This window comes from Aristolochia californica, unplaced genomic scaffold (assembly GCF_029961685.1).
Source record: "Aristolochia californica isolate CCGP_79_NKW_82.1479 unplaced genomic scaffold, dmAriCali1.0.hap1 SCAF_15, whole genome shotgun sequence".
NCBI classification, from domain to species: domain Eukaryota; kingdom Viridiplantae; phylum Streptophyta; class Magnoliopsida; order Piperales; family Aristolochiaceae; genus Aristolochia; species Aristolochia californica.
The window spans coordinates 2453994-2593549 of NW_027181826.1; the positions used below are offsets into that span (position 1 = coordinate 2453994).

Here is a 139556-nt window from a genome sequence, read left to right on the forward strand (position 1 = left end):
CAGGATAGCCTAAATTTAGTTCCCATGGAACTCTGTATTTTACTATGAAAAGGTTGCACTGGTTTTTTTACACACAAACAACAAATGAGTAGAAAAATGATTTTTCTTCCTTTTGAAGATAGAATGCATATATTATATGTTAAGAATCAAACGATTGACCCAAAATAAACTTTCAACAAAGACATTTTTCTAGTTTCCATAAATACAGATCTCATGAAACTTTCTGTTAACATAGAAAACAAAAACATCTCATTGGTTCTTTCGGCTCTCTACAGTGATGATCTGAATAGTGAACAGCAAAACAGTAGAGACAAAAAGTTTTTTCTTACGAAAAATAGAATGGAGTATTATTTTTAAGAATATAACTGACAAAGATAAACTAAAACTGGCCATTAGTGAACACGTTATATTACCTTAACAGTCGCAAATGTTATGTTGTTGGAGTACGTCCTTGTGAATCTGAAAATACATGCACGTTGCTCTAAATTAAATCCAAATGCAAAATACATTCTAGAAATTAATTTTGATTCAAGTAAGGTTAGATTCCCACCCTGCAACTTGGCCACTAACCCACCATGGTCGCCAGTCACTCACTATGGAAAAATTAAGATCTCTTATCCATGTTTGTGTACCCACATATGGGCATACAAAGTCATGATCTCCACTGAAAGGAATAAAAAGATAAATCAATAGAGAAAGCATTTTAAGTCTTAAAACAAAATTGTAGTTAGCTGTAAAAGAAGAGCCCACCTGTACACTAGAGCTCGATAACCTTTTCTACTCAAATTCCGATGGTATTCTAGAGAACTGAGTATATCCTTTGTGAAAGGAATGAAATAGTTACACCTTTGCCAATCTCTTACTGATCCCTGATCCAAAAATCAGTTTCCCATCACATATATCTCAGTATCAATTTCTAAGCACTTTGAACAGTTTTTGACACTTGGAAGGCCCAGGTAGAATAGAATTGAAAAGATGAAAATGGGTCTGATCATATAGATATCTTGTGATGCATTTTGTGTGTGACAAGCGTGTTATAGATCAGATCCTAGACAACAATTTACAATGTGAGGGATTGCCAATAGACAGTACCTGTAAAGATAAACTTCCAAGTAAAAATATAAGTTATAATCATAAAATCAGGGCCTAATCAGTAAGTATAAAGAAAATCCAAGTTAAAGTATAAATCGTATGACTAGGCTTCTCATCAACAAAAAAATGTAGAACATAATGCAGTGGGGAGAACTAACGGAGCTAAACCTCAATACCTTGTGGATGTTAAGAGCTTGTTGAACAGTGTCATTGTTCGCCCAGTGGTGCGCAAGCATATAGCCGTAAGACTGTTAAAATTTTGTATTGGCCATTAGATCAAATGATAGATCTTTGATGGTATTGTGCAAAATTGGAGAAAGATAGTTATAGAGATTACCCTACAATTTATATCAGGAATTGGTTGTTGTTTAAGGTTCTCATACAGGGACCGTCTGTCTTCAAAATTTTGTACTGGTTTTCTAGCTGCAAAGGCACAGAAGGGTTCCAAAATATGAACTGTATTGACCGCGGCAACGCACTGAAATGCCCAAAAAAAAGAGTTAATAATTGATCTGTCCCATGGCCACTGGACAAGACAAGAGAAACACACAGAGCTCCACCTGATACACTGCTCCAACAGCTTGTGCACATTTCAGATTTCCTGTATTTGTATAGTCTCCTCCACAACTGCTCGTGGCTGCCTGTTGAACACATTCATGAACACTGTGATAAGAGCCTTACCGGTGATATTGAAGAATTCTAGAGTTTTGCAAAGGGGGGTTGCCTTCAAAGACACCTCTATCATATCTACAATAAATAAAGAATAGGGAGAGAAATAGAAAATGCTTAGATTGTGAGTTTGTTAAATCATACCTCATATAGCTCATCTGAGATGAGTCCCATACCATGAGCAAATGGCACTTGTGAGCCTGAATCATACTTCGTATCTGTAGAAGGGTTTCCAAGGATACAACCCTGCAGTTATTTCAGTGAAATCAGCCATTCTTTCATGCAGGAACTATATTCAGAAGATTGTATAAGAATAAAATTCTTAAACTTCCTTCCACCGAGTCAGTCTAACCAGATTCTTAATGCAGTTTCAAAGCTAGAATATTCTCATGAAAGTGCAGCACTTTGGATTGTGGATGATACATACCTTGAGGTTTAGGAGTGGCTGCTCGCCTGCTTCTATACCTTCAGTAAAATGACAACCAAATGTAAAACTAGGCTCTTAGTGAAACCAAAACACAAACAATTGGAAGGCATTACCATTTGCTATTTCTTGGGCAATAACTGGAACAATTATGCCAGAGTATGAATCACCCGCAACATACAGTGGACTTGAGAAAAACAATGGATGGTCATGCAGCCACTACAACACAAAAAAGCCCAGTGTAAATGATGTAATCACTTTCTGCCTGTTCAATCGACATATGGTTTTTGAAAAACTTCTTTTCCCACCTTCCTTATGAACTGGTTTACTAGTTTAGCTGATTTTGTGTCACTCATGCTGTAATCGCTTACGCTTGCATATGAAAATCCAGTCCCAATGGGTTGATCCAGAAAAATGATGTTGGCAACCTGACAAGTGCACCAAGGTTAAAAAGACTTACATTTATGAATTTTAAGGGTCTTTGATTGTCATACCTTGGTCCATGACATTGGGTTCAAGGTTAGAGATGGCAAGCTCCCGTCATACGGCATTGTCTTGACAGACAAAGGACCTACAAGACCACATAATTAGTGATACCGAATTATTGTTTTGGATTTCAGTTGTCATGACAATAACCTATCTCATCACACATCTGATGTTACTATTCATGGACGAGAAATAAATTATTTCTTGTTATATCCTCACAGAATTTAATTTATACCCTCTTATACTAATAATATTATCAAGTACCTATCTCTGTTATTGAATTTCATCGATCCGAACTTTTGCATTATGTTTGATAAAATTACCCTAATTAAATTAAATTGATAATGAGAGGGGAATCCTCCCCTCCGCCGGAGAGAGGAGAAGAGCGGGGAGGATTCCCCCCTCTTTCGTAATGCCAGAAAGAGGTAATTCTCTATTCAGAAACAGAAACAGGTGCCCCCTTTTCTGTATCTCTACTGGACATTTTCCGAAGCAACCCCAGTCGGAATTTTCAGCCTTTCAGACACTCGACGAGCTGCGGTGGTGGAGGCGATCAAGGAGTAGGGATACTCATTAGGCCTGAAAACGGTCTTGTTAGTAGGAGACAGTAATGCAGGGGGCTTTCAACAAAATTTCTGCAACTGTTACCGCTCTTTCGGATAATTATAGCTTGGTTTGAATCCAATCCACCCCGACCCGAGCCAAAAAGCTTATGTTCGGGTTTTGGGTTTCACCCTGCAGGTTTCGGACGAGGCAGGAAATAAACCCGTTGGGTTGGGGTCGAGAAACCCGACCCATACTCGATCGAAGGAGCGAATGGTTCTTCTCCTCTCTTCTTCTTGGCAGCTCTATCGAATTATTTTAAACGATCGTAATTGACTAATAATTCAGATGAGATTTTCTTCGACGTAGGTGAGAAATCTTACCCCAGAAAAAAAATAAAAATTCGTATCATGCATGAATCATTCGAAGAACAACTGCAATTTCCTGTTGAAAATCCGGCCCCGAAAGATGATGTTTCTGCTTCTAAGTCTTATCTTACAAATCACTCGACAATGAAATACAGCAGTAAACGTAGTTTATTAACTTTGAGGTGACCACACAAACAAAAACATCTCATTTCTCTCCCCCCATCTCTCTCTTCATTTGTTTTCCTTCCAAAGTCATCGAATCAAGTTGTCCACAGTGAATAAATCTTGCATAAGACATCTTTCCGTTCAATATCGATGTTGATTTTCTTAACAAATACAGACAAGACTGACCAAAAGCATGCGACTTGTCTTCATTGATAGATCTGGCTAGCAGATACAGACGCAGGCCAGTTTCTCACTCTGTTGCTCTCCTCGTCATCTTTCTTTTGGCTTTTATTTATGCTTCCGAATCTTTCCTGGTTACTAAATACGTTTTTGTTCTAAATCTTTCCATTGTTTTGCCCATTAGCTAAGTCTTAGAAACCAATATTCTTTCCATCTTTTCGGGTCCCTCATGAATAGACGACTTTGCTTGTCTTCTCATACGAAGATGCGGTTCAGAAAATGTAACTAGAATTTATTCGACCATGTCTACTTCTCTTAATGATTTCAGTAATAAATGCGATAAAATCAATATAAAGGTTGGTTAGCTAAGTTTTAAAAATCTTTGGAGGTTCTAGAAGCTTGGAGTGACTCTGAACTAAGAACAAGATCGAGAAGGAAGAAAAGAAGGTGGAGTGGCTGACAGAAATCGATCCTTTCTAATATATTTTTTGTGGATATAACAGGCAGAAGATTTCTGATGGGAAATGGTAAAAAGAAAAGATGTAATTGCTGATGAAATGGTTAGCTGCTGAAGTTTTCATGAAGACATACCGATCTCGAAGAGTAATCCAGATAAGGCAGAGCAGCCTGGGCCTCCTGTCAGCCATACAATCAGAGGATCCTCCTTTGGATTATTCTCTGATTCTGCAAAGTAGTAAAAGAGCTGAAACTCATCCGAGTCTCCTACACCCACGTATCTGAATCCCATAAGATCAGATATATAATCGTTAGATACCTGCTACACAGTTCTAATCTTCTGGCATGTAGAATATTAGATTTCTGAGGATCGAGGACGTAGGAAGCTTACCCGGTTTCCAGAACGAAGGGAAGAGAGCCTTGAAAGCCTGGAAGGTGTTTAATTATATTAGGAGAGAATTCTTTTGCGTTATTACCTTCCCATGAGAGTAAGAGCAGAGACGCAACCAGGCAGAGAGGAAGGGAAGGGAATTCTACACAACTGTGTTTGGACACTGCCATTTTCCGCAACTCAACTGCGAAACTGAAAGACAGTTTAAATAGTTTAGGGTTGATGAGTCTCCTGCAATCTGTTTTCCATGGCTGTGGTTGTCACTTTCTCCACAAAAAATTAAATAAAATCGTCTCTCTCATTTACGTGCAAGTATTTGCCGCGTACTTTCAGGAATATTTTTTCACCGATAAAGGAATTACTTGAAAGGGGGAATGAAGATAATTATTGGAGGTTCGCCCATGTTAATCTGGTCTGGATTTCTACGTCCGATCCGACCAGTCGGACAAAAGAAAGTACTCGACCCGGTCTTTGACGCAAGCAACAGCTTCCGTGTCGCCCACTCATCCTTGTTGTCAAAGAAATTTTCTCCACACTGCATAAACTGAATTCACTGGAGACATGTCGGTATCAATCTTAGTTGCGCCTGGAAACACCCACTACCGGACGATGGCCGCAGCGGAGAGCTTCTCTTCCAATCCAGTGGAAGATACCTGCACGTAAATTAGTCCCAGCGTCTGTTTCCGCAACTCTGACGATCCCAGTATCGACAGGTGAGGCTCAGTCAAGAACACGTGATGATTTTTTTTTTTTTTTTTACTTCTTTTTTTAGAGAGAAAGTGACAGCAACCATGATCCAAAGGAGACGAATTGCGGGAACCTCAGCAAATCGTCTCTAAAAGTCACCCAGAAACTTTATAATCTGGTTTTCAGGTTCTCAGTTGAACTGCGAAAATATGGCAGTGTCTAATCAATCTCCTCTAGAATTTCCTTCCATGGGTCTGTGCTTGTTGCATCTCTGCTCTTACTCTTATGCGAATTTAACGACGCAAAAGAATTCTCTCCTAACATCGTCAAGTACCTTCCAGGCTTTCAGGGGCCTCTTGTCTTCAATCTGGAAAGTGGGCATTCTGTCCTCCTATGAAATATTCTCCTCTAAATGATTCAGAACTTGTCTGTATCTAACAATTGTCTGATATCTGTAGGATTCAGATACGTGAGTGTAGGAGCCCTAGTTCAAAATCCCTCTCTATTTTGTTTATTGGTGGAGATTAGATAGAACAAAAATTATATTTCAGGCTGCAGATTATGTCAGTGAAGATAAAGATTACAGTGATGAGGTTAAGAAGCAAGCCTAAGTCTTTAAGAGTTTTTGCTGCCTCAACCTTGTTGCTTGTTGTCTAAAATCATTTCAGAAAAGGCTAAAATATGTTGAAGTTTTTGCAGAAGAATTTTTTGAAGCAATGAAAATTGAAGACCAAAAATCTTTTTCATTGTAAGTTAAAGTTATAAACTCCAACTTGAAGGGGAGTGTTGAAGAGAAATATGGAAGACTCTCACAGAGCCAGAATTAATATGGTAGAGTCTAATAGGAGTCTCACGGAAGATTCTCAGTTAAAAGGTGTTTTAGTTATGTTAGTCTTCTATTTATGTTTAATTGTTCAATTATGTTTGGATTTTGGGTGTAATTGGGACAAGAGTAGTTTAATTTTAATTAGACTCTACTACTTTCCTCTATTATAAATAGGGGCTCATGTACTCAGATTACAACAAGTCGAAGAAGTTTTCCTTTTTTCTAGAAATTCAACAAAACAACATAAAATGTAAAACACTATGAGAGATTTAGAGTTATACTCTCAGATGAGGAAGGAACCAGAAATAGAATCAAAGGTGATGTCCATTTATTACCAATAGTGTTTATTGAGTTTTGAAACTGAGCTAAATGCTAGGGAGATACTTAAACACTCGTACAAATGTTGCAATCTTAAATCAATGTGAATTCTTATGCAGGAATTAAAGATTGATTGCATTGATTCTAAGAAGAAAGAGGAGCCCCAAAGTGTTATTCTATGCCATTCTCTATGAGAACGTGTCCAAATTAGGGTTTTGTTTATTATTCTTTTCATAGTAAAATGTAAAACGTAGGAAGGTGGAAGGTTGTTCGATTTTTTCCACACATATGTAGGATGAGATCATTGACCTGAAAATTTAACATTCAGGAGACTTTGAAGTCTGTAAAAGCAAAGTCGATATTAGCAAGATCAAGTACCAAATGATCTGATGGAGACTAAAGTGGTTGATACAAACTGTCATGCTCACGTAATTTGGTCGACATGGCTGATATAAAATTTTTAAAAGTTGATTTGAAGCATTTTTGCTTCCTAGTAGAATCTCTTCATGATGAAATCTCTGAACTGTTTACACCTTACGTATAAGTAATAGGCATAAAGATAAGAGATGATAGAATTTGAGATTGTCTCAAATTGTCTCAAATTGTAACTCTGAAGCAATGTAAACTCCTCTTAGTGATAATGTTTATCATGTAAAATCTTATCTATTTGAAACCTATAAATACGTGAATTGACGAATGTAAAGCATAAAAAAATTATTCATTCTTCTTATTCAATATGGTATCAGAGCTCTCGATAAGCAATTCCTCCTCTTGTAGCTGAAGATTCGCTTGGAGCTCTCTCTTGCTTGTTGCGCAACCTGTCTATGTTCCTGTTCACACATCTGAGGAAGAATTGCGTCCGCGATTCTGTTTTTGTCGTCCCGCTCGCCCCCCAACCCAGAATCCTCTCTTCATCCTCTATTTTGATCTTCCTTGAGCCCTTAACCCTGACACTCCAGTCATCGTCGTTGTCGCCCCATTGCCACTAAGGGTTGTTGACAAAGTTGTGTCATTGCTGTCACCCAGCTGCCACCGAGGTCGTCTCTACAAGCCACCGTTGCTAGAGCCGCTCCACTGCGGGCCTTCCCGCCGTCACCTCTGTCCCTGTCACACTAGTGCCAAGTATTTCTCTTCCTTTTTTTCTTCCTTTTTTTCATACGACCTTTGGTTTAATCCGAAGTTGTGATTAAGTGAGTTTGGGAAGAATAAGAAGATTGTTGCATGTGTGACTCTCACGCGTGCAGCAGTAAGAGAAAAAAATCTAGAAACTCTAACTGATTTTGTACTCATGGCTCCTGAAGATACTCAAACCACTATTCCCAATGCCCAAGACCCAACCAAACCTTTTACAGTGCTCAACATCCACAATTCTGTCAACTCACCTCCACCATTTATTTTACTGGAAGCTTTAGATGGAAGCTATTCTTATTGGTTATGTTGATTTTCAAGACTCCATGGATTTAGCTCATGGAGAAAAAGGGAGAGAGACCCATTGGGAGAAAACCAGAGGGAGAAGAGGGTATGGATTTGATTTCCTAACCCTTCCCCTGAAGCTCAATTTATAGATTAATGAAACTACTGTATTACAATAATACTCTTGAACTTAGGGTTTAGGGTCTAGGGTTTTAACCCTGGAACTTTAACCTAATTACATCAATACCATCTTTATGAGATGACGCTTTATTTACCATCTTGTCATCATTGTATGAGCTTGTGGGCCTCCTCCTTGATCTATGGTCCTTGAGCCCATCTTCCACATCTCTTGGATGTGTGAGTCTTCCTTGGTCTTATGGGCCTGAGCCCATCTTCTAACACACTTGGATATGTGGGCCTTCCTTGGTCGTGTGGGATTGGGTCCTATCTTCCAACACTCCCCTCAAGCTGGGGTGAGAGAACATCACGAACTCCCAGCTTGCTGCAAATATTGTATAGAATCTTTTTGTATAAAATGGCAATCCTCCATATCTTCCAACACTCTCCCTCTCACTGGTGCTTTTGTTCATGAGGCCCAGCTGGCATAAGATAAGTGAGAGTAAAATCACTTCTGGCCGTTAAGATATTGCTCCATACTCCAGTCCTGATGCTTGATGTTGGGCTTATTCCTATCTTCTGATAGGTAGTTGATTATAGGCATTGCTCTAAAGTGTAATAAAACTTAATAATCACTCCTAACCGCTAAGACATTGTTCCATACTCAAGTCCTGATGCTGGATGTTGGGCACACTCCGTCTTCTGTAGGTAGTGTATCTATCGGCATTGCTTTGAAGTGTAATAAAAAAAAACTCCTCCATCACCGTGTCCCTCCACAGGACAACAACTCTCAAGGAGAAGGAGTAATAAATGACATTAATGAGGGAGAAGTAAAAAGATATGTTGTAATAAACTCATCGATCATGGTGTCCCAATTTGGGCATCGACTCTCATGGTGTTCCAAATGCAATATTTTTTAGAGTCAAATAAATTATGGTATGAGGAAAGATACTGATGCCACCTATTCTTCAATAATAATGTCTCATCCAAAGAGACACAATAGCAACAGCTGAAATGGGTTTGGGCCCATATAACACGAACCAAAAATCTTTGTTAAATTGACCCATGAAATAATCTAATGTAAGTAGCTGTACTAAATAATATGCTGACCAAAGAATAATTTGTCAATACTTCAAAATAATAATCCAGCCAGAGAAAAAGTATCGAGTCGCGCCGAGTCAAATAGTAGATCAATATATTGGGCCTTGGACACGATTATTGAGGCAAAAAATAAGTGGCTCGATTCAGGTTGACTTGGGTCGAGTTGACCTGGACCGAGTTGGCCTGGGTTGACTCGATAAGGAACAGAACAGTAACTTCCCTCGGGTTGTTGGGTTGGTGGGTTTGCTCGCCTGGTCTGGGTTGCGATAGAACAGGCCCGACCCGTCGCTCAACTCGACACTTGATTAAATTAGTTTCCTAAGTTAGGAAACCTTAAATATTTGAACAATATCTTCTTCTTCCTCTTGGTTGAATAGAGCGAAAAACCAGAGCTCTTCGGGAGGAAACTTTCTGACAACAGCCCGCTTCAAAACAGAGAGGGCTTTCCGAAAGTAATTCAAACTAGAAGAGAGAGACCTTTAAGAAAAATAAAAATTCCAATAGAGAGCTTTCTGAATAGAAAAAAAATACCGTAGAGAATTTCTGAAACCAATTCTCCAGTGTTTAACGGAAACTTCCTTTGTTAATGGAGTAGCAAAACAACAGGATGACTCGACGAGAGTAACTTGGAAGAAACAATAGCTCAACAATAATTTGGCGAGAACAGTGGTCGTTGTCTTTGTCAGCGCCGAACAGAGCGAGAGAGAAGAAAATATATGGAGATCGTCTTCGGATGGCAACTCAGCAGCAGAGAAGACGATAAATCAGTAGCGTGAAGACAAGTAGATTTTTCGGTGTTGTCTTCTCCGGCAAAAACAACATGAATCTTTTGTACACGCTAAAGTGGCCTTCTCAAGAGTTTCAAAACACCCCACATAAGCCGCATGCAGAGACTTTCGACGACAGTCGGGAGACTTTTCCAGTGCGTCAGCCTTTGCATCGGTGATGATGGCGATGATTTAATAAAAACAAGAATGCAAAAAAAAAAAAAAAAAAAACAGTGCACTAGACTAAGAAATAAAAGAGAAAAAAAAATTATTTTCTAAGCCTAAACGGAAAAGAATGAAATCTAAAAAACCATAGTCGAAATCCTGAAATCAATGCTCTGATACCATGTTGCTCCATGGATTTAGCTCATGGAGAAAAAAAAAGGGAGAGAGACCCATTGGGAGAAAACCAGAGGAAGAAGAGGTTATGGACTTGATTTCCTAACCCTTCCCCTGAAACTCAATTTATATATTAATGAAACTACTGTATTACAATAATACCCCTGAACTTAGGGTTTAGGGTCTAGGGTTTTAATCCTTGAACTTTAACCTAATTACATCAATGCCATCTCTATGAGTTGACCCTTTATTTACCATCCTGCCATCATTGTATGGACCTGTGGGCATTCTCCTTGATCTATGGGCCTTGAGTCCATCTTCCACGACTCTTGGATGTGTGGGTTTTCCTTGGTCTTATGGGTTTGAACCCATCTTCTAACACACTTGGATATGTGGGTCTTCTTTAGTCGTGTGGGCTTGGGCCCTATCTTCCAACAGGTGATGATGTCTACAAGTTTGTTGATGGTTTTTATCCTAAGCCTTCATCCACAAAGACAGTCAATAATCTTGCCGCTCTCAATCCTGAATACCTTACATGGCTTCGTCAAGATAAGCTGATTTTTAAGGCTCTTGTCAGCTCGCTTATACCATCACTCATTCCGCTTATCACTCAATCAAGAACCTCTCATGAAGCCTGGAATACTCTAGCCAGTACTTATGCCCGGCCTTCGCGTTGTCAGATCAATCCGATTGAAGGACAACTCAAACATGCCACTAAGGGATCTCAAACAATTTTTAAGTATATGCAGTTTATTAAAACACGTGCTGTTGAACTTGCGGCCCTAGGCAAAACTATGGATACAGAGCATCTCACGAAGAGAATTTTGGATGGACTCAACGATGAGTACAAACCACATATTGATATTATCAATGGCTGTGGCACACAAATTTCTTTTGATGAACTACTTGAAAAACTCAGCAACAAGGAACTCTCCACTTCCAGTCTTTGCAAATCCCATCAGTTCTCCCTCCAATTCTGGCAAGTCAGGTAATTGTAATCACCGACAACATGGGGTGCCCTCCTACCGCGTACAACTAGGTACTGTCTCAATTCTCACCAACATCGTCACTTCGGATGGTCAATCTTAGTCTCATCCCTACCTCGGCCATTGGTAGTGGTGTCGGGAAAAAGGACACAATTCCACAATGTCCTGTCTTTCACCAGATGCAACCGCCTCTGCCACCTCCCTAGGCTCCTCGCCACCCTTCTCACTGGCAACTTTGCCCTTCAACATCATGGAAACATGGGCACATCTTGCAAACGCCAACTCTCCTACTGGTTCAACTTGGCTTCTGGACAGTGGAGCATCACATCATGTTACAACAGACTCGAGTAATCTCTCTATTCACACTCTTTATGATAACACTAACAACATTATGATGGGTGATGGCACGAGTCTTCCTATTAGTCATACTGGTTACAAATCTCTCTCTACACCCTAACGTAATTTTTCCTTAAATAGTTTTCTTTGTATTTCTACTATGCAAAAGAATCTTATTTCTATTTCTCAATTCTGTCAATCTAATCATACTTCCATTAAATTCTTACTTACTTTTTTTTTTCGTGTGAATGATCTTTGTATGGGGGCAACACTTTTGCAAGGTCGAACTAATGATGGTGTGTACGAATGATGATTGTCCCCAATTCAGTCTTCACCAATAATTGTTTTCTCCAATGTCAAGACCACTTCATCTGCGTGACATCATTGTTTAGGTTATCCAACCTCTACAATTTGCTGGCACATCGTGTCCACCTTTTGATTAGATTTATCACCTTTGAATTTTAAATTTAATTGAAATTCTTGTCAATGCAATAAAAGTCACAAATTACCATTCTCCCACTCCACCCTTATTTCTTTTTCCCCTCTTGATATTATATTCTTAGATGTTTGGACCTTTCTACTTTATTCTTTTGATGATTTCAAATATTATGTCATTTTTGTTGATCACTTTACAAAGTATATCTGGTTTTACCCTCTCAAAACAAAAATCACATGTGTTTGATACTTTTATCGATTTAAATCTCTTGTTGAAAACTTTTTTGGTAAACGGATTAAGACACTCTATTATGATAATGGGAGTAGGGGGAGTGGGGGAATACAAAGCAATATCCTCTTTTCTGGAGACCAATGACATCTCTCATCTTACGTCTCTTCCACATACACCTGAACTCAATGGGTATTTTAAACGACAACATCATCATATTGTCAAAACAAGTCTGTCTCTTCTTTCTCATGCCTCCATACATGTTTTTTACTTGTCATATACCTTCTCCACTGTTGTCTATTTCATCAACCGCCTACCTACTCCCATGCTTAATTTTCTTTCACCATATGTCAAACTTTGGCACTCCTCCTAACTACTCTAAGTTCCGAAGTTTTGGTTGTCTTGGTTAACCATGGTTCCGACCATACTCCTCCCACAAATTTATTCTATTTACCTCTCCTTATGTTTTTCTAGGGTACTCTATGTCTCAAAGTATCTATTTATGTCTTGAACCTACTACCTCTCGTCTTTATGCGCCGCGTTATGTTAAATTCTTTGAGTATATCTTCCCCTTCACTTCACTTTAGTCTCACCTCGACTGTCATTTGTTTGACACACTCTCCCACTGGTGTTCATTTGTGTTCTTACTTCCAATTACTAGCACATCCACCACAGATTCAATCCTTGTGCCCTCTACAAATTCCATTCACGACCTCGCACCTAACCCCCCTCCACCACCAAACCCCACTCCAACACCTTACCACACTCGAACATCAGCCGACCCACTCTCATCGTCCCTACCTGCTTCCTCCCCTCCCCGTGTTATTGTCACCAGATCCAAGAACAACTTTTACACGACCATCCAAAAATTAAACCTCACAAATCAGCTTCCTGCATCAGCCAATTGTGAACCAACAACCGTGACTCAAGCTCTCATTGATCCCAAATGGTGTCAGGCTATGTCTGATGAATATGATGCTCTTGTTCGGAATGGGACATGGGAACTTGTTCCCTCAGGTTCCTCGCAGAATCAGGTTGGTTGCAAATGTATTTTTTGTACTAAATATCTCTCTGATGGCTCTATTGAAAGGTACAAGGCCCGTTTAGTTACCAAAGAGTTTCACCAGCTCCCTGGGGTTGATTATCATGAAACCATTAGTCCTGTTATCAAACCTACCACTATTCGCATTGTTCTTAGCCTTGTAGTAAGTTGTGGCTAGTCGCTTCAACAACTTGTTATCAATAATGTATTTCTCCAAGGTACTCTCTTTGGGGATGTCTTTATGACACAACTACTGAGCTTCATTGAGCATGAACATCCCCATTATGTTTGCAAACTTCACAAGGCCATCTACGGTCTCAAGCAAACTCCTCGTGCTTGTTATCATGAGTTGTGCCAGTTTCACATCACCTCTGGCTTTACCAACTCTCTTGCAGACTCCTCTCTATTTATACAGATTTGGATTACATAATTTACAACATAAATTACAGCGTAATTTCTTCAATCTGTTGGTCTTCTGCGTCTGATGCAGGTGACTAGTCTTCGGGCATCTGTGACGGCTTATGTTACTCCTTTGATGGAAGCAGGATATCCTTCACGGCGTTACGCCTTTGATGGAGCTGTGATATCCTCCACAAAAGCCACCCAGAAACTTACTGTATAATCTGGTTTTCAGGTTCTCAGTTGAACTATGAAAATATGGCAGTGTCGTAACTCTCTCCTGTAGAATTTTCTTCCGTGGGTCGGTGCTTGTTGCATCTCTGCTCTTACTCTTATGGGAATTTAACGATGCAAAAGAATTTTTTCCTAATATAGTTGAACACTTACATCTAAAACAACCCACCAAAGAAAAGATTAGATATAAACAACAAAGTTTCAAGAGATAGGATCATTCGCTTTCTCTTGTTTAACTTCTATAGGTTTTAAAAAAACCCATCGTCTTTCTTAATGTTCCTAGGCTTATTACAAAAGCACCATAATTTATTTATACTGGTTCCACTTTTGCTACAGAGGATTGTCAAATACCCATCTCTGGATCATCCCGAAGCATTCTTTAGGCCTGTATTCTGGAGCTGTATGCCCTCCTCCCTGCATTAAATGTATTAGAACATGTCAACAGCCATTTTTCTCTATTTTGACGTTCGCAATTCACCTTTAGATTATCTTGTGGGGGAAAAAAAGGCTTCAGTGGATTTCTTCTGCTCTACAAATTTTTTTCCTGTTGAAAGTAGAATATATTACCTTAACAGTTGCAAAAGTCAAGTTGTTGGAGTACGTCCTTGTGAATCTGAAAAATCATGCATAGTGCTCTAGATTGAATCAGAACGCAAAATATATTCTAGAAATTAATTTTTGTTCATCTAAAGTTAAGAGTCCCACCCTGCGACTTGGCCACTAACCCACCATGGTCGCCAATCACTCACAATGGAAGAATTGAGATCTCTTATCCATGCTTGTGTACCCAAATGTGGGCATACCAAGTCATGATCCCCACTGAAAGATATTATTTAGCATATAAATCAACAGAAGAGAATTGTAATAAACACTGTAAACTGTAAAAGAAGAGCTACCTGTACACCAGAGTTCGATAACCTTTGCTACTCAGCTTCCGATGGTATTTTATTGAACTGGATACATCTCTTGTGTAAGAAATGAATTCATTACACCTTTGCCATTCTCTTATTGATCCCTGATACACAAACAAGTTTCCCATTACATGTACTACGAGCAGGAATTCAGAGAGCCAAAACCCAATACCTTGCGGATGTTGAGAGCTTGTTGAACAGTTTCATTGTTGGCCCAGTGATGAGAGAGCATATAGCCATAAGACTGTAAAAAGAATCGCATTGCCTATTAGACTAATGGGTAGATCTTTGATAGCATTTCGCTAAACTGTTAGAGAGATATGGAGATTACCCTACAAATAATGTCAGGATCTGGTTCTTCTTTAAGATTCTCATACTGGGAGCGTCTATCTACATGCATTTCTGCTGGTATTCTATCTCTAAGAGCACATTTGGATTCCAAAATGTGAGGTTTATTCACCCCTGCTATGCACTGGAAGGCAAACTGAATACTATATTAATCCATCTGTCCAAGGGCACCACTGAACAGACTGAGAGAAATACACAGAACTCTACCAGTTTCACAGCTTCAACAGCTTCAGCGCATTTAAGATTTCTTGTATTCGTATAATCTCCTCCACAACTTCTCTTGGCTGCCTGCGAAGCAGGTTGAAGACTGTAAGCTCCTCATAAAAGCTTCACTTGCGATAATGAAAGAAAGAATAGGGACAGACTAGATAATGCTTCGACTGGAAGTTTGTTAAATCATACCTCATATAGTTCATCTGAGATGAGTCCCATACTATGCACATATGGCACTTTTGAGCCGGAATCATACTTCGCATCAGCAACCGGATTTCCGATGATATAGCCCTGCCATTATTCCCAGTGCAAGCATATCGCTCAACCATTTCTCATACATAAAATATGCAGAAGGTTGTATTACTTTTAATAGATTTGACAGAATCTGACAGTTCATAATCTACAAAACCTCATGAAAGTGCGACGATTTGAGCATGTATAGCAGGTACCTTTAAGTTTAAGAGTGGCTGCTTCCCTGCTTCTATATCTAAAGGACAGTATCAACCATATGTTAAAACTAGCCTCTTACAGAAACCAAAACACAAACAGGAACCAGGCTTTACCATCCGATATTTCTTGAACAACAACTGGAATGATTTTGCCTGCGTATGAATCCCCACTAACATACAGTGGATTTGAGAGAAACATTGGATGATCATTCAACCACTGCAACACAAAAAGCTCGGTGAAAATTTTCTGTTTCTTCATTCTTCTTATGATTCTTCAAATACTTCGTTTCCTACCTTTCTTATGAACTGGTGTGTTAGTTTAGCTGATTTTGTGTCTCCCATGTTATAATCGCGTAGGATTGCATATGAAAAACCAGTTCCGACTGGTTGATCCAGAAAAATGATGTTGGCAACCTGACAAATGCACCAAGGTTAGAAAGACTTGAATTTGCGATTTTAAAGGGTCTTTGATTTTCATACCTTCGTCCATGAATTTGGGTTTAAGGTTAAAGATGGCAAGCTTCCATCGTATCGCTCTCTCTTGACATTCAAAGGACCTATGCAGTCAAGCAGAATTTGGATTTTAGCTATCTTGACAATAAATTACTACCTGTATATGCCTTAACTCTATACGATTCACAAGTTGATTTGTTACTGTGATGCCACCATCATATTTTCCTTCGTGAAAGTATTCACAGATGTCATGAAGTTAAATTTTTCACTAATGATCATTTTTTAACTAAGTTGGTGTAAACGCATTCACATAATATTGGGATTCGATTCGTATCCGTATATGAGTTTTGGATAAATTTGAAACCTTGGATAACTTGGTGAGTTAGGCATTCTGTATTGCGGCACAACAATTTGTTCCTCAAGAAACCTTGCAAAAGGACCAAGCAATTGTCCTCTTTCAATGTACCTACCATAATATTTACCACCTCTATCAAACCTCGTAATTATGATTTATTTGTCTAATTATTTCTCTACTTCTATTTTATGGACCTTAAAAGCATTTATTGCTTCACTTCTATCATAAAGCAGATAGAGATACATATATCATGTACTGTCACCAATAAAGGTAATGAAATATTTTTGACCATTGAAACATGCATCATAAGGACCTAAAATATTAGTGTGCATTATTTCTAAGACATTAGAAGTCCTCCTGGTACCTTTCTTGTACTTGTTCATTTGCTTTCCTTTAATGCAATCCACACATGTACTAAAATCAGTTAAATCAAGAGCCTCAAGGAATCCATCATTTACCAATATTTTAATTCTATCAATAGAAATATGACCTAATTCCTATGCCACAACATGGAGATTTCTCATTTATAACACTATACTTAATGCCAACATTAATACCATACACAATATTAAGACTGCAATTGAAGGTAGGGTTTAAAAGAAGTTTGAACAATCCTTTATCTATAAATCTATTTCCAACAAGATTATGGTCTTTATACAATTGAAGAGAATTTCCAAAGAAATTAAAACTCAATTCAAAGGTGAAAGTCTGGAAACTGAGATAAGGTTTATAGAAACAGATGGAACATAGAATGTCATTTCAAGCTCTAATACAAAGTCAATATTGAGGACAAGTTTGTAAGTTCCACCCGCTTCCACATGTAAACCCATCTTATTTCCTGAATAGATGGAGCATTCACTTGGCATCGGTTTTCGTTGGTTCAAAAAAACTTGCATGGTGTTTACAACATGGATTGTAGTACCAGAATCAATCCACCAAGTGTTATAAGAAGCATGAGTCATATTGAATTCAAAACACACTAAGGATATGAGATTAACTTTCTTTTCAAGCCAATACTTGAACTTGGGATAGGTTTTCCTTATATATCCTTTCTTTTTGCAAAATAAACATTTCATATCGCCCTTATATTCTTTATTAAGAGCCATTTTTTCCCTGCCCTTTCTTAAAAGGTTTCTTACCTCAAGTCGTCAAATGTGCACTTTCGATCCTCTCCTAATTCAGCCTCCCTTCCTCTTGTACACACATGGTCAAAAGTTCATTAATTGACCATTTCTCCTTATGTGTGTTATAAGAGATTTTGAAGGGTGCGTATTCAGACGGAAGTACTTCTCAATCTCCTTTCGATTTTAGTCTTGCGGCCATATTCTGCATTTGTATGATGCGCTCACGTACACCATTGGTGCCAGTAAATTTCATGGAACACATTTGGGTTATCAGGGTGCTCACTAATGCCTTATTGGAAGTCTCGAACTGTTCCTAAATAGCTTGAAGATATTCCTTTGCATTAGCACATGAATGGATCCTCGGATTCTCTTCCCAATATGAGACTTAATAAACATCAAAATTAATCGATTGGATCACTCCCAAAGTTCTAATGATATTTTCTCAATTTGGGTACTAGATTCCGTGGGATTTGGAGGTTTATCCACTCGAAGTACCAAGTCAAGGTCCATGTACCCCAATAATAGGAGAATTTTCTCATTCCACTTAATATTATTCTCTCCATTCAGAGGAATAATAGAGGAATCAATGTCTGAGAAAAAAAAAAGTTTGAAGAACTACAAAATAGACAACAAACTTACTAAATATGTAATGAAGTCAAAAATTTTGAATATTTATCCATATAAATAATTCAAACAAATAAATCAACGTGTCATTATAATCTTTCATGTGGGCTTAGATTATATCACATATGCGATTTATGTCTCTTTATGATGGGACCCATAAAATTTGTTGTTTAATGGATTATTCAAGGCATGTAGGCAACTAATTTTTTTTAAATATATCTTTTCCAACCTGATTAATCACTTAAATATAAATTTTACCTTGAGGGGTTAAATTATTATATCTTCATGATTAATCACAATTTTTTATGTCATTAACTTTATGTGACTAAACTTAATGTCACTAGACATTTTCATAATCAATAATGTTGTGACAATTACTCAATTATTCAAATGTATACAAAAAATGTGACATAAAAAATAATTGACTAAAATTGATGTCAATCATTAATTTCTTATATTTAGGTTAACTTAAAATATGCATAAAAATGAAGGATGTATAAAACCTAAATAAATCTTTTTCAAAATTGAAAATTTGACAAAATATGCATGCACAATTATGTAATTCATATGAATTAAAAGAGTAGGGATATATTTGTTAATTCATATAATTTTCATAATGTAATTATAATTAAAGAGGTTGGGGATGTCAAAACCTTTACTTCAAGTTGTATGTTTAGTTGTAGAGAGAGAAAGAGAGAGAGTCCCATAAAAAATTTCCTCTCATTTTTCTTATCATTTTAAAGAAAGAAAATACAATAACTAAGTGAGAAAGTTCCTCTCCTTCCTAGTTTTTTTTTTTTTCTATCTAGGTTTCTTTGGTTCCGAACAAAATTAAATGACTTTCTTTCCCTTTTTCTTCATCTATGCCGGCAGGAGGGGGTCTGGCCTCAAAGGAGAAGAAGGGTAGGGTGGAGACCCCCCTCCTCTCAGATCTCTCGGCTGGAAACAGAGACATGAGGGAGGAGGGGAGATTTGGCTGGGAAGGTCCTCCCTGCAGGAGGAACACACACACACCAGCGAAGGACCTCTCTGCTGGCTAACAAGAGATTGGGGGAGAGGGCGCTCCACCCCCTCCTCTCAGATCTCTCGGCTGCAACAGAGACATGAGGGAGGAGGGGAGGTTTGGCTGGGAAGGGCCTCCCTGCAGAAGAAATACACACACACACACACACCAGAGAAGGACCTCTCTGTTGGCGAACAGAGATTGGGGGGGAGAGAGGGACTCCGCCCCCACCCCAACATGCGAGAAGTACAGAAACGTGAAAGCTTGCCTGAGTACAGCAAGGGAGGCGACGTGATCGTAAAATGACATTTAGCTACCAGTGTCACGTCTTTAACAAATTATCTTCATGACCCATCAATTCGCTCAAGCTGAATTTCCAAAAGGTAAAAGCTTCCACGAGTACAGAAAGGGAGACCATCAACTACCAATGCCAGATTTTATTAAATTTACAAATTTAATTTTAAAACTACTCGACTTGTGACAGCCAACTAGAAAGTCCAATATGACACGTTAACTACCACGTCTCCAACCAAAGGTAATATTACAAAAGAAATTCAATCAATAATAAAAAAAAGTAGGGCTAACGTGGCGTGTCATTGACATGGCAGCCTACATGGCGAATGATATGACATATGTTACATTTGATTGGTGACATGGCAGCTAATGTGACGCCATGTGGCTGTCAATGTTTACGTGTTGCATTAAACTTTCCAGCTGATATTGAGTGGGCATAGTTTTTTTTTTCTTTTTCTTAAGAATACTTCGCTGATGAACAGAAGAAGAGTTACTTACACCAAACTAACCCTTCTTACTCCCCCATATGCACGAGATTCTTTTAAAATCCTACTAAAAGTAACAGCCTAAGATTTTATGACATGCTACCACTTGTTTCATGCATGAATATATATCGTCAATGAAGATCGTGAAGGAAAATCGATTACCAGAGAAAGAAATGAATGAACTAATCATCAATGGAGACCTCGGAAAAGAAATACAAGGAGGCTTACCGATTTCGAAGAGTAAACCAGACAAAGCAGAGCAGCCGGGGCCGCCTGTCAACCACACAAGAAGAGGATCCTCCTTCGGATTACTCTCCGATTCTATGAAGTAGTAAAACAACTGAAACTCGTCCAAGTCTCCGACACCCACGTATCTGTCTCATAGATATCAGATAATTGTCAGATATCCACAACAAAGTTGAGATTCTTCTGGTACGTGAATGAGATTTCAGACGAAAAGCTTACCCAGTTTCCAGATTGAAGGGAAGAGGCCCTTGAAATCCTGGAAGGTATTTGACGATAGTAGGAGATAATTCTTTTGCGTCGTTAAATTCCCACGAGAACAAGAACAGAGATGCAATGAGGCACAGAGCCATGGAAGAGAATTCTACAGGAGTATGTTTAAACACTGCCATATTTTCGTAGTTCTAACCGAGATCCTGAAAAACAAATTATATAGTACGTGGTGGGTGGCTCCCAAAATTCGTACCAGGAATTAATTTCGAATTTTATGAATTTCTCAATTTTTTAAGAAATTGAATACTTTCCTCTTTGCTATAAATACACCGACACTCTTTTCTAAATGCACCTCAACTTGGCTGGTGTGACTTTTCCACCTCAACCAACCTACTTTGTTCAAACCCAATGCACACACACTTCAACAGCAAGTTGTGGGGGTGCATGCGGCCTACAACTATTTTGTAGGCACAATCACATGGGTGAGCTGCAAGCACGCGGACACAGGGTGCACCAACAACTCAGACAATCGGCAGGTGGCTGGTTGGCTAGTTTTTCAGTTTGAACTTTGAAAATTGAGTTTGGAGCCTATCTAAATGGATTCGGATAGGGTTATCTAGGATGATTTAGGCAGGTGCAATAATGTCTTATTCGAATATGAATAAATTAAAGAAGAGATTTGCCTTACTTAGGTGACAAAATTGCATTGGGTATAAGTATGATAAAGGGATAAGGACGGCTTGTCCTTATTTGGCCTATAAATAGGCTTTGTAAACTTATATAAAACATCTCATATTTTGTGCAAAGAAGTGCTCATTATACCTCTGGATTGTGTTTCTCTTCTATTTGATTTATTTCTTCTCATACGAGAGGTTCACTAGCCTACTCTTTGCTTGGTGTAAGCAGGCACACTGAGGTTCTAGGCTTAATTAGTCACTCAATATAGTGATACGACGACTAGTATTAGAGCTAGGTTTAGTTTGGAGGAACTGGTTTCAGCGCTAAGGTTTAATTCAAAGGAACTGATATCAAAGCAAAAACGATTCATCTATGGCATCCTCAGAATCAACCTTGATAGCTCAACATACCAAAGGTAAGAAGAAAGTTTTTGAAATTGAATCTCATTTTTTTTTCTTTTCAAACGAGGCTCGAGAAGGTGTAGTGCTAATTTTCGAGTTGGGAGGAGAAAATTAAAATATTGGACGTCCAACAACATAGCCTTGAGGAGATTCAAAAACTAGAGGAGGACATTCATATCACAGTTGCAATGCTAAAAGCAACTGTGATTTTATCCCAAAAATGCTATCCCTACATAAATTCCTTCGCATAACCCTCCAAACCCGAACTTACTAAGAGGGACTCCATAGAGAAACTAACGAAGAGAGTAGTAGAAATGAAGAAAACAATTACAATGCCTTCTACTTTGCCCACATCCTCCCTCCAACTCCATCAGATAAATAACACCGTCAGCCACCTCAAGCCATTATAGTTGCAGCGGGCTACATCTGCCAAGTCCTCTGCCAACAACCTCCTGACTACGTTCTCTGCCTCCTAGCTCTTTCATCACATCCAATCAATGTTGCTCTACCGCATCGATTGCTTGGGAAACTACTCAATTTGGAAGGAGCAATTTAGAAAAATAGAAATCGAGTTGGAAATGACATCTAACCAAAGCAATAGCAGTGACTAATGCAGTATAGTTTCAGCCATGTACTTCACCGCCGAAGTCTCCGCTCTACCTGCGTCCAACGGAAGGACAACCTCAACTTTAAAGACTTCAAGCTTGTCTGACGCATTGGCAGCGACGACATTGGAGACTTCTACCTGTGCTGCATCCAGAGCTCGGAGAGCATATTTTACACCATGAAGGTTGTCGACATTACTTAGTCTATGGACAATTAGTGTTGCAGCATTGTGCCCATGTCGTCACCATCTGGTCCATCATCCGTCGCTGCGATAACCCCCAAGCTTATAAGCACTTCCGTAGAAGCTACAACATTATCTGTTAGAAAACCATAATCTTCAATCCTGATCCAGAATTTACATCACGTAGAATATTAGGATTTGGGATACATACCTGGATCCATTCCGAAATTTCATCTTTCTATTGTGAAATCACTATGACGAACGATACGAACGGATGATTGGTTTTGTGATTTTCCTCAACTAAATCTCCTTAATTCCTCTTCAGGACCGCTGTCTCTCTTTTCCCAGTGTGGAGAAGAGAAACCGTGTTTGATTTAGTCTCTATGGGACCATAACCATAATGTGTTTCCTTATATAGGGTTCTCATAATTCCTTATGATATCTACTCAATTGGCCCATATTCATGGCTCATATTCCTTAATGGGCTTAACAAAATTAGATCACTTAATTTCTACCCATTCCATTAACTAGTAAATATAATTGAATAATAAATATATTGCCCAAATTAGAATAGGAAACATGAGTTTCTTAACAATCTCCCACTTTGGTTATATATCATTCCTAAAACAATTATATCACAAATTCTTTAGACGCACATCTGTATACTATTAATAATGGAACCGTCTTATATATTAATAATGGAACCACTGCGATTTTCATCACAATATAGTCATAACTAAACCACAATTATCACCATACTAATACACTCAATGACATAGATCAAATATGGATAAGTAACATGGAAATTACATGCAATGTGATCTTAGACATGCATATTTCCAACTGGTCCTTCTTTAGTCTTTAATGAGATCTTTCCAAAGTCCTTAATGCAATGCAAATATTGGACATAGAAAAACAAAAGCAAGTTCAGAAATAGAATCATAAGCAATCAATTTTATTATATAGAAAATCTCATAATTCAATGTCTAAAGCAAACATATAGTACAAAAATGACTCCCACAAAACCAAGGTATCTTAAGAAATAACGCCCATATGAGAAGTGTGTTCATGAAAGACTTAGGCGTTAAGCCATTAGTTAATATGTATGCTAGCATAAAGGCCGTCCCTATATGTTCTATAGAAATCTGTCTATCCTGGACTCTCTCCTTCGCAGCTAGAAACTTGATGTCGATAAACTTTGACTTCATAGAGCTCCTGTTATTGTTGGAATAAAATATCACCGAGTTATTGCCATAGTAAATCTTTAATGGCCTGTCAATGTCATCTACCTCTCGCAGCCCAATGACAAAGTTTCGCAACCATATCTTGTAGTTGAACGCCTCAAAACAAGCAATGAACTCCGCATCCATGGTTGAAGAAGCTATGAGAGTCTGCTTAGCAGACATCCATGAGATAGCTCCTCCACCCAACATAATGATGTAGCTTGATGTGGAGCATATGCTATCTTGGCATCCAACAAAGTCGGAGTCAAATAACCCAATGATCTCTAAAGTGTCTTATCTTTGATAAGTGAGCATGTAGTCTTTTGTTCTCATCAAATAACGCATCACGCGTTTGGCTATATAAGGGGACCATAACCATAATGTGTCTCCTTATATAGGGTTCCCATAATTCCCTATGGTATCTACTCAATTGGCCCATATTCCTTAATGGGCTTAACAAAATTAGATCACTTAATTTTTGCTCATTCCATTAAATAGTAAATATAATTGAATAATAAATATATTGCCCAAATTAGAATAGAAAACATGAGTTTCCTAACATTATCACCAGAGACGACGAGATGGGTAATCTCCGAGATGACGTATCAAGATGGGTAATGCTAGGGAGAGGCACTTTTGGAGCACCAATGGGTATTACGTTAAAAAAAAAGTACTAAGTACTATATTTTACTTTGATGTGGAAATGTAACATGGGTTTCTAGCCTTCCTAATATTTTGTTTATCATATGTTAAAAATATTTATTAGATTTTATCCATAGAGAAGTTTGAAAGAAGAAGTGTGTGAACACTTGAAGATTTAGAGTCAAAATCAATTAAAAAATCTCAAGAACTCTTATTGCAAAGATAATAGCTAGTCATTTTTCAAATCATAAGGGAAAAGTTTGTATGGAGCATTTGGACTTGCATATATTTTCTAAAAGTTTAGTTAAATATTTCATAACCTTTCATTCACTTAAAATTGACATATATCTGCTTAAAGCTTATTGGTATACACCACCAATATGAATGATTGATCATCACCTAACAATATGATCAATCGTGTCAGGATTGACAATGCATGATCGGTCATCCCATATGAAGCATGATCGATCATACATAATGTTGCTAAATAAGAATTGTAAAGCAGAATCGATCATTATTTTGGCATAATTGATCGTATATAATTTTGCCAAGCCAAAATATAAAGCATAATTGAACAAAGGTATAAAGCATGATCGATCAACTAAATTTACAATAATATTAAAAAGTGGTTGATTGATATTATAATATTCCATAAGGCCATATTTAAAAATTATCAAAAAACATTACCTTATATAATTATGGTATAATCGTAAATGATTACTTTCATGGGCTTCTCCTTCCACGGGCAACCTTTACCTTCTCATGTCTTTCACTTCTATAACATAACCACCGTTCATTCGATATCTGGCTATACACATATCCACGTACTCCTGATACACGAAATGAAGATCCCGTCGAGGGTTATCTCTCCCACTCTCCCAATCTAGCTCTTGTAATTAAACTTCGTAGAAAAGAAAGAGATGAAGGAGAAGACCAGGACTGATTTTATCTTGGCCTTATTCATGACGCTCATGCTGTTGCAGGCACCGCCCTGCAGCAGCGACCTCCATCCTCTGATCTTAGTGCCGGGCAACGGAGGAAACCAGCTCGAAGCCCGGCTGACGTCGGCGTACAAGGCCTCCAGTCTGTTGTGCAGATTGGATCAGGGAAAGAGAGACAGGTGGTTCCGGCTCTGGTTCGATCCCACTGTCCTGGTGGCCCCGCTGCTCAAGTGTTTTTCTGAACGGATGATGCTATATTTCGATCCGGCGGTAGATGATTATCGCAATGCTCCGGGGGTTGAGACCCGGGTACCGCACTTTGGCTCCACCCGGAGCCTTCTCTACCTTGATCCTAATCTCAAGTGAGCTCTCGCTTCTCTGTTTCTTACTCTGGTTTTTCTTATTTTCCTGCGTAAATGGTGTTAATTTTTGGATTTACTGATCGATTGTTCTTAATTATTTCCACCAAGTTCAATTTAAGATAATAGTGTCAAGCTAATCCTCCAGTGAGATTAAATATACTCAGAACCAAAATTCTCAAAGCTATCCATTCAACCAAAGTGATCGATTAGCATTGACTGGGTGGTTGCTAATTGTAAAATGATAATTTATGAAACAAACTGCACAATTTTTAAATCAGAATGTTTATATTAAAGTTAGGTCTAAGTTGTTGATAGAAATTCAGGCCAATGGCGGGTTTAGGTTTTGGACTCTTTGTAATTGATCTGGTTTCATTTTTACAGGCACATCACTGACTACATGGCAACCCTTGTTGAGTCTCTACAAGAAATTGGCTACAGAGATGGTCACAACCTCTTTGGGGCACCTTATGATTTCCGCTACGGCCTTGCCGCCGAAGGGCACCCTTCACTAGTGGGTTCCCAGTTCTTACAGAATTTGAAGGAATTAGTTGAGAAAGCTAGCGAATCCAATGGAGGCAAGCCTGTTATACTTGTCTCCCACAGCTTGGGTGGTCTATTCGTTCTTCATCTCCTCAACCGAAACCAGCTTTCATGGCGGAGGAAATTCATCAAACACTTTGTCGCATTGTCGGCGCCGTGGGGCGGAACAGTCCAGGAGATGCTCACATTTGCTTCAGGCTACTCGTTAGGGGTGCCCCTGGTGAACCCATTACAAGTAAGGGATGAGCAGAGAAGCTCAGAGAGTAACCTATGGTTACTCCCCTCTCCTTCACACTTTGGAAGAAAACCACTAGTAATTACACCAAGTAGAACCTATTCAGCTCTGGACATGCCACAGTTTCTGAAGGACATTGGTTTTGAGGAGGGTGTTTATCCTTACAAATCCCGCGTTTTTCCTTTAATGGAGCGGCTAATCGCGCCGAGGGTGCCGATAACTTGCATCATTGGGAGTGGAGTGAAGACTCCCGAGACCTTGTTCTATGGGAGAGAAGGGTTTGATAAGCAGCCTGATGTAGTTTATGGAGATGGAGATGGGACTGTGAACGTGGTGAGCCTGGTAGCACTTGAGACACAGTGGTCTAATGTAACAGAACAGCCCCTTAAGGTGATCAAACTACCCCAGATTTCTCATACGGCAATTCTCAAAGATGAAGTGGCTTTGAGGGAGATAACCGGAGAGATTCTAAACATCAATTCACTTGTTCTATCCTCAAACCAGTAGCAACTAACATGAATGTCACCGACCCTTCAGTTTCTGTTTTTACCCCAACCAAATTAGCTCACGCTGAAAGTAGAATCGTTTTTTTCTCTGTGACATTGATGCCTCTGGAGGTTCACTTTTTCTGGGTTTTGGAACTTGGGAAGCATGATGGGAAGCTATGAATATGGCGGGTCTAGAGCAGATTAATTGGGTCCCATGTCATCTTCTAGCTTAGAGGAGAAATTGCAGACTGTAGTGGTTTCCACGCAAAGGCGCATCACTACTGGAAACGAATTCTTTTTTTGTGGACGATCGAGTCCATGATGGACCCTTTTGGCTTCCACTTTAATAATCGTCTGTGGCAGCAGTCAAGAAAACGATAGTCACCCTCATGCCCTCTACAGCTCTGACTCCATTTCTGGGCAGGCAAGCAAGCCCACAATCTCAGACAACTACCTTTCACATCATGTGACTCCAATGCCTCTTTGTCAATGGACGGAAGCTGGGATCGTTTATCAGACAGAAAGAGAGGGAGACAAGAGATATTAGCATTCTAATGGTGGTTTGTAATCTAGTAAAGATTATTTGTTAAAAAAGCATGGGAAAGAAACGGTCGCAATCCTTTATGAACTGTAAGAGAATAGCATGAGAAAAGCTTAGCTGTAGGTGACCAAACCAGCCAAGAACAGGTACCAGAATCGTTCTGAATGAACCCAGAAACAGATTCAGTCAGCTTTTGAAAGATCTCTATGACATCTCCCACCTTCCTTCTTCCCCTTGTATCAAATCAAACTAAATAAAAGAATTATTCAAGCAAAAGACACATGCCTCTCTATAATGCAAACCAATCCCTTTTGTCTCTCCTTCATGAAGCTCATAATTTTATTCAGTACAGATCACGCTGAAATGCAAGCTCATTATAGGACAAATCGCTTTTCTTTTTCAGCAAAGATCAGTCTTATGCAACTCTGTTGCTGCTGATCAAAGGAAAGGATATCAATATATTCGTCATATTTTTTTCTCTCTTCTCAGTGTCACTTTACCCGCTCGGCCTTTTCTTTTTCCTCTTGTGGGCCCATCGTTAATGTCCGCAAGTAGGCCCAGCTTTTTGTGGGCACCCACTGTTCCCCACACGTGTGATACTTTTCATGCCCTTCGTGGATCTTAGTCAAAGATTAAAAGAACCCTCCTCCGAGGCCTCTTTTCCAAACGAGGCTCCACTCTTGGGAAAATTGAAATTCTGTTTTTTCACTTTTTTAAAAAAAAAAAAAATTCTAATTTAGTACTTCATGGGGGTATTATTCTAAATATATTCTGCTGTTGAAAACCCGTAGTGTCACATCACACGAAGTGCGTCACGCACTCGTCCAAGCCATCTTCACATGCGCTTACGCCCTTTTCCGATACCCGAACGAAATTCAGATTCGCCTCGTAGCCCGCGGACCACCTCCACTTTCTGTCTCGCGCGGCGGGCCCATTTCCTAAAATGGAAAGTCGTGGTTCCAGTGGGCCCGGCGCATGAGAGACGAGGATCCACTCCACTTCTTTCGATTTAAATTTTAATAATTCTTTGAAAATTAATAATTGGAAATAATCATCGATCGCAGTTCTCCACCGCCACGTGTGCGTCACCGGTACGTCCGTGTGCGTGCATGCGAGTCGGGGAGAGCGGATAAGCTTGAGGAGGGCAGTCAAAGCAGAGGCAGTGGCCGGTCAAATGCTGAGGTGGCACTTTAGAAAAGGCGGGCAAGAACGATACAGGGGCCCACCCCTGGATTTCTCTTAATTTCGGCTTTTTTATTTGGAAAATATTCACTTTGCCATTTCGAGACGGGCCGGGCCTACTCTGGGTCGAAGTGGACCCACCTGGCACCAGTCTGTCCGGTTTTTTTTTTTTTTTCTAAATGGCTAGAGGGATTTACTGGGGAGGAGTGAATAATGGGGGCACCGGGGGATTTCGGCGACAGGTGATATGACTGCACGTGTGGTGCGGAGGTCGAGGGGGAGACTGACCGGTTGGAGCCGGTGATAGCCGGTCTCAGGGTATTTTTAATCAAAAAAGCTTTTTCTCCTGTGGAGTCTCAACTCTGTTACAGAAAGCAATAGAAAAGGAGAACCAGTGTGGGTGGGGGGAGAGAGAGAGAGAGAGGGGCAGTTGCAGAAATCTCACTGTTCTTTATTGGGTGCTCCTTGTTGGTAAGGTTGATCTCTCTGTTTCTGAGGCTTCTGGGTCTCGTTTATCTGGTCTAACGTTCGGTTGGGGCTTTTGGTTTGCTTGATTCTATTGTGACTCTTTTGATTTGTGGGTACAGTCGATTTAGGCCTCTTTTTGCTCTTTTTCTCGTCTGGGTTTGATGATTTCACCTTTTTTACGCTTTGAGTGGTCGAGTTCTTTGGTTTTAGGGCGAGGGATTATACGTTTATGATGTTGGTGATGATGATGGTGGCGGTGATTCCTTTGACTGGAGAAAGAGAAGAGATAAAGCAAAAAGACCGAGCGAAGAAAGATAGGTCTCCACTAAAGCGTTCTTCTCCTTCTAATGCGTTTTTCCCGCAGCTCGTCTCCAAATGTCATCTCCCCTAAACGCTTCTTTGGGTTTTTTTAACCTTTTCCATACCAATTTGGGTTTCTGGGGTTCTTAGAAATGCCTCTGTTTCAGCTTCCTTCCTGGAGGAAAGATGGAGAGCTTAGGTTTGACGGCGGTGGGCTTGTTTTAGATCTGGAGGCTGTTACAAAAAACGGGGTTTTCGGAAATGGGGGTGAAAAATTAGACCTGAAGAAGATGATAGAAGAGCTTGATTTGTGCGATGTGCCGTCTGTGTTCATCTGCCCGATCTCGCTGGAGCCCATGCAAGACCCTGTTACTCTCTGTACAGGCCAGACTTATGAGAGATCGAACATTCTCAAATGGTTCACCATGGGGCATTTGACATGCCCCACGACGATGCAAGAGCTGTGGGATGATTCTATCACGCCCAATAAAACCCTATACCACCTTATCTATAGCTGGTTCTCCCAGAAATATTTGCAAATGAAGAAAAGGTCAGAGGATGTCCAAGGAAGGGTTTCGGAGCTTCTGGAGAGTCTTAAGAAGGTTAAAGGTCAAGCAAGAGTTCAAGCCCTCAAGGAGCTTCAGAAGGTCGTGGTTGCCCATGCTTCAGCAAAGAAGACTGTTGTCGATGAAGGTGGGATTTCGCTCATCTCTTCCCTGCTAGGTCCATTCACTTCCCACGCCGTGGGGTCTGAAGTCATTTCGATTTTGGTGACTTTGCCCCTTGATTCCGATTCCAAGACGAATTTGATGCAACCAGCCAAGATTTCTCTGGTAGTGGATATGTTAAACGAAGGATCGATTGAAACCAAGATAAACTGCACAAAACTGATCGAATTGTTGATGGATGAGAAGGATTTCAATTCAGAAATCGTTTCAAGTTTAAGTTTGTTGGTTGGTTTGTTGAGATTGATCAAAGATAAAAGGTACCGAAATGGTACCTCAGCCGGCCTTTGTCTACTCAAGACAATTTGTTCTTATAAGCAGGTCAGAAACTTGGTTGTTAGTGTAGGAGCTGTTCCTCAGCTTGTGGAGCTCTTACCCAACTTGAATCCTGATTGTTTGGAGTGGGCTTTGTTTATATTAGATGTGCTCTCCACTTTGCCAGAAGGAAGACAAGCTTTAAAAGACTGCTCTCACACAATCCCAAATGTGGTGAAGCTGTTGATGAGGATTTCTGAGAGTTGTACACAGTATGCTTTGTCAATATTGTGGGCTGTATGTAAGATGGCCCCAGAAGAATGTGCTTCACTGGCTGTGGAGGCAGGATTGGCTGCAAAACTTCTACTTGTAATACAGAGTGGCTGCAGTCCAGTCCTTAAACAGAGGTCAGCAGAGCTGTTGAAGCTATGTAGTCTCAACTATACAGCCACCATTTTCATTTCAAAATGCAAGCTCACAAGAACAATCCAATGAAAGCTATGCTATGATGGATGTCTTCTTTGGTTCCCACGGTCACCTGTGAAGTTAAGGAGCAAATGGGATCTCTACACTTGTAGAGAAATTACCATTGGGAAAGAGGTCACAAGAGGGACCTTCGTAAATGCCTGACTTCATTTATGAGGTACTTTACCCTTCTCTCCCGTTTGTACACTAAAAGCTCTCTCTGTTCGATTAATACCAATACATGAAGACGAACAACAATGTAGATTGGTAGGCTCCTCTCATACGACAAAGCAACACTCTGTAAGTGGATTTGTATCCACGTGCCCTGCCCAATTGCCTGGTGGGTGTGTGCCAAAGCTTTACCCAATAAGCCAGCAAAGCTCACATTGGGCTATTTTTGTTCATTGGAAGACGAGAACAAAAAAGAAGAAAAGAAGCCTTACTGATGATTGTATTCACATATACCCATCTGATATAAAGTTTGTAAATCACTGCATGTAATGAAGTTGGAAGGGAGTTATGAATGTGAGGTTTCAGGAAAGTACTGTCTGTTTAACCATAGTTTTGGAATTGTAAGTTTTGGCTCTGTTTCTTGACGCATTTGATTTCAATCATAAATCCCAATATCCCCCCTAGTTGTCTTCACTGTGGCAAACTCAATGATAACCTCCAATTCAGTTCTTTTCTCTGTGCTCTCTCTACCAAAAAAATCTGCTGGTGCTTGTTCTCTGGTCTGTAGTTAAGGGATGAACACTGCCATGTCTTCCTGCCATTCTCATCCATTTACTTCAGAACTTCTAGTATTTGAGAATATGCTTCAGAACTCCATTAACGGCTTGGATGTACCCATGACATTGGCCACCAAAAATGTGCTCTGCATTAAATGAACGATTTTGAATAGTTCCCTTCAAAGGGGGTTTCTAATGCCCCAAACTGCTACTCAGAATTCAGAATTGCAATTTTTAGAAGCCTAGGTTGTAGGCAATACATCACTTCCTACGCAGAGGTGTGATCATTTCTTGATGGTGCAGGTAGAAACTGCTTCTGTTTCTTGACTTTCTTCACAGCAGTGACGGTGTCTGCAAATGATTCTGGGCCAATCCTTCTTTACCTCTACGAGGGAAAAAGGATTCCCAACGTGGAGCATCTTTCCACCCACTCATGAGAGAACTGCTGCTGCCCTGAACCCATTCGACAAAATGCTTCTCTGATTGTGAAAGATGCTTGTCCTCACGAGTCGTGACTGCGCTTTGATTGGCCCTTTACTGCTTTTTCTTGTCACTGATTTGGTCATGGACTGGAGCGGACTGGCATTAAAATCATAACATGGAGTTACTTAAAAGAGTTGAATAAACAGGTTAAAACCGAGTGGGGGGCACGTGAAATGAGTAGATTTAGGAATCGATATTGGAGTTTTATTAAGGTTTAAGTTAATGACACGCTTAGTGGCCTAATCTAATTTAATAATACCTACGTTACCTGCCCAAAGTTTTAAAATCCTCTGCCAGTTTTCCCGACTTACGGTATCCAAAACCCAGAATAATTAAAAGATTTGAAGGAGAATGGTTTTGATTTCATGTGAGATTGGAACAAATAGGAAAAGCTAACGTTAATGGTGGCATTGCATTTTCCAATTCACAGTGCCATGGACAGACAGTCAAGCCAATACTGATTGTTTAAGTTTTCGCCTTTTTTCTCCTCTCAGATCTTGACCGGATTCAGATTCAAGGACCACGACAAGCTGTGCTGCCTTAACAAAGTTTTCTAGAATCCGGGTTTTTTAAATGAAGCTTTCTTATCCCTGTAGGGGTTTGCCAGAAACATACTCCGTTCTTCATTAAGGGAAATGCAATTGTATAAGAGAAAGGAGGATGAAAGAACCAGACAATGCTTTTGAGCTTCGGAACATTAAATTATTACCTTTCCTTCAGGAACGATTGTAGCTATCAGTGCAGTCATTATACAAAAGATTTCTCTGCAACGGATACGTACGCTTTCGTCCGCTGAACAAGGAAATCAATAGTCAAAACAAATGGGGAAGCAATCCATGTCTGAAGACAAGTGACCTTTAACTGAAATCTTTAACTAGTTACCAGAAATTAGGTCTCTTGACAAGAATTGCAACAACATTCCTAAACAAGAACTCTTGACCATTTTGCGTCCAATGAAAGATCGACACGGCAGGTATACCTGTTTTTTTTTGTCTCATTCCAGTTGGATTTGTACCTAACAAAGTTTGGCCTGGCCTCAGTTTTCACCATAGCCTAATTGGGTATCACAGTGTTGGATGCATGGTTGCCTAATTCACCAGATTGAAATGTGATTTGGGCCATGTCAGGTAAGTAATCAAACTCAGCATTTGTACTTTCTAATAGTTCCTCATGACTTGCTCATAGTCCAGATTCCAGACTCTGTACAACCAACACAACTGAGGTGACTTCACAAGGATTTCACCAAGGCCAAATCAGGTTAGAGAATCCAGGTCAAAGTATCATAATTTGATGTCCTAATTACTGCAGTTCTAAGATACTAACTATGACTATTTACATAAATGATGAAAAAGGCAGGGACAGTTAAGAACAGGCTGCAATAGTAAGGGAAAATGGAATAGAAGTGAAAGTTGCTGTCTAGTTCTAGCATCCTCTGTTGAAGTAAAAACAAGTTTACAACAGTATCATAGAACTCTCATACGATCTGGCTTCTTTTGTATTTGTTTCCTTTCGATGTCATATGTTACAGAAAATACCATTCATTTTCCTATAAGAGAATACAACATAAAACCAAGAGGAAGCTGAAGAAGGAATAGTGACCCACAACAATAACATAAATGAAGATTCAAAATTGTGCTTTGAAAAGGAAGGTAAGTCATTGATGTGCATAAAAGTTTGGTAGCAGAAGATATAAAGGAAACACATCAAAAGACAGAAAGTAGGTGCAGAGGACGGGAACGTCTTCTATGAAACCTTCCAGCAAATGCTTGGCAAAGTGGTTGGCTTCACTCGTCACATGGCTCTACTGAATGTCTAGGGTCCACAAGCCCCTCCTAATTAAAAATGTCAGCAAGACATTATGGCCAAGTCTAAGTTTAAAAGCCAACAGACAAGAAAGACCATCTAAAGCTATTTCAATCAAGTACTCTACCACACCCTTCAGGACACCAACTTTCTTCAAAAAACCAGTCATTAAGGTTCAATTCAAAACCTTAAGCAAGTTGAAGGATCCACAAATTTATGAAGAAATCGTTCAGATTGCTTTCAGCTGACAAGCAAAGCAGTCATTTGAAATTTCAACTTTTAAATAGCCTAAAAAGTTAGGGACTCAATGAACTAAATCCATAGCAGCCTCAAAGATATACAAAGACAATTGAACTCCTTTTTTTATTCCTTCTGTAACCCAATACTGCCGAGAGTGTGCATCACGAGCAAATGAAAGCAAGAATGCTATAGATGCAATAGACTCAAATGTTTGGCCCACCAACAAACCTTCTTATAACAGCCAAAAGAGATACCACAAAATACTTAACAAGCAAGGGCTGAAAATAATTAAATAAATGAAAACAAGAAAAAAATCATAATTTTTTTTTTTTTTGAAAAAGATGTATTAATAACACGAGAGAAATTACAAAAATTGGGGGAGCAAGTCCCTTACAACCAGCGATTGTAGGTAGCTCCCTCCTTGGCAAGCACATCTGTTGCCGAATTAGTGGATCTCGGAATGTGAGTCCAAATACAAGAAACAATTGAGGTAATTTCTAAAATTTCCTGAAAGGTATCCCAATGCCGCTAAAGGGGAGGAGATGCACTCTCACACCATCCAATAACCACTTTTGAGTCTCCTTCGATATGAAGAGGACCGCTGCATTTGTCTCTGAAGACGCGGAGACCGAAGAGGAGGCCATATAACTCTACAGACGTAGAGTCGGATATTCCTAGAGGGCCAGCACAAGAGAAAAACTGATTGTCGGAATGATCTGAAATAACTCCTCCGAAACCAGAAATCCCAGGATTACCAAGAGGCGAGCCATCAAAGTTTAACTTAAGGTAACCGGGTTCAGGAGGAGTCCATTCTTGCAAAACCGGGAACTTTGTCCCAGAGTGCATCATAGCTAAATTTCTCCAATTTTCACGGATAGGGGTGCCCAAAAAAGAAGAGAAGGCTTTCTTAGTCAGAAGCCAAGTAGATATATAACCCACCACTCGGTCCGCAACCCAATCTGCATATTCACATTTTGCATCAAATCGTCTTCTATTGCGCTCATTCCAAAGCCCCCACGGGATGAAACTAACACAGGCAGAGAGCATTATTTTTCCGAGGCCAGGCAAAGGGGTACCAGTGAGCGACTTACTGAACGAGAGTAGATCAACCGCCATGTAGAATTGTAACCCAAACTTACTAAGAATGAAGGTCCACACCTTCCAAGAGAATATGCATTGAAGTAGAATGTGGCTTGTGGTTTCAGCGTCAGAAGAAAAAAAAAATCATAAATCAAAGTTTAGGGTTTAGGGTACCACAGGAAAACATGGACCTACCCCAATGATGGGTTGCACATGTATCATTCATGCCTTTATGCGATGCCTGTCCACAATCTTAAGATTTAATTTACGTGCATCGACACCTTCAACATTTTAGGTCTTGAATCTCTTGCATTGATATATGTGAGGGGTAATGAGTCTGGCCATACAACCAGGAATGGTCCTCTCTGCTTCAAAATAGTTTCAATATTTCCTCATTCAAAAAAAAAAAAAAAAAAAATCCTCAAAGTCGGAGGTCTCAATTGCAACAAGAACAATAGCATCATAATTAACTTTCTATTTCATGTTATGCCCAAAAATTCCTATGTTACAGAAAAATTCACACAGAGTGTATTCAAAAACAAATTGGCCCAAAAATATATAAATAAAATAAAAACAATGTTAAGCAAATTACTTAATTTTGTCATAAAAAAAACATTATGGATCCTATTTCACTTACACTTTCTCAAATGCTTGACCAATGGAATCAAACATTATCTGCATTAATAGTCAGAATCTCAAAACATTTATATCAAACCAAAAGAGAAACAACAGAAACACAAAAGTAAAAACAGAGGAAGACAAATAGGTTACATCTTATCTGATTTGCATCACAGAACAATCAGGAAACAAATTCCATCATCGGAACGGTTTTTCCATTCACTTAATGATTCATAGATTACAGAGGATGCTTCTGAAACTGAAAAAAGGAGTTCAGAACAAGGGGCAGTCTTAAAAACAAGGAAAACGAGGAAAATGGAGTGGAGTTTTTTAGAGTAAATATTTGACCCACATTAAGTTAATTGAATAATTGGCCATCTTAACTTATAACATCACATCTATTCTCTTATTTTTAGTTACCATACTGTCCTTGCTTCTGGAAAGTGAAAACATCTGTTGCACTTCATCGGAGAGAAGAGAATTGTGTTGTACTTTTTCCTGTATAAACAAAGGAAGCAGCAGGAGAAGAGAAATACTGCAGCACAAAGGAGATAGGAAGGAGTTCTAGAATGAGTACAGGAAAGAAGATTTTTTAGTTTGTGAATAACCTACACTGTTCGGTAGCAGTACTCGAACTCCACATCTCAGGTTGTCTAAAAATGAAAGCAGCTGTTATCCACATTAATTTGGGTGATGTAAAATCTTGCACTAAATAGTTGCAAAGTGAAGTCCTAACTTCCACTAGTCATGTTAGGAGGAATTGGCACAACTGCAACATGGCATCAGAGCAAAGCCAATTTTTTGATTCTTGTATGATGGACTGTTTTTGTACAATGTGGCACAAGTTAGTTTTTGTAGACCTGATCTATATGTTCTCTATTGCCTTGGCACAGGTTGCTGTTTGTAGCTGTACATCTGCTCCATGTCTCATGCTTGTTGACCGAAAGGTGAGAGAAGTTGTTGTAGGAGAATAATAACATTTTGGAAAGATCAAATGTTTATTAGCTGAAAAAGACCTTGAAACTTAAATTAGTCATTTGGGAGGAACATTCTCACTCCACAGACCGTTTGAGAGAGTGTACAGGCAGCCTATTGTTTATTCTTCAGGTAGAAAAAGATAGTTCCCTTTGCTTTAAGAATAAAAATCACTTTGAAATAGCTTCAAACAAGGTATAGCTGGCTGGCATGCCATTTTTCTGGCATGTTTAATTAGATTTAGTAAAATAAGATCATAAAAATACAAATGTTTCTGGATTAAAAGAATACAAGTATTTAGTGAACATTTTTACACACATAACACAAACATACTAGCTTCAGTTATTTAGCCATTCTTTGATATGCTAAAAAGACAGAATAGGAAAACAACCAAAGTGGCGGAATTAACAAGAGTCTCTAAAGAATATTTTTATGAAGCTTTATGTATTAAGTTTGAGCTAATACGTTTATGAAACATTTTCTGACCAACAGGTTAATTGGTCAAAATCTTCACGTTATGGTATAAACATTGACTCTGATACTATTGCTTTATTCATGTTCTTGGAGGTGCAGAAGGACCTTTCCCTGCCTCCTACTTGGGTCTTTCCCTCTTCATTGAAGAACTTTGAGATCTCATTTGCACACAATTATCAAGCATTTGAGAGGCAGCTGGATAATTGGTATGGGAATATTCTCTCTCTGGCTGGTCAAGCGACTCTCATAGAGGCCAGCCTGACTGACTTCCTCAAATATTATATGTCACCATTACGATCTCTTTGGACCACAATTATTGTGTTTTGAGAAGTGATTGGATAATTGGTATGGAAATACTCTCTCTCTAGCTGGTCTAGAAACTCTCATAAAGGCCACCCTGGCTGGCCTCCATAAGTACCACTTGTCCTTCCTCCGCTGTTACATGGCATTGGCTAATAGGTTGGAGGGAGGAAATTCCTATGGCAGGGCACCTCTACTGATTTTAAATATGATCACGTTAATAGGAAGGAGGTTTGCAAGCCAAGAAACATTGGAGGTTTGGGCATTTGATGCAACAAGAGCATGAATTCTGCACTCTTATCAAAATGGATTTGGAAATTCGAGTTAGACAAAAAGAGCACGTGGAGGAAAATTATTACTAAGAAATACTGCAACTCAGATGACCTTTGGATTCCTCTCCCTTGCTCCCACCCTATGCTTCCAGCATCTGGAAGCAAATCTCTATGCCTATCCCCCAGTTCGCCGGTAGATTCTCCATTAACATCCATAGCAGGGAGCTCACCTTCTTCTGGAGGGATCCCTGAGTCGGAGGACAGCCTCTCACAAGCTACTATCCCTCCATTTTCAGTCAAAAAATTCCTATGGCATATCAAACAATGTCCGCAACTAGGATTTGAACCTTAAGAGAGCATTTTGGGGCAATGATAAGCAAGAAGCCATGAACCTCCTATCAACTTTAAAGAATACACATATTCGAGGTTTGTGGAGGCTTTGGTCTGGAAGTGGGACACTTCAAGACTACGCACGTTTACCTTTCAGCACTCTTTTCTTTGTGGCTATGACATGTAGCACAAAGTCATTGAGGCAATCATTTGGAAGGTCCCTGACCCTCCTCGGATTACCAGTTTTTGTGGTGTGCAAAAAAGGATAAATTCTCAAGGCAGACCAGCTCTGTAGAAGGGGAAGTAACACTCAAGACCAATCTTGCAAGCTTCATAGGGACCAATTTGAAATAGTGAACCACCTTTTCCTCCACTACAGCACTTCAATGCAGATATGAAGTGTTTTTCTCTCCAAGTTTCCTCTGCAATATTACTTCCCCTCCTCATTTCGTTCTCTCCTTGAGCAAATCAACTTTTCATCATGGGGAACTGGAAAAAAGCCTTTGGATGCTCTCCTTTGCTGCGATTGTTTGGAATATTTGGATAGAATGGAACAAACAGACCTTTGAAAGTAAGCAAAAGTCAATTGGAAGCATTATTGAGGCATCTATCAATTTGATCTTTTTTGGGTGAGTAAGTTGCATGGCTCAACCACCCATCTTCCCAACGATCTCATTAGACACAATTGGAAGGTGGTGGTCAACTCCTTGGACTACATCATACAAAACCTTGTTGCCTGGAGCCCTCCACTTCGGAATTGGCTAGAGCTTAATTTTGATGGCAGCTCAAAGGCAATCTAGGTACAGATGTAAGGAGCTTAATTTTGATGGCAGCTCAAAGGCAATCTAGGTATAAATGGGGGGGGGGGGGGGGGTGTTTACTCTGCTCATTTCGGCTTTGAGGATGCTACTATCTCAGAGTTGAGAGCCCTATTGGAGGGAGTTACTCTATGTGGGAAGGTTATATAACCCCCTAATTGTTGCAGAGGATTCTGCAATGGTCATCAGCTGGGGTTTGGGGAAAGAAAACCCCCCCAGGATGCTTCTTAATTTACAGTGATGAAATTGACAACCTCTGTCCAAAATTCGGATATCTCATGGCAATACATCCTTAGAAGTGCTAATGGCATTGCTAACACTTTAGCTCAAGAAGGGCTTTCCATGTAGCACCTCATTGTCAGAACATCATTCCTTATGTGACGGGCCTTTGTGCTTCAACTTGGGGAGCTACTTTTGAATCTGTTTCCTCTTGTTTGCCCTGTTCCTTTTCTTGTTCTTCTTGTACTTCTAATACTTTTCACTCCCTGGGGAGCCTTCTTAATGGAATCCATTTTCTCATTATCACAAAAACAAATATTAGAAAAAAAAAAGAATATGGAAGTTTCCTAGATCAAGAGCCTTCAAATGTTGAAGGAGAAAAGGTTAAAAAAAACAAAAACAACCTCTATTGTGTGAAAACAAAAAAGGAACCAACAGCAAACCAACTTTGAAATACAAATTGACAAATTGAAACTAAATCTATTCTTACGCCTGAAGGTCACTGCTTCGAATCCAAGCAACACCACAAACTCTCTTAATTACCTTTTTATTTGTCCATTTTTTTTACTTATTTTATCTTTACTGCAAGCGTTCAAACATTCAAAAAAAATCTATTCTTACACTTGCCAATCTTTACAAGATCTGGGCCTTTGGCTCAAGGCCACATGATGAGGGGGTTTCTTGTGTGAAGTCTTGAGTTCAAATCTCACCAGGGTAAGGGAAACAATATATCAGAAAACATCTAGGACATATAGTCGTTTGAGATGGTTTAATAGGTTAAGCATAAACCTGCTAGCAGACTGAATAAGTAGGGCTCTGCTTATGGATAGGCAACATGTATACAAGGCCAAAAACATAGAAGAGAGAAAAGTTTAGTAAATGATACATTGAACAGGGAAAAGGATTTCTCCAGCACAAGTTTGGCCAAGGCTCCAACGATGACGATAGCAAACAATCAAAAGATTAATTTTTAGAAAATTTGAACAATTGAAACTCAAGAAATAAAATACTCATTGTATTCCTGCAAATGCTAACAGAGTCAAGTATCGTACTTATCCTAACAAGATCAATGGAAATTTTTGTAACTTAGTCAACTGCTCCTTGCATAGAACATGAACTGGTTTTTTGCCCATTTCCTCCAAGATACTCCAAAAGATAGCATGAATAGAGAGGTGCCAGACAATTCTTTCCGACTTGGTCATTCACCAGTTGATAAGCTTCTTTTTTTTAATGCTGATTACACAAACCAATTCATAAGCTGGATAACCAAATCCAGAGGAGAAACTCAAATGCACAACTAAGGCCAAAATTTCTAATGATGGCACACCAGATTCCAAAACTGAGCATGTCATGGATGCCAAAACATAGATGGTCAATTGGTTCTTCAATTTCATTACAAAGCTTGAATTGAGAGTTGAACTTCCCCCTTCCAACAAGCTATTAGAGGTTAAATTTTTGCTGCAAGTGTTTTTGTAATTTTGGGGGAATAAGAAATTTTCAAACCACGGAGCAAGGAGGGCAACTAGGTTTGCCACAGCCAGCAAGGACGGACTACAGGAAGGTTATAGCAAAATCCCAAGTCACATTCCATTTCCTACTGAGTTGATCCTCCCCACTCCTACTATGGTAGCGGGCATCAAGGATGCAGTACTGCTAGGCATCTGCCAGATAAGATGCGTGTTAGTAAGGTAGGAAGTCGTTAATGACAAAAAAAACCATCCAATTCAACTTCAGGTTCCTCCGCTTCTTTAGCTTGTGCCATTTTGCCACACTTGCCTTAATCAGTTGAAAATTTTCTTGACAAATGGTTTGTATTTCAAAACTTTTAGCTCAATCTTCAATTCCTTCCATTTTTAGTACACTAAAGCCAATGATTTTAGTGTAGTATACGAAGAATGAAACTAATTTAGTTCTTCTAGATTAGATAAATAGCTATACAATGTGAAAAGCTGGTCCTCATATGCCATGGCATTACCAACCTTACCATTCATCCTCCACACCAGCAAGTATCAAATGACTACATGGAGGTTGTCAAGAACTAGTCCTTAATGTCCAAATTAGTATTTGCATTTTTCATTATCAATGGAAACTGACAAACAGAAAATGAAGATTTTGAGTGAAGCTGCTTGTCTGACTGTCAGTAAGAGCCCTCCCTGGCATCTCAGGAATGAGCATTTATATCCTGGAAGGCCATGTGGTATAGCAGCATGCCCTCTGTGCACATGGAGAGGATATAAAATTTTTACTCAATGAGATCACATGGTGACACATACATGCCCTTTTTTCGGTAATGAAATGCCCATATTATTTTATCTTACGTGAAAATCAGGAAAAATAAGAATCATATCTTCATAAGCACAGGCAAAACTTGTTATAGGACCCCAAGCATGAGATCACTGCACGACGTGCCTGGCCACAAAACATAACATAATCTGCACATGTCCTCTATCATCTTGTGTTATTTCCTTAAAAGTTTGACTGGCTAATTGAACAACTCTGTTTAAATCTGTTTACCAGCATTCCACATACCAAGCAAGATGTATTGGTACTGGCAGATATTTCTCAGATTTTGGTTACCCCATACTGAGTATATGAAATCCTGATCCATACTACCCTTTCTCCTCGCAACAGCTCACCGCTCTCAAAGAGAAGCATATCAAAGAGTAATGAAAAAACTTATAATACAAAATATTTTTTAAGAAGATTACTTATTAATTTCAAAAAGTATAAGCAGGAAAATCACAAAAGAAGAGAAACAGGTTATCTGATCGGAGAGTTGAAGGAATTAATCAATCTCCACTTACAAACCACAAAGCTCTTCTTTCTTTTACCAACAATTCTTTCATTGCAAGTTGAGGCAGAAATGTCATATGGAAAGTACAAAAAAGTTAATACTGTTACCATGCTTATGAATATCCAGATGTGCAAAACTGACACAGCTATAGGCATGTTCTAAAATCTCTCCAATTCCCTGCACTATTAATTACAAAACCACCAAACAGGAATCCTTCCATTTCACTCAATACCGTACCAATATCACCACAAGGAGATAAGTTAAAAAACATCTCTACATCTACAAGATGTCCAATTTTTTTATAGTGCCTAATAAAAGAGAAATTTTGTGATATACATTGTAACAAATAGCTTGCAAAAACATATATTCAAAATTAATCACAAAAAGAATAAGGAATGAATAAACAGGAAAGGGAACATTCTGTTTTTCTTAATATTCTTGCACTCACAGGTCAAAGCCCATAAAGCCACTAACTTTCATCAACAGTAATCCCATTTTAACAGTAAGACTTTATTGAATGACACCCACTGTCACTCTAATCAATACAACTGCTTGACTACCCGATTGACAACATTTTGCCACCCAAAACCAAAGTAAGAAATGGCAGCAAAAACAAGACAATGATCGTACCCGAGCCAAGGATCACAGGGACTCTTCAGCAAGTGCTGCAAGCTTCTCGTTCTCAAGGCGTTCAAGTGCTTTCTTGTGTGCCCAAGTCTCAATTGTAAAATCGGGCTTGGCATTGAGGCCAACACCTAGGATGACGACAGTGAGGAAGGAGGTGATGTAGCATGGAAGCTCCCAGTCCTCCCATTTTCGTGACTGACCAGGAGTCCTATTGAAGGGGTAGCCCTTAGGCTTCTCTTCATGTCCATCACTCCTCCACCGGCTAACACCCTCACCACCACCTCCTCGTGTACGTAATGCCCCTCGGAGCCGGCTTCGAAGCATGCCACTGGCAGATGTAAATGGCTTTGCAGACATGGTCACAGTGATATAAATGCCAAAGACCAAAATTTGTCTTGACAAGCAGCCTAGTAGTAACTTAATCTGAAAGCTATCAAAAAGAAAAAGCAGAATATTCAAATTTTCTGAAAGACTTAAGACTGCTTTTGGTAGGAGAGGAAATGGAAAGAAAAGAAAAGAAAGAGGGAAAAAGAAAAGAAAGAAAGAAAAAAGAAACGTGAAGAGGAATAATTGGGTCTTCTTTTCTTCTATTTGAAAGAAAAAGAAAATGGGAGAAAAAATAAAAGAGAAACTTGGTTTTCCTTGTTTAAATGCACATTGAAAAGGACATTAGAATAACATAAACACTACTAAAGGTTCAAAATCAAATTAAAACCACCATTAAAAAAATAGAAAACCCTCATTTACAAATTCATTACAAATGAATTCCAAATACAGACAACATGAGTAAACAAGAATCTGAGTTCCTCTAGATTCCCACAATTCAAGGTTCAAGCTTATCACAATTTAAATCCACCCTTCGACTGAACTAAGAGTGAAAACCCACATGTTGACTTAAAATTACACAACAAACAAACCCCAACGGCAGCAACTGTTCAGTAATTTAAAAACTTTTTTTTTTTTGAGCCGGAGTAATTCAGCAACTTAGATCACCAAGGTACCAAAAAGTGTGCAGAAAAATTAACGAGCAAACACCATTTTCCCCTCTTATCCTCTTTTCCACGTTTCTCTCCAACCAAAACAATGGAAAATAGTTATTCCTCCGGGTGCCTTTTCTGTTCTCACCACTTTCTGTGCCAGCAAACAAGGGCCTAAAAGAAAACTAAGTCTCTGAAAGGAACTCAATAGTGCTGCAAGTGAAGGTAAAGATCAGATTCGAGACAAAGAGGAGCAAGAATGACATCTTAGAGGTGTTTAAATGACGCTGTTGAAGTTAAAAAAAATCATGAAAGAGGAGCAACGTCCCGAAGACCAAAAACGAATTATTAGAACATGCTAATCTCACGATGGACCAGAGTACCTGGGGAAGTGGGAATGGCCGGCGAGATCGACGTTGAGCTGCTTGTTGGCGATTTGAGATTAAGAGAGGGAAGAAAGCGAAAGGCAAGGGAGAAAACCTGTTCCGTCTCCTCCCCTTCAGCACTACGGAAGAAAATTACAAAATTGCCTTTTGATTATCGAAGTCAGATAGTAGAAGCGGGTGCAATGGAGTCTGATCTGCGAACGCAGGAGCAGGATTCTATCAGAAACTTTTAATATTTTTTCACATCTCATAAGTAATCTTTATATAAAATAAATAAGTATTACTGAATTATCAAATAAATACATACTTACAAATATTTTTAAAATAATTGATGACAATAAAATTTAATTGAGGTCTGGAATGATCAAAGTAAATATTTATTTATGGATTTTATATAAATATTTATTAATTTATCAAATATTTTATATTTATTTTTTACATTTATATTTATTAATTTACTTAGTGCTGATGCTTATTTGAGATTTTTAATTTTTAAAAATTTTAATAATAAAATATAAATAATGTTATTATGAAATAAAATAAAATAAAATAAAAGACATTAAGTAGTCTAAGTTGTACAGATTATGTCTTGAGTCATGTGCACTAACCCCCCCCCCCCCCCCCTTGTAAATAAGGAAACAATTGGGTTAAGGAGCTAACTCGGATACTTGAAAACCCGCTTTAACTCGCCCAATATTAGAACAAGTCTTCTGCGTCCTGGAAGTGTAAGTCATTAATAAAGTAATCGAGTCTGATACCTGAAACGACTCGTCACCCTTTCACTCCGAGTCACGTTGTCAACCTGGTGACGTTCGGCAAAACTTCTTCGTACTTAACCTGGAGTTTTGGATGTTTTGGTTGGGGAAGAGAACGGCAGAAGCGGAAACCGCAGAGAACAGAAAGAAGAGACACGAACTGAGAGTCTCTGACAATGGAGAAGATTGAGAAGCGGCAGAGATTCTACGAGGCCGTTATGAAAATTTATTTTCCGCCTGAACACAACCAAACTGATCAAGTAAGCTCTTCTCTCCCTCTCTCTCTCTCCAGCTGTATGTGCGAACTTTCAATTGCCAATAGGAAAAGAAAATCTGTTAGTTCTGGATTTGATCGATGAGTCCAAGGACCTAATATTTCTTCTCATTTCAAAAATGATCGTCTCATCTGCTCGTTACTGAACACCTTCAACCTTTTCGTGTTTGCTGTTAATGCCCTAAGATGAAGTTTCTGCAGCTAATGATTTACAGGACAATTTTAAGGAGAGCATCTAAATTGAGGTGTATACTGTCTAACACTCTCCTCTGGAAGACAGCGGGGAAAATTTCCGTCCAATTAAATTGGTTCAAAGCTAACGTCTAAGAAAGAAGCATTTCTAAGACAGTCTACGAGACGGTTCATGTTCAAATGATGACTTTTTTGGTAGAATTTTCTGTTTTTTTTTTTTTAACTTTTTTTTATCGTATGGTACTGATAGACGATTTGGGAACCTTTGAAAGTTCTTAAATTGTATGGCCCAGTTCATTTTTGGAAGCTGGCTGCAACCGCCTTTAATGTTTTCCCAATTTGCCGAGTGAGGAGGAGAGATCCTTCTGAGTTTGCCAACTCTGGACACATGGTGGTAGCGGACTCTGTTTTTAGCTGTTGAGTACAGTTCTACTGGAAATTTTTATCTAAATCGAACATTGCATTTTCATTAACAATTGAAGAAGGACTACTTGTTTAGGAAGTATTATGGCATTCTGAGGACTGTTTTCTTTAGAATTTTTTCAGGTGTGATGTGAGACTAACACTGTCAATCAAGGTTTGCTAGCTTATACAAGAAAGTCTCCTGGCCTTTGCAAATTAATATCCAAACTTCATAGAAAAATCCACTTTGGATTTCTCTGGAATTCATGTATGATTTTAAAGTTTTGATAAATCCAGCTTCTCCAACTTCCTTCAATGTCAGTTATAAACAGGCCGTCTGTTATATTATTGCTTTAAAAACTTCTTTGAGGAAGAATAGCCATCACATTTCTGATGTTAGGGGTCTTGCTATTCCATTAGCATTAGGACTACACGTGATCCAAGGGTTTTTCCTATGTTTGCTGATTATCATGTACATTCAATAATTTTCGGTTTGTGATGTACGGCAACCAAGCATTGTATCAGTCAATATTTGATCCAGTATTTTTTAATCTTTTTTTTAGTTCAGCAAGCTCTCTATGTGGTTGATATTTTCTCTTTCAGTAGTTTTAGGTTAATTAAATCCATAGCAAGCCCTCCTTATAGAATTCTTAATCTCAGAACAAATGCAATCCTGAAGTATCGACTCCGGAGGGTGGAAAAGTGGTACCAAGGCATGAATGTATAGACATGCACTCCATCCCAGGCAGGTAAAATGTTAAGATGCATCTAATTTACCTGTCAATACTTGATCCCATATATTGGTCAATTAGCAGATGTTGATGATTTGGAGAAGGAAAGCTCCTCGGATGACATGGGGGAACCTGTGCCTCAAAAGCTCACAAGGGCTCAGAGAAAGAGACTTAGGAGAAGAAAATTGAAAGAAACTGCTTCATCTCGAAAGAAAATCATAGGCCCTCTTTTACCTCCACTCCATGATGGTTCTTTGACCGGATCCTTTGGGGTCCAAAAGGAACATGAGGATGCAGATGCTTCTATTGCTGTTGAGACAGTGAGTGAATGTCTAGAAAGGACAGGTAAGTGTAATTGTTCTTTCTCTATACATATATATCTATTTATACATGTGTATGTGGTGTTTTTGTGTCTTCTAATGCGGTGCATTTCATCTTTGTTTTGATTAGCAGATGGAAGAACTGGTCCAAGTTGATATGAGAAGCCCAGATGAGGCTGGGTTAACAATGGTGAAACATAAAGATATATGGAAGATAAGACAGAGAAAATCAAGGTATCAATTCACCTGCCATTACTGAAATATCTTGCTTGGAATCGATTGAGCTGGGCACCAGAAAAAAAAAAAAGGATCAATGGAGCGTTTGAAAATGTCAAAAATAATTCTGCAAGGTCATTATGGCATGAAATGCATCAAGTTTGGCAATTTTGAGATCAGGTTGTACATACCAGTGGGGTGGTTATTCTGGCAATCCACCCATATAAACAGAAAAGTACATCCAAATTGTCGGGAACTGATGTCAGTGTAGAAATTTTTCATAACTGAATTAGTATGTGATGGGTTTTAATATTATGATCAGAACTTTGAACTTGGAATTCATGCAGTATCAGGACAAGAAACTAAACTGTCAAGCTGAACTCGGCAGCAACTTTACCGACTTCTCTCTTATAAGTGGATTTGGTACTCGCAATACCGACTTTAGTAGAAAAAATATGAAAAAAATTATTTTCATTGTTTTTGCATAGTAAGCTGCCAATGTGGCTGTTAACCCTGTTGTAAACCATTGAAGTGTTAGACTTCTAAATATTTTTGGTTGACCGTTATTGAAGAAGAAAGAAAAATAGAAAGTGGCATTATCCAAAAATTAGATACTGGTGTCACATCTTAGAAAATAGGAGCTCAAGGGTAAAAACGTAAATTTACCCTTCAAGGGATTGGTCAAAGATGGAGTCAAACCTTTTCCAAATCTCTATTTCCCCTCTCAAATTCGTGCCTAGTACTTCTCCCCTATTTCTCCTCTCTTCTTCTCTATTTTCTTTCAAGATTGCTCTCTATCTCCCTCTCTTCCTCTACTTTACTTCTCTCTTATTCCAACACTCTAACTTCTCATTTTTAACTCTTCGTTTCACTTTTAGAAAAGATAAGAATCTCTCATGGTTAGGCTTTTCATCAGTTAGTCAGCCAATATTTAAAAAAATCATTAATTCCAAAAATATCCCAATTTTTTTTTTGTTTTGTATACATATGTGATTGTCATGGTGAACTTTCAGATTATGTTTAGGACCAGTGGTTCCAAGCATCTGTATATGGGCAAATTGGCTCTTTTTCACTATTTTTTCACGTAGACAGTGAGACTAATGTCTTGAAATAATAAATAAGATGTGTCTGTAGTAGGCAATTTAAGACGAAATATTTATGAGAATTACCAACCGTCATTGCATGTTTCTCTATCATAGGGCTTGAGTTTTTGAGACTTTTCTTAATTTTTAAGCAGCAAATTGAATTGTGATGGCTAGGTTGAGGTAATTTCATGTCTCATGTGCTATATGTAGCGTATGTAGAAAATGGCATAAGAAGTCCTTGTGGGAACATATGTGACGACAACAACATATTGGGTGTCATAGCTGCAGGAATGTGTCACAATAGCACTATAACAACGACATAGTGGCAACACAAATTAGTACCATTATGTTGTAGTAGCATCCCTACTAGGGATGCATATTGGGTGTCATAGCTGCAGGAATTGTGATGGCTAGGTTGAGGTAATTTCATGTCTCATGTGCTATATGTAGCGTATGTAGAAAATGGCATAAGAAGTCCTTGTGGGAACATATGTGACGACAACAACATATTGGGTGTCATAGCTGCAGGAATGTGTCACAATAGCACTATAACAACGACATAGTGGCAACACAAATTAGTACCATTATGTTGTAGTAGCATCCCTACTAGGGATGCATATTAGGTTGGGTTAAACAGAAAACCAACCCAGCTTGACCTAAAAACCTTGTTCAAATAGGTTCAGGGGAAGGGGACAAGTTTCCTTAAACATGAACTAAAGAATCTGACTTGACAAAAACCTGGGTCGAACAGATTTGGGGGTAGGGATAGGTTTCCTCAAACTTTACCCGAAGAACCTGACTTGAAGAACTTAACCAAATGTCTTATATATCCCAAACCCAATACAAATCTGACCCAAAGCTCATCCTAATGCTTTATGTACCATTTTTTTTAAATTAAAATAACATATAATCTCTTAATTTCTTGAGGTATTTTTGATTATTTTTTATTTTCATGTTTTAAAATTGATTTTATGTATTATAGTAATTTTATATTTAAAAATTATAATCTTGATAAATTAAATTAATAGTAGATTGGGCCATGAGCTCAAGAAGGAATTGGTTGGGGATACAAGGATAGGGTGGGGAAGGGGTTGAGGAAAAGGGGACCGAAGCAAGGTTTTGGGGTTGAATTTCCAACTCGATTTCGTTTTTTTGGGTTTGGGGTTCAAGTTTTGGTCTTTAATATAATGAATTGTAATCATTAAAGGTTATTCATTCTGTTCTTTATTTAGAAAAGGACACTGGAATCTATTTTTCAAGCACTAACATTGGAATCTGTTTTTCAGCCACTTCAAACATGAGTTGAAATGAAAGCAATTCATCTCACTTCAATTCAATTTTCCACTTCGTTGTGAACTAATCCCCCAAAAAGATACATAGACACCGTTACAAAATAGAAAGCAATTTGATCATGTATATGGAGAAGGCTATCAGTGTGACGCGCGTAAGACGCCTCTCTCATTGCTCTGATCAAACGCGCCCCACTTTTACTCCACGGGGTCCAAAGCTACAAGCCCACGGGCCACATCAAGATTGTAATATTGTTTATTCTATGAATGAGTAGAAAAGCCTTCATTTGATGAATAATTACCGGAGCTGTCAGTATTCTTGAATTTGTTCCTGAGGATATTTTAGTCAATAAGGATTTCAACCCTTCTCGTATAAAAGAAGAAGTTGGAGCTAGGGTTTATCTTGCAGCCAGTTGTTGTGTTCAGTGAAACGGGAGGACGTTTTGTCTTTTGAAGCTTTGAGGCCTTCGATTGTTTCACATCCGCCGCCACCATGGTGAGTGAACATCGAACACATCTTTTTTTCTTTTTCTTTTTTTGTTGATTCCGTTCAGTAAACTATTGAATCTCGTTCTGTTTCGCCGCTGCATCGATCGAATTGGTTGCACGACTAATTCATATTTGAAGCAAAGCCCTTCGACATCTCTTCTACGTTTTATTTTTTGTATCGTTTCAATGACTCAATTTTATTAAATACTGACGTTCTCCTCTTCCCGTCCTTCTTACTTTTTATTTATTTTATTTTTATTGAAGACCCATTCTGTGGATTTCTTGTTTTACTTTATCTCTTAGTCTGCATTATAGGAAAGGCTGGTGCTTAAAATGATTCTTAGTATCAATGTGAATTTGTTGGAGGGGGACGCCTGACAAAATGGTTTCGTCCCATCTTAGTGGTTCTTAATATTCTTTTTTAGATGTGTTATGCTATGGGGCTGAACTTATACTCGGGGTGAAAAACTCGTTAACTTAATTGATTTCAATGCATCTTTGTGCGTTTTATTGGATCAGTTGAGTCAGTTGTAGAAGTTCCATTGTTAAGGCCGCTAACCATCTAGTGCACCGTGTGAAAGACTCACCACCTAGGTTCTCGGCACATAAGAGGCATTTGTTGTATAAAGCTCTTTTTGTTTTTTGTAGGTACTAGACTAACTAATCTGGACCTGGTCTACGCTTCTTTGCTCATGTATTAGTGCGATTGCATATTGACACTAGTAAATATGACTTAAAAAAACTATAACCTGATTTGCTTGTTTGAGTGTCTGTTATGAGATTCGGCTGGAATAGATATTACTTATTTGAGTCACTTGAAGTTAGACCTTTTCTTCATGTTTTAACCTTTTGTTAACATTTGTGGTGCACAATTGAAGTCAGGAAGAAAAAAGACCAGGGAACCCAAGGAGGAAAATGTTACACTGGGACCCTCTGTTAGAGAGGGGGAGCATGTATTTGGTGTAGCACATATTTTTGCATCATTTAATGACACATTTATTGTAAGTATTTATGTCTTTTTCTCCATTTTCATTTTCTTTATTTTTTAATTCTTCCTTTGATGTTTTTTTCTATTAATCTTTGAAGCATGTGACCGACTTATCTGGACGAGAAACAATGGTTCGCATTACTGGTAAGTCTTCTTTAGTTTTGAATGTTGGATTGAATTATTTTTATGCCTTGATTGCTGAGATGAAATACTGCAAGTAAATTGCTTACTATTTCTTGACAAGGATTTAAGGAAGCCTGAGTCCCATACTTGATTCTTAGAGTGAGCTAAATTCATACAACAGTCAAATATGATATGGTGCAATGCTTTCCTTTTTCCGCTGTTCCACTACTCTTATTTCCTGTAAATTTGGCACAGAACTAGGTCTGTTACATTTTTTTCAGTCTCCTGTTTGCTCTACATTCTCAACAGGTGGCATGAAGGTGAAAGCAGACAGAGATGAGTCTTCACCATATGCAGCTATGCTTGCAGCTCAAGATGTTGCACAGCGATGCAAGGTTGGCTTATACACGAAGTTCTTTTATGCATTTTACCTAATGTTAGCATACTAATAAAGTGAATATCATATGACACATCAAACAGACACTAGAAATAAGCCATTTTCCTGCAAGGAGTGGTTTTGAATTAAAACTTGTTCTTCTTTAAACCATTTTCATTTAATATCTGACTGGGTGGGAATGTAGAGTCTTGTTGACACTTTGTCCTGTTAACTAATATAATCATTCCTGCAGCTCATCCACTGTGGTTATTAGAAATCACTCTGTGCATTCTCTTTATATTTAATAGCTAATCTACAGTAATTGGCGCTAGGAACTTGGAATTACAGCCCTGCATATAAAGCTTAGGGCAACTGGAGGGAACAAGACAAAGACCCCTGGTCCTGGTGCCCAGTCTGCTCTTAGGGCTTTGGCTCGCTCAGGAATGAGAATTGGACGCATTGGTAGGGCTTCAATGACAACTTATTAGTTAATGAATTTCCTTTTCTTGAAGTTTTCATCATGATTTTGAGCTGACTAACTTTTGGGTACTGCCTGGTTTTCTATCCTTTTTGACTTCAGAGGATGTGACACCAATTCCTACGGACAGCACCCGCAGAAAGGGTGGAAGAAGAGGAAGGAGGCTGTGAAGTCTGGGACACTGGGGCCCTATTAGCTATTGTGTTTATGCTCTTCTGGGGTTGCTTAGAGGTTTTATGTGCCGGTTGAAACATTTTTAAGTTGCAAGTTATCAATTATCACGAACTTTTGTTTAGCAAGTAGAACACAGTTATCTTACAATATTTGCAATTCGGGAACTTCCTCTTCTATGAAAATACAGTTTCTTGCAATGAAAGTATTTACATGGCTTTTTTTTTCTTTACCTGATTTTCTGGTATAGCCTTCCTGGTTTTCATTTGTCACTTTCTACATTTTTTATGAGTTTATTGGGTCTCCAAATTTTGTTCTTGGATCAGGTCTATATAACTAGGTAGGGCTAGTCAAGATCACTTACCATACAAAATACTAGTTCTTCTGTTGAGTTCTACAGGAGAATCGCCTTTACTTATCACGCGATTCCCTCTTCGGAAAAAAATCAGCTCTCCATAATCCTAAATTGAATCTTCTACCTGTAAAAGCGTCAGTTTTTTGTTAAATTCTACTGTACATAGAGAAGAATGAATGTATGGATTTCATTGGCATGCCATTGGGTCTCACCTCCAATAACCAGATTGGATCCTTTGCCTAAAAGATACTGTTTTGCATGAATCATAAAAAAGATTGCTATGTCAATTAATTTCTTACATCAGAGCTAACTTAAGTATTAGTCAAATAATGATTTCATCCTTTTTCTTTACTAAGAATTAAAGTGATAGATCTCATAATTGTTAGTGGGAATAACCCCACACAGGTTAATTAAGTCATATAGTTATTAGTTGGGAAAAAAACATCTTAACTTCAGTTAGTCATTTTTGGATGGACTTTGATCCAACTATTTTTTTATTTTTTTTGAGAAAAGATGATTTTATTAAAGAGCACAAAAGATTACAAAAGTTCAAGGGAGCAAACCCTTAAAGGAATCGGAGGGAAGCTCCTTGTTTCCCAATAACATCAGCAACAAAATTAGCAGATCTCGAAATATGGACCATATACAATCAAAGTGGAAAACAAAATCCATAATCTCAAAGAAAACATCCCAATGACGCCACAGGGGGCAGAAGCGTGCACACACCAATCAATCACCACCTTGGAGTCCCCTTTGTTAAAAAAACACCCATGTCCGTAGGGGTGGCATGACTAGTAAATAAGGATAATTTTCATAAAGATGACATAAAATTGTAATTATGCAAGCTGGTGTATGTCCCCTTGTGTCTTTTTCCCTTTGAAGCATGTAGCCCTAAGAGTATTGTAGTCATTGTAAACACTTTCTCACAACTATAAATTCAACCACAAGACATAGGGTAGAGCATTCAAGTCTCTTCCTCTTGGCTCAAATTTGTCCTTAAACCTTTCTCTCTTTTCTTTTTCTTTCTCTCCCTTGGTTTCTTATCTCCTCTCTTCTAAGAGCTAGAGTTCCTCTCTTTTCTCCTTCCCTTGAGATCTCTTGTGTTAATGTATTGGTCCTAGAAATAAACATGGTATTAGAGTGAGCAAATATATAAGATGGAAATGGAGAAGAAGTCGGAGAAGAAAGGGAGGAAGAAAAAGAAAAAGAAAAAATGGGAGTTTCTCGTTTTCGCCTTTAGCCCTCTTTCCCAATTCTTATTTTTCATTGGATGTTGCACTCTCTTACCGTATTTTTATATATCAAATTATATACCATTGGAAAGATTTTTGAGTTTAGTTTTCAACTAAAAAAAATTTTGCAATTAGATTTTTTTAGAAAGAAAAATCGACATCTAAAGCGTATAAGGTCAAGCAGCAAAAAAGTTTCAAATAGCAACAAAAAACCTCAACTTTTTGAACGGTTTGTACCAACATGACTAGGAATTTATATTGAGATTATATCTCAAAATAAAGTTATGTGAGTCTACTTTCTATTTTAATAAACCTTTTTTTCAATTCGATTTTTCTAGAGAGAGATATATACATTGGAAGAATTAAAGGTTATGCTGGTATCCTATTGGATGCGAAAATCCGAATTTAAGCAAAAAAATTTGCTTCACTTTTTGAGTTGCTAATATTGGTTAAGTTTCCTATTTGTTTTCAAACCCTAATCAAGATTTTACCAACTTGAGTATCTTTCCTTCATTAAAGTTTTTCTTTCTTTGATCTCACATCACATTAGTTTCCTTAAGAGAAGTCTTTCTCTAAATGAGTTTAGTTTCCTTTTTAACAAAGTCTGAAATTTTTGAGTTAGAAAATCTTGTTTCCTTGTTCTAAATTCCAAATATTTTACTCCTACATCCCCCTTATTCCGGAATTTGTCTCTTGAATATTTTTTTCCCAAATTGGTTAAGGAGTTAAAAGTAATTACCTTATACGAGAAGTTTATGTTTAGAAAGTTTTCATTATTAAGTTCCATCTTAAAACTTATTATTGGAGATTTTTTTTAAAGTTTCCTCAATCATCATGTTCATAGAAAAATTTACTTCCCTCCTAAGTAAAAATTGGTTATTTTTTTCCATCTATTGGTCTAAAAGCACTTCCTTCTTACTTGGAAGTATGAAGAGTTGCATTGTACGCCTCCTTCCTTTTTATGTATGAGAGTTGTTATCTTTTTATTCACACCCTTAATTCCTCAAAATATTTTCATCAATTTGTTTTTGTTAAAATCGCTTCAGAACAATGCCTATAGACTCACTACCTAAAAATTATAGGAGTGTGTCCAACATCCAACTTATGAAAAATCTTTTTATTCTTCACCAAAGAGGTATTTTTTGTTTGAACTACCCTTAAAAAGTGAGTAGTCTTGTTGTCATGCCCTAAAGTTGGGTATTTTTGTGCCATTAAAATTGAGCAGAGTGAGTTTCAGACTATGACTGTTTTGATTAGTATATGGAGCTTTATCATACGGTTAGGAGTGAGTTTTTCTTCTCCCATAATTGTGTTGTGCAAGTTGGGTTTCTTGGTAAAGAACAAAGAGATCCTTAGACTAAAGGAGGTAAGTAGAAGAAGAAGTACAAGAAAGAAGTAACCAACAATGAAGAATTCCACGTGATGTGGTAATCCAATTTTATGTGGTTAGAATATCCAAAAAAGGGGAAGACAAGATGAGAACAAAATGAAAACTACAAGCAAGATGTGAACAAGAAGAAGATAAATCAAATCAAGGCAATTAATTTTTTTTTTCAAGCACAGAAGTTTCTTAACCAAGATTATTTGCAAAGTCGAGTTACAAACACTAGCTTGAGAGAGAGTATTAAAAGACACCCACGTGTGTATGGGTGGTATGGCTAGTAAATAAGGAGAACTTTCATAGAGATAATATAAAAATTGTAATTATGCAAGTTGGTGTATATCCTTTGTGTCTTTTTCCTTTTAAAGCATGTAGCCCTAAGGGTATTGTAGTCATTATAAATACCTTCATACAACTATAAATACAGCCTCAAGGCATGGGGTAGAGCATTCAAGCCTCTTCCTTTTGGCTCAAATTCATCCATACACCTCTCTCTCTTTTCCTCTTCTTTCTCTCCCTTGGTTTCTTCTCTCCTCTCTTCCAATTGCTAGAGTTCCTCTCTTCCCTCATTCCCTTGAGATCTCTTGTGTTAAGGGTATTGTAGTCATTATAAATACCTTCATACAACTATAAATACAGCCTCAAGGCATGGGGTAGAGCATTCAAGCCTCTTCCTTTTGGCTCAAATTCATCCATACACCTCTCTCTCTTTTCCTCTTCTTTCTCTCCCTTGGTTTCTTCTCTCCTCTCTTCCAATTGCTAGAGGTCCTCTCTTCCCTCCTTCCCTTGAGATCTCTTGTGTTAATGTGTTGGTCCTAAAAATCAACAACCTTAAATGTGGAGAGGACCTCTACAGTGGTCACAAAAGATGCAAAGCCCATTGAGGAAGCCATGGAGCTCGGTCATCGTCAAATCAGCAGTCCCCAAGGGGCCGACAAAGGAGATGATCTGGTTGACAGAGGAATCATGGAAGACTCTGCCAAAATCGGCTTTCCCAGGGTTACCAAGAGAAGACTCATCAAAATTTAACTTGAGGAATCAGGGCTGAGGAGGAGACCACTCCAGGATGATGGGAGGACTCAAGTGAGCGTGCAATTGAGCTAGGTAGTGCCAACTCTCCCGAATAGATGAACCCATAAAAGGGGAGAGTTGTGGTTGGAGATTCAAACTTAGCATTGAAGTGCTTGTGGTTTCTCTCGTTCCATAGACCCCACTGGATGACTTGGATCCAACTTTAACAAAAACCAATAGAGGATCTCATGTATATGCAGAAATTAAGGATTCTGCCTCTCATCTGAATTCAATATTCTTGCTTATCTAAACCCATTATGCTTTTGTTTAAGATCTTTAACAACCATTCATAATCTATGACTAAAAAATCTGATAACCCTATTGATGTAGTATATGGTGTGAAGATGGGTCCAAGGCTTATCTTCACATGACTAGTCAAGTTTGGAAGCCTCCTTTGTAATTAATAAACCTAAGACTTTTCTACTTATTTATCCATGAGGGACCATTTCTCTAATACTCCCCCTCGTGTATGGACCCTCTTTGTAGCTCGTCTACATGGATAATTTATGTGGAGGCCCATGTATAAGCATTTACTCTGATACTCACCCGACTAGCCAAGTTAGAAAGTCTCTTTCACAACTAATAAACTCGAGATTTTTTTACTCATTGGTCCATGAAGGACCATTTTTATGAAATATGGCTCAACTGAGGAAGATATGCTAAAGAATATGAGAAAAACAACTTCATCCAAAACAATTGAAAGTATATGAAAGAAGGAAGAGGACCATGATTGAAGAAAAATGAAATATATTTTTGAATATGAGAAAATAATTGTTAGTATTCTATTTTTCTTTGAAAATATTCAATTTTAGATTTCCCTATTTTGGGTAAGTTAGCAACTTAGTTCATGACAAGTGCATACAAAATAATGCTAGAATTCTGGCCCATCAGCTAAAGGTTTTTCTCTCGACCATCATTCATAGTGGGCAAGGTACTTTCCTCAAGGGGAGAAATATCCTCAACTCCACTATGGCAGCACATGAACCCATTGATCATTTTAGCCCTCAAACTTGATTTGGAAAAACCTTTTGACTGAGTAAACTGGATCATTTTAGATGAGCTCATGGAACAAATGAATTTTGGCGAAAAATGGAGATTTTGGATCAGAAGTTGTGTGAGCTCGGCTTCCTACTCCCTTATTCTCAACTTTTCAGTTTGCAGATATTTCAAAGGAACCAAAGGGCTTAGACATGGTTACCCGCTTTCTTCGCTTCTTTTCAACATTGTAGCGGAATTCCTCTTCTCCATGTTCTACTCGGTTATAGAACTCGGTTGGTTATCACCTACTAGCCACATGCATTCCCCCCACCCTTGCCTCTCACTTTTATTGTATTTGGTCTCACATTCCGAGATCCACTAATTCGACAAACAATGTGTTTGCCAAGCAGGGAGTAACCCTCCAATCCCTTGTTGTTAGGGGTTTGCTCCCCTCATTTTATATTGTTCTCTCTTTGTTAATATATACATAATTAAAAAAAATTAGTTCATGAAAAATGTTTACTTAGTCTTAAATACTAATAGAAAAGCTAAATAAAACTATTATATTAGAGTAATTTTTTATAATAAAATAACTTATTTTTTATTTATATAAATTCATGATTTTAATATTATATTTAATTACTAATTTAAGAGTGAGATTTTAGATATTGTAAAAGTAACAATTTGATAAGCATTTGGATATTACACAAGTAAGTATTTGTCTAATTATTTATTATTTATTTTTAATTAAATAAACCATCTTAATTAAAACTTTAATTATTTAATAATGTAATCAAGTTAAAAATCAATCTTAGCTTATTCATAGAAAAGCTAGATATAATTATCTTATAAATTTTAAATCTATTAGAGTATTTTATTAATAAATTCCTTATGCACTTCCCATTGTACACTCTAACAAAAAAAATACTTTACTCTATATAGTTTTTCTTATAATAACCTCCCCTCGTATACAATGTAAAGACTAAGATAATAATATCCCTCATTATACTTTTTCTTATAATAATAGCCTAATATGTTATTTGGGCACAATCTCTTCCGGTAATAACGACTAAGATAAACTTAAACTTATCCCTGAGTCAGTAATGTGTTGATGTAAATCTAATTAATTTATTGAAGCGGAATTTGTCATTAAACAAGCATAACCATATTCTTCGAATTCAAGGTAGTTTTGTGCAAAAGGGAAGTGGAGAGCACCTCTACTCAAGGATGGCAACACAATTCTTGTCCTACCTTACCAAATACAAAAATGAGGTTGTTATTTTACTTAACACACTAGGAATAATTGCATACAAAAAGATTGTTTTTTTCTTGTTTGGATGCCCACGGAAAATGTGAGAGAAAATAAAAGAGAAACACTATTTCTCTCGTTTTGATGCACGGGAAATGGAGGGAAAAAGAAATTAATAATTTTTTAAAAATTTAATGATTAAAAGGATATACAAGCCTAAGTATTAAAATATTATTGATAAAAAATTATTTATCAATTTAAATCAATACTATCAGTAGACTTTTATTTATAAATTTATTATAAATAAATATACTATAATTTAATATTTTTATGAAATTGAATTTAAAAATATCATGGAAAATATTAAAAGTGTTCCCCGTCAATGCTTGTCGCTATTAAGGGTGCCCCCGTTGTCGGTGTTGTTTTGTGCCAACTACATGAGATCCTTTGACCACACTGTGAGGACAAACACGGTCAAACAAGTGCCCTTCGGCCTCCAATGTGGTGGTTGATGAGGAATCACTGAGGGTTCGACGGCTATTTTATTAATAAACTCATTTTTCACTTTCGACTAAAATTTTCATTGTGCACACTAACACAATAAAGTTCTTTACAGTGCACTTTCCATTGAGTACGCTAGCACAAAAAAAATAAAAAAAATCACTTTCACTTTCACTAGGTAATCCACTTTCACTTTTCACTTAACTAACCTCCCCTTAATCTACAAAATTGTTTCAGAACCATTCAATAAAAGTAACTATGAGTTCTCAAAGCCATAGGAAATTCATAATTAGTTGAATACAATGTTAAAAAAATTTAATGATTGGACAATTCCGTCCATAAAATCGACTTCAATCAATATGATGAAAATCAAAACCATCTAACAAACTATCAAACTTGAAAATCAAGATACCATTATCAAATTACCAGAATTAAAATATATAAACCAATATCTAAACAATAATGAAAAAAAATATATTCATATTGGATGCATACAAATTGTTTTCAAGCTATTAACTTTATTAGGTTTAAATAATGCTTACATATTATTAAATAGTATATTAAATATATTTTTTAAAATATTACATTTGTTAATAAAAATATCAAATAATATATTATCATGCTTAACTGATAATATTTAAATATTTTTAACATTCCTCTCCACTAAATGATTGAAAGTAATTATAGACAATTATGAAATAACTTCATAATAATTTTAGTTATATCCATTTTTGGAATTCTTACTATCAATGGATAAAAAATGGAATTCTTATGTATGAGAGAGTACATATTTTGGGGAAATTATCGACAAGATCATTAAGTTGCTATATGATATACGCCTTCTGACTCCCTTTGAAGTCCTTCCATCTATTCTTCCATGTTCAAAGCTCCAATACAATGATATGTCGACCTAACTATTTACATCAAAAAGAAATATTGTCAGAGAAATATATTTTTTCTTGTTTGGATATACGTGAAAAATAAAAAATAAAATTTTATTTTTTAAAAATTTTAATAATTAAAAATTTCTTTCGAATTTTCATTTATTTTCTTTTCTCTCCAAATGAGAAAAAAATTATTACTTTCTCCCTTATTTTCTCTCCATACAAAACAACTTTTATCTTCCATTTTATTTCTGTTCTCGTGGTTTCAAACAAGCTCTACAGAATCCACCGTTACGAATTTACAATCCAATGGTACGAATCCACTTGTTCATAACTGTAAAAAGTGGCACTGCAGCGACGGAGGTCACGGAGCTAACCTTGTCGTAATAGAACTGGAAAGCTGAGACAACAAGCAAGCCAGGTCCACTTTTATCTTGCTCGTTTGTCTCCCCACGGACCCTCTCTGCAGCTCGGCTTCAAATGCGGGGCCCCCGACCACCGTCGAAGATCGGCGCAACGTTTCTCGAGGACGAAGCGGACGCCACTCGCGCCGCCGCTGGCGTACTCCGGAAGAAGGGTGGTGGTGTCCGCTTCTGGCTCGTCCTCGATGTTACCGGCCAGGCTCAGGTCGTTGAGGCGGGCAAACATGCTATCATGCGTCGAACGGGGCTCCCTGCTCGCGACCTCCGCATCCTCGATCCTCTCCTTTCCTACCCGTCTACCGTGCTTGGACGAGAGAAAGCGATCGTCATAAATCTGGAGCACATCAAGGCTATTATCACCGCCCAAGAGGTTCTCTTGCTCAATTCAAAAGATCCATCTGTGAAGCCTTTCATCGAGGAACTTCAACGGCGCCTTTTGCGGCTCCATCAAGCAACTCATAATATTCAGGTGCAGTTACAAGGTTTTTCCTTAATTAGTTGAACTCTGGGTTCATCGACTTTTTTTCACTTCTAGGTTCCTTTTTTGGTAAATTTTCTTCCTTTTAAGCTTATTATATATATCTATGAGGTCTGATGAACCATTTGGTGTGGAACAGTTATCTCAGCCGTCCGATCATAATAACTGCTATTTAGCCGTCCAATCAAACAGATGAGATAATCATTGATCATCATCGAACCGCTGCGATAACCGTTTCGCATGTTTTGCACCAATGGCTTTTCGTATTAGATCAGCCACATATATATACGAAAAACCATTTGGTGAGAAACATGCAAAATGACTGAGATAGCTGTTTGATCAAACAGTTGAGATAGCGGTTGATCATGATTGGATGGCTGAGATAGCCATTTGGCATGTTTTGCACTAAATGGTTTTTTGTATTCTTGGAGCATGTTTTGTATTGGATGGCTAATCCCATTTTTTGTTTTGTTTGCTTGATTGCTCGATCTTGTAATAAAGTAAACACAAAGGAACACCAGATATACGTGGTTCGGGTATAAATGTACAGAAGGAGGACTACCTGCAGAACTTGCAGAGTCTGTCTAGAGAGAAGAAATTATATTGCATTCCTTGTTAGTTTACAATTTTAACCCTAAGGTTTACAAACATAAAGTAGTCCCATCACTTTCCTCCACTTTTAATGAGTCTACTACAGTTAAGGACTCTAAACACACGCCCTCTTACACGTTGGGAACATATAAGTTACACCCTCCCTCAAACTGACCGTGGGGAAACCCTACAGATGTTGATGTTGCCAAGGCAAAAGGGGTTTTGTCAAAATATCAGCAAGTTGGTTGCTTGTAGAGATATATATCAGCAAGTTAGACAGTTACAAAAACTATCCCTATTTAGTTACTTTTGACATAAACCCTCATATCTCCTAGTAAACTTACCAAAATTACATGAAATTTGTACTAGAAATAAATTTAAAATGCTGAACAATATAATATCATCTCCAGAAATTACAGCTAAGGTAAAATGACCAAATGCCCTTCTTCTGATTTTCTAACATTCCTCAATCTCCCCTACCACTAAAACCTTGGCCTTTGCTCTGATTATTTTGATAAACCCTGTTTTGAACATTTTGATAACCTGTAACAAGTGCTGAAGTGCTGCCTTGAGCATTGTATGACTTATCAGTTTATTGTTCTTGTTGTAATAGATGAGGCATAAATATGTGACTTTGTCTCTAGCTTGATATAACTCTGTAGCTGATTTGTCTCCCTGTTTGGTACCTCGAAGTTCAGACTTTAAGTGAAATACTCTGGCATTGGTTTTAACAGCAAATGAATGGTTCAAGGTCTCCCACAATTCATATGCACCTTTAATTGCATCGACCTGGGACAGAATATCGACTGAAAGAGTGGCTTTAATCCACCCAACAATCTTTACATCTTTCACATACCAAGATTTATAATCTGGATTGAATTATCTTCAAGCTGCTCTTTTCCTTCACTATCAGTAGTAGTAACTGTAAAAAAGGTTAGAGGTGCCTCAGTGGACCCATCAATATGATCCGAAGCTTCTTCCCCAGTAATAAAATTTTCAATCAATTCTTTCCAAACGATATAGTTAGAACTTGACTGGTACTGGGTCAGTCACTTTAGGACTCATATTCTGATATTTTAATTGAATGAAGAGTTTCTTTTCCCTTAAATCACTGATAGTACAATTATCAAGTTGGTTTCGTTTCTGAAAACCCACAAAATAAGGAGCAAGACCTTAAGATGTCCACTCAATAGATTAAACCAGTGTCAATACACAATTGAGACAAATGGTTATCCTCTGAAAATAAATCAATGGCAGTACTGCATCACAAACAAAGTCAAGTAACTTGAAAAGACAACACCCTCCTTCAATTTCAATGCTATATGGTGTTGCTTACATAGGATAGCAAAGCCTTCATTCAAGTTAAATAGAATCCAGCAAGTAGGTTGTTGTCAAGCAAACAGTTTGGCAGTCCCAAACAGGAACAGGTCTCCACGATTCTGTTATGTGGCTGAATAATTTGAATAGGAATCAAGTGTTCAAGTAATGGGTTTGACAATCACAAACCTGAACAGGTCTCCTGATGCTGTTAGCGGCAGAATGTATTTAAAAACTCAAACAGGAATCAAATCAGTTGGTTGTTAAGCTCCCTTGCCATGGATCAAGTCACCCGATGATCTCCTCTTGGTTCCAGATTGTAATCCGTTCTAATGTGAAACTTTGTATTTTTTGAACGACCTATGATTGATAGAATCAAGCTTTTGAAGGAAGCTTGTACCTTAGACCTCGTTGGGAGAGAGAATCTGATCTCTTGCTAAACTATTGATCAATTGCTTAATTCCATTCAAGCATGCATCCCCTTTATAAGGGAGGACTAGGGTTCGAATACAAGGCAAAGGCTAATATCAAGGCCCGTGAAAAAAAAGGAAATCACATCTATGACAGCGGCTAGCCAATGCACCCAACAGACCGATCTGTTAGGTGCGGAAAGCTACCGCTTACAAGAGTGGACGGAACCACTCTGACACCCACCCCGCCCATTTTTGACCGCCTCTCACGGGATTCGAACGCGTGACGTGGCTTGCCCAACTCTGATACCATGACAACGGCTAGCCAATGCACCCAACAGACCGATCTGTTAGGTGCGGAAAGCTACCGCCTACAAGAGTGGACAGAACCACTCTGACAATCTAAACCAATAAAGTGCTTAAACCAGACAATTACATGATTTACCCATGGCGTCTACTAATCACTCGACCTGCTACGAAGTCCATAACATTACCCCACTCCTGGAGAAAGAGCTTGCTCTCAAGCTCAAAGTTGGGATAGACAACACAGAAGGCTTCTAACGGTTTCCATGTGGCTTCAGCAGGGTCGGTCTCCGCCCACTAGAGTAAAATCTCCCATGAACCGTGCACACGTCGACCCTGCAAAACCAAAGCTGGAGTTGGTAGCACATGACCATCGAGCATTCCCCCTAGTAACAAAGTTTTTTTTTTTTTTTTATCAAATATAGGGATGCATGCTGAACGCCACTACATCTCCCCAAGCAGCATATCTGTTGCTTTTCTCATCATCCTCTATGCAGCAGTCCAAGGATTCTCCATTGCTGTCAAAAGCTGCATCTTCACGTCTACAACCATCCTTGAGGCAACCGTTGCGTCAGCATGGACTGTAAGTGTTCCCATGTACTGAACACCATCATGCACCAAATTTCTCACATGAAGATGGAGGGATAAACTTGTACCATGTGGAGTTATTATCTCTGACAGAACACAAGTACCTTTACGAAGAAAATCTGGTACATCCACCCTAAGGACTTTGACACGCATGTCATGAAACTGGGTAGCAACAGCAGACACCCTACATAGCAGTGGTTGGACAGGTTCCATTTGAGACACCACTCTGATTTTTGGAATCCAAACAGCATTGGAGTGATTGATAATTACTGCTGTCTGCCCAAGTTCGGCCAGTGTACCCTCAGTTAACATATGAAGCTCTTCGGTAGCAATAGTGTCTATGGGATACCGTAGTGCATAAGGCTGCTTCTTTAGACAAAGTTCTGGATTGTGCTGCATCAACCCAACAGAAGAGGTCCTGAGTATGATCTCACAATCAGCATCAGATTGTGGTTCTGCAGTAAAATGGGGAGCTTCAGCGGGTTGAGGAGCTAGTGTAACCATTGAGATCTCCACCTTAGGATGAGTTTTGCTTCCATATTGAACAATGGCCTTAGTAGCACCCATCTGTAGATCCTTGTGAAACCCACAAGCAGCCTCAGCAGTAATGGTTGTGGACTCCCTGGATAGGGTACCCCTTCTGGCAATTCCAAGATGCTGAACCGATATGTTCTTTATCCGCAAACCAATATGGTTGAGGTCTGATTTGGCAGCCTGCCCATTTCCATGAGGATCTCTTTCAAGCATTAGCTGCTCTTGAATTGCTTGTGGTAAAATTTCAAAAAGCAGCTGTGATTGAGGTCTTAGTTTGTTTTTCCACAGTCCACCTTCCAAAAAAAATCAAGCACGAGGATCTCATTTAGCACTGCAATAAGTTGTGGCACCTCTGGAATGAAACTAATTAAGTCTTTTGAGATAATTATCACACCATAATTATAGCCAAGATCAGATCGTTTGCAAATAATATCTGAAATGCAGTCAGTCACATTTCTCAGATTCTGCTTCTTCTTAGCAGCCACCTCTTCTGCAATAATAGGGATATTAGGATGTGTTTGCAAGGCACACTCTAGTGTGATATGAGAGGCTGCATGTCCCATAAGCCTTTCAAAGCGATAATATTATTCTGTAGACCGTGCATCAGTCCTAGTATTCCCTATCACTTCTGCATATATATTGCAAGTTTTATCAAGCTTTAGTTTTGAAATTCAAGGTTTCAAATTCTCCAGAAAGACGAATTGCTTTCCTGCCTTGCAGATCTTCTGACCATTCCACAGAAACAGGTTTTTCAGATTGGGCTAAACATTCAGCCGTCAACCTTTTAGCTTTTGAAGTTGTCTTGGCACCTGGTTTGGTGCTGGAACCTTGTCCCACCCTGTCGGTAACTAAATTGAGACCATCTGCAGGACACCCATGAATACAGTGTCCCAAAATCATTGCATTCCATGACATGACATTTTTCTCGGGCAATTCATCGAATAGCTGTACAGCCTCGTCCATTTTCCCTATCTTCCCGAAATATCGCAACAAAATTATAGGACATGTTCTTATTCCCCTGCCTAATGAAGCAACCTGGTCCAAATAATCAGCAAAAGGAAGCAAGACTATGCATTCCACAAACAGAATAGTCAAAACTGCTTTGATCCGAATATCAACCTCATTCAAATCTCTCCCACGCATTCCAGCAATTCCAATAAAATTTCTAGCAGGCAATTGATTCAGGACAGCAATGGAAAAGGAAATGTGAAAGCCGATTCCAATATCTGGTGGCATTTTTTTAAGAAAACGAGCAGTCCTTACCTCTTGTGATGGATAATGGAACATGCACATTGGACCTTTCAATTGGAAATCCAATGCTATTGACGAACAGGAACTGCACATACTCGTCTGCGATATCGAATTCATCTCTGGGGCATGTCGGGCGATATCACCCACACCACCATCAGAGTCCTCGTCCTGTTGTGGCCATGGCCTACCGAGAAACAACGTTCCAAAAGTGTCTGTGTCCGTCAAGGCCACACTCTCCACGGGGAAATCAATTGCTCTGATTTGTTGTGCTTTCCTATTCCCAGCCCCGTCGTCGCCAAGAAGAACAACCTAAGGAAGCTTTCTCTGACGGCGAATAGCAGAGGGATCTGGCCGGAATTGGTCGTGGAGCTTCTCGGCTCAGGAATTTTCAGTCTCCCCGACTTTGGATTTCACGGCGTTGGGTGTCAGCTCTGGCATTCCATGTTTGGAGGGTTTAGGTCGACCCTTTGCTGGACGGCCGAACGGATTCGCTGAGACGGAGGTAGCTTGGACCCGCCAAAATGATTTCCCGAGACGAACGCCCCACGGTGGTCGCCGTTTCCACTTTCCCAATGTTCAATCCGCTCTATCGTCTGCCTATGTCCGATGGCGAACAATGGCAAATCGGGGATGAAGTGTTGAATAGGGCTGGTGCTTGTCGGACTGTTCCGACGGGATTTTTGCCCCAGAAGCTGCAACCCTTGGATTTCCAGGCACCTTCTCAAAGATTCTCATGGTTCCCGGTTTCCCCAGTGCCGTTTTTTGCGTTTCCTGTGGAAGACGTATGGCTTCCCGTGAGACAGGGGTTGTGGAAGACCCCTCCGATGTCCACAAATCGGGGTCCCCGTCATCTGATTTCGGAAATTTGGGGAGCTTTTCCGAGACAGAGAGCTCTCGGATTGCATGCGACTTCTGCCCGTCCGAGACAGCGTTTGCTGCATCTCGTTTTGTGAATTTTTCGGGCTCAGAGAATTTAGGTCGAGCAGATGGCTGGTGAAGGGGCTGCTGGTCGGATGGTTTGCTAGAACTACCTGGAATAGCAGAATCCCTAGCAAGCCACTCTTCAATTTGAAGAGTGAGTTGCAGAAAAGTCTCCCGGAGCTCCAGAAATTCAGTTCGGAGTGCGCCAATTTGGGTCTGGTTTTCAATCAGAACTTCCTCCAGAATATTTCGCAAATCATTCAGAGAAGAAGAATTGCTGACGGTGGTCTTGTCTGATACCACATTGTTAAGCTCCCTTGCCATGGATCGAGGCACCCGACGATCTCCTCTTGGTTCTAGATTGTAATCCGTTCTAATGTGAAGCTTTGTATTTTTCGAACGACCTATGATTGATAGAAATCAAACTTTTGAAGGAAGCTTGTACCTTGGACTTTGTTGGGAGAGAGAATCCGATTTCTTGCTAAACTATTGATCAATTGCTTAATTCCATTCAAGCTTGTGTCCCCTTTATAAGGGAGGACTAGGGTTCGAATACAAGGCAAATGCCAATATCAAGGCCTATGAAAAGAAAGGAAATTACATCTAAACCAATAAAGTGCTTAAACCAGACAATTACATGATTTACCCATCACTCGACCTGCTATGGATTCCATAACAGTTACGCACCCAGATCAGTCGATCTGCAAACAAATTGACATCTACTTCTGCACTTTGCCTTTTTTGTGTCCAAGCACGAATCAGGTCACTCCATAGATTCGAATCCGAATTGCTCTGATACCTTGAGATATATGTGGTTTGGGTATGAACTCTAGTCCACAGGAGGACTACCTGCAGAAGTTGCAGTGTCCATCCAGAGAGAAGAGATTATATTGCATTTGTACTGAATTTATAATTTTACCCTTCAAGGGGTTACTAACATAAAGTGGTTCCATCACTTTCCATCACTTCTATTGAGTCTAATATAGGTAAGGACTCTAAACACATGTCCTCTTACAGGTTTTCTGCAGTATGGGTCTAATTTGGGCAATCTATTCCAACAGAAGAATTTTAATTTATTTATTCATGTATCTACTTTTGTTGTTCATTGTCTTGTGTTTAGATCTTTCCTTTCTTTACCTAATTTGTCTTTCATTGGTTTCTGCAGTTTCTGTGCTGCTTTTCTTTTCAAAAGGGTTGAGATCTGATAATGATTGTGCTCAAATTTTATATTATGCTTATTGTGACTTTTTGAAGTCATTTGTGCTAATTTTCTCTTTCATTTATTTGATTGTCTTTGTGTAAAGGAAGGAAGAATCAGCGGTGATCATGCAAACTGGACAAACTTGTACAATGCTGGCGAACGACAGTCGAATGTGGCAAGTCCTCACTATTCAGAAAACCTCAATTACTCAGACTATTCCCCAAGGTTTCAGGAAATGGATGACAAGGGTCTGGTAGAAGGTAAACTCAGTTCCCAGATTGGACTGGGACCAAGGGTTCTTCCATTTGAGTTTATTGCCTTGGAAGCCTGTCTTGAGGCAGCATGCAGTTGCTTGGATAATGAGGTAAAATTTTCGACTTTCTGGTTCTAACAAGGGCACATGGAGAACAGCTGTTTCTTATTTTTTTCCTATGAAGCCCTTACTCTCCAGTGATTTTCGTAGATGAATGTTTAATGTCTTAAACTAATTTCTTTTCGTGCAGTTTCTAGTGGAAGCTGCAATATTTGCTGTCCAAAAGTCTGATAATTTGAAGTTTTACCGAAGTTTAAGGAATATCAAAATTGGTTATTCCTTATCATTAAAATATTGATAGATTTATTTTCTACTAGAAATGAGGGTGTTTTGTATCTTGGCTGTAGATATCCCATTTTAGCTTCACTCCTTACATAGGCCTTTTATAACTCAAACATTGTTTATTAAGAGCACAAGATGTGTTTCCCTGATTTTAAGGTGCTATTATTTGGAGTTTTTTTTTTTCTGTGTTCCCCTCATCCTACTTTCTAGGAGTTACTACTTAATCATTCTTTTACATGTCTTATCATGTGTGTTGAATCACTTATTGCAATCTCTGCATTTTAGTCTGTTCAGTTTGACTATACTCGACTTTTCGGATCTTAACCAGGCAAGAACCTTGGAGCAAGAAGCACATCCGGCTCTTGATAAGCTGACAACAAAGATTAGCACTCTCAATTTGGAACGTGTCCGTCAAATTAAAAGTAGGCTGGTTGCAATAACCGGACGTGTTCAAAAGGTTAGAGTTCCCTTTAGCTTTGTCTGTCTAGTTTCATCTGAAACACACAATCTCGATGGTTGTAGGGAGCCTAATTTGGATGCTTTACATCTTAACCGGTTTAAAATATTGAAACAGATGTTTTCTTTTCTAGTTTTACATTTTTTTTGTCTGAAACTTCCATATAATAAGACCAAAAATACTCTATAACAGGGAAGGGTTTGCTATATGTAACAGGACTATGGATTTCACTGATAACCCACCTTTTTTTTTTTCGTTAAAAGAAACTGTTTGGTTGAACACAAGAAGATGATATCAGAGTTGCTGAACAATGGTTTACAGTCAAGGCCTGCTTATGGTCTTTGTCCTGGGGAGTGAACAATTCAAAGCTGTTTTGATTGTTTTACCATCAGTCTGTGCATGTTAGGGATATCAATTAGATATTAAACACAGTAAGAAAATTGCTGTTAAATGTCAGTATTTTCATTCTGTAGCTCATCTTGCACTGTATGCTATGTCACTTAAAATATATAGTCATGCTTCACCCACCCCTGTGTTTCTGTCCTTTCTGTCTGCCTTATCATTTTTGTTTTATTCATGGATTTTGCTATGTTTATTTTTTATTAAATCACTCTACATATCACCATTAGTTGACTATCATTTAGTTTGAAGGTGAGGGATGAACTTGAACACTTACTTGATGATGATGAGGACATGGCGGAGATGTATTTGACAGATAAACTTACTCAGCAACGCCTTGATGGCTCTTCATCTCTTTCTTCTTTGAATGATGGTGATGGCATGGGTGAAGGTGCCTTTAGATCAGATATAGAAGATGACAGGTTGCTCTCCATAGATCAACTAATCGTTGAAAATTCTATGTTGTGGGTTCTGGAAAGTAGATCCAATATGATATGCTTATAGTATTGACAGTTCTTGAATAATTTTCAGGATTCAGACTGAGATTTCTTCAGAGGCAAACGATTGCCCAAAAAACTATGAGGCTGGTCTTCAAAACATTGATGCTCAGGAGCATTTGTTGGCAACATCAAGTGGTGTCGACCTGGGAACCCACACCAGTAGCACTCACAGTGGCAGCAAACATCTTGATGTGGAGGAGCTGGAAATGCTTTTGGAAGCTTACTTTGTGCAGATTGATGGTACATTGAACAAGTTATCTACAGTATGTTTCCTGCACCTTCAATTTCTGATACTAGTGTTTATCATTGAAAAAATATTTTCTTCAGCCAGTCATTCATTACCTGTATTTGTGTTGAAACAGCAAGCATCTCTTTTGAAAATGAAATAGTCAAACTTACCATCATCAAAATAAAAAATAAAAAAGTAAAAATTCCACTATCAAATCAAACTGGCGTTTTGAGGTATTCATATTTCTTGAATCATTTAACTTTGACCAATTAGATTATGAAAGTAGAAGTTTCTCTATTGACTTGACCATTCATTGTTCTGGGGAATGATTGGTGTTTCCTATAAAATAGTTATCTAGATGCCCGATGGATTTGGTCCCTAGTAAATCATGTATATGATTGCTTGTTTGACCTGAGTGACAACTGACACTGTGAATGATAATTTAACCATAAGCGGATCCTATTACTGAAAATGAGTAAGCATTTTGCCTATATCACGGTAAGGTGGCTTCCCGAGGTTGATTTATTTTTTGGGGAGAGTTTGCAGCAATAATTATAATTACTAATCAGTAATATATTGTTCCATGGATCTAAGATCTAAAATATTAAAGAAACAATAGCACAGGTCAATTCTGCTCCACATAATCCCTCTTTTATGGATTCGTATCTTTCCAGCTAAGGAGTAAGGAATCTTTCTCCTGTTAATGAATCAACTGTTTCATTTTATCTGAAAAAAACCATCTCATTCTCAGCAATGCCTTTACATTTGATCTTTCTGTTAGGTAGGAACAAATTCAACAAATATTGGTAACTCGTGGATGACTAAACTAAAAGATTCAATAGATAATGAACTGTTGGGTTCAAAACTATATCTAGCAATGAATGTGCACTGGGTGGCTGGTTATAATAGTGAGCTTCATCAAAGAATCCAACTTGACTCTGCTGGAAAATATCTAATGATGTACTCATTATGCTGCTTTAGTATCTTCTACTCTTGTGTTGTTGGTGATTCGTTTTCTCTGGGTCCTTCCAGCTGAGAGAGTACGTTGATGACACGGAGGACTACATCAACATTATGCTGGATGACAAACAGAACCATCTTCTGCAGATGGGAGTGATGTTAACTACAGCTACTCTTATGGTGAGCGCCTTTGTGGTCTTGGTTGGTATATTTGGCATGAACATCAAGATTGATCTCTTCAATCACGACAAATATGGTGACCCTCAATTCTTGTGGACTATTGGAGGTGGAGCTGCTGGTACAATCATTCTGTACATTATTGCTATTTCATGGTGCAAGCACCGTCGCTTACTGGAATAAGCCATGCTGAAAACGAAATGTAAAAGCCTGTATCTGTATTGCTCATCTTCAAATCCGCAGGTATCTGTGCCAGGCGATGTGTATGGTGTATTTTACACTCATCTAATTTCATCAAACTAATGGGCTGTGTGAAGTTCCATTTATTGTTACCGTTTTTATATGATGCTTGGGTATTTGAGAACTTCTCGCAAAAGCCACTGTTGGTGTCTGTTCGAGTTCCAGTTCAAGAGTAAAAAGTGTTCTCCCTGAAACTGCACTAGTCTGCAGTGGAGCACCGCATTGTAGATAAGATGGGAGTTCTCTACAACGTGTATGGAAATTCCTGGTGGATGATTTCTGCCACTCCCGCGAGCCACTCAAAATGAGTCTCATTGGATATGAAGATATCATCTGGTCCACTATAAACAAAATTGTGGCCTACCTTAACCTGCAGTCTTTGGTGAGAGAGAGAGAGAGAGAGAGAGAGAGAAGATGGCAGCGCTATCAAAATCCTTTGTTTCATCTGTTGCAGTTTCTGATAATGGAAAAAGAAGAAGAACAATAATAGCAGGAGCTGAACCGGCGAATGAAACTAGAAGAAGAGTGGTGGTTCTTTCTTCTGTAGCGTTTTTATCCACGGCAGCAGCCATTCCTGAGGCCAGCGACTCCAAGAAAGCCCTTCTGCAGAGTAATTCTCTCTTTTCGACCAGTGATTCCATTCCTAAGCTGCTCTTCTGGCTTAATCTAGAATTTGTAATTGTCGTTTCTTTTTCTCGTTTAAACGCACAGAATATCTGAAGAGGTCTCAGGAGAATAAGGCGAAGAACGACGAAGAGGTTAGATCTCAAATTTACTGTTTCTATCACTTAAAGGAGTTGATTTCCTTTTGTTCATACGAGGTGGAGCCGTCATCTCACTGATCAAGCTCTTGCTTCCCAGAGATTGAATGATTATTATAAGCGCAACTACAAGGATTACTTCGAATTCATTGAAGGTTCAGTGAAGGGAAAGACGGAGCTATCTGAATCCGAGAAGGGTATCCTTGATTGGCTTAAAGCTAACAGATGATAGGGATGGACCGGTTCCACAGCTCCTGAAGGAACTGATTTTCAATCCGGCGGCCATGATAAAGTAGCTGATGAACAAAACGTGGCTTGTATTTGATTTATATTTGCCTTGCGTATTCTATTTTCAGGAAAGATTTTCCAGATGGACAAAACATACTGAGTTTCCCAGGTTGATATTTGCTGGACAAAATTTTAAAAGAAAAAGGAAAAGAAGGAAAAAATAAGAAGAACATCAATCAGATAATGTTGATCTTCTTGGTCCATGCACTGTTTGTCTCCTCTCTTTATCTGGGCGGTTCCCACTCTAAAAAGTTACATCCCCATCAGTATTCCCAGTGTTCAGTTCATTTTCTACCTCTTCCAGGATTGTAGAAAGAAAAACTTGGTCATGGACGGTGCATCCAAACAAACTTGAATGAGTATCTTGTTTGGCCCACTATGTTTTGGCCAGCATGAACTGGACTCATCAGTACGGGAGGAACTTCAGGACAAGATAAAAACGGATCTGGCTGTGCACCAAGGACCATCCCCTGCATGATCTGACAATTCAATTGATGTAAAGGATCCTGCATTAGATGCAGAGAAGGGAGAGAGACAAGTGATGGATTCAATAAAATTACAAACAGCATTTTTGATTTATTAGAAAACATGAGACCTTAAACTCAGAAAGGTCCAAGTGAAGCACGTACATGGCCTTCTAAGACTGGTTTGGCCTTTTAGATAAAAAAAAAGAAAAAAAGTGTGTCAGTGACGGTCATATGAAAGCAAGAGATGTACTCTGAAGCCTAAAAGAAATCTCCAGCGGGAGAGAGAAAAATGGATGAAAGTAAATAATGAAGGAAACTAAGGATGAACATAGAAAGGTAAATCTGGAAGGAAGTAGAAAGATGCTCTTGGGAGAAGGAGAACTGTCTAGACACAGACATTTCCTAGAGCAAAACTGTTCTCATAGAATCTTAAAAATGACCTCATTGCTATTCGGAATTAAGCCAGACTTTAATATGAGAGAGTTGAGCTTCCCATCTTGCCTACTCAAATTTGGGCTAGCAATATAAAGGCTTTGATGGGATTCAAAAGGTTCCATAGGCTGTCAAACTCAACATATAAGTGCTTTCTCTAGAGAAATTAGTGGGTGAAATGGGTTATCTGTACAATTTTCTTGGGTAGACTCACCCATTCATTCAATCAGAGAATACATTCAAGGAATTTGGGCTCTTTTTCTCATAGTGGTCTTTAGCATCCAAAGAAGGATAGGGGGATTGGTCTTGTGCTTACCCTACACGTGGCATTTGTACATCAATAGACCCACCACTTGAAGGGTTCCAATGTGGATAAGCCCATGCCCAAAATCACTAGCATCAGATTTTACAAATTGACTGTGAACCAATTGGTCATTCACATCTAAGCTACCCTTTTCAAAGTTTAAATAAACAGTGCCACAATTCTTTTGAGGAGAAAAAAAGGATTTTTAGTTAAGATTGAGGGTACTTTCCGGACGAGACAGAAGAAAAGATCCGAATATGATGAAACTAGTCATGTGGTCTGTTTAGAAAGGACCATCTAAAAGCAAGTAGAACCATCTTTTAAAGAGGAAAATCCTTTAGAGGCTCCAAGAAGGTGCTAATTCATGTTACACAAAAAAAGTAAGAGCAATGCTTATCAAATCTTATGATGCAAAAGAGAGAGAGAGAGAGAGAGAGAGAGAGAGAGAATCTGCCCAGAGTTTTTTTTTTAATGGAAACACTGTTTGAGACAACAAAAAATGTGTAAAGAACTGATTTTGATGTTTGACACCTAAACAGTAAAAATGTACGAGTTTCACTCACCATCTTCTCATCCATGATTGCCCAATTGCAATGATCCTGACCAACACTTGGAAGCATATCCAAATACACAGTAATATGTAAAAGACTAAGAAGCAGATGACTCTACCTGAGGGGATAAACTCATGGACCCATCCATTAGTTCTTGTAAACCTGGAATCATTTGAGATGGCTAACATCAACAGACACTGCACATTAAGAAAAAAACCTACTGAGATGGAAAGAAGAATATTTTTATTTTGCACTTGAAAAGCAGAGAGAGAGGCGGGGTTTAAATATGAGGTCATGTGGAGACATTAATTCCATAGTCAACACAAGAGTCCTTCCCTTGCCCATCTATGCAAGGACCACTCTTAAATTTTCTTCAGAGCTCAATCATCTCGAGCTACTCCTGGATAAAGAAATGAGCCATACATCATGAATGCACACGTGTGCTTGTCCCACAGCTCAGGAGATTAGGTGGGAACAGCCAGTAAATGCTCAGTGTTTTCAAGTGCAGAAGACAGATAAAGAAAGAGTGAAAATCTATAACAAAATGCCAGCGTCTTCGGTCTTTTCATAGCTACAGAGCTTTAAAAATACAAACCATCCAGTAAATGGAAAAACTGGTTATAGAAATGGGAGAGAGAAGGGACAAACAGGACACCAACAACAGCTTACCATTTCTCGTCTCCTTCCTTTGTTTTGTTGGTTATGGGGAATTGGGTCCCAGAGAGGAGCCCTCCGAGTTGGGCAGAGGAGCAGAGCAGCGCCATATGAGGGACCAAGAGGGGCCGCACCATCAATGTAAGGTGGCATTAGGAGACAAAAGAGAGAAAGTAGAAAACCTTACTGAGAAAAAAGAGAAAAACACCCCCTTTCTCCCAACTTTCCGTTCACGGGATATGAAATAATGGACGCGTCCTCCCTTTTGTTTAGAGAGTACACAGTGCCTTGCTGTATTGCATGTGAGGCCGTTGTGGCTCCATTCCCTGCCCCCGGTAACACGTACACATAGGTAGAAAGAGGACAGAGGATAGAGAAGGGGCAGTTTTGATACATTGCGTGTGGAAAATAAGATGGTGAGGGACGAGAGTAAGGACAAAACGAGTCTGAGATCTGGGTGCGATTCGATTCTTCTCTTTCCATAAGCTGGAAACGAGGAGGAGAGAGAAAGACCCAGCCATCACCGAGTCATCTCGTTTTAACAGGGGGGGAGGGGGGAGACCCATTTGTAGTCACTTCGTGGGAAATGAAGAGAATGGAAGAGGAGGCCTTGGAATACTGTAGCCGTTGTGAATCTGGTTGGACCATGTATCTGGATCAGTCTCTTAAAAAACCCACTTCTCTTTCCGCGAGAGAATGTCGGGTTCCTTGCAAGAACGGTGGTACTGGTAAAGAAGAAGAGGAAGAGGATTTGTCGATGGTTTCCGATGCTTCTTCCGGGCCTCCTTTGTTTCATGACGATGACGACTACTTTGATGAAAATGGTTGTTTTTGTTCAGAACCTCTAGCTGTATTGGCTAAGAAGAGTGACAAAAGGAGAAGGACCCAAAGACAAGAACAAGAGAGGCATTCGTCTTTAATGGATGACACAGCTAGCTCCCACCTCTTAAGCTTCCCCAAGGTAAGTACAAGAAGGGCTGAAACTTGAAAACATCACTGTAGTTGGATGCATTCTGGCTTCATTAGCGAGTCACAGATTTTGCTTATTGAAATTCTGTTGGGTTTTACAGGGTGGTTACAATCTAGGCAGCAAGGCATCAATGGAGGATGTTTTGGACTTCTCTATTGGTTTCTCTGCAACACATGTCGAGGTGTTTCGCGTATCCCAATGGGACCTTTTAATATTCTTCATATTGTCTTTCTGTTTAGAGAACTGATAGAGAGTGTTCTTGCAGGGAAAATCTTCTCCGAAGGAGCAATACAGCTTCTTCCAAACAACTCTTCCAGCCAAAACAACGTCCTCTAAACAGGTTGAGTATTTCATCAGCTTCCTGCCTGCAAGATGCTTAATGTAGTGTCCAGTTCTAATCTCGTTTACTTCTCTATCTTTTTTTGTTACAGATACGCAAGGAAGAGAAAAGGAACAAGATATGGTGACTGCTGTTTCACTTCCCACCTCTCGTCATGTGCCTGGAAAGAAATGAAGCAAATGGAAGTTTTGTAAAGAACTGGGATCTCCAAGGGATCTTGGGTGGTTTTCTTTGTCAATGCAGTTGGAAAGAACCAACTGATCAAAAGAGAAAATAATGAGTTTTTACTTCATCCCTTCTGCTGTGAATTTCTGTAACCTATCAAGCTTTCCAGTTGTCTTCAAACTACAATGCTTTATGCTCATCTCATCTTTTTTTCATCAGTTTCTGGAGCGGATAATTAATAACAACATACACCTTACTCGTTGCTAAGTAGTAAAGTATGCCTGCAGGTACAAATCCAGTACCATATTGGCGTATTATAACCTATTCCATCACTAAATGATAAAGAAAGGATATTCTGAATTCCCACAGTAAAATAACTGTGTTTGTGTGGGTGTAAAATATCCTTTTGTCAACTCTTGCGGGCTGAGAGAAAACAAAAATGCTTCAGTAATAGAATGGAAAGGTAACTAGTCCATGATATTTGTCATCAGATAATAAAGAACCTTGGATTTTATTGAGGTGTCCCTGTCAATAACAGGTTGTCTGAAAGTCAGAAGATCTGCTTCATTGATTTGGGGAGAGAGGCCATCAGCACAAAGGCATCAAGTGTTCTTATAAGATGATCTCACATCAGGCACTGGAGTGCACTGAGATGAGGTGGGATGTTTCCAAATCTAGCTTCTGCCAGCAGGATAAAAAATGGAGTATGGTAAAGCTAGTAAATCTTTTCATATTTCACATGGCACAATCAGCTGAAAAACTACTTGCTGATGTAGCCTGGTATTTTTGAGGAAAATTTTCCAGGTTTCAGAAGCACCCACAAATGTTAGATGATAGATCTTCTCATACAGGATGCTACTGGAGAATCACTTTGAAATAAGAGAGGAACTGGTGATTTTCTGGATTCTTTCCATGAGGCTGATGCCCTCTGGATTAGTGGCCTGTTAGAGTCTGGAAAATGGATGAAGCCATTTCAGGATTTAAATTGCCCCATTAAACGGTTAGAATTGTCTGGTTGAATGTCTTCCACGGCATCCTGGTGGCAGGGCCTTTTGTGGGGAAACAGGAAGGCCCCAACTGCTGTGGTGTGCTTCTCATAATCTCTCTTTATCTCTGTCACTTGTTTCCTGGCATGGCCCTTTAGAAAAAGGAGAAAATGGAGCATCATCATATCTTTGGAATGGACGTGGGTTGCTGAAAGGGAAGACCCATGTCTTTGAGGATCTGGATAGAGCTCCATTTGCTACTAAATTGAACTGTTGGAAAAGTAAGATTAGGTGTGCATTAGTTTAATCTCTGAGAAAAAGGAAGAGAAAAAGGGTGAGGGTTAGTCAGAACTGGTTCAGAGGAGAAAATGCCAAAGTTAATGTGGAATATCTGATGGGTCTTTTAAACCTGAGATTCTGCCTCTGATCTGCCAGACTCAAGACACCATGCCAATTTAATACTCTTTACAATCTCAGACCTCATTAGAAATTCCTCACCCCCTGTTATTTTATTTGCTCTTTTGCTCCCTCCAAGACTGTCTCCCTTTGAGGCTCTCGTTGGATTTGATGTCCTCCCCATATTTTTATTCATTTTCAGTCAATTCCTTGTCTGCTGAATTGAGTCTTACCATGTAGGAAGAAATAAGAAGCATTTGGGAATTTGGGATGTTCAACTTTGTTTATTTTATTATATAAATAACTCTCCTCCTCCCCTTTTCTCCATCTCCCTGCCTCAATTATGTAAAGCCTTTACACTTCTCACCCAAGTTCATATAAAGAAATGGAAACACCAAGTTGCTGAGATTGTCCATTAAAACTGTTAACTAACTTGGACTAAAGTCTTTTTTAGGACAGATCTAAACTCAAATTCAACACTTGAAAATCTAAAAGAATGCATTTGTCACAAAAGAATGCTCCAACAAGTGCTCAATTGTACAGAAGACTTGCCTAGCTGCTGCCCATCTTGTCGGCTGAGAATCTAAAAGGTATGGAATCAAAATCTCCTGCTTCCAACCAACCCAATTCTTCAATTCCCAGAAGCAGAGATAAAGCAGGGACTGTCTTTCTATTCCATTCTTTATTTGAAAATTCCATTTCCATTCTCCAATGCAATTCTTGGTTTGTTCCCACTTGGAATGACATCATAGTCTGTCCCCATATCTAGAAATGGGATTTTTGGCCCCTAACTTCTCTCTCTTCTTCTCTTTTTTTTTTTTTCCTCCTTGTCGAACCTTGGTCAGGTAATGTGGTTTTGGTTATCAATAGCAATAATCTATGGCTTTCATGTGCATTGAACTCCCACAGGGGCACATGCCCTCGCCTAGATCTTGCCAGACTTTCTGGAATAGTCTGCCAAAGCAGATGCAATTTATATGTGAACTCCAAGTTCAGCAAATGTCTTTTTACAAATAATAATGATTTATGTATCTTGATGGGATGATTTCATAATGTTGAGGTTGTTTTTATCATTAATTATAATGCTGGTTAAAAAATTGAATCATTTAAAAGTACATAGCAGAGTATATGAGTAATGTGACTAACATGGTCATGAAGAACACTTTAAAAGAAGTAAAACGATTAGAAAAGGAAGAACATAATTCAACTAGACAATCGGACTAAATTGCCAAACAGGCAGCTTCATTGCAAAAACCGATCAAATGCAGCTAGTGCAAACATAGCAAGCAACATTTGTAACATCACACAACGGTACATTTATCTTTCCCCCCTGTGAACGATTTCCATTACAGTGGAGATCTCCAGACATGACTTGATTAAAACTGAAGCGTCCATGAACAACTAAGAAATTAGATATATAATCAAAATCCAGCTCATAATTGAAGTTGGAAACGACCAACAATAATCTACAGAATTGCACCCTCCCGTTAGATGCCTTAACTTCAAACAGAAAAATCATGAATGCATCATATCGTCTTCTTCTCCCTCTCTGGGAACTTCATTAAACATATACTGACTCTGATACTCCATCAAGTACTGGGTTGATCTCTTAACATCAAGGAAAAGATGGTACACCCGTGTGATATCTTCCATCTCCACAACTTTTCCCTTCCTCTTTTGGCAAGCCAAAGCAGCCGAGGTGATCAAATGAATTGCATACCTCAATGAAGTCTCTACACCAATCTTTGTTAGTAGAACCTTTGCATCTTCTGACATTTCCACGTCTTCCTCTTCGCATCTAATATCAAGTATCTTACGAATCTCATCTTCTGTATAGGGTTGTGTGGTGATGATGAGTAATCGATCAAGCAGATCTATAGGGATTCCATGTGGGGATTTGTAATTTGTGCCACGGATGGTTGTGATTCCTCGATTTGTGGCAACAACCAAGATGGGAGCCATTTCATTCTCCAATGCACGATTTAGGAAAGAGAAGCACTCAATATCAAGCATGTGGACCTCGTCAATGAATAGAACACCAGGAATTATCTCAGCTTTTCCTTCTTCTCTCCATTCTGCCACCTTGGTGTCAATTTGTTCCCTTACTTCGGCACGAATTTCACCTGTGTCTCCAGTGAAGAGAGCGAGGAAACCCTGTGTTCTGAAATGTTTAAATGCATTAGAATCAGATATGCATACTGGAGGGAGACCAACAAGAGTTCCAATGGTATAAAAAAAAGCTTATTCACCAACATCCTAGAGCTACGAGTAAAACTGCAACGAATATTGAATTTAGCAATAGACATAGCCTACATATATTGTGTTATGCTTCACATTCATGTACAACAAATCCAACTGCCGACAAAATTTATCACATACACACACACACGGAGATTATGCAGTCAAGGCCACCAAATCCATAGGTCATAGGTGATATGTAGCTTAGTTTGAGTACTATAAAATTCTTTATTTTTGGATGATGGGCGTAATTAAAATTTGACAAGCAAGCAATCAGGTATAAAGAAGTTACTTACACAGTGTGGTACAAAAATCTAGACTAACAAGAAGATAACCCAATGTAATTTCTAGGAGATGATATGTGAGGTTTGATAGCTTTGCTGGAAAGATGAAAATTAAGTATGCCAACAGAATTGATAATAGTTTCTGCATGTTGTATAGATGAAAGATATTTTCCATCTAAGATATAGAAAAACACGAAATGCTTCCTATAAGCTCAACTGTCTACCTCCCACGCTTGAATTCTCTCTAATCACCCAAACTAATGCTCTCAGCATTTGAAAATTTTGTCCACAAAGGAAGATAAAGAGCAAGGAACCCAAACAGTGTGTAACCAAACTTTTGGAGAGATTATTCAAGCAGATTTTGGAGAAGTTAAGTGTGTCCCATATAGTTCACTAATTTACCTTGTCCTTTTACCTTCCCTAATAAAAGAAAGAAGCAGACTTTGTAGAAACAAATTAAAAAACTGATAAAAAGTAAATAATAATATTAAAAAAAGTGAAAGGCTCAGAAAAAGGTCCTGAAAAAGAAGTTGAGTACCTTATGCACAAAAGCCCACAATTAACTTAAATAGAAGATTCTTGCCTGTCCATTGCCAAAAAAGAGTTCATACTAAAACTTAGACGGACACTGGAAATTCCAAAACCTCGTACAGTCAATAGGTAGGTCACTGACAGGACCATCAGGTAAGGTATAAAAGAGTTCCAGGACAAAAAAACGAAGAGATAGACTGAAATCCACAAATTTGAAAGAGATAGCTGATTGGAGAAGCCAACTGTCATGAACTCAAAGTTCATATCAGTTCTGAAATTTCTCATATCCTATAAACTGGAACTAGTAGAAGTTAAATACCATATGTGAGATAGACAATAAGTTCAAGCTCCAAGATAGTTCATAGCACAGGTTTAGAAGTTGGCTCAAATTTTATGTCCTTTAGAATTACAAGTTTCATCCATGAAACACAGAATTTTAAATTCCAAAAGAGCTCTTAATGGCGTGGAAACTATAGAAGTAATTGAAGTTATGACCTACCTTGGCAGCTGCTCTATTGGTGGGAGAGGTCCAGATACACCAGTATTGGGCCCTGCACTATCTGACTATTTCTCAGCTTCATCCTACTATGAATGCTCATCCCTAATCACCCTAGTGAAGGACAGCCCATAGTTGGTCTCTCCTGGAAACCACTTAGCCCTTCCAAAGTACATCACTTTATATTGACAACATCAGATTAGAACATTTAGACTTGATATAAATGAGGTAAAAGAGGCTGTCCTATTGTCAACTCGGGTAAATTTTGTAGTGAAGTAGAAGGATCAGTAAACCATATCTTCCTGCACTGATCAATTAGCTTTCTGGTGTGGACAGCTATTCTCAGAAATTTGGTATCATACTATGCTTCCTGTTAAAGTTGTGTCCAGGCTGGGGTATCTTCAATGTATCCCAACATCTTACTATTACCTGGCATTACACACAGATACGTCAATGCACTGGCTGACAGTCTTGCCAAGGAAGGAGCCACTCTTCTGGAACTAGTTATTCGGACTTGATCCACACCTTCCTTTCTTTTACTTTGTCTTCTATTCTGTATTTGTTTCCTTTCTAGTTGTACCTTTCTTTATTTTCTCTTTTGCCTCCCCATCATGTTTGAGAGTTATCTTCTAACACTCTTCTCTGGCCAATGAATTCTCTCTTGTGTTGTTCAAAGAAAAAAAGAAAGAAAAAAGTTGGATCTTGGTCCATTCCAAAATGATTGGATGAAGTTAGGAGAATTTTTCTAACTAATTACAACAAGATTTTTATTGACATAAACCTATGTAGGATTATTCTCACTAACACTCCCCCTCGCATCCAGACCCACACAAATAGGTAACAGGCCAAAAACGTGGATAAAGCAAATGGGGTACAAATTAGACAGGGAACAAATTAGATCCAATCAAATAGACACCTTTCTTCGATACCATGTTAAAGTTGAGCCTAAATCGATCCTAACATGACTAGCCGAATTGAGGAGGTTTTTCCCAACTAATAATCATAAGATTTTTCTTGATATTAACTTCTGTGGGATTATTCCTCTGCTAAGACTCTCCCTCCAGTCTAAGCCTACATAAATAGACCACAGAACTGAGAAGTGAACAACAAAAATAAGTAAAAACTAAATGGGGCATGAACTAGGTCCATTTGGAACAAATCCTTTGCTTTGATACCATATTTGAAGTTGGGTCCTAGTCCATCCCAAACTGATTACCTGAAGTTATGAGCCCTTCAACCTCCTTCCAAGTTACATCTTCTAATGAGTTGCATTGCCTTTTTAAACAGTTGGCAAATCATGTCGAAGATTGCATTGGCTACTTATTCATGGGGCCTCTAGGTAAATATGAAGAAGAAATGACCAACACCTATGAATCATAGAACTTGGTAGCAGTGGGGTGAAGCAATTTGTTGATAATGCCTAGGAATCAAAGAACTCAATAACTCCACCTCCTTTATCACTTTATACCAATCCGATCACTAGAGGGTTCCGCAAAACAGTTCACCCATTTAAGGACTTGGGTTAGATTACCATTTACGATATGGAATGGATACGGTCAGGGGTATTCCCCACATGATTATCTGATTATCTGTTTGCATTGTAGAGCAATATTGTAAATGTTTCCTAATAAGGAATGGTTTAACTACATTTATTTAATTAAATGTAATGATGATTTTAATTTGTAACATATTTAACACTAAAGATTAATTAATTATATGTTTTGGTCAATAATTTTATTGGTTTATATGATCTTTAATGTTAATTTATAAGTTTTTTGTGATTATACCAAGATTTCAGTATCAACATGGTGGATGTTGGAGTAGAGAGTGCACAGGCAAGATTGTTTTCTGGTTAACTGTCTTTTTTCAAAATTTTCTTGCAAGAAGATGGCCTCAAGTGTGGGGCATGTTCTTCTAGTTCACCTGGTTGGACCTGATCTAATTCCTGCCTACATACAAGTAGGACAAAGTTATGCAAAAGAACCTGAAAATATGAAAACATTGTGAGGAAAGAGAGGAATGAAGGCAAGTCTTAGTTGGCTGTATTTTCACATGGAGAGTATGGGGGATATAGTTCACTAACTAAAACAATGTTATAAGTCTACCTTTGTCCAACTTCAAGCGGTTTATTTTCCTTACAAGAAGCATGGTATAATCCAGGTTCTTCACTAATATACTCCATGTTTTAGTCCATAGTCTTGCAGACATCCCTAAAAATGCTAGCATAGTTGCACATTTTTGCCACCAAATGAAGACATAGTAAGCACATTCCTTTTCTCTTTTCTCCAAAAGAAAAGAAAAAAATACAATGGCAACGATTTCCAAACATAAGCCTATTCTAATGTAGTTGTCACCCTTTTTTATTTGCATCTCACTAAAATTCAAACTCCATTGCAATCTAACATCTCAAGTTGAGGGGAATTTTACCTCTCCATATTTTATTTCATAACAAAAATATTCAACTCCACTAGCAAAAAACCATGCCAAACGAAAAGATAACCGAGACCAATAAAAGTGGACAGCAAGAATACCGGCTATTGATAACGTCAATCTCATGAAGTGTGACACAGTGCACCACTTCCTTTCGTTTCTGCAACTCCCCATCAGGGCACTGCACGAACTTTGTTTGTGGCCCCATGGCATCATAGTCCCTCGACCTGGCGAAGGAGCGACCCAGTTTGGTAATCTTTCCAGAAGACTTGTCAATGGCAATCACATCCCCACTCTGCACCTTCTCCTTCCCCAACGATTCAATCATTTTGGTCCCTAAATCGTACACTGTCTCCATTTCAGTAGTCTTAAGGGTAAGCTTACCGGTCTTTGAGGCAGCTCCCGAGACTGCAGGCCTATCGATTTGGACCTCAACCACTTCACCTTCAATGACCTCAGTCTCTTCCTTGATATGAACCCCAATGGCCTTACGGAAGGCCTGAGTCAGGGCTTCGGTCTTGGACATCTCAAGGGAAAAGAGCTCGCTGCCAGCAAGCATAGCAAAGGGGGTTTCCTGGCCGAGGGACTTAGCGAGTCCCATGGCAATAGCAGTCTTGCCTGTGCCAGGCTGTCCGGCAAGGAGGACGGCTCGGCCGGCGATTTTTCCCTCCCTAATCATATGGAGGATTACTCCGGCGGCCTTCCGGGCGGAGGCCTGACCCACCATACCTTCAGACACATCACGGGGCTCGAGGGCGGAGTCGAGGCCAAGCCCTCGGATGTGGGAGTGAGCCCCGATTCGCTCAATCCGAGTCAAGTCGCGAGTTTCTGAGATTTTCAGCTCCGCCATGGTTGCGCAGACAGTTGCAGAGGTAGGGACTGGGAGAAGAGAAGAATATCACGAGGGACTCAAGGCCAAAAGCCCGCGCTTAGGGTGGCATTGAACCGAGCCGGTACACGGGCGACTCGAGCTTGGCTCGGTTCCGGCTCGGTTCGATTCGATTTATATGGGATCTGGCTCTTTCAAGAAAACGAGCCCAATTCGACCGAACCATGGTTCAGTTCGAAAGCTAGCGAGCCGGATCGTTAACTTAACGTGGGCCCGGGAGGCGAAAGCGGGAGTCGTTTTCGACTCTTCTAGTTCGAGATAAACTCTTCGTCTTTTGTTCTCGACATCTCGGTAATAAGGGGGAAGAGGGAATAAGGCGTTCGACAAGCGGCGATTGAGCGAAAATGGGGGGAATTTTGTATTCTAAAATTTTCATTCTTCCCCTCCGATTTCTTCCTCTGAACTTCTTCCTCGCCAATTGAAGTGACAGAATAGAGGTAATTTTTTTTATTGTTAATCTTCTAGGTTTTTTTTTGTCACCCATATAACACTAATTTTATTTTATTTTTTATCTTATGTATTCCATTATTTATCTTTGATCGGACAAACAGCTCATGCTGTTTTAGAGTTTCTTCCTGCTCATTTCTCAGGGGTAATGCTCTAACCCTACTATTGATTTTTATGTTTTTAGTTCTTATCGTTTTGTTGTGTTTGATAAAAGGAGGTTTTAGTTTCAATCATATATCAGATAAAATGGGGTTTTAGTGTTTGATTTTTATCAATGTGATGAGAGCACTTCAATGTTGTTCACACTGAATAAGAAACTCTTTCTATGATTGGAGGAAATATTTTGATTCATGGATTGGTCTTGCCTTATTTGTCATTGGCTTTCTGATTGTTTTGTATATTTTTTAGTTATGCTTTAGTAGGTTTTTGTTTTTATTTCTATACATAAAAAAGTTTTAAAATATGTTCATCGGTTGGTATTTAACTAAATTTGGGTCTCATGTTTTTATATATTTATACTAGTTTGAGAAAACTATGAATTTCATGCGAATGGTTGCTTCCTTTTCTTCCATGGAGCCACTTCTATTTGATTTTTTTTATCAGACAATAATAAGTTATATTCCTTTGTTTTTGTCATAGGTGGAGATTTTGTTCATGCGAAAGAGACTTCTATATTGTTTCCTTAGTATGAAAACAAAGAGTTAGAATTTATAAATTTATACTGGATGAATAGTTTTTATTTGGGTGATTGTAAATTGATATTGATATTTCAACAATGTTTTTTGTATTTGATTATTGAATAACGTTTATGCATAATTATGCAGTTTTTATGAATAGTTTTATGTAGAGTATATAGATAATTTTATATATAATTTATTTGACATGTATTTTATGCAAAGTTTTAAATATAGGTGGAAGCTCGAACTCGGTTAAAATTATTGGGCTCGAGCTCGATTACAATTTTAGGCTTGAGAGTAGGTTCGACTTGATTTGATGCCACCCCTACCCGCGTCGTGGCTTGCCTTCAAACGAGGGGTTTTAATTCAGACTTGGGAGGGTTTAGAGGGTACTGGTGCACTTTGGCACTTTTAAAATTGTATTGGAAAGTGAATTAGTGTACTCAATGTACAATGTAAAATATTTTCTTGTGTTAGTATAAATAATGAAAATTTTAGTGAAAACTCGAGAATGAGTTTATTAATAAAATATTTTGATATAATTAATTTTATTTAACTTTTAATTAAAAAATAAGATAAATAATTTAAATTTTATAAATAAAAATATGAAACTAATTAAATATAAAAAATAATATACCTAAATAATACATGGTTACTTTTATAATGTCTAGATACTTAATGAGATTTTTACTTTTATAATATCTAAATTATCACTCTTAAATTAGTAATTTAATATATTATTAAAAAATCATGAATAAATAAATAAATATTTTATTAATAAAACAAGATAGATTTTTTTATTATAAATTAATACAATAATTACAAAGTAAAATAAAAATATTTTAATTAATTATAAAAAATAGAATGCTTAAACAAAAATATTACTTGATCAAATTCTTACGATATCTTAATTATTATTCTTAAATTAGTAATTTAATATAATATTAAAAATTATAAATTTCACTTTCACTCAGTTTTTCACTTAAAACTATTAAAATTGAATTACCTGTATAATTCACTATTTACACAGTACACTAACGCTTTTGGAGCCACTTTCCCTAATGAAAGTAAAGTACACAAAGCACTAACAGGCCCTAATTCCTGGATTCCTATGTCATATGCTTGAACTACAAACACACTTGCTTGCACTAACGCAGGCTGGTTATCGAAAATGATCACACGAGACGTAACGAACGGCAGCGACAGTTAAATAATAGAACACAAGGGAGACCTTTGTGAACGATACAGAATTTTTTTTTTTACAATGTCACCGACTTATCCGTGTTAAATGAAGTTGCACGCAGAAACATTCCTCTGCATCCTCTTGCCTCTCGAATTCAACCTTTAAACCAACCGAACCACCTTTGACGGGGTCCTTTAGATGAACCTCTGGCATCTTCAGTTGGAGTCAATGTTATCTTCTCAGCATTGGCTACAGCCCAGTCAGTGAAGTTTGGGGAGGCAACTAGATCCTGTAAGGCCTTTTTTGTTGAGTCTCTCGTGAATGCTTCCCATTCCTCCTTCGAGAACCTTCTCCTTTCTGGAGTATTATGAAAGGTGGAATAGTATGTCTCATCATCAGACTGCCTGTGGGGTGTTGTATTAGTTATAACTGCACAAACAATTCTCTGTTAGGTGGGAATGAGATGGAGAGTGATCCAATCAGTTTCTCTCTTTCTGGGACTTTTTTTTTTTTTAACAAACCTTTCACAGGAGTGGAGCAAGGAGAGCATTTTGAAGGTCTGGTTCTACGCATCCGTGATTCGGACCCAGATCTTTGATTTTTTGGAATATATTCATAATCAGCAAGAGAATAATCATAAGAGGCTGGAAAATGGATGTTAGATGTCCAAAATCTTTTTCCTGTTCTACACAGACACCTGCAAGGTTGCAAACAAAAAAACACCCAATTTCATCTCTCAAGAACACATTAAACACATGGAAGACAAAGAAGAAAGGTAATATGAAACAGCAAACAAAACCACATCAAATACAAGTTCCTTACAGCAATAACAAACTCCTAAATAACACAGAACTTTATAAATAAATAACAGAGCAAGATTAACTTCAACAAATGAAAAACAAAAAGGCTTTGAGAGAATATTACTTCACTTTTCAGCTTTTTGTTGGATGCCTTCTCTAAGCATGCTTACTAAGAAGAAACAAGTTTGCTAATACAAGGGAAATAATAGGTCAGAGACCAATATCATTGCTTTTTTTTTTTCTTTCTTAAATGTTAAATACACATGCAAAAATACAAAATCTCATACCTCAATGAGACTTGAACCCAAGAAAAGGGTGACAAAACAGAATAGTTAAGGGGGCAGATAACTTAAAACTGGATTCTGACATATTGTGAAATTTTAACTGCTTCATCCAAGAAAGTCATGTATGCAATTTGATAACTTTTGTGTCAGAAAGCATGATGGTAGGCCTACACAGCCACCCAATAATAGCAGTAGGGATATATGTGTCTACTTAACATCCAACATGTCTCAGATTTGGAGGGTAATGTCATGTTACACCCCAAAGCTAAATCCAGTATTAAAGCCCACATAACGGACATTAAGTAACACATACATCTGTTATATTTCAGATTTTGGGTCCGATACTAACGTCCATTACATGGCACCCGCTCCTGGCTCACATACAGGAACTCACAGTAAACATTTAATAAGAACTAAGTTTCATCTGATTTTTTTTTTTTTTTTGTTGAAATTGTGGATCACTTTTTGTCTATGAATTTGTGGTGTCTCTCTGAGAAATTTTAGCCCCCCAATTGAGGAGCTCAAAGTTGCATAAGACAAAATGATTATTTTGGATTTTTTTTTTTTTAAGAAGAAGATGAAGATTATTTTGGATTTGATGACTAGCATAATCCAGGGGAATCAGGCAGGGAGACCCCCTTTCCCCTTTGCTCTTCAATGTGGTAGCGGAATATCTATCCTCTTTGATCTATTCGGCCAAGAACTTGGGTTGGCTCCTCCCCACAACGGACTGTGCAGCCTTTGATGTGCCGATCATTCAGTTTACAGACGGATACCATTTGCTTTAGGGTTAGTACTATGGATCAAATCCGAAAATTGCGTGCTGTATTGGGACTATTTGAATTGGCTTCTAGTCAGAACATTAACTGGAAGAAAACCACCCTCCAAGGCTATCATATCGACTCACCTGTGCTTTAGGGTATGGCGACGCTTTGGTCCCCCCTTATTGAGAAATTTGAGAATAGAATAGCTACATGGAGGGGAAAGCTTTTATCTACTGCAGGGCAACTCACTCTCCTCACGTCTTGTTTGGCAGGACTGCAAACTATTTATTATCCTTCACGCACTGTCCGACCTCTGTTTGCAATAGGATTGACGCCATTCGACGGCGTTTTCTCTGGAGAGGATCAAATGACACCTTCAAATATCATTTGGTGAATTGGAAGGATATTTGCATGCCCCGTAATCAAGGTGGTTTAGGCATCCGGCCTACGAAGGAGATGAGCAATGCCTTTATGCTCAAATGGATATGGAACATCAACATCAAACATTACAGCCTATGGGGAGATATGGTCAGGTTCTATCTTCAACCTTCAGGTGCCTGGTGGAGGGAGGATGGCGCTACTCGCCTCCTATGCCCGATAAGAAAATCAATTCAAAAGTTCCTCCCAATATTCAGAGATGCAACTTCCTTTCAGACAGGCAATGGAAGGACCCTCCTCTTTTGGTTGGATGAATGGTGAGGCCCCCGCCCCCTCTCTGAGGACTTCCCGGGGCTCTCTAGGGTGGCATAGGACCTCTCTTGCTTAGTGGCTGATTCTTGGAGAGATCACTCGTGGAGTCTCACGTTTCGCCAATGATGAGGAAATTTTGGATTTTTTATCTCTCCTCTCTAGACTCAGCAACATTACTATTCGTGAGCATGCAATTGATAAACTGACATGGAAGTCTAACAATAATGGCTGATTCACAGTTGCATCCGCCTACTCTCACATTAGAAAGCAAGATTATAGCATGCATGAGCACAAGTCAAACCTGGCATGGAAGCTCTTAGCGCCTAGTAAAATCAAATTCTTCGTGTGGACGACCATCAGGGAACAGATCCTCACCTCTGACAACCTCTATAAAAGAGGTTACACAACCCCCGATCGTACTTGTCCCCTTTGTGGTGTGTGCGACGAGACAGTCCAGCATGTTCTCTTATATTGTGATATTTCTTGGTAAGTCTGGATGAAGATATTTTAGAAGATTGGACTCCAAATGGGGCTACATCAGGACCTTTTCGGTACCTATGAGATAATTATGGGGATCCGCCGTCCTAGGTTGGGCAAGATGATTTCTTGGCATGTCTTGCGTATGTCCCATGGTGCCTATGGCTCGAGCGAAATAACCGGAGATTCAACTCCAAGGCTAGCACCTCGGATAATACAGCTCCTCAAGCAGTGGGCCTTATCTCGAGTTGGTTACATACTAGGAAGGAGTTTTCCTCTCTAACGGGCATTTCCCTTCGGGAAAATTAGGGTTTGATTGAGCATATGGCGGGCCCCTTTAGGAATCCGGTTATAGTCACTTGGGATCCTCCCCCTTACGACTACATCAAACTCAATTTTGATGGCAGTGCTTTATGTTGTCCTGGGCCGGCTGGAGTTGGTGGTATTTTCAGAGACAGTAGTGGCGACCCTATTCTATCCTATGCTGGGCTGGTGGGTATTGTAGATTCAAAATACTGCTGAAGTGAGTGCTCTTCTATTCGGCCTCCAAATCTTTAAAGAGTGGCTTCATGGCAAGCTGTTTATCAAAGGAGACTCAAAGACTGTCATCAGCTGGTGTTCAAAAGATAACTCCCCTCCTTGGCGCCACTGGCCAATCACTGATTGTATTGCTGACATTGTGTCATTCAATCATTGTAATTGGAACCTCGTTCCTAGATCAGCCAATTCTTTGGCTGATAAATTGGCAAAATTCGGAACCTCCCAGCAATCTCTCATTGTTTGGGAAGGCTTCCCCTCTTGTAATTTGCTCGTTTGAGCTCTCTTCATAAAATTCCGCATCATTTAAAAAAAAAAAAAAAAAAACTTATTTCCTGATTATTAATCCACATCACTTTTGCATCAGGCAAGAGGTGACTCCAAAACATGCCATTTCAGCAAGTATTAAGTTTCTTAAATGTGTGATCGGTGCGAAAATTTCACTATAAACAGACTCCTCATAAAGAGAAGCTCCATTTTTATTAAACTTAAAGATCATCACTAGTAAATAAAGAATAAAAGAGACGAGTATCCTTCAACTATCACTGGGATGGTGCAAAACTGTGAGTACAAATTTACTCGTCTGAGAAGAGCCTTCAATTCTGCTTCTATAGAGCCACAGTGCCCTGACAGACCTAAGAATACCATTAGAGTCTGCCCCAAGCAGTCCTTTACTATGCCTCTTAACTCCTGCTGGCGTGGGGTTCTATTGAAGAGACAGAGAGACAGAGAGATAGAGAGGACCTTGTGGCCATTTAAGGGGTATCATGGTCATCAAGATTGACAGTCTCCATCCAATTTGTCAGAATGATTGAGCTGTCGAGGTGAAGAACTCTTCCCTCCGTATCTCATGGTTTGCCTTCCAGTGAAGGAACACATGATTTGCTGTTTCTTCCTCTCCACCACACAGCTTGTGTAGAGAGACAATTGCTTCATTTACAATGTGTAATTGCATAGTAACATGGGAAAACATCAACATAAATGAATTTGCATTGAGTAAAATATAGTTGTTTAACTATAAGGGAAAACATCAAGTATCAATAATTAGCACGTAGAGAACCTAAATCTATCAAAAGATTATACTTGTGTCAGTTCAAATTCCAAATCTTTTGATTATTTGCTGGTCAAGGTCAACTTGCAATCACATTTGAGAACATAAATACCACTGGCAACTAAATGATACTTAAAAGTAAAATGATGAAAAAACTTTAGATACAGCAGTCTTACTTATATAAACGGCGTAGAAGTCTGTGTTTTACTATCCTCCTTGTAAAAGCTGAAATCATTATAGCAGAAACCAATGCCTCTGTTGCCAATAAGGTGTCCAATGAGCTCTAATGATCATAGAAAACCTTCTCAGAAAGTATTCTCCATTTTAAAGTTAAATTATTGAACAGAAATGTGAAAACATTTATTAAAAAGCACAAATCCTGGAATGTAAAAGGAAGAAAAACTAAATCTTCAAAAATTTAACAAATCATGAAGTGCAAAAGAACATGTCAGGTACCTGGAGAATCATGACAGCAGAAAAGATCCAAATGGACCACTTTACAAAGTGAGCTATGCTCACATCTACACATCCATATTCAGTCAGGACAACTTTGCGAACTCCCCAGAAGCCTAACCATGCTCCAGCCAGAATCAGGATAACCAGCAAAAAGATTGCTATCTGCGAGTGTCACTTAAGTGGAAAATTGAAGTTCCTAGGTCAGTGATTTATCTTAATTTGACAAATATACACTAAACAAAATTAAAGTAGCAAAAAAAATTGCAATAATATGTTGAAAGTGTTTCAGTGTGCAAAGTAGATGCCTCATCTTGTTCTCCCTTTTCGTTTTGATTTATGACAAAACCATGCATGCAAAAGTACACAATTTGCACAATAGAAGCACAGGAAGAAAAAGCTTAATTCCCATCCATATTCGCTTTCTTCACAAAAAAGAGTGTTTCAAATAAAAACAAATCAAAACATACTGACTTATACAGGATTAAACATATCACCTAACACAGCAGTGAATATAAACAAACAAGAAGGAAAGGGAAACCAAAGAAACTTACGTACAGGATTAAACATATCCTCACTCAATCCTATCTCAACAAGGGCTGATCGCAATAATCCAGATAAGTAGCGCAGAAGAAAAGATCCAATTCCAACCTAAAATTAAGTAAAGATTAGTAATACTAAATTAATTCATTTAAAAAGTAAACTACCCAAAGTAAAAAACCTTAAAATTATCATGAAGGGGAAATATTTTTTAAAATGTTGATTACACATGCATAGTACACTCAATCCCCCTAGTGGGACTTGAACCCAAGAGCTCACACTAGCATAAAGGGGAAGCATTTGAAAGGAACAACCAGGAAAGAGTTGTCAAATAGAGAAAGATTGAGCTGTGGCCTTTAGTTTGAATGCAGAACTAGAAATGAACCATTAATTACTCACAATTGATGAGTACATAACAATGGCAAGGGAACTCTTTCGTCCTGTTGGTAGCAGCTTCATACCCTAACAAAGGCATGGAATGCAAGTGAATTAAAATGCGCAAAGCAGTTTGAATTAAAAAAATAAATAATACAACTAGGATTAACAACTGATATGGCGGAGATGGTTGGCTGAAAGCATGGATCAAAGACAAGGAAATAGGCCAAGAAAACTGACTTTGGTAGATTGTAAAGTGAAATGAAGCATGGCCGTAATTTTCATTCCATATCAACTATTATTATGATTGAATCATCATTTCCTTGTTTTTTTCAAGACTTAAGATTTTAATAGAATGCAAGTTAATATGGTGAATCTGGCAAATCATTTTGCTAATCATTCACCAAATTGAACAAGATCAGAAAACATTGTTTCTAAGAACTAAAACAAGCTAGGATTTTTCTCTAAGTTCTTTGAAAGTATTGCTTTTTGAAGCATTGATTCACACATCAACTTTTTTCATTTGCCAAGCTCAAGTTGGTACAGGTACCACATTGAACATAACTGATTATATCCTCAATTTTGTTATGTGATTATTGCTTACAAATAAAGAGGTTACTCAATGAATTACCATAGAAAAGCAAGCTCAAAAGTAAAGTAGTATACAAGATAATTGAGAACAAAAACTAAAGTACATGCATCCTTTTCTAATAACATGCTGCTAACTAATATCAAGAAGCACAGATAATTTTTTGAAGCCCATATTTAGAGAGCCGTATTCATCCTCCAAGGGACCACAGTAAACAAGCAAGTTACTTGCATATTTCTAGTATAATGGTACATGTGGTTCTTTTACTTTCTTTTTCTTTTTTCCAGAAGTTGTGATAAGCATAATATGGAAAATCAACACAATGACAAGGCAAGCGAATTGTCAAGACAAAAAATACAAGAAGGGACTAGTATAGAACAGTTTTGGATGATTATTTATTTGGAAAAAAAAACACTCCTATGAATTCAGCCAGCAAATACAGCAGAATACCATTTATAGCCAAAGAAAGTGCCGAGCAAAAAGAAAAAAATCCAGAGAGATTTGCGTACCTGGAAAAGGACCATTAGTATCACAAGGATGACACCGATGGTCATTGCACTGCTATAATAGAACACAACAGACATGCTTAGGGAAGGTGCTAGTGTCATCAGAAGAGTTCCCAATACCAAAAATATAACACGATACCACAAATATTCTGCAAAATGATATGGTGCCTGTGAAGTCAATACCACTAAAGCCAGCACCTACCATATATTAAGATTCAATTAGTATTACCTTCTTCAGTAGATACTTCAAGAGATACCGAGGACCTACTAAGCATCCGTATGTCCAAAAATTTATCGCCAAAAGGTGAGATGGATCGAATCCATGAAACCTTAAGTTTTTCCCACTCCCCAGGAGAGCAATTTCCCAATCCAAGAGAAGCATTCCTGAAAATGACAATAAACCAACGTTTTAATATGTTGTCTAACTAAAACATAAGAAATGAATCAAACAGTATCTCACCAAATCCTGATAAACTAACTTGTAACTGCTAAAGATGAAGCAAACAAAGATTCCCTACTACTTCAGCTCCAAACCTACACGTTCAACTTGGGCACATATGCTTAGCAGATGTTCGGATGTTCATTTCATGCCTATACTGAATCAATTCACACCTCAAACATGGAAGTGTTGAAAGAGCTTGCTTGACTAAACTATACAATCTCTGTATTGGTCTAGCCAATTGAGGAGCCAGCTGAAACCTACAATGCACACCAGTGCTCCACAACTTGATACTTACTCTTTTGCTTCTTTGTGAACTATGGATTTGATGTTTATATTTGCTAGATATAGTTCCAAGAGTAAGAGAAGATCGAAGTAACAAGAGACCAGTAACCAGTATCATGGACCAGAAAAGAAGGTGTCAAGGAAGCCTTGAAATCAAGCAGATCATAAAAAATGAATGAACCAGGATTTTCTTGCTAAATGGCTAGGGCATTTCGATACCTGATAATCTTCAATGTCGAGAAATAACATCTCCTTGAGGTACCAACACTGGGAGATGAATGGCTCCCCCAAGATCCCATACCTACTGATTTCTTTTAACTTTTGGATGACTATTAGCTAATCTTAAGACTCGAAATACTTGGGGGATTAGAATCGATGAAAGAGACCATAGTCCATAAGATACTAAATTGTGGCTTGACAGTAATGGCCCACTTGCAAAGACTTACCTCATTGTCCCCAGGCTTGCTCAAAACACCTATGTTTCTGTTTGAGACTCCTCCTTGGTGGATAACCATCTCAGTTGCAACCTCATCATCCATTATGGCTTCAGTGATACTGAACTTTTTGATATTGGTAGCCCTGCTCCTGTTCACTCTTGACTACCATTCCCTCCATGAACACTGCAAGGACTGGCTTATCTGGACCGGTAGTATCACCAAAAAATACATAATTTCCTCCTTATGTATCTCTCTCGTCTCCTAAACCAACACCACTCATTCATTGTGTTCCTTCTGTAAGAAAATATCACCTCCCACCCATCCTGCCCACACACCCAGCTCATTTCTTTTGTTTCTCAGTTCACTCTTGATCAGCTATTCAGGAGGAGTCTCCATTTCGACAATCAGTAAAGGTGGATCACCTATTCACTGAGGCACCTTCATTTTTTTACTAGAGAAGAGGGGAGATGACGCAACTTCAGCAATTCTTCATTTGCAACTACCAGAACTGAACAATCCTACTGTAAATTATCTTCCGCTGACATCTTCAGGGCCAACTGGAAAAAGAAAAATAGTCACACCTTTGATGGGATTTCCAAGCCTTTTACGGCACTGATTGAGTAAACGTTTCACTATATCCTACTTTTGACCTAGTAAACTCCCAGAGCTTTGTCAACCATCTGAAGCTATAACCAAGGAGAACTAGAAGCTAGCAACAGCCTTCTTGGTACTTGATTGGGTGTTGCCTATTAGTAGAACCCCCTTATGAGGGTTGGCTGAAATAAAATTAGATGGAAGCTCAAGAGGCAGAACAGGTCTTATGGTGGTGGTGGTGTAATTTGAGATAATATGAGGAGGATCAACCTTGTACATGATGCTCCTTTTGGGGTTGGATTACTGACGGCTAAGTTGTGACCATACATGTTTGTTATAAAGCAAGGATATGCTATGACTTACAGCTAAAAACTTTTTTCAAGACAACTTCTCTTTATTAAGTGGAGTCTAAGCTTGTATATCTTTGTTCATTTGTGGTTCATAATGGATCTACTCTTTTTTTCGATTTTTTATGTTTGCTTTCAAATCTTTCAATGTTTTTAATTAATGTTGGCATTAAAATTCTTGAGACATATGAAAAAAAGCACATTTATGTAATGGATATCTACGAGAAATTAGTTATTGCACCAAATCCTCTGGTCATCACAGACTACACCTCATACATACAATTCAAGGATTTAAAATTTATCCACAGAAACAGAGCTCAACAGGATGAACTTTCATCACTTAACAGAGCAAATCCAGCCTTCAACTTCCACCAGTGAGCACTGTTTGACAAATTGCATGCTTAGGGGTGCTATACTAGACCACTCATTGTTTCTGCAACCCAATGAGCTCATCAAGGATTACACCAAAGATATGAAACTCTAGGCTTCACATTTACCTGTGAAAACATATCTCAACATTTTGGGGATAAACTCCAGGACTTGTCTGAGAAAATTCAACCTTCAACTTCCATGAATGAGCATATTTTGCCAGATTCTGGAACCTTGACAGACCTTGTATCTGAATCCTCCTAACAACCAGTGAGGTGCCTGGCCTTGAAGTTGGGGTCTGCTCTGACTGGTTGCCAGCAGATATCCGCACTGTATTAGGATGAGCAACTGCACAGACATAGTGGTGGCCAAAGCAAATAATTTCAGTTCTCCATCAAGATACTTTACAAGAAAGAAAAGAGCGCCTTTTGGAAAAAGGTAATCTTCTTTTAAAGGATGGCCAACAGTTGTGCATGAACAGCCAAACATATATTACTACCATTCTTACAAATATCCCATCTCACCAAAATGACTTTTAGCAATAAAAATTTCAAATAATAGGTATGCCATTCACAATATCCCTGGAACTTTCTGATCAGCTAACTTTCTCATAGTTAAGCTATCTGAGTCAAGCTTAACAACTATAGCCTATTTGTAAAATAATAACTGGAACATGATTCCAACTCTTGGTTCCCATCTCTTGAAAAGAGAAACACATTCAAAACATATTTTCATATAAGAATATGCACTACCACCCCCTTAATAAGTTACTCAAGAACGAAACAAAAAGTACTTGGAGTACTGATAATGGAAAAAAGTCTATTATAGTTGATAATGGAGTTATGACAATTTCAAATATAAGAAATTACAGGAAAGGTTACCTACTCAGATCTTCTTAGAACATGATATAGACTTGTCTTGTTTGTCAACATCTCTTGGTAGCACCAACTTTCCCCATAACCAAAACTCTTGCGGGAGATTATTGTTTAATGGTTCTTTGAAAAAGAGTAAATTTCATGCAAGGACTCAAAGCCACCACGTAATAGGTTAAAGCATGGAAAGTGACTGCAAGTCAATTCCTACATAAATGAAAACCGAAGTTCCGATACAGCAATTTTTTTTGTTATTCTTCGAATTCATTCAAAGAGACATTTACAGTGTTACAGCAAAAAATTCGCAGATGATATACATTCTTTTTTGTCAATTCCTACATATACAGCTAACTTCTTCGCAAAAGTTATAGAAGAAATGGATCCCGTGAACTTGATAAGTTCGCGAATATTTTCCCAAATCAAATGGAAAAATCTGAGGGAAAAAGAGTTCTTACCCACGGACAATTCTGATCCTGTGACGCTCGGGTATAGCGAAAGATGTAAAATTGACAGAACGAAAACACAGGAAGGAAACAAACGAGCAGAAATGGCCATCGGGAGTTCAATTCTCCTTAGATGCGAATTGGCATTGAGAGTGGCATAACGCCGTTATCGCATAAGCGAATTCGCTCACTTAATAAAGCGCAGGGCAGGGCGTGTTCGGTATAACTTTTTAACACGAGAGGCGCATTTGATTACAACGGAAAATAGATTTTTTTTTTTTTTTTTTAACTTCAAGCAAATAAAATCCTGTAATTTTACTTAAAAAAATTGATGTAGAGAGGGGAAAGTATTGTAAGTTTTATAATTTTACATGACGTAATAAATATTAATATTATTTAATAGATTTGAAAGTTCTACTATACAAAGTGGAAAATACATTTGGTGCAAAAACATGAGAAATGGTTATCGCAGTCGTCCCACAATGATCAATAACTATCTCCCACAATGATCAATAACTATCTCAACCGTCCGATCATCAACGACTATCTCAATCATCCATCATCCGATAATGATCGAACGGCTGAAATAACCATTTCTCATGTTTCACACCAAATAACATTACAAAGCTCAATCTGCAACACCAACGGAAGTTTCCAACCAAAAAAACACCAACTAGTAAAAGGCCGAGGACTACTTATTGACATTGTATAGACAAGAAGGTATTGACAAAAAAAATAGAGAATTAGAGAACTAAAAAATTTGTGAAACTCTACATGTTAACCTCAGTTGATTTCTTCCTATGATCCGATGGTGGTTGATCTTCTCCAAAGGAAATGTACAATTGGTGGGAAAAGAATGTTCACCGTACGAATCCTATAAAAAAGAAACAGTAGATCTAGTCTGTTTTACGCCGCACTCTTCTTTTGTAAGCTTGAAGAATCTTGGGAACTCCACTGAGCATCAGAGGCATCAATTCCAACACAGGATGTTGTATGTCACAATCCATTTCGACAACTAGTTGATCTTCAAAGTTTTCTTGGCTTTCTGCAGATTTGGCAGATGGCATTACATAAGAATGGCTATAGCAAGAAAAAATAGATATAAGGAAGAAATATGGAAGAAATTTAGTAAAGGCCATTATAGGGACCTCTCCGTTTCATGGCTTCAGATGCAGATGCCGTTCTTTTAGTTTCAGATGTCAAGAGTTTCTGACACATAGTTGTGCCTTGAAATTCCAGAAAGATGTAGCTCAAAAGTTTCATCCTTTCTGAATGAGCCAGCTTGCTGAATCCAAATGAGGAAGTCCATGTGCTTACTAGCTGGGCGGCTGCCGGCAAAAACAATCTTTCCACTCCCAAACTGAAGAGCATCTGAACAAAGACATGAGATATATTTCTCATCAATACACGGTTTACTCTCCTCAAGAATAATTTCTTCATAAACTACTAATGAAGCATCAGCTTTGCACCATATAAATACGCTTCTTGTTCAATATTAATTTCAGAAAAAAACTCCCCAAATGGCCATTGAATCATAGGTTCATTCAAACCACGAGAATATACTAATTCATAACAAGTAATTTTCTAAAATAAGTGTATATTCGAGGCCACAAAATTACCTTTTCTAATTCTCCAACAAGAAGGCGGCACATTCCTTGGCGGCGGTACTTGAAACGAGTACCAACAAGTGGCATTTCAGCAACCTTTCCACCAAAGATCCTGGAGATCAAACAATACATTGAGAAGAGAAATAATCAATGATTTAAAGAAATAACACAAAAAGAACTATTTTCCTTTTCTTAAATTATCCTGGGGTGGGCGTTTAGGAAATGTGTAACATATCAGGTTTTCCAAAACCCAATTTCTCAGATGTTATGAGCTGCATAATGTGAGACACCCCATCACTAAAATTGTGCAACTTGAAGTTATATGTATTTATAGGGATGTTGCAGTAAGAGGGACTTTATAAGGGGTGTAGAGCACCCCCCACCAAAGAAAAGAAAAAAATCTGTGGTATTATGAGATACACGTCTGCTAGATGCCTGCCTATGATATTGCCTGCATATTTTTTGGCTTACCTTATGGTGGCTACTGTTACAAGCTCATCGCCCTTCTGTAAGCACATGGTATAGAAACCCTTGAAGTTCAGTCTCTTCAGCAACGATCTGAAATCATGAGCACACTAGGGTTAGTAAACTTGCGGAATAATAGAAGCAGTTTTTTTGGAAAGAAAGACATTGGCAGTAGAAACTACAGATCTCACCGTCTATTGAAAATGACATCAGTGACAAGATCACTCTTGGTAAGGGGTTCAATAACAGGTTCAAAGCATTCATGCAGCACATTGATTGCTTGCAAGAGCTTGCTGTGTTCCTCGGACTTGGTTTCAACAACAGATGCATCAATAGCATCATCATTTTCTCTCCTTGACCTCAAGATGGTCCATGAGAAATCATCTAGACTTGTAGGATTTAATTTTCCCAAGAGTTCACTGAGACTGGCATTTATCTGCATGGGAATAACAGTTGGGAGTCAACAATCACAGATGAAACAACTTCAAAGGGTACATTTGACAATGTTGCTGTTCAATCTATGTGTGCAACTAACAAATAATTAGAAAGATAATATTGGCGTAAATTTCCTTGAGACAATGAATGAACTACATGAACAAAAATTTTATTGATCCATAATGGAACCCAGTTGATAGACAGTGATGACCTACAGTATTGCTCATAAGAAACGAGAACTATGGAGCCCTGCCAGATATGCAATAACAGGTCAGCAGAATCAAAACTCTACTTTAAAAGCAACAAATGCTAGTAGTTTAAGATCTATGTTCTTGGGTTTTCCAATGAGTCCAATCAGTGATCTACCTGCAGATTATGCTCTAGAATGGTCCATAAGGAAATGGAAGTAGAACAGGAATCATAATAACACCTTTATTATTATAAATTAAGAAAAATATATCCAAGGATTTCACTACTACAAGTTGAACATCTAGAGGTACGTTGATGAAAAATGACAATCATATACATTGCAAACCACTAGCTCATGAATCTAATATAAACCCAAATGATGATAAGTATTTACTACAAGTGCTCCTCACAATGGACAAAAGAAAAAGGTACATTTACTAAACAGAAAAGAACCCAGAGTTTGAAGGGAAACTCTTAGTCAATGACATGGATTAGGAAAACCATAGAGAAACATAATCATACCTTTAAACATTCCTCACTACAAAACCAATTCTCTAAAGGAAACCTTCCATCTCTTGCTTGACCCTGTTCTCTCAAGCAACCCAGATGATCTAAAACACATGAAAGGAAAAGAAAAGGTTTCAGATTCTACAGTAGAAAGACGTGTCAATTTGAAATTTTATTAATAGAAAGTTACTCACATTTATGCTCACATTGACCACACCATATATCTTCTTTGGTGCCACCAACGAATTCACCCTGGCCACATAGAGCACATTGACATGAAGAGCAAAGCCATTTCCCACTCGGCAAATCCTGTATTACACAGTAATTTAATATCAAAGTCTCAACAAAAAAAAAGAGACCCTTAATGTAATGGTCCACGTTCTAAATTCAACTAGTTCAGGCTTATAGCAAAGCTGAATACCAAAAGCCTATCCTAAGATCCATAAACTGAATCAACGCTTTAGCAAATTAGTAATTCCTATTATATGTTCAAGAAACAATATAGCCAGCAAGTGATCTTAACCGCATCACATTCCAGTGTTGGTCCTTTCGATAAGAGCTTTCTTCTCCCATATTTGTTTAGTCAAAGCTCGGTCTTTGTGTCCGTTTAGACCCCAGTTTGAAGAGAGAAAGTAGAAGAAGAAGTACAAAGAATGAGGAATTTGGTAAAAACCTACCGTGAAAATTTTTTTTGGGTGACCAGCAATAAAGAATACAACAAGTCGTGGTTAAGAACCTCCTAATAAGGGGGAGAATGGAAGATGGAGAATTTGCAACAAAGATATTAAAGGTTGAAGATCATAGAAGCCACATGGACCTGAGTTTCTTGAAGACCAATTTTTTTGGTAAAGAATAACTTTTTGTATTTTCTTTTTATGTTTATGGGACTCAGACAAATTCTGTAACAAGCTGGAGCTGTATGCTCCAGCTTGAGGGAGAATATCAAAAGGTATAATTAAGTTTTACTTATTTTCCTGTTAAGTGTTTTCTACTAAGAAACTGATTTCCTAGGGTTCAAGGGCTGCAAAAACATGGATGTAATTTTTTATATAATTTAAGTTATAAATAGCCAAGAGGGGTTTGTAAACCCTAATCTCTCCCTTTTTTTTCCAAAAAAAATTAACATTTTGGAATGAACTGTCTTAGATATACTAATTTTGACCAAATTACATGTAAACTAATTCTTCAATGTAAATGTGGAGGTTTTTATTAAAAAAGACATCAGCAGACATACCATACCTCCAGACCAACACAAGCCAGGTGAAATGCAGCAGGGCAACCATCACATAATAGTAAATTTCCATCATGGTAACAAATGGAGCATATATCATCCTCCTCAAGTAGTAAATTTTCTGCCTTTGCCATCTTGGATGTGCCTGGTTTGTACCTTCTACATTCAGGTGCACTCTTTACTTCATTTTGACACTCTAGTAGAGATCTCCCATCAGATAAGTAAATATTAGCAGCAGGTCTGTGATTAGAGCTCCCAGCATGAGCCTCAAAGGCACTAAGATTGAATATTTTGTTGCAACAACTACACCTAATTCCTTCCTTACACACCTTCCCTGCAGCCATAACTGATCCATTCCTTCTATTGATATAACTTACCTGCTGCATCGGAAATATAACACCATTATCCATAAGCCAAGATAGAACTGTTCGAGGATTTTTACGTTTTGGACTTGATAACACAACTGGTGATTTGCTCAATTCAGCTACTGCCTTTTGCTTTCTTGATGTTCTCTCATATTTTGTAGGTCCTCCTGGGCTTTTCTGAACCTTAGTTATTGAAGAAGATTTCCTGTTTTCCAATTTCTTCTCAAACTCTTCATCTCTCCTAAAGATTTCACTAAGAGAATTTTCTGAAAAAGATTTCCTGTTTTCCAATTTCTTCTCAAACTCTTCATCTCTCCTGAAGCGTTCACTAAGAGAATTTTCTGAAAAAGATTTACTGCTTTTGTATTTTTTTTGGATAGCCAAACATCCACTTGGCCTAATTGCTTTAGCCTTGGAAATTTCATTATTTTCTTCCATCCAGACCTTGCAAGCCATCTGAAGAGAAATGTAGACCTTGCCATTGGGTGCAGTATACCTCAGCTCTTGCGAGCGTCCCTTTCTGATGTTCCAAAATTTCCACCCTTCAAAAGAGAGGTGCTTCTTGGCTTTTAGCCTCAAGCTCTTTAAGTCTATATTTGACTCTCCCCTAGTAACTTTCCCATTCATAAACTCAAAAGCACTCAGGTCAATCAGAGCCTGAGGACAGTATTCTGGTTCCACCAATACATTCCCCATAAATTTTGGTGATTTTCTCTTTGCGTGGCTGTTTGAACTCGAGGTCAAGTTAGAGTTTCTGTGTATTTCTTCATATCCATAATCTGAATTGATCTTCTCCTGTTTTTCCTTCATTTCTCTACAGATTTTGAGCAAGGAGTAGTAAATGTTTCCTTCGGGTGATACATATCGGAACTGAATGCCACTCACATCTTCTTTACTGTCAATCCTCCAACCCTCGAACAAAAGATGCTCTCTAAGACTGCCCATCATTTTCTGGTTCCTGTCCTGTGAACAATAATCAATAATTGACTGAGGCGAGCACCTAGGTTTGGGAAGCGACTTCAATGATAATGGATTCCAGGCTCCTTTACTTCTTGTCCAGGGTGAATCCTCACAAATTTGAGATGTGTTCAAGGAAGTAGCATCCATAAATTCTTCAATGTGTTCACGGAAAGGATCATCTAAATGGCCTCCAACAACTGGATCATAGTCATCTGTACACTGTATTGCTTTAAGCTCTGACAACTTTTCTTCATTCACAACTTCTCCATCAAAGTTCTCATCCATGATATCATGCATTATTTCTTCATAACAATTATTCATTTCTTTAAACACTGTCATCTTCCTGCATGGAGAACATCGAATGTGTCATATAAATAGAAAACAAAAGAAATTATTGAACTACTACCATTTTGTTATATGACTCTTCAAATGTTTATTTAATTACTTCATTGCTGATGTATTTATCTCATTTCTCATTGTTAATTAAAAAAATTCAACAAACGAACATATTCCAATGTTAATATCAGTGACAAAGTTTAAAACCTAAAACCCATATTTATCAAACAAATCTTCAAAGCCCTTCACTGCGATAAACTTCCGAACAGATACAGTAGTCCCAAGAAGAATTGTTTTTTACAGGACAGAGTTTAACTGGTCAAGTTCAATGTAGAAAATGAGTTTTTGTGATTTATAAAATGACAGGACAACATTTATCTCTTGTCAAGTTCAATATAGAAACACTTATAAGAAATTGATAAGAGTGAATGTGGTAGAAACAAACCTGCAATATATGGATGACAGGAGTTGGGCCTCCATTTCTTCTTGGATTGTGAAATTGAAAGTGAAACTAATTAAAGTGAAGGGTTTAAACTAGTGCTCAACTGCCTCAAATATTCCTCAGTCATTCTTTAGACGTGTAGGTTGCATGCATGGGGCATCCGCACTTTAGGTCCTATATATACCAAATCTTTGAGGCCACATTGCAAGCAGGGACATGACTTTAATGCATGGATAGATATTCAGGCTTATATAAAATGCGAGTCCATTGCTTTTAGTGTAATGCCTCTTAAATATAATTCCTATCCAGTTTACACTAAAAGGTGGATTTGCAACTTTATTTGCTTACCTGTAGCCCAAAGTCAAAAGCTGGAATAGCTACTTTAGTATTGGACTTGTGAGATGGGTTTCATATCAAATTTGTTGTACCACATCCCAAGATTGAACTGGGTCTATATATAATCCAGGTCTTAGGTACACATAGGCAGGGACTGCTAGTTGCTTCCACAAGTTAATGTATTTGATGTGAAACTAGGGGTGGCAAGTTGACCAAAACTTGCGGTTAAACAGGTCAAACCAAGGCCAACCCATCCATTACATATAGGTTAGAAATGTAAGCCTGAACTTGGACCAACTGGGTTCAGGTTCAGATCAGCACACTTAAAATCTAAAAAAAACAGAAACACATAAAATTTGATAAGCAAATAGCGGAAAAAGGAAAAATAAGGTTAAAAAAAAAAATTTAGTAGTAAGCAACTTACTTTAAATAGCAAAAAAAAGGAGAAAAAAACAAAGGTATGGTCTGGTTTGATCCAGTTCAAATATGTCAACCAGACTGGTTCAATCTTGCTCTAACTATTTTGAGCAATCAAACCAGGACCTGTCAGTTCTTGGTGTCAAATTCAAACTTGACAGGATTATTAATGTGTTCAGGGATAAACCCAAATCCAAAGGAATTACTAAACAGAACAGGCGATAAACCCAAACCCTGCACATTTATAATTCAGGTCAGGTTCAGGTCAAATATATGGGTCGGGTTTGGATTGAATCTCCGGGTTGCGTAAGATTTTGCTGCCCCCCATGTGGAACCATAATAGGCACCATAATGAGAACTTGGATCAGCTGTGGAGCAAGCTGCTCCACAGAAAACGTACAGCCAAAGGAGAGCTGAAACGTCAGCCCCATATGAGGCATGTGTGACAGCTCTCCTCATCTCCCCCTTGATTCATCTTTTCCTGCAAACATATAACTAGAAGTCAGAAATATGTGCTCTTGGATAGGTCCAAGCCAGTTGAACACTTACTAGCAAGTAGAGTGAATACACTCTCTCCGACTTTTAACTATTAAAGCAAAAGGTTTACTTTCTCTTGTTTAAACACATGATACACCTGAATCATTAGTAATTTTCTTATTTTCCAAACCATCTTTTTAAAAATCACAAATCTGAAAAAACAAAATAAGCCTGCAAAAGCCTTCTACTATATTTCATCTTACTACATGCATGCAAAAGCCATTTTTCTTTTTCTTTTCTTTGAAAATTTAGGTAGTTTAAAGTAGACTAGAAGAAAATAGTTCAGTTCACAGCAGAACGTAACTGATCTTCTTCTTTTCTTCGCACACAACATCTTCAACGTCAACCAATATTGAGTCAGTCGTGATTCTCAAAATCGACAAATCTACACCATCGGCAGAAATGACGTGGATCCATCTGAGAAGATTCCAATAGGTAGACAAAAGGTCTAGAAAGTTCCAATAGCAACAAACAATAGGAAATCTTCTGCTATTAACAAATTCGATTTTATTGCCTTTCAGAAAACAATTGATCACGTGATTAGCAGTGTCAGTCAGATGTGACCAGCTGCTAGTGCAATTAATTTGACTTCATTATATCTATAGATGTCCAATGGCAAGAGATAGAATCATGGCATCGGAAGCAAAACTCGGGTAGACATACCAACCACTCAAACCCAGCCAGATTCACCCAATTCAAGAATTGAGATTAATGAATCACAGAATGCAGGTCAGTACAGGTTTAAGCCTCGAACCAAACACGTCAATGGCACTTAACCTTCTCTTTTCGCAAGAGAAAACCGGTATCTCTTTAGCATATACTACAAACCGTAAGCCAAAAACTATAATTTTGACGTGAACGAACTGGCAAAAATTCTTTAAGCTACAAGATTGGAAGATAATGCTCATTGAAGTATTTAAGAACTAAGAAAATAGACGAAGAGAGAAGGAGAAGTACCGACAGAAAGTTCACCTTCAATCGCCAGGGCAACGATCACGAAGGATCGCAGATAAGAAAGGTAGAAGAAAGCGAGAAGAGAAGAAGATAATGCCAGTTCGACTTTGCTTTTAAAAAGAAACAAATTTTTTTTTTCTTTACCTGGAATCGCTTCTCTGCAACATCGTATCTGGGGAAAACCAATTGCACGCCGGGTCTTCTGCACTGGTTTCGTTTTCCTCTCCTTCGAGTGATGGAGTGGCGGGATGGCCGAAAGAACGAAACTGTTTTTTTAAGGGTTAATAGTCGTCACTACCTAAATATTATAGAAATTTCTCTCGCCTCCCTCGGATATTATAAATTTCTCTTACCTCCCTCGGATTAGGAAAACACAATTGATTTCCTCTCTCGATTGAAACTCTCTTGATTTTCTCTCTCATTTTGAACTTTCCTAATTACCACTCTCAATTTGAAACTAGTTTTTCACTGAATTTTTTCTCATTTTTCTATCTCTCCTTTCCTATCAACTTATGACCCCCTTGTTCCCTTAGTATGTAGATAGGTTCTATGTTTCTAAATAAGAGTAAGTGTAGTCTAAAAGCCTAGTATTCAGGTTGAGTGTCAAATATATTGAATGAGATTTAAGACAACAATAGCATAAGCAGCATCCCCTCGACCTTTGGCCAATTAGGAGATTACGACCATTGCGGAAATTAGCATCCCACCTTACTTTTGTTGGTCGAAGTATGTCTCGAAATCCTCATCCACCTTGTTTTGATGATAACAAACAAGCATAACTAACTTTATGAATTGACTGAAAGTATGTTAGATTTTTCAAGTCAATTCACTTATCCAAGATACATGGGAATTCAAATGGTGAAGGCTTATAGAAAGAAATAGAATGAAGCAATAGTATAGGGAAAATATGAACTAGGAAACTATTTGAGAATGCATAAGAATTGACAATCAAAAGTAGCCAAAGGCAAAGTTAAGTCTCAAGTACAAAGACAATTCAAAGCATTGATAATCGTATCTTATGGCTCAAAATAGCATGCACTTGACTTTGAAATGGTTAATGAATCACTTGGATGCATAGAGTTAACTTAGTTTTCAAACTTAGAATAATAATTGAAAAGAGTTATTTCCTTGGGGCTTCACAAGAAAGGAAGCTTTATGATGCCCTCCCCTCTATGGAAATGAAAGTAGCCTAACTTCACTATGAAGTCTCACTTTTTGAGTTATTCATATAAACTCCTTATTCTCATAAGAATCTTTGTTGTTGTTTGAATAACTACTCCATTCAAACAAAGTATTTTGCTAGACGAACAAAAGATCTCACCTAGGACCAAAATACATCAACATTTGGCAAAAGATTGTCTGGTCAAATGAAGGAAAGACTTTCAAATGGAAGTTACTCTGCCCTATTTGGACAATCTCCAGGCTCTAAACAGAACTATTCAAAATTTGCAAGTTGTCTAGAAAGTCACACCACACATTGCTAAAAAAAATGATGTTAATGACAATGAAAATCTATTAGCCATGAAGTGTTCAAAGAATGATTCTCATAATTTCTAGTTAATCAAAACCCATGAAATCAAGGGTCTAAAAAGTTAAAAAAAATGTTTCTTGGGAGAATTCAAATCAGGGCAATTAACAGTCTCGCAACCACTCACTACTAGTATAATCAAACATTGGTTTTTCTTTTTGAATTGTGAAAATATACCATGTATGGTCTCAAGTTCCATTCAGGACATGTATGTCTTTTTGTGTGCCTATGATGATAAAATCCTTTTTTAATCATATGAATCGTTGAATTTGATATATAGTATATGTGTCTAAAATCCTACGGCTTCATCTCTAGAATGGTTTATTTTATTCTCCTTACAGAAATGGATAAAACAAATATCTATCATTAGATGCAGGTTATTTTTAATCTTTGACATGTTGTGTTTATCATAAATGTGTGCATTGCATGCCTTGTTTGCTGATGACAAAAGGGGGAGAGAATTATTCAAGCTAATAAAAATTCTATGAAGTATCAAAGTTAAGGGGAGAAAATTAAACAAGTAAACAAAAATATATAAAAATCATATGAAGTATGAATATTAAGGGGAGAAAATTAAATAAGTAAACAAAAAATGTGTGGAACTTGATAGAACAAGGAATTATGATGAGAAATGTAAGAGGATTCGAAGAGATTTAGTGGAAATGAGGTTTTTCTCTTGCAAAGGGATAAACTAGAAAATTTTCTCTTCAAATATTTCTTCAAAGGTTAGATATGCCAATGAAATCTCAATCAATGCTCCTCTATGAGTTTGGGAGCTTACATATATATGATTCCAGCAAAAATACTTGTTATTTGACTGTTTTAAAAAACTTCACAAAGGGTTGATCGTCCAATGAAAATGTATAATCAATCAATGAAACCCCCATGACTATATTCTTAGCCTTATGATTGATCATGCTAATAGGGTTGATCTATCAAGGTCATAGGTTGATCGAACATGTTGCTATGGTTGATTAATCATGTTTTATACACCGGTCTCACAAGATTCTGGTTGATCCACCAACCTCTATAGGTTGATCCATCAACCACTGTAGGTTGATCCATCATGTTTTACATGAGTTGATTAATCAAGTTGTTTTCAAGTGTATTTTATTAAGTTGTGAGCATGATTAAGGTAAAAACTAAGTGAATAAAAAGTTCTAAAACATTAGTATAAACTTGGAAAACATGGTTTTAGAAATAATTTATTGTGTAATGCTCCAATGAATACTTGTGTTTGAGAATTGGAATTTGACTGGCTATCCACTTATATAGCTAAAATTCTTGAGATTGTATATTTGACATTCACTCTTAAGTCTTCCAATAATTCAATCTTGACTTTATGTAAGTTCTTCTTTAGAATAACAATATTTAATGAGTTTTTTTCTTTGGGTCTTGACTTAGCAACTTGATTAATCATTTTTTTGTCTTGAACTTTTATCGTAGATCATATAATATTTGTGTTGAAAGGCATATGTCTAACATACATTGATAATATCATTAGTAGCATAATTTTAAACTAACCATTTGGTTATCATAAAAATAGTTGAGACCAACATGATTTTACCATTGGTCTAATGGTTGGTACTCTCGTGGATGAGTGGCAATAGTACAATCAATACTTGGTTAAAAATTTGGCTATATGAAGGGATTGGGTCAAGGTTAGTCGACTCTTCCTAGGACACCTCAAAGATCTTCTTCTCACACATCACTAATCATGGATGAGTTGTGCAAAACTTGAGAGGAGATGTAGTTTCTACAATATGAGTAAGATTAGCATCTTCATTAGTTACAAACTCTACAGTTTGAGCATAATAAGATGTGTCAATTCTATCTACTAAGGCATTCAAAGTATGAGAGGCATCCGTTCTATCCCCTTAATGATGCAACAATAGATTTCTTATTTTGATTAGACATATATTGTTGTCTTTTTTACATGTACATTTTGTATATATTTGTATATGTACATTGAGTATTTGTAATTTAATTAATTGTTAATATATATTTCAATTATAAATTTATTGTTATATATTATTGTATAAGTTTTATAGAAACACAAACATATAATAAGAATATTAAAAGTTTATTAACCTTATGCCAAAGAACTAAAAATTACATCGGTAGAAGGTTATTTATTTTTTACAATAATTACACCTTTCTCCATGAATTACTCGTCTCATAGGCAGAAAATTAAATAGATTTTTAAGTTAAAATTAGACTTGAAATTTTTTTATATTGGCAAGCAAAATAATATTTTTTCCAACGAAATAACATTTCACAAGCACAATTTTGAAACCTATGTCGTAAAAAGCAAAATTAATGTTGGTGCAATTTTTGAATGTTTACTAGTGAAATCTTTTCACCAACAAAATATTACTTTCGTGGTAAAACTCATAACTTTGAAAATTCCAATGAACACTTGTCAAAAATCTGCAAGAAGAGTTTTTGCCCATGAAATTAACATTTGTAGTATATATCAGTATAACATGAGGGGTGAAGAGAGATCCTACTAAAATTTTAGCAACAACCTTGAATTTTAACTATGCAATAAATAATTTAGAATAGTAAATGGGTGATAGTGGAGTGACAAATTCAAGTGAAAAGGAAGTCAGAATGTGATATGGGAGTTATAGCTTGGGTGCTCGATTGTATGAAACTCGTGTTTTGTATGCTATCAATTTTTCTGATGATACTGCCACAATCTCTTAGTCATGTTGGCCCCTGAATATTTGAGTCATTTTGCTATAAATCATACAAGAAAGTAACGAGATCAAATAGAGGAACCATCTGGTGAGGCAACATATATCACAACTTCATCTATAGTTAGTAATAATATTATACCTTCCAATTTTACAAAATTTTATTTCACCAACTTATGTTAAATATAGGTGGTACTTCTTCTAACCCTATGAGTAAGAGAGGGTGTGACCCTTCTTGAGGCCTTGCCCTTAGATGGCGGTTTAGAGGAATGGAGGACAAAAGTTACCTGTACATATTGGAAAGGGGAAGAAGAAAGTTTTTGGCCATAACAATGTTATTTTCTACTTATCTAGGCCAGCGTTTTAAGAACTTATGCACCTAAATGAGTGAATAGGTAATCAAATATGAGGTCAAAGATTTTAGACACATATATGACCACATCAAGATAACAGTTTTTTTACTTAGTTATTGAGTATGTTCTTGATGTTCCATATATTACAATTAATACTTGTGCTATATATTTCTTTTAAGGGTAAACTTTGAACTAGTATAGTTGTAGACAAAAACACTGACATTGTGTTCATTCAATATGAGGTGATACACAACATGTACACTTTTGAGTTTCAATGATGAACCTCGTCAAGAAAGGAGAAATTTCTCTAGAAGATTTCCATGGATGATTGGGGTGGTTGTGTGAGAACTTGTTTAAAAAACCTGATTTTGAAGGTAACATTTGAACCATCAAATGTTGAAGCTGAGTATCATGCACAAACTGATGTCTCTACTAAGTTGGTTTGGTGTTTTGTTTCCCTTATTCAAATCACTATCTCTTGTGACAACAAAAGTCTAATTCAATTAGATTGAACTTTCGATTGATGGTTGAAGTTAGATTAAATTTCTACTGTAACTCTGGATTTATTTAATCCTCCATAGTGAACAGATCAATCCTATTTGACTCCGAATTAACAATTTTCAAAGCAAGAAGAACAAATGGGACCACCCCAAAAAGGAATCATATGCGTTTCATACGTTCGACAAAATCATCAAAGTTTTGCTTCGAAATTCTGCCATTACCGACTGTGTCTTCAACCATTTGTTTCATCTTCAGTGATCTTGTTTTTATTCCTTCATCGCAAAGCAGATCTTCCACCTTTTGCTGAACCTCCTCCCGCGTAATAATCCCTTTTTCGTCTGCTTGTAACTCCATCCCAATCTTCCACACATCGCATATGTACTTTCGATTAAGGAGTTGATCTGCAAAGTAAGGCCAACACAGTATGGGAATTCCATTGCTCAAAACTTCCGTGGTTGAGTTCCAACCACAGTGAGATAAGAAGCAAGCGACCGCAGGGTGGGAGAGCACCTTTTGTTGCGGAGCCCAGCTTATAATCTTTCCCCTGTTAGCCAATCTGGCAAGAAAATCTTCTGGGTACACAACAGGAGATCCACTCATCAGATTTGGCCGAACAACCCACAAGAATGGTCGGCCAGTTCGTTCGAGGCCAGCAGCTAGTTCTTGAAACTGTGTTTGATTGAGAATGGTGAAACTTCCAAAAGCAATATAGATAACAGATCTGTCCTGCTGTTGGTCGAGCCAGCTTAGGCAAGAGGTGTCCTCTGGCCAGAAGTGACCAACGGGCTTCGTCCCATCGCGGTTGGTAGACAGCAAGGGGCCAATAGGTATGGCTTGAGGGATTAAATCCAAAGCAGCTGCTTCAATTCCCGCGAAAGAGTTGCAGAGAATTTCGTCGACAAGGGTCACAGTTTGGCTAGTCTCTGACATCAACTGAAACACGACCATCTTCGTTCTTGGGTCACCAAAGCAATTCCAAGAAAAGTAGCTTGTACTCATTTCTGGCATGGTCGGAGATAGTTGGATTATTTGGTTTGGGGGGCTGGTCTCTCCTGTGAAGAAAAAAAATACTCGTCCATATTCTAACTAAATTAGCAAATGATATTGAAAATCTAGAAGAAATATTATGATCTTTACCATTGCAGTCCAGGATTCCAGACTCGAGCAGCTTGGGAATGTGGAGGCATTGAACTAAAATTCCGACGGATGCAGGCCAAAATCCAATTCTAGGAACTCCAATCTTCTTTGCGACAAGCAATGCCGCACCCACGCAGAGATCAGCAATGACGCATGAAATCTTATCTTCTTCACGCTCGTTGATTTTTCTCAAGAGATCTTCCAATAACTGTTCGTAGTCGTCAAGGATGAACTTGCACAATCTCCCCGCATCACCTCGATCATCGTCAGGCTCCAATCCATCTGGAACCGTTGCCAAGCAGATTCCATCAATACTGTGATACGTTTCTTTACGCAAAGCTGCCACCATCCGCGCTTGATCAAACTCTGTGCACACTAATGTTACTCTGAAACCCCGGTCAACGAGCCGATGGGATAACTCCATTAACGGCAGTACATGACCTTGAGCTGGGAAGGGAACAACGACTGCATGAAGCTTCCCCATCCTCCTTTTGGAAATGTTTCCAGAGCGTGCTCCTCCTCCTCAGCTTCTCAATTTATGGAAGGGATTTGGAATGAGTGGCCGAGGTAACAACAAAGCTGGCGATTCTGGCTAAGAGATCCTGTGGTTGTCGTTGTTGTTCTAGAAACGTAACTTATGATTCTTTCCATTTATATCGATTGTCTCTACTGATTGGAATATCTCGCCTCGTTGTTTACGTTCTTGGTTTGTCTGGTTTTGATAGTTTTATTTGTGATATCTCTTTCATGCTAAACCTAGATTGAGACATGGTATTAAAGTCCTTTGCATGAGAGGTTTACGTAGCTGAGTTTGTAGTTTATAGTCGACCATGGGGAAGAGAGAAGGAAAAAGCTTTCTATAAGATATAGAACATTAGACGAATTTTCTTGAAAGAACAATACTAGTTTCAAGAAACCCCCAATCCACTCATCTTAATGGGAAAAATATGAATTATAAATATGAGAATAAAATAATCTTGATAAGTTTTCTTTTCTGTTGTTTTATATCTTGTTTCCTAGTTGCTTATGATTAAGTTAAGTTAATTAAGAAAAAAAGATAGTATTTTAAAAATTTTATGCTATTTATCATGATTTTATGGATGATTTGGATTTTTCTTGTATGATTTGTTTCTTATTATTGAGGTGATTGTGTTATTAATCATAGTTTTATGGTTGAGACGGAGCACAGTACAATTGAAAGTCAGCCATTTATAAGTGAAGGAAATACTAGTACATAAAGAGAAGGTAATCAGGCTATTGATAATGCTATTGAAGCCACTGTAATTCTTGTCAAGCCATTAATAGTACTAATCAAACTCCACAACCTTCTCAAACACAACGGAGACAGAAAAAAGGACTGCAATTTCAGTAGTGTGGAACAATTTTCATAAATTTAAAAAAGATAGTATAGACATGGCTAGATGTAATTATTGAAAGTTGAACTAAAAAAACCTAACAAAAATGGAACATCTAGTTGCTTTCAGCATTTGAAGAGGTGCCTAAAAAGAAAAAATCTTGATATTAGACAAATTATTTTCCTCTACACAACAAACTAGTGGAACTACAAGTTGTTAGGAATGAAACACCCTAATTCATAACTAACGAGAGCAATAATAATAATCGTGGAAGAAAAGAAACACAAACACGAAAATAAACAATAAGATTTATACAGGTTTGCCTCAAGGTGATACTACATCCTGTCCCCCGCCACTGCAACAATCCACTATAAAGATGAAATAGTTTACAAGAGAAATCGCACACTCTTACAAGTGTTTTCTCTAACCTCTCTCGAGCTGCAACTCCAACTCCTTCTCAGTGAAGATAAAACCCTAATAGCATACCTATCGTGATACAAGAGTAAAATTCCCAAACTGCCGTTAATGAAACAGTAGTTAATATATCGTGGACTGGGTAGGGGCTTCCCGCCCCCTTCCAACCCCCACGGTGACCTTACCACGAAGGTCGATCCGCGTACCGACTCAGCGTAGGGCATTGATTAGGCTCCACAACTTAACACGAGTCTCACAAATCATGTGTTTACTCAAGAAACACTGAAACTTTGTATCAATAAATAGGTTATATTAAAGGAACAACCATTGTCTATAGTTGAGAGTCCACACTTTAGGAATATGATAAAGGAGGTGAAGACTTTGTATCAGTCAATTTCTCATACCACTTTGAAAAGAGACCTCTTGAAAATATATAATCGTGAAAAGACAGCTTCTAAATGAGTTGGATAAGCTTTCTAGTAGAGTGACCATCATAATTGACAAGTGGACTTCAATATAAAAGAAAGGGTACTTGCCCATTACAACTCACTATATTGATGACTCTTGAAAGTAATAAAAGTGCATCTTGAGGTAGATTTGGATAAGCTTTCTAGTAGAGTGACCATCATAATTGACATGTGGACTTCAATATAAAAGAAAGGGTACTTGCCTATTACAGCTCACTATATTGATGACTCTTGAAAGTACTAAAAGTGCATCTTGAGGTAGATCTTATACCTATATTTATATCTTTTACTTGGGTTATTTTCAAAGTCCATATCTTATACTATGTTTACACTAGCATTAGTAAAAAAATTATAATTTTTTATTAGGTTTGCTTATGTTCCTTCTCTTCATATAAAAGATGTGTTGTGCAAAATTTAATTAGATTGTTTTTTAGATTGGAATATAAAAATAAAGTAATCTTTCATTACTATAGACAAATTGCTCTACTAATGATGCTTGTATAACATTACTTAGGGAACAAATTTTTCGTCATCTTTTGCTTGATTGAGAGTTTTTACATGTTCGATGTGTTGCCCATATTTTACACATAGTTCTTCAAGAAGGCCTTGGATAGATAATAAAAGCAATAGAGGTTTTAAGAGATTGAATTGTGTATTGGATTGCAAGCCCTGAAAGAGTTGAGAAAATTTGAAGAAATGATTTATCAATTAAGGGTTTCTTGTAACAAGAAGTTGATTTTAGATTGTAAAATCTGATGGAACTCCGCCTATAATATGCAATATAAAGATGTATATGTACATTTGAAATAATGTGAAAAATCAAAGATGAAATTGCCAACTGAAAATGAATGGAGAATGATAAATAAAATATGTTCTTGATTGGAGGTGTTTAGTGAGGTCATTGAGTTATTCTCAGGTACTAAATACCCCAAATTGAATATTTTCTTTGCAAAAATGTGCATCATTAAATTAGCATTAACTGGTGGTGTGAATATTTCATTGTTGGTACAAACAATGCTTAAGCAAATTTGACAAGTATTGGAAAAATTGTTCTTTAATTTTGGCTAGTGGAATTGTGTTGGACTCAAGGTATAAATTGGACATAATTGGGTTTTATTATCATAAGTTGTAAATGGATGAGGGAAAAAGTTTATAAAGTCTGTGAGTGTTTGTACATGCTTTTGAGAGAAATTAGAAGAAAATGGAAAATGTCTAATGTAGAGATAATTGCATCTTCCACAAACATGGATCCTATTAAAGAGAGTAATCAATCAGAATTTGAGTTATATATTAAGGAGAACAGGAGTGAACAAATACCAAAGATTTCTACTTGGATGAATCATTAAACCATAGGGATATAGATTTTGATATTTTGATGTTGTGGAAGACTAATGGTTAGAAATTTCCAACATTGTCATTGATCATGAGAGATATATTGGTTGTTCCTATTTTTACAGTCTCATTTGAGACAGTTTTTAGCACAAGTGGGTCAATGATTAATGCTTATCATAGTACTCTACATCCAGTTACTATAGAGGTGTTCAAGTGTGTACATGATTGCGTTGGAGCTGAATTCAATGGTAAGATTAATCTTATGTTTATAATTTTTAATTAATAGTTTTTTTAAATAATAATTTAATTTATTATTTATTTCTTTTCTTGCAGATGCTTGTGTCCCAACATTTGTCTTGGTTGAGCTACTTGGTTATGTTGATAAATATTGATTTGATTTTTTTGGTAAGTTTATACTTATATTTTTAATTTTAATTATTATTTTTTAAATGTTGGTTAATTTTTATTACTATTTATTTTATTTTTTGAAGAAATTTGAGTTTCTTATCTTGGTGGAGCTATTTGGAGATTGATCATGAGTCATGATATTTTATTATAAATTTCACTATTATTATGAGTTGTGAGGATATGACTATTGAGATATTATCATGTTTAATTTGTAAACAGTTTGATGTTGTAGGATTTCTATGGTGCATTGAGACTTTAATTTGATGTTATAAGATGTTTATGTTATACCTAATATTCCAATCTAGGTAAGATGCTACAATGTGATGGAATTTTAATTATTTCAATTGGTTACTTATATTTTTTGCATATAAGTTCTATTTGGACATGCTAGTTGTAATTCAATCTAGGTATATGGTGTATATTAAGATTAGTTAATTTTAATTTTTGCATGGTAATTGATAGTTTTTATTTGTTTTATTTAGATTTTTCTATAATTTTTAATTTTTTATAGATTTTTTAATGGATCACGAAATGCAATTATCTGAACAATTTATTTGTATTTCTATACATATAAATTTAATTTGAACAAGTTATTTATTATTCTATCCAGGAATGTATGGTGTATCAATAGTTGTAAATGAAGAATATTTTAATTTTTATTTTGTTATTTTTTGTATTTTTAAATAATTTTTTTAATTTTGACAGGTTTATAGATTTTCATGGATCATGAAATGCAATTATTTTGAACAAGTAATTTTAATTTTTATGCATATAAATTATTTTTTATTCTAGGTATATATGGTGTATGATGCATAGGTTGTTTTAATTTTTAACTCCACCACGGTAATGTATATTTTTGGAATTTTTTTTATAGGTTAATATTTTTAAAGGATATATATATGCAATCATCTAGGGTTGTAGCATATCTTTCTCTCTGTTGTTGTCACTTTTTTTGAAAGCCAACTCGTCCATCCTCGACAAACCTCAACTCTTCGAAGTCTTAACCCATCTAAGTTACCTAGACCTCTTGTACCATTGGGTCACCAATTGCGCCATCTAGATGAAGCTGACACATTTCCTCCTTCTCCACTATGTCATTGGTCACCTGGACAGTCCGTTGATTCTGATGTAAGTCCTTCTCCTAGTTCTCCCATTCCTTTTGACCCACAAAATGACACTCGTCTCGTTGCCCTCCGCAAATAACCTTAGTCATGTGTTGAATCTAGACATTCCACTTCTCATCCCATCGAATTCTCTCTACTTATCCTTTATGTCTCCAAGTTGTTATTCTTTTTTTAGCAACCATCTCTTGCATTTATCTTCCAAAAGATTATCAATCAGCTCTACAACATCCGGTATGGAAAGCAAACATGGAAGATGAGATGTCTACCATTTAAGCCAACCACACTTGGGATCTCACTCACATACCTATTGGGAAATTTTTTTGGTTTTTTTAGTGAAACATAATGTCATTGATAGTATTGCATGTCTAAAGACCATATTAGTAGCCAAAGTATATACACAATCATATGACATTGATTATGAAGAAATCTTTTCTATCGTGGCTAAACTTAACTCAGTGGGTGTTGTCATCTCCCTTGTTGCCAATTTTTATTGAGATCTTTATCAATTAGACATTAAAAATTCTTTTCTCAATGGGGACCTCCATGAAGAAGTTTAAATGTCACAACCACCAGGTTTCGTGGTTGAAGGGGAGAAAGTATGCAAACTTTGATAGTTTATCGAAGGCTTTAAACAATCCCCTATAGTATGGTTTGAGAAACTTAGTAGACTTAGCCTTGGTTTCAAATTCAAAATATGTGAAACTGATCATTCAGTATTTGTCAAAATCACTAGTTCTGGTGTAGTTCTTACAATCATTTCTTTGGACAGTATTATTCTAATCGCTAGTGATAAAGTTGAAAGTTAGAACACCAAAAATGAACCAACCAAACTATTACAAGCTAAGGAATTAGGTTTGCTAAAAATAATTTATTGGCAATGAAGTTTTACAATCAAAATATGACATCATCTTATCACAAAGGAAATATGTATTAGATTTATTGAAAGAGACAAAATTGTTGGGTTGCAAACATTTTGATTCTCCAATGGACCCATATGTTAAAATACATACTGAGGAACAACAGGAGAAATGTTAGAACTTTACCATAACTCAGTTGGGTATTTTCCTTTGCCATAAGTATTGTCAGTTAATTTATGAACCTTTAGAAAAATAATTGAGATATCTCAAAAAAAAACTAGGACAAGGGTTATAATACAAAAATAGTGGACATGCAAATAAAGAAGGGTTTGCAAATGTAGACTGGGTTAGTTCTCTAATCGAAAATTCACTTCTAGTTATTGCACCATAACTGGTGGCAACTTAGTCACCTGGCGTAGTAAAAAATAAAGTGTGGTGGCACGCTCTAGTGCAGAAACAGAGTATCAAGTTATGAATCATGTTGTAAGCAAATTGGTATGGTTAAAATCTTTATTATAAGAATTAGGTTTTTAATCTAATACTCGTATGCAACTTTAATGTAATAATCAAGAAGGAATTCATATTGCCATAAATCCAATTTTTCATGAGAGAACAAAACATATTGAAGTATACTGCCATTTTATCAAAGATAAATTACAAGTTGGATATATAAGCATGCACTTCATTCCTTCTAAAAGTCAACTTGTAGATATATTTACGAAATGTGTATCAACCACAACTCTTCATAATGCATAAGCAGCATCCCCTCGACCTTTAGTCAATTAGGAGATTATGACCATTGCGGAAATTAGCATCCCACCTCAGTTTTGTTGGTCGAAGTATGTCTCTAAATCCTCATCCACTTTGTTTAGATGATAACAAACAAGTGGAACTAACTTTGTGGATTGACTGGAAGTATGTTAGATTTTTTAAATCAATGCACTTCTCCAAGATACATTGGAATTCAAATCACAAGAAGAATTCAAATAGTGAAGACTTCTAGAAAGAAATAGAATGAAGCAATAGTATAGAAGCCTTCGAATACTCAAATGCATTTGAATGCTCAAACGGATCCAGATGCTTAACCAGTTGACTTTAAAGCAGCATCCAAATCCTCCTGTAGCAACACTTGAGTGATAGAGAAATAGAGAGTTGGAAGAATTTTCTAGAAGTCGAATGCCACATCGATAACTGAGAATAGAATTATCAAATAACCAACTACTCACTTGCCATCATCAGTTGCCAATACATTGAGAGGTTTTAGCTCTGCAACAAACCTATGAACCTGCAGATGACTACACAACATGTACTCGAATACCAATACATAGCTGCCAATGAGAAAAAGCAACAACATGACTTTCCCTCATCCATTCAAATACCAAAGAAAACAAAGGGGTGCACTAGAAAATCCAGTATTCAAATGTCAATTAGTATTTGAAACTAAAACAATGTCATGAGCAAGTTGACAAAACAACAAAATTTAAATCCTGCCCTCCATTCAAATGGTGTCGATTAATTGAGGAAGAAACATGTGAAGCTCAATCCAGCTATGATAGGTCACCAAAATTAATAATTGACCTATAATTATCATCAATAGTTGAAACCAAGAATTTTAAGTATTTACTTGAAATTTTTTATCTTTGATTTAATGGATTTTAAATGTTAGAGGTTTGTTTTTTAAGTTGATTTGCCACCTCAAATCACAACACAAGAATGCCATAGGGACCACGAAGCTATCCAAAACGATCCAACATATTGAAATTATCCTTGAGTGTGGATTTGAAAAAGAAAGAATCTAATCTTACCATTTTTAAGTACACTGATCTCATGCTTTGAAATATGAGTTTGTACTTATTATCCTCTTGTTAATTTCATGCATGTGAGTTTGAAATAAGTTTGCTACTAGCAACATATCCTATTGTGACTAAAAACTCGATTTTTCTTCTACACTTAATGGGTCTTTGAATGAACTAAACACACTAAACCATACACTTTGAAATCTTTGTGTACATGTATCCTATTTGAAACCAATTTTGGTTATGCAAATTGCATGAGGCTTGAATTTATCATTTGCCTCCGGTTTGTATTTTACATGAGCTGCATTTTCAAACTTGTTTTAAGTTTTCCCAAAAGTGATTTGTACTTTGAAACAATTTATTTGGTAACCCTTGCATTGTTATAGGTCAAGCCTTATGAAGGTAAAACCAACCCTAAACTCAATCCTTTCAAATAGTCATTATGGTTGAGTTTGAGGTACTAAAATTCCAAGTGTGGATATGGGACTTTCAAGCTAGTTATCTATTAAAAATATATATTTTTGGGTCTAGGCTTGAATGTGCCTAGTTCATTGTAGTGAGAACCCCCATGTGTAGGTATATGCTAAAAAGCCTAGATTGTTGTTGTGTCCCAAGTGTAGGTCTTGGCTAGAGAGTGTATCATGTTATAATTTGTTTAAGGATTCATTTTTTAAATTGGCTATTATGGTCAAATTGAGTGACATAATTACTTGTATGCAACATGTGATTTGGCCCTTGAGGCTTTTTTGATGTCGATGTCATTTGGCCAATATATACAGTGAATTATATTTAATAGTTACAAGCTTGTCATACAGACCTAGACTTCAAATTATTTCAAGGCAAGCTTGATGACTGGCTGAATTGGTGCATCTCACTGACCCCGAATTAACAATTTTCAAAGCAAGATGAACAAATGGGACTACTGCGTTTAATACGTTCGACAAAATCATCAAAGTTTTGCGTCGAAATTCTGCCATTACCGACTGTGTCTTCAACCATTTGTTTCATCTTCAGTGATCTTGTTTTTATTCCTTCATCGCAAAGCAGATCTTTCACCTTTTGCTGAACCTCCTCCCGCGTAATAATCCCTTTGTCATCTGCTTGTAACTCCATCCCAATCTTCCACACCTCGCATATGTACTTTCGATTAAGGAGCTGATCTGCAAAGTAAGGCCAACACAGTATGGGAATTCCATTGCCCAAAACTTCCGTGGTTGAGTTCCAACCACAGTGAGACATGAAGCAAGCGACCGCGGGGTGGGAGAGCACCTTTTGTTGCGGAGCCCAGCTTATAATCTTCCCCCTGTTAGCCAATCTGGCAAGAAAATCTTCTGGGTACACAACAGGAGATCCACTCATCAGATTTGGCCGAACAACCCACAAGAATGGCCGGCCAGTTCGCTCGAGGCCAGCGGCTAGTTCTTGAAACTGTGTTTGATTGAGAATGGTGAAGCTTCCAAAAGCAATATAGATAACAGATCTGTCCTGCTGTTGGTCGAGCCAGCTTAGGCAAGAGGTGTCCTCTGGCCAGAAGTGACCAACGGGCTTCGTCCCATCGCGGTTGGTAGACAGCAAGGGACCAATAGGTATGGCCAGAGGGATTAAATCCAAAGCAGCTGCTTCAATTCCCGCGAAAGAGTTGCAGAGAATTTCGTCGACAAGGGTCACAGTTTGGCTAGTCGCTGACATCAACTGAAACACGACCTTCTTCATTCTTGGGTCACCAAAGCAATTCCAAGAAAAGTAGCTTGTACTCATTTCTGGTATGGTCGGAGATAGTTGGATTATTTGGTTTGGGGGGCTGGTCTCTCCTGTGAAGAAAAAGATTAGTCGTCCATATTCTAACTAAATTAGCAAATGATATTGAAAATCTAGAAGAAATATTATGATCTTTACCATGGCAGTCCAGGATTCCAGACTCGAGCAGCTTGGGAATGTGGAGGCATTGAACTAAAATTCCGACGGATGCAGGCCAAAATCCAATTCTAGGAACTCCAATCTTCTTTGCGACAAGCAATGCAGCACCCACGTGGAGATCAGCAATGACGCATGAAATCTTATCTTCTTCACGCTCGTTGATTTTTCTCAAGAGATCTTCCAATAACTGTTCGTAGTCGTCAAGGATGAACTTGCACAATCTCCCCGCATCACCTCGATCATCGTCAGGCTCCAATCCGTCTCGAACCGTTGCCAAGCAGATTCCATCAATACTGTGATGCGTTTCCTTATGCAAAGCTGCCACCATCCGCGCTTGATCAAACTCTGTGCACACTAATGTTACTCTGAAACCCCGGTCAACGAGCCGATGGGATAACTCCATTAACGGCAGTACATGACCTTGAGCTGGGAAGGGAACAACGACTGCATGAAGCTTCCCCATCCTCCTTTTGGAAGTGTTTCCAGAGCGTGCTCTGCCTCCTCCTAAGCTTCTCAATTTATGAAAGAGATTTGGAATGAGTGTCCGAGGTAAGAACAAAGCTGGCGATTCTGGCTAATAGATCCTGTGGTTGTCGTTGCTGTTCTCAAAACATAACTGATGATTCTGTTCATTTATCTTGATTGTCTCTACTGATTGGAATACCTCGCCTCGTTGTTCACGTTCATGGTTGGTTTGGTTTTGATAATTTTATTTGTGATATCTCTTTCATGCTAAACCTAGATTGAGACATGGTATTAAAGTCCTTTGCTTGTGAGTTTTACGTAGCTGAGATTGTAGTTTATAGTCCAATTTTTTTTAACATAATAACACAAATAACAAACTATTTAACTTATTTTCACAAATACCCAACTTTGACTAATCAATTACATGTGTACAGTCAAAAGTAACACGTAGCTTTGACCGATTACGTGGTGTTAAATCTTCATGCCACATCGGCACACTGAAGAGTCTTATGCCACATCATTGGCAAGCCATGCCACACTATAGGATGCCATGTCATCGAATAAATATTTTTTAGATTTTTAAAATTAAATATTTAAAAATATAAAAATTTATTTTCCCAAAAAAATAAATCTTTTAAAAAATTATGATTTAAATACAAATTTTAAAAGAAATTTTATTTAAATATTTTTATATATTAGGTAATAAAAAGTGTACCGATAAATTAGATTTTTAAACTAAAATATTTTTAATAATTTTTTCAATTTAAAAATATTTCATATCGATAATAAAAGTGTTAAATAGGTAAGAATAAATTATTTTAATTAATTAATACGAAATTTATGCTTTGTTATTATTAAAAATAAGAATTTTAAAATTAAATTATATTTTACTAAATATTGTATTAAATTAAATAATATCTTAAAGTAAAATAATTACATTAAGGTATTAAGTAAAATAAAGTATTAATTATATTAAAAATATTTTAAAATTTATTAATAATAAATTTTTATTTTTTATTTTTTATTAAACTAAAGGTAATGAAATGAAAAGTGTAAGAATTTTTAAAACCATAAATTAATATTTTTAAAAAATAATTACAAAATAACTTAAATCAATTGTGAAAAGAAAATAAGAGAAAAAAGGTAAAATAAAGTGGAGGGTTGACGTGTGGCATTCTATGCCATGTCTGGTGACATGTCATCTTACATGGAGGATGATGTGACTTTCGATGGCGTGTTAGTTGATGTGGCATAAGACTCTAGTGTACTGATGTTGCATGATGATATGTAACCACGTTATAGGTCAAAGGTTACGTGTTATTTTTAACTGTACACATGTGCAGTTGGCCGGTCAAAGTTAGGTATTTGTACAAATAAATTAAAAATATAGTTATTTGTGTTATTATGTTAAAAAAATGGGTAATATCATAAAATTTCCTTTTATTTATGATCTCTCTTTTACGCTATAACTAGATTGAGACGTGATCCTTTGCTTGAGAGGTATACCTAACTGAGTTTGTAGTTTTTATAGTCGATGGATGGGCATATCATCAACCTGAGTTTTGCTATCGTGCGTTTCCATGGTTGTTAACTTGCTGATTTTTCAAAGGGGGGTTGGTCCAACATGAAGTGAGATGAATTACTCCCGCATTACGTAGTTCATTAGATTAAGGGGTTAGTGTAGAATAAATTATACTTTAAGTGAGTTACATCAATTCATTATGAAGCACGTTCCCCCCCCCCCCCTGTCGGCCTTCCTCCTCTCCTCTCGGCCTCCCTCTCCTCTCCAGCGCCCAAGGTAGCAGCTACTTTGCTCGCTCCGACGATTCTACATACGGCCGGAAAGAGAGAGTTGTGTGATTGGCTCTATAATTGAAATAATGGAATGCTATGTCGTAGCCTAGAGCTTTGCTAGCAGTGTCGAGCGAAGCTCGCAATTCGACTAGAACGGCGAACCAGAATCCCCCCCCTGCGTCCGCATATTTCCTCTCCCTCTCAACCTCCATCGCAGAGCACTTGAGGTTGAGCCTCCCTCTCCGCGTACCGTCAGAGCGCCGCCTCCTTGCCCGCTGGTCTGCCACCTCCGTCGCCGTAGTCTCCCGCCGCTGAGGAAGATGAAGTTTAATTTTTCCTAAGTTAGGAAAAATTAAACCAACGTCATAAAAAAATAATCTATATTTTTTATTTATAAAATAATTATTTTTATTTATTCAGTATATTCATTTTATAATTACTGTATTAAATTAGTTATTTAATAGTCATAATTAAAATTTTGTTAAAATAAATATTTGATAAATTGTTTGGTTTAATTATCCCATTGTTATAATTAATTAAACCAATTGTTTTAAATTTTGTGACAATATATTATTAATTAATATTATGTTATTGATAAAATAATATATATATTTATTATATTAGATTAATTTTTTATTACTGTATTAAATTAGTGGTTTTTAATGTTAAAATATATTTTATGTTATTAAAAAATAATTTATTTATTTATTATATTCGCTTATGTTATTTTTTATTTTATTTATTTATTTTTAATAATTTATTCTAGTCACACGTAATTATTGTATTAATTTATAATAAATTATAATTATTAAATAATATAATATAATTTTTTTATTAATTAAGATATTAATATATTTTAATACTACATGTTAAATTACTTATAAGTATAGTAACCATATTTATTTTGGTTAATTTATTTATTTTAGTATATGTTCTATTTAAGTATATTATAAAAGGTTACTCATTCTCTTATTTATATCATACTTTTCATTTGGGGACACTGACACTGGAATCTGTTTTCCAATGCACTTGAACTCAATCTACACTAACACCCAAATATGAGTGAAAGTTGAATCAATTCATTTAAGATGAATTGAATTTTTTACTTATTTCAAGTTCAACTAACCCCCCAAAGTAACTCAAATCACTGTTTTTTGTTGAACTAAGCACTCAAAAAGCCAAAAGCAAAGAGGATGGTTTGATTGAAACAAGCCTTGTAGGAAAAATAAAGAGTCTTTTGGAGTGAAAGCTAAAGGAAGTTTTGATTTTTGATAGGTAGTCAGGCTTGGGCATTAATTTTACAAAAGGATATGTTCGGTCCTCCATTCACCACATATGGTTAGTTTAGTGACAACATCATAGACGATTGGCTTGGAAGACAAATGCAAAAGCTTTTCCCTACAAGCAGTTAATTTTGAGGAGAGAGTAGTACCCTTTAAGGATGACCTATTTAACACCAAGAGAAAGAGTGAGAAACTGCAATGTAAGCCACTGAAGCTCCCACCATGTTATTACATCCCTGGGAAGAGAGAAGGCAAAAAATTTTCTATAACATATAGAGTATTAGAAAATTTTGCTTGAAAGAACAATAATAGTTTCAAGAATAAAAATCTATATTTTGTTTTATGGCTTGTGCAATTATGTTTTGCTTCCATGTTACTTATTATTAAGTTAAGTTGATTAAGTAAATAAGATAGTATTTTAACAATTTTATGCTATTTATAATGATTTTAAGGATGATTTAAGAAACTTACTTGTCTGATTGGTTTCTTATTCTTGAGGTGATTTTGTTATTAATCATAGTTTTAAGGCTGAGATGGACCATAATACAACTGAAAGTCAGCCATTTATAAGTGAAGGAAATACTAGTACAGAAAGAGAAGGTAATCAGGCTATTGATAATGCTACTGAAGCCATTGTAATTCCTGTCAAGCTACTAATAGTACCATCAAAGTCCACAACCTTCTCAAACACATGGGAGGGGGGAAGAAATACGGTATGGATGGATATCGCAGCAAAGGCATTTGAAGAGTTGAAAACTCTGATTCTTTACACATTGCAAGTAATATATATAGTACCTAAAACACCTCTTGTGAACTGAACCATGCCAATCAACAAAATGTCTTTGGTGAGAACTACCAATGGTTGCTTTAAATATATATTTGATACTGCAACAGTTTACAACGATAGAACAGCAAAAAATGTAAAGAACTAGCTAATTCAGAATCCAAAGTAAAGAAGAAAAGGATGAACCCACATAGACTCATAACACCTGAGTTCGACCAGATTCAAGACCGATTCTGGCTGAATCAGGTATGAGTTAGGCACAAGACCTGCTCCCCACTCTTAAGCTGGACTGGACCCAGATTTTAAAAAGAACATATTAACTCAGCAAGTCACGGAACCATGTAAATGTCAAGCTACAAACGAGGAACTTTGGAATAGATCAGCTTTACCTTTTTATTTGCAAAAGAAAATTCTATTAACGACATCAACTGGTAAGGCATAAGCTGGGTCGATGGGTTTCACCTCAGGGTATTCCAAAAGTGAGAGGCCTGAATGCATCACCAGAATAGCAACAAGCAATCAAAATATCAAAATATCAAAAAAGGGATAGTGATTAAGTGATAAGAAACCTATCACAATTTTTTTTTTCTTCAAAGTCTTTCACTAACTATTATAGCATCCGTTAACAATAAGTGATATTAAAACCAAGTCTTTATATACCTGCAACCCCAAAATATGTATGAAAAACATCTACTGCATCATCAGGTCTATCTGAAATCCCACCGTTCTCTTTGTCCTAAATTTGGAAGATAAATAAAACACGGAACAAGTATGGTTATTAACTTCAACTAAAGCCCACAAAATGCAAAAATCATTCTCCAATTACCAAGCAAAGGAAAAGAAAACTTACTTGACAATCTAAAATGAACTTTGCAAGCTTATCTTTGTCTATCCAATGCACTCTGTCAATCATAATTAGGCTAGAAAGGACCCACCATGAGTAGCAAACCTGAAAGGAGAAAAAATTGTTTTTCCAAGCACCAAAGTTTCAACAACTTCCAAAAGAAAATCAGAGCTTTAATGAAGGTACTTACATCAGGAAGCTTTTCAGGCCGACCATTAAGACCTCCAGACTTAACCTGCCTTTCACATAGCCACCACCCAAGGCGGTCCTTATCGACATAGTGGAGAGAACCAGTGATTGCAAGAGCACCCACACAACAAAAAACTACAACCACAATTTACAGAAACCATGTAATTTTTCATTTTCAACAATGGATTACGAATTTGTACTGATATGGAACAAAAGAACAAAATTGATGAACATAAAAGAACTAAAGGTTCATATCTCCTATCTAAATATTACACAAACCAGTATAAAAGATCTTGAAGTCATTGGATTCCTGATATAATACATCATGACATTGAAAATTTGGCTCAAGAATACTTACAAACACAATAGCACACCTAGCTCACTGGTGTTGATGAAAGGAGGCTAAATTAAGGAGAGCTGACTTTCATATTTTAAGCTCACGTTTCTGAGTTGCAATTTCTTACTTTAATAGAGTAGAAATAGAAGAGGCTAAATTTAAAGAAAACTGACATTCATATTTTAAGCTCAAGTTTCTAAATTGTGATTTCCTACTTGAATAGAGTTGAAATAGAAATTACAAAATAGTGGCTACTTGCCGTAGTTAGAAGTGTAAATTAAACAGTAGTTGCTTTCAACCAAAACAGCAATTTAGTTCTAACTAAAAACTTCTGATTACAGTTAGATGCCTCTACTTATATACTTATTATTTCAACTCTCTTAAAACAGGAAACTGCAATTTATACAGACTACCCAATATAAGACTTTCTAATTTAAAAACTTGGCATAAAATAGGAAAGTGAACTCTTTTCAAATTGTGCCTCCTTTATTCTTTCATAAACATCACTTGTTCAATAGTATTCGTCAGCCTAATTCTTAAACATCCTGATGTATTACATCAGGCTCCCTCTGCTTGTCTACAGCAACTTTTCAATCTGTCTTCAATAATCTGCCTACAGCATCTACATACAACAACTTTAATGGAAAACACAACTTGCATGTCCAAGAAGGTCAGATGAAACTAAAATAAAGTCAATCTTAATTGATGGACTCTGATGCATGATCAAACTCCAACAATTAGAATGTTGGAAGCAAAATGTCCACATAGTCTGTTGATTAGTTCACTAAATTTTTCGCCAATAAATTAGTATTCTTCAGATCGATCTTTCACACAAGACAAAATACTATCACATGAAAAGCAAAATTGAAATAGGATTAGCCAAGATTTTGATATTTCCAAGATGTCTAGATATCTACACATATAAAAAGATCAAGTTGACTCTCCTCTACAATGGATTTCCCTTCATAACAACATACCAGTTTCCTTCTATATCAACATACAACTCACTCCATAACAACATAAGTTTTGGAATAGAGAAAGTACTTTGCCCAGCATGTGACTCTCCTCCAGGTGTGCATCCGAATCCACCATCTAAATTTTTGCACCTCACAATATAGTTTACAGCTTTCTCTACATTAATCTTGTCCAAATGGTGTAATAGTGCAAGACAACAGATTGCACAATAAGAAAACCTACAAATATGAAGCAAAAAATGAAAATAACAAAAATGCAAATTGAGTCATTTCAAATATTGAAAGTTTGGTCTGAGATAAAAGAAATCAAAAAGGTTAAGCTACAAACTTCAGGAGCAAACTACCGGGTATCAATTTCTCCCCAAACATCACCTGCAAAAGATCCATCTTCATTCTGCAGCGCAGCAATGTCTACCAATGTGATTAAGTTAAACATCTAAGGGTTCAACAGAGCAAATGCAGTTCCACAATTTAACAAAAAGGGGACATTCCTCGTTTCTTTTTCATTCAAATAAAAAAAAAAAAACAGAGCAAGTGCAGCAAAGCATAAATGAAGATTACTCTAACAAAATGGACACACAAAAAAAAAAAAAAAATATATATATATATATATATATAAAGGTTAAACAATCATACAGGCAAAAGTTGTTGAAATTCTCATGAAAATATACAAGAGAAAACTTCAGAATTGCAACTTCCAGATAACACTATATAGGCCTAACTGTTGAAGATCTTCACCATAAGATATAAGAAGCAATACAAATAGTTTCTTTCTAAAAGGAGGGATAAGTTTCAAGATAGCAGGCTCGACTTATCAACAATTTTGTCCTTTCAAGACTGGGCCCACTCTGCAGCTTATCTCATCCTCCTAGCTAGTTAAAACTTGTACTAAGCACAAGAAAATTGACTAGTACGAATATATGAAAATCAATGTGAAAACTGAAAATGCCAAACAGAAACTGGAAAGGTGATTGTAGTTATTTTATTTCAAAGTTTCATGTTTAACATTCTGACCCCCACGATATGGAGAGAAGTTTTACTATACTCCACCATCTTAAGACCATACGAACCTCTCTTTCTTAGAGATTTCCAGATAGTAGACCTGCGGAAGAGGCTATTCAATAACAAACAGAAGTTCAGATTTTTCATTTCATTTGTTTTTTTTTTTTCTCTTCTCTCTCCTTTGAATAAATGGCACAGCACAGTGCATAAAGACAAAAAAAGGTAAATCTTAGAACATTTTCTAAAACCCATAAATGAGAAACAACATGCTGAAACCCGCTCAAGGCATACAAACTAAGAAATAAGTTTTTATATTAATTACTAGTTTCACCATGCTGCCTATCACAAGAGAAATCCTACAATGCTCCATGATCAACGTTATCATGAACCTTTTTTTTAATTTAATTATCGTGAACTTTTTAATAGATTCTTTTAGCCTAGCTTTTTTAGTAGTAAACATTAGAGTTACACCAAAAAATAACTCCCTCACAAAAAAAAAAAAAAAAAAACACATATATTGTACCAACCTTGAATGAGAAACTCAAAGCTTTAAAACTTCTGATTTGAGGATACAATTAGACACCTTTTCAGCATCAAGCACATCTAGTTTGTCGAAAAGAACCAAGACCTGGACAGCACTAAGAGTATAGAGAATATGTGGATCATGTCCAATGCTACCACCAAAGCCACCTGCAAACCCCAGAAAATGCAAAATTATAAGCTTTAGAACATAAAGGATTTAGGGTATTACCCATTTTATCTCATTTAAACGGTAAGCAAGAGGTGGTCAGATTCTGCAACTTCTTATTTCTTAAATAATTTGGGTTGAAGTCATAAAGAGTACATGCCCAAATAAGTAAACGACACAGTGGCATACCACAATCATGTTGACATTTCATCATCCATTCAACAACAGCATGTTGATCAACATTTTCAAGCTTTCCCAGAAGACACAAAGTAGTTAACCCCCAATAAGCACCATTCATCCGAATGTGCTCCATAAGCAAAGATTCAAAATCTCTCTTCTGAAGACAAACCATTCAAGTTAAATTTCACATAAATTCATCTTCTATACCACAAAGCTTTCACTTAGATGCAGGGCTACATGCACAACAACCTTTTCAACATCTAAGATGTATTGGACGTGCTTATCGATTGCCAGTTCCCCCATCCTAGACCCTGCAAACCAAAGATTACCACAATCACACGAATGAAGAAAAGAATAACGAAGAGGGAGAAAGAAAGGCAGACAAGGATTTTTTTTTCCTTTTCCAAGAATACAAGGATCATGTTAGATACAAATTATAAAAGAAAATCATTTACAGGTAAGAACAATCAGACAGTTTAGAACGCGTATTCAGGTAAAATTGACGGGCCTAACATATATAAATGCTTGAAGTCATTTCAGGGATTAGGTAATGTAGGAGAGAGTGGCTAGTCAAATGCCTGGTTATAAAAAAAACAGAAATATGAAACAGACGAGGAAGGTCTAAAGGAAGAACTTCACAATCTATGTAGGACTGTATCTCCCCCGGGAATCCAGAACTTTGGGTAATCGACGAAGTTGGTATCCTTACCTTCGGTACTGCAGAGCCTCGATTAATGGAAGCCTACTTCGTCGATGAAGGGAGAAGCGGAAAGGATTCCAGTAATCAACTTTGAGCTGAGGAAAATTTCCGGAAAATTGCCGAGGTTTTGGGAGAAAGAGTCACTAATGATTCTGAAGCGTTGGATGGAAGGAAGCGGGACAAAATCCAACTGAAGGTGAAAATATGCACTCCAGTCTATGTCTTTAGGGATGAGAGGAGCTGAATACGGCTTCGGTTTTGAGAGAGGGGGCGGCGAGAGGATGAATAGAGGGAACGGAGAAGAAGGGTGATTGACGTGACTGAAACGAAGACTGGGTTGAGAGGAAGAGAGGGCGCTCACAGGATATTGAAACCAATCGAAGACTTCATAGTACATGAAGCTACATTAATTGATTTGGTTATTAATAGTGATATTGAACTTTTGATTTTTTTAATTTCAAAAAAAATAATTTGATTAATATACGTGGATTTTTATTATCAATATTATGAATTTTGTATAATCTAATTAATTTTTTATTTTATCTCGCCCTTGCAAAAATAATTTAATAAAGATAATATTTAATCGAATTTAATAATTAAATAATTAGGTGAACAGGTAAAAGCTTGGGAACGCCCTCTTCGGCTTCCTCCAAGGGGCGCAAACGACAATGCCGTGTTCGGTAATTTTCCTTTTTAGCAAGGGTAATTGAGTCATCTGAAAAGCTACTTTCTGGTCTTTTTCTTGTGGGAGGGGCAACGACGGGGAACAGCAAAAGGCTATCTCCGCCGGCGATCGGCCATCAGTTCGACGAGAGTCTGCCCAATGGAGGAGACGAGGCACTTCCCGTTCTTCCCGGCAAACTACCTTACTCTGCAACAACTTAAGGAGAAGAGGATGAAGGAGAAGCAGGAGAAAGAAGAGGAAGAAGAGAGGAAAAAGCAGCAGGAGAGAGAAGAAGAAGAGAGGAGACTGTGCAAGGAAAAGGAAGTAGAAGAAGAAGAGATGAGACTACGGAAGGAAAAAGAAGAAGAAGAGAGGAGACTGCGCAAGAAAATAGAAGAAAAAGGGAGGAAACGGAAGGAAAAAGAAGATGAGGAGAGGAGGCTACGGAAGGAAAAAGAAGAAGAAGAAGAGAGGAGACTACGGAAGGAAAAAGAAGAAGAAGAAGAGAGGGAAAGGCTGAAGAAGGAGAAGAAGCTGAAGGAGCCGGTCGAGTCCTACGAAGCCGCGGGCAGCAGCGACCAGAGTAAAAGCCACGGTAGAAGGTTGGTTAGGGCTAGAGGGGAAAAGAAGGGGCTCGTGGAACACGGGTATAGAGAAGTTCAAGGTGTTGATAAGAAGCAAACCAGTGAAGAAAAGCCAAGAAAGAAACGGTTTAACGGGAAGAATCGCCGTAAAACAGTGGAGGATAAAGCCGCCACCGGAGGTTCGCCGGCGAGACTCACGCACGACGGCAACCAATCACCTATCCAAGGTCCAGACTCATCGGCGACTACAGAATCGCAGCGGCAGGGATATCGGAGAGCCAATTTTGCATCGCAGGCGGACAATCTCTCATTAGGTGCTGACAACACTCCCAAATCGGAGGCGGTAATCAAGTCCAGCCGTCGAGCGAGACGCGAGAAGGTGACAGTAGCACGGAAACTTAGTGATCTCAAGATTATTGCCAATGAGACGGGTGAAAGTACATGTATCGTTTTGGAAACCGGATACTCGAAGGCAATTGTGTCTGAGCATGGTATAAGTCCCGAGGCAGGTAATATGCAGAAATTTGGGGATGTCGAAGTTGACGGCGATGGAACGACGACAGTTGGGAAGGAAATCAGGTTGAGATCGGTAGCCGGAGAGAGAGGCGGATGGGGGGATCGGTTTCCTCGTTGGGGTAGCTTAAGAGGCCGACGCGAGAAACTTTGTGATCCCAAGATTATTGCCAATGAGACAGGTGAAAGTAACGGTATCGTTTCGGAAACCGGATACTCGAAGGCAATTGTGTCTGAGCATGGTATAAATCACGAGGCAGGTAATAGGCAGAAATTTGGGGATGTCAAGGTTGATGGCGATGGAACGACGACAGTTGGGAAGGAAGTCAGGTTGATATCGGTGGCCGGAAAGAGAGGCAAAAGGGGGGATCGGTATCCTCGTCGGGGTAGCTTGAGAGGCCGAGAGAGAGAGAATGAGAAGTCGGGGATGTGGATGAAGAAAGAAGAGCTTTCCGGCGGAGACGGGGACCGTAGAGTTTATACATCCGGCGAGTTAACGGCCGCCGGTAAATATGAATCACGTCATTGACGGAAACTTTGGTTAGTATTTGGATCTGTTATCTCCTTTTATGCTTCGTGGTAGACAAGGGTTGCTTTTGTTGACAGCAATAAGATCCGATCCAGACCCACTTGATCTCGCTTTCCCTTCTTCAATCTGTCTCTATCGACCTCCTTTGATTCCTCCTTTGAGTCGCCCTAAGCTGTTGTTGCTCTGATAACAAATCGTCTAAATTTGATTTCATCAAAGAGAATGGGCTCTCATCGAGTTTCCTTTTCCTACAGAGATCGACTCGAACGAAGGAGATCATTGGATGTTTTGGAGAAGCAACAGTTGGATCAAATCAAATCCTTCTGAAATCATTTTATCAAAATCTTTTGTTCTAACTTCGGGTTTATACAGACTATGCGGAAGTCAAAACATATGAACTACACAGATTTAACCTATCTCCGTGCACCCTTCGTACCAAGTTAACAACCGAATGCTAGGCATAGTTCAGATCATAATTTTTTTCTAAAATAATTTAATAATTCCACAAGGTTGTATATGTCCCTGGGAGAGATGCCTAAATCATCTCCATTCTCTGCTTCTTCGATCTAATGAGTCAGTAAACTCATGGTTAATGCAAAACCAGCATCAACTAAAGAATATGGAGTCCATATGAGATGTTAAATTGAATCACATCTTTGCATTGATTAAAAGTGGTATTTATATAATTTAGAACATAAATGATAGATATAATCGTGGAGATTTTATCACCTAAACCAAAGGGAAGATAATCCTTTATCATACCCCTTCAAGATAGGTCATGGTTAAAGAGGTCAATCTTGTCTCTTAGCAACTTAAAACTGTGAACGTGGCACTAGTTTGATTAGGAGATCATACGCGATAAGGAGAGGTTTGAATTTAGAGACAAATTTGCAGTGAAGGTTTTTTATGGATAGGGTTTGGAGTCATCAATATATCTAAGGATACTCGATAAGGACGAATTTGAGCCAAGAAGGAGAGGTTTGAATTTGGAGAGAGATTTGCGGTGAGCTGGAACTAAGAAACAGTAATCATCGACTATGAGGATTTTTTTTTGTCTCGCATGTGCGACTTATGTCACACATGTGCACAACTCCCCTTAGGGCTTCGATTAATTAGGCGGAGAAGCTTGAATTTGGAAAGAGATTTATGATGAGCTGGAACTACGAAACAATGAACAGGCAATCGTCGACTGTGATGATTTTTTTGTCTCGCACGCGTGACTTATGTCACACGTGTGATAGTCACACATGTGCACAATTTCCCTTTAGGGCTTCGATTAACCAACCTGATTAATTGAAGCTTGGCACAGGGCGAGCGTGACTAGCTGGCTCCCAGTCTTAGACGACAACGACAGAGATAAAGGTCGACGACGACAATGACGAAGGTGAAGGTTGATAGCGACGATGGAAATGTTTTAAAATGGAGGAAGGAGCTCGATGCCGGTGAGAGGTGATGACAACGAGACTGTTGCAAATCCGGCAAGGGTTGGGAAGGTTTGGTAGCTTTGGCTAGGGTACAACAAACCCATAGTGTGAGATATGGGGGAGAGAAAGAGCTCGTCGATGTCAGCAACTGTGCGATTGACGATTCGACTAGAAATCAACAGCATAAGCAATGACCGAAATTCAAAATCAACAAGCAGTGGTAGTGGGGAGGCCTTAATCAATAAACGGTTGTAGTTGGCAGCGAGTTTTGATTGATGTAATGTCTTACGATAACTCTAGAAATGGTTTGTGATGGTCTCCTTTTAGAAATGGTGACTAAGGCTTAAAACAGTGGCTGAAAATTTGTTGACAAAGGCCACAAGCAAAGATGGAATGGAGGGGAATGGTGGAGACACAAGTAGGTTTGCTTGCGGCTTCTGACGCTCTCGATGAGGACGAAACGATAGATTTTGGGTATGACAAAAGTGCAGCGTGGATCAAAGGCGTCACATAAACAGAGGAGAAAGGGAAGAAGAGTAGATCGCAAGGATGTAATCCATCACTTCTGAAAGCTCGATCGATGCGAGTTGGAGAGGGCGTGACAGATGGAGAGGCAGAGGAAGCGATTCAAAAAAAATTGAAAGAAGGCAGATGCATAAGATTAATCGATTTGCTCTAATACCATATGAGATGTTGAACTTAATCACATCTTTGCATTGATTAATTATACAATTTATATAAAAAATAAATAAATACAATCATAGAGATCTTATCTTAAACATAAGGGAAGATAAAAAATCTTATCTCCTAATCAGAAGGGAAGCTAATCCCTTATCAGTTCAACCCAGATCCAGAAAATGGAGCAATAAATAGGCATCTTGTTGTTTCTCACCGCCGAGGGAAATGAGCTAGGGGATATAAGTTTTGCCTTTGAATTAGCTAATTTTCATTACACTAACTCACACAAAAACAAACTTATATAAAAATATCTAAAAATTGAGATAGGAAGAGGGGCTAAAAAATTCTGAAATAGAAGCAATAGAAAGAAGTTAGAGACAAAAAAAAAGATTTTAGGTTAGAAAGACATATTAAACACCTTGAAATCCCATACATATCGATTGTCTCAACTAATACACTCCCCTGTATCGGCCTATATTGATTGATGGACTCAACATCGGCTAGAGTAAAATCTGATACATATAGGCAATTTACCCATCCTATATATCAACCTTGGCTCCTCCTTCACTAACAATCTTGCTAAGCCTTTGGTGATGTTTCATTGATCACTCTCTCTCTCTCTTTCTCCCTCTCTTTTTGTAAGTTTGAGGGTAAAAAACAATTTCCTCTTTGTATTTTTTTTTCTATTCGAAGAAAATGATCGATCGGGCAAGCTAAAAAAGAAAATACTAGGAGAAGTAAATTTTAAAAAATAAAGTGGAGTTAATGAAGAGAGTTTTGTAGGAATGGTACCTCAAAGAAATCCGTTTTTACACATTCAAATAAAAATAGAATTGTCAAGAGAAAAAAAGTATTAAATTGGTACAATATTTCACCAATTTTGAGTAAAAAAGTAGTGGAAGGTATATTGTTAGAAGCACTCCAAAAGAAAGTCCATCTAAACCCAAAGTTAAACATTCTAATTATAATTTATAGAATTAATATTTAAATGAATGTGATTCACACCTTATATGGACCTATCAAGATTTCAACCATACTTTCATATTATAGCAAAAATTATATAAATGAAGCGTTCAAAGGTCACATTTTAGTGTGTCATGAAGTGCAATCTAAGTAACATTTGTGTATGTGTATATGTGTGCATGCATGAATTTTCACGAGGCAAGACGAAAGAATCATCTTTTTCTTATTTAGAAAATGACCTACCACCTTAACTTGACTTAGAAAATAAATACCTGATCTTGATTCCTCAACAAACACTCAAACCCAATTTTCTTCTTCTTTTTATATACAATTTTGCTTTCTCAGACGTTACCAAAACAAGATTTCTTGTGTCACTCCTCACAATCTCTTATCCTTTTTTCCCTTCAATTTGAAAAATCCCAAAGGGTTGATACAACTTCCTTGACCTTTAGGAAAGTGCTCTCTTCTCTCTCTCTCTCTCTCTCTCTAGTTGTCTTTTTCTTTTCTTCTTAATTTGAAGCTAAAGAGCAACTTCCTCTTTCTATTCTTTCTTTTCAATTGGAAGAAAACACTCTTATAAAAACCAACTTGATAAGATGATTGGGTCCGATTGAACTTAGGTCAACTGGGTTTGAGTACCACTTAAAATTAAGCCATGATGATGCTCTTATTTTAAATAAAAAAAATCGAGGGAAGCCATATTCAGGTTAGGGAGAACAAGTAGAACCTTCCTTTCTCCCCTTTTCCTATTGATACAAGTGAGGGTTAGGGCCTCCCCCTCCCACACAAGAAGGGGTGAGGATCAAGGGTAGTATTCTTTTTGTGACTATCCTCCCATTGTTGCATATGGCAATTACTCCTCTTTGGCATGGGTCTTAGGGTGAGGGGAGGGTTGATCCAATTGACCCCGACCAAACCGAATGGGATGAGTTAGCCGATTTGGGTCAATTCGGTTCAATTAACCAACTGCTTTAGTTTTATAACATTCGTGACATGGCTTGGTAACATGGTAACATAATCTTGGGATTTCTTGTTACGCTAGTAGAGTGTTACTATAACTAGTAGGTGACAAATTTTGAGCCAATTGAGCTATAAAATGGGTGAGTTGGAGTGGGGATTTATTTTATTAACTAAATTAATACTTTAATAATAGAAAATAAAAATTAGATTGAAATAGTCCGATTTAATATATTTAAACCGAATCACCAACTTTATTTATTTTATTTTTTATTACTTAAAATAATTTAAGTAGCAACAGCCTTCTACACGCGCGACCAACTTTACGAGCCTTTTTCGAGATCCGCCGCTTTGTGTACGAAAAGATACTCGCCCACGTCGAGACTCGAGCCCGAAAAGCCCGCGCTCATCCTGCTCACGTGCCAAACTACCCTTCGCTCTCTATTAAAAGACAATAATACCCTCCTCTGCGCCAGAGACTCCAGGGCATTATTAGTCATTTCATAACGCCACGTAATCATCAGTTTTTATTCTTTTCGTGCTAACGTACTAAAATATTAATTACCGATACACCCTCATCTTTCAGTCAATTCTGGGATTCCCGTCCTTAGAAAACGCTTATTTCTTTCTAAAATAAATAACGCATAATTGACTCCTGGTTTCGAATTTTAATGCTCGTCGCTTACACGATAGGAAGTCGGTAGCGATGGGCCAACCGCATTTGAATCAGAGCGTTTGGTCTCTTGCCCCCACGCATCTTTAATCTTTTTTATTTACCAAAATACCCCCCCTTTCTGGAATAATTACAATGGAAAAGACAAAAAAGTGTAAATCATTCAAATAAAAAAAACTTTTTTTATAAATTTTGATAATTTAAAAATAAAATCATGGATGAAATGGAATCTCCCTACTTATTATTAATTTATTAATATAAATTATTAATTAAGAGTAATGATCCATTAGATAAGGTGCTATTTTAGCCCATGATCAACAATTATCTCAGTCATCAGATCACCCGATCACAATAGGATGTGGGCAGTGATTAATTAAAATAATAATATTTTTTAAAAATCTTTTAGTTAAAATGACTGTAATGGCCCTAGGAGAATTAAGTGTGGTTAGTACTCTGTGTTAAATGAGGATAATCAGAGAACAGAGGGCTTAAGGCTGAACATTCGGTTAAATTACCGAAACGCCCTCGAGTTTTGTGCAGGTTTTTTTAGTATTTAATTTCTGAAAGGGCAGGTGAATGATTAAACCGTACTTGTCACATTTTCTGAGAGGGAAAAAGAAGAGAAGATTTCCAAGAGAACTTCCGGTAGTAAATTGACGTAAGGGCCCTCAAATTTGTTTACTTGTTTTAGTGTTGTGGAGAGATGAACGGTTGAGATCGGTGGTATTTTAGTCAAATCACGAAGTTTTGAACTGGTTCGGTGACTTTACATAGCACCTCGACGAGGAAGGTGTTTCGCCTCATCAGCAAACGGAAAGCCGCGGGTGGCTACTTCGTGCAACTTGGTTGTCTTCTTCTTCTCTTCATTTACGAGGACGTTTGCGGCCGTCGAGAGTAGGAGAGTTTCTGAGAGGGAGAGGAAGAGATGGCTGGAGGCAGTAGCGGGCCGAAGCAGGACGACTTCCAGCCTCATCCGGTGAAAGAGCAGCTGCCGGGAGTGGAATATTGCTTAACTAGTCCTCCGCATTGGCGTACGTTTCTGCAGAGATGTGCTCATTACCCGCTTCTGGCGTATATTTGCTTGTTTGTCGTTTGTTTGGTTTTTGAGGTGGTTCTGTCGGATTTACTTCTCT

At 37.7% G+C, this 139556-nt stretch overlaps 15 protein-coding genes and 2 long non-coding RNA genes across 26 annotated transcripts in view; 8 read left to right on the forward strand and 9 right to left on the reverse strand.

The window, feature by feature from the left end:
• LOC137952028 (serine carboxypeptidase-like 18) overlaps positions 1 to 4598 on the reverse strand; it is a 5065-nt gene extending 467 nt beyond the window's left edge. The window contains exons 1-12 of one of the 3 annotated variants that reach the window (XM_068799085.1): positions 4519 to 4598; positions 2680 to 2756; positions 2494 to 2613; positions 2302 to 2404; positions 2189 to 2226; positions 1906 to 2007; positions 1653 to 1733; positions 1430 to 1570; positions 1269 to 1340; positions 751 to 869; positions 551 to 664; positions 414 to 459 (exon numbers count right to left, since the gene is read on the reverse strand). In XM_068799085.1, coding sequence (XP_068655186.1) covers positions 414 to 459; positions 551 to 664; positions 751 to 869; positions 1269 to 1340; positions 1430 to 1570; positions 1653 to 1733; positions 1906 to 2007; positions 2189 to 2226; positions 2302 to 2404; positions 2494 to 2613; positions 2680 to 2736 — 993 coding nt within the window. In that variant the 5' untranslated portion in view covers positions 2737 to 2756; positions 4519 to 4598. Of the gene's footprint in view, positions 1 to 413; positions 460 to 550; positions 665 to 750; positions 870 to 1268; positions 1341 to 1429; positions 1571 to 1652; positions 1734 to 1905; positions 2008 to 2188; positions 2227 to 2301; positions 2405 to 2493; positions 2614 to 2679; positions 2757 to 2935; positions 2958 to 2994; positions 3257 to 4518 lie in introns of those variants that run through there. The other 2 variants (XM_068799086.1, XM_068799087.1) reach the window with 2 other exon arrangements.
• Positions 4599 to 14175: 9577 nt separating this feature from the next.
• Positions 14176 to 20876, reverse strand: LOC137952027 (serine carboxypeptidase-like 18). 3 transcript variants are annotated; one of them, XM_068799082.1, is made up of 14 exons: positions 20728 to 20876; positions 20491 to 20636; positions 16405 to 16481; positions 16219 to 16338; positions 16039 to 16141; positions 15925 to 15962; positions 15665 to 15766; positions 15470 to 15550; positions 15246 to 15386; positions 15087 to 15158; positions 14900 to 15018; positions 14709 to 14822; positions 14571 to 14616; positions 14176 to 14417 (listed from the first exon to the last, which is right to left on the reverse strand). In XM_068799082.1, the coding sequence occupies exons 1-14, from the start codon at positions 20856 to 20858 to the stop codon at positions 14334 to 14336; spliced, it is 1374 nt and encodes a 457-aa protein (XP_068655183.1). In that variant the 5' UTR covers positions 20859 to 20876; the 3' UTR covers positions 14176 to 14333. The 3 variants fall into 3 exon arrangements, with proteins under 3 accessions (XP_068655183.1, XP_068655182.1, XP_068655185.1); XM_068799081.1 differs by having other exon boundaries at positions 15246 to 15398; XM_068799084.1 differs by lacking the exon at positions 14709 to 14822 and having other exon boundaries at positions 15246 to 15398.
• A 4366-nt stretch (positions 20877 to 25242) lies between these two features.
• LOC137951570 (lecithin-cholesterol acyltransferase-like 1) lies at positions 25243 to 27784 on the forward strand. Its single transcript, XM_068798326.1, has 2 exons — positions 25243 to 25752; positions 26134 to 27784. The coding sequence occupies exons 1-2, from the start codon at positions 25370 to 25372 to the stop codon at positions 27032 to 27034; spliced, it is 1284 nt and encodes a 427-aa protein (XP_068654427.1). The 5' UTR covers positions 25243 to 25369; the 3' UTR covers positions 27035 to 27784.
• Positions 27785 to 29118: 1334 nt separating this feature from the next.
• On the forward strand, positions 29119 to 31622 carry LOC137951512 (U-box domain-containing protein 30-like). Its single transcript, XM_068798212.1, has one exon. It carries the CDS (start codon positions 29659 to 29661, stop codon positions 30979 to 30981), a length of 1323 nt encoding a protein of 440 aa, XP_068654313.1. The 5' UTR covers positions 29119 to 29658; the 3' UTR covers positions 30982 to 31622.
• A 10865-nt stretch (positions 31623 to 42487) lies between these two features.
• Positions 42488 to 44264, reverse strand: LOC137952181 (uncharacterized). The gene is made up of 2 exons (XR_011112197.1): positions 44073 to 44264; positions 42488 to 43142 (listed from the first exon to the last, which is right to left on the reverse strand). It is a non-coding gene; the product is annotated as an uncharacterized lncRNA (long non-coding RNA).
• A 680-nt stretch (positions 44265 to 44944) lies between these two features.
• LOC137952303 (uncharacterized) lies at positions 44945 to 47420 on the forward strand. Of its 2 annotated transcripts, XR_011112215.1 has the most exons (4): positions 44945 to 45090; positions 46359 to 46447; positions 46514 to 46774; positions 46883 to 47420. It is a non-coding gene; the product is annotated as an uncharacterized lncRNA (long non-coding RNA). The 2 variants fall into 2 exon arrangements; XR_011112214.1 differs by having other exon boundaries at positions 46359 to 46774.
• A 2327-nt stretch (positions 47421 to 49747) lies between these two features.
• On the forward strand, positions 49748 to 52196 carry LOC137951474 (small ribosomal subunit protein uS11y). The gene is made up of 6 exons (XM_068798148.1): positions 49748 to 49835; positions 50707 to 50829; positions 50915 to 50960; positions 51249 to 51334; positions 51648 to 51777; positions 51896 to 52196. Exons 1-6 carry the CDS (start codon positions 49833 to 49835, stop codon positions 51961 to 51963), a joined length of 456 nt encoding a protein of 151 aa, XP_068654249.1. The 5' UTR covers positions 49748 to 49832; the 3' UTR covers positions 51964 to 52196.
• Positions 52197 to 60046: 7850 nt separating this feature from the next.
• LOC137951068 (magnesium transporter MRS2-3-like) lies at positions 60047 to 71280 on the forward strand. The gene is made up of 6 exons (XM_068797633.1): positions 60047 to 60506; positions 67735 to 67995; positions 68555 to 68683; positions 69335 to 69504; positions 69614 to 69845; positions 70844 to 71280. The coding sequence occupies exons 1-6, from the start codon at positions 60096 to 60098 to the stop codon at positions 71129 to 71131; spliced, it is 1491 nt and encodes a 496-aa protein (XP_068653734.1). The 5' UTR covers positions 60047 to 60095; the 3' UTR covers positions 71132 to 71280.
• A 57-nt stretch (positions 71281 to 71337) lies between these two features.
• Positions 71338 to 72384, forward strand: LOC137951070 (uncharacterized). Its single transcript, XM_068797635.1, has 3 exons — positions 71338 to 71798; positions 71900 to 71946; positions 72050 to 72384. The coding sequence occupies exons 1-3, from the start codon at positions 71603 to 71605 to the stop codon at positions 72176 to 72178; spliced, it is 372 nt and encodes a 123-aa protein (XP_068653736.1). The 5' UTR covers positions 71338 to 71602; the 3' UTR covers positions 72179 to 72384.
• A 2804-nt stretch (positions 72385 to 75188) lies between these two features.
• LOC137952283 (protein SOB FIVE-LIKE 5-like) lies at positions 75189 to 76319 on the forward strand. The gene is made up of 4 exons (XM_068799402.1): positions 75189 to 75606; positions 75716 to 75796; positions 75881 to 75955; positions 76047 to 76319. The coding sequence occupies exons 1-4, from the start codon at positions 75232 to 75234 to the stop codon at positions 76080 to 76082; spliced, it is 567 nt and encodes a 188-aa protein (XP_068655503.1). The 5' UTR covers positions 75189 to 75231; the 3' UTR covers positions 76083 to 76319.
• A 2599-nt stretch (positions 76320 to 78918) lies between these two features.
• Positions 78919 to 84352, reverse strand: LOC137951069 (uncharacterized). Its single transcript, XM_068797634.1, has 2 exons — positions 83583 to 84352; positions 78919 to 79663 (listed from the first exon to the last, which is right to left on the reverse strand). Exons 1-2 carry the CDS (start codon positions 84329 to 84331, stop codon positions 79018 to 79020), a joined length of 1395 nt encoding a protein of 464 aa, XP_068653735.1. The 5' UTR covers positions 84332 to 84352; the 3' UTR covers positions 78919 to 79017.
• Positions 84353 to 86525: 2173 nt separating this feature from the next.
• LOC137951686 (uncharacterized) lies at positions 86526 to 97680 on the reverse strand. 2 transcript variants are annotated; one of them, XM_068798528.1, is made up of 10 exons: positions 97542 to 97680; positions 96343 to 96562; positions 93973 to 94127; positions 93747 to 93892; positions 92673 to 92735; positions 92292 to 92384; positions 91737 to 91898; positions 91457 to 91563; positions 87199 to 87374; positions 86526 to 87106 (listed from the first exon to the last, which is right to left on the reverse strand). In XM_068798528.1, the coding sequence occupies exons 1-10, from the start codon at positions 97639 to 97641 to the stop codon at positions 86832 to 86834; spliced, it is 1497 nt and encodes a 498-aa protein (XP_068654629.1). In that variant the 5' UTR covers positions 97642 to 97680; the 3' UTR covers positions 86526 to 86831. The 2 variants fall into 2 exon arrangements, 1 of the variants encoding a protein (XP_068654629.1); XR_011112156.1 differs by lacking the exon at positions 86526 to 87106 and having other exon boundaries at positions 87289 to 87374; positions 91457 to 91535.
• A 539-nt stretch (positions 97681 to 98219) lies between these two features.
• On the reverse strand, positions 98220 to 106551 carry LOC137951838 (uncharacterized). Of its 2 annotated transcripts, none has more exons than XM_068798782.1 (9): positions 106455 to 106551; positions 101972 to 103631; positions 100927 to 101041; positions 100748 to 100836; positions 99793 to 100037; positions 99608 to 99694; positions 99149 to 99248; positions 98678 to 98900; positions 98220 to 98574 (listed from the first exon to the last, which is right to left on the reverse strand). In XM_068798782.1, exons 1-9 carry the CDS (start codon positions 106475 to 106477, stop codon positions 98426 to 98428), a joined length of 2691 nt encoding a protein of 896 aa, XP_068654883.1. In that variant the 5' UTR covers positions 106478 to 106551; the 3' UTR covers positions 98220 to 98425. The 2 variants fall into 2 exon arrangements, with proteins under 2 accessions (XP_068654883.1, XP_068654882.1); XM_068798781.1 differs by lacking the exon at positions 106455 to 106551 and adding an exon at positions 104070 to 104677.
• Positions 106552 to 111445: 4894 nt separating this feature from the next.
• On the reverse strand, positions 111446 to 113022 carry LOC137952338 (UDP-glycosyltransferase 83A1-like). The gene is made up of 2 exons (XM_068799478.1): positions 112529 to 113022; positions 111446 to 112443 (listed from the first exon to the last, which is right to left on the reverse strand). The coding sequence occupies exons 1-2, from the start codon at positions 113010 to 113012 to the stop codon at positions 111551 to 111553; spliced, it is 1377 nt and encodes a 458-aa protein (XP_068655579.1). The 5' UTR covers positions 113013 to 113022; the 3' UTR covers positions 111446 to 111550.
• Positions 113023 to 121166: 8144 nt separating this feature from the next.
• LOC137952142 (UDP-glycosyltransferase 83A1-like) lies at positions 121167 to 122661 on the reverse strand. Its single transcript, XM_068799211.1, has 2 exons — positions 122178 to 122661; positions 121167 to 122092 (listed from the first exon to the last, which is right to left on the reverse strand). Exons 1-2 carry the CDS (start codon positions 122659 to 122661, stop codon positions 121167 to 121169), a joined length of 1410 nt encoding a protein of 469 aa, XP_068655312.1.
• A 3131-nt stretch (positions 122662 to 125792) lies between these two features.
• LOC137951544 (geranylgeranyl transferase type-2 subunit beta 1-like) lies at positions 125793 to 131814 on the reverse strand. Of its 3 annotated transcripts, none has more exons than XM_068798272.1 (11): positions 131448 to 131814; positions 130988 to 131049; positions 130748 to 130895; positions 130444 to 130560; positions 129213 to 129279; positions 128939 to 129087; positions 127559 to 127692; positions 127375 to 127473; positions 127185 to 127260; positions 126914 to 127012; positions 125793 to 125976 (listed from the first exon to the last, which is right to left on the reverse strand). In XM_068798272.1, the coding sequence occupies exons 2-10, from the start codon at positions 131039 to 131041 to the stop codon at positions 126918 to 126920; spliced, it is 939 nt and encodes a 312-aa protein (XP_068654373.1). In that variant the 5' UTR covers positions 131042 to 131049; positions 131448 to 131814; the 3' UTR covers positions 125793 to 125976; positions 126914 to 126917. The 3 variants fall into 3 exon arrangements, with proteins under 3 accessions (XP_068654373.1, XP_068654372.1, XP_068654371.1); XM_068798271.1 differs by lacking the exon at positions 125793 to 125976 and adding an exon at positions 126582 to 126813; XM_068798270.1 differs by lacking the exon at positions 125793 to 125976 and having other exon boundaries at positions 126582 to 127012; positions 131448 to 131812.
• A 7534-nt stretch (positions 131815 to 139348) lies between these two features.
• LOC137951097 (nucleobase-ascorbate transporter 6-like) overlaps positions 139349 to 139556 on the forward strand; it is a 5397-nt gene continuing 5189 nt past the window's right edge. Inside the window, exon 1 of the mRNA XM_068797684.1 lies at positions 139349 to 139454. Coding sequence (XP_068653785.1) covers positions 139349 to 139454 — 106 coding nt within the window. The remainder of the gene's footprint in view (positions 139455 to 139556) is intronic.

What these genes read in the sequence shown, in the direction of transcription:
- LOC137952338 (XM_068799478.1), bottom strand. Translation starts at nt 113,012, where the DNA reads ATGGGGAAGCTTCATGCAGTCGTTGTTCCCTTCCCAGCTCAAGGTCAT. An exon ending in TGGAATCCTGGACTGCAATG is followed by an intron (nt 112,444 to 112,528) that starts GTAAAGATCATA and finishes TTTTCTTCACAG; the next exon opens with GAGAGACCAGCCCCCCAAAC.
- LOC137951068 (XM_068797633.1), top strand. Translation starts at nt 60,096, where the DNA reads ATGCGGGGCCCCCGACCACCGTCGAAGATCGGCGCAACGTTTCTCGAG. An exon ending in TCAGATATAGAAGATGACAG is followed by an intron (nt 69,505 to 69,613) that starts GTTGCTCTCCAT and finishes AATAATTTTCAG; the next exon opens with GATTCAGACTGAGATTTCTT. An exon ending in CATTGAACAAGTTATCTACA is followed by an intron (nt 69,846 to 70,843) that starts GTATGTTTCCTG and finishes GGGTCCTTCCAG; the next exon opens with CTGAGAGAGTACGTTGATGA.
- LOC137952142 (XM_068799211.1), bottom strand. Translation starts at nt 122,661, where the DNA reads ATGGGGAAGCTTCATGCAGTCGTTGTTCCCTTCCCAGCTCAAGGTCAT. An exon ending in TGGAATCCTGGACTGCCATG is followed by an intron (nt 122,093 to 122,177) that starts GTAAAGATCATA and finishes TTTTCTTCACAG; the next exon opens with GAGAGACCAGCCCCCCAAAC.
- LOC137951686 (XM_068798528.1), bottom strand. Translation starts at nt 97,641, where the DNA reads ATGGCCATTTCTGCTCGTTTGTTTCCTTCCTGTGTTTTCGTTCTGTCA. An exon ending in AGGATCAGAATTGTCCGTGG is followed by an intron (nt 96,563 to 97,541) that starts GTAAGAACTCTT and finishes ATGTCTGTGCAG; the next exon opens with TTGCTCATCCTAATACAGTG. An exon ending in TTGCTCCACTCCTGTGAAAG is followed by an intron (nt 87,107 to 87,198) that starts GTTTGTTAAAAA and finishes TTGTTTGTGCAG; the next exon opens with TTATAACTAATACAACACCC.
- LOC137951070 (XM_068797635.1), top strand. Translation starts at nt 71,603, where the DNA reads ATGGCAGCGCTATCAAAATCCTTTGTTTCATCTGTTGCAGTTTCTGAT. An exon ending in CAAGAAAGCCCTTCTGCAGA is followed by an intron (nt 71,799 to 71,899) that starts GTAATTCTCTCT and finishes TTAAACGCACAG; the next exon opens with AATATCTGAAGAGGTCTCAG. An exon ending in AGGCGAAGAACGACGAAGAG is followed by an intron (nt 71,947 to 72,049) that starts GTTAGATCTCAA and finishes CTTGCTTCCCAG; the next exon opens with AGATTGAATGATTATTATAA.
- LOC137951544 (XM_068798272.1), bottom strand. Translation starts at nt 131,041, where the DNA reads ATGGGGGAACTGGCAATCGATAAGCACGTCCAATACATCTTAGATGTT. An exon ending in ACATCTTAGATGTTGAAAAG is followed by an intron (nt 130,896 to 130,987) that starts GTTGTTGTGCAT and finishes GTTTGTCTTCAG; the next exon opens with AAGAGAGATTTTGAATCTTT. An exon ending in TACATATTTTGGGGTTGCAG is followed by an intron (nt 127,013 to 127,184) that starts GTATATAAAGAC and finishes TGATGCATTCAG; the next exon opens with GCCTCTCACTTTTGGAATAC.
- LOC137951069 (XM_068797634.1), bottom strand. Translation starts at nt 84,331, where the DNA reads ATGGCGGAGCTGAAAATCTCAGAAACTCGCGACTTGACTCGGATTGAG. An exon ending in ATTGACGTTATCAATAGCCG is followed by an intron (nt 79,664 to 83,582) that starts GTATTCTTGCTG and finishes TAAACATTTCAG; the next exon opens with AACACAGGGTTTCCTCGCTC.
- LOC137951474 (XM_068798148.1), top strand. An exon ending in AACAATGGTTCGCATTACTG is followed by an intron (nt 50,961 to 51,248) that starts GTAAGTCTTCTT and finishes CATTCTCAACAG; the next exon opens with GTGGCATGAAGGTGAAAGCA. An exon ending in ATGTTGCACAGCGATGCAAG is followed by an intron (nt 51,335 to 51,647) that starts GTTGGCTTATAC and finishes AATTGGCGCTAG; the next exon opens with GAACTTGGAATTACAGCCCT.
- LOC137951512 (XM_068798212.1), top strand. Translation starts at nt 29,659, where the DNA reads ATGCCTCTGTTTCAGCTTCCTTCCTGGAGGAAAGATGGAGAGCTTAGG.
- LOC137952283 (XM_068799402.1), top strand. Translation starts at nt 75,232, where the DNA reads ATGAAGAGAATGGAAGAGGAGGCCTTGGAATACTGTAGCCGTTGTGAA. An exon ending in TCTCTGCAACACATGTCGAG is followed by an intron (nt 75,797 to 75,880) that starts GTGTTTCGCGTA and finishes GTGTTCTTGCAG; the next exon opens with GGAAAATCTTCTCCGAAGGA. An exon ending in AAACAACGTCCTCTAAACAG is followed by an intron (nt 75,956 to 76,046) that starts GTTGAGTATTTC and finishes TTTTTGTTACAG; the next exon opens with ATACGCAAGGAAGAGAAAAG.
- LOC137952027 (XM_068799081.1), bottom strand. Translation starts at nt 20,858, where the DNA reads ATGGCTCTGTGCCTCATTGCATCTCTGTTCTTGTTCTCGTGGGAATTT. An exon ending in CCCTTCAATCTGGAAACTGG is followed by an intron (nt 20,637 to 20,727) that starts GTAAGCTTTTCG and finishes TCTATGAGACAG; the next exon opens with ATACGTGGGTGTCGGAGACT. An exon ending in TCTCAGATGAACTATATGAG is followed by an intron (nt 15,551 to 15,664) that starts GTATGATTTAAC and finishes CCTGCTTCGCAG; the next exon opens with GCAGCCAAGAGAAGTTGTGG.
- LOC137951838 (XM_068798781.1), bottom strand. Translation starts at nt 104,104, where the DNA reads ATGGAGGCCCAACTCCTGTCATCCATATATTGCAG. An exon ending in TGGTCAATGTGAGCATAAAT is followed by an intron (nt 100,837 to 100,926) that starts GTGAGTAACTTT and finishes CATGTGTTTTAG; the next exon opens with ATCATCTGGGTTGCTTGAGA. An exon ending in GTAACAGTAGCCACCATAAG is followed by an intron (nt 99,249 to 99,607) that starts GTAAGCCAAAAA and finishes TTTGATCTCCAG; the next exon opens with GATCTTTGGTGGAAAGGTTG.
- LOC137951570 (XM_068798326.1), top strand. Translation starts at nt 25,370, where the DNA reads ATGAAGGAGAAGACCAGGACTGATTTTATCTTGGCCTTATTCATGACG. An exon ending in TACCTTGATCCTAATCTCAA is followed by an intron (nt 25,753 to 26,133) that starts GTGAGCTCTCGC and finishes TCATTTTTACAG; the next exon opens with GCACATCACTGACTACATGG.